The 107305-nt window shown below is 51.9% G+C and overlaps 3 protein-coding genes across 6 annotated transcripts; 1 reads left to right on the forward strand and 2 right to left on the reverse strand.

The window, feature by feature from the left end:
- Positions 25050-26789, reverse strand: ISCA2 (iron-sulfur cluster assembly 2). The gene is made up of 4 exons (XM_021402109.1): positions 26679-26789; positions 26342-26513; positions 26094-26209; positions 25050-25932 (listed from the first exon to the last, which is right to left on the reverse strand). Exons 1-4 carry the CDS (start codon positions 26726-26728, stop codon positions 25758-25760), a joined length of 513 nt encoding a protein of 170 aa, XP_021257784.1. The 5' UTR covers positions 26729-26789; the 3' UTR covers positions 25050-25757.
- NPC2 (NPC intracellular cholesterol transporter 2) lies at positions 30093-32318 on the forward strand. Its single transcript, XM_021402110.1, has 4 exons — positions 30093-30255; positions 30354-30461; positions 30751-30923; positions 31507-32318. Exons 1-4 carry the CDS (start codon positions 30177-30179, stop codon positions 31591-31593), a joined length of 447 nt encoding a protein of 148 aa, XP_021257785.1. The 5' UTR covers positions 30093-30176; the 3' UTR covers positions 31594-32318.
- On the reverse strand, positions 32855-93715 carry LTBP2 (latent transforming growth factor beta binding protein 2). Of its 4 annotated transcripts, XM_021402105.1 has the most exons (36): positions 92938-93715; positions 86549-86619; positions 83086-83323; positions 66103-66284; positions 64619-64789; positions 62947-63147; positions 62280-62545; positions 60602-60704; positions 53134-53208; positions 52484-52627; positions 49033-49155; positions 48511-48675; positions 47373-47603; positions 46791-46813; positions 46459-46498; positions 46111-46206; positions 45270-45395; positions 44885-45013; positions 44476-44595; positions 43473-43592; positions 43181-43303; positions 42927-43052; positions 41325-41447; positions 40910-41035; positions 40694-40816; positions 40386-40517; positions 39505-39630; positions 38769-38912; positions 38336-38527; positions 38144-38224; positions 37838-37966; positions 37496-37636; positions 37169-37336; positions 36381-36656; positions 36014-36163; positions 32855-33740 (listed from the first exon to the last, which is right to left on the reverse strand). In XM_021402105.1, exons 1-36 carry the CDS (start codon positions 93684-93686, stop codon positions 33574-33576), a joined length of 5700 nt encoding a protein of 1899 aa, XP_021257780.1. In that variant the 5' UTR covers positions 93687-93715; the 3' UTR covers positions 32855-33573. The 4 variants fall into 4 exon arrangements, with proteins under 4 accessions (XP_021257780.1, XP_021257781.1, XP_021257782.1 ...); XM_021402106.1 differs by lacking the exon at positions 46111-46206; XM_021402107.1 differs by lacking the exon at positions 41325-41447.

Raw genomic sequence — 107305 nt, forward strand, 5'->3', positions numbered from 1 at the left:
GGCAGCGGAGCCCCCGGCTGCGGCGGCACCGCGCTCCGCCGCTCTCGGCCGCGCAGCTCCCCGGCTCCCGTCGGCCGCTATCGGGAGCTGCGCGTCGCCAGCGCTCCTCTTCTGAGCGCCTCTCCTCGGCGCGGCTTCTCCTCCCGCTGGGTTACAGAGAGAGAAGGAAACTCGCTGCCTTCTCTGCTCCCTGCCTTTGGCACCCACACAGCCCCTGCCGCTCCCCTGATCGTTCGGAGAGAGCCCCTTGCAAGAGCTTAAAGGGAAGGGGATTTGTCTCTCTGCCTCAGCCAAGTACTGTCCTGCCTTCCTCCGCAGGGACCCCGGGCAGCGGCAGGATTGGCCTCACGCTCGTTGGTAGCGCTCTGGTGAGTGGAGTGAATCCAGATTCGCACCAGTACGACACGAGATGGCACCGACCCTTGCAGTATTCCTCTCCCCCCACTCTGTCCAGGCGATGCTCCAGCAGCTCCCCAAGCTCTGCGCTCCCCACCTGCTCCTAAACTCCCCGGGGCTCAGCTCCTCCCCCGTCTCAGCAGAAACGCAGGAGGCTGAAGAGTGGCTCATCCAGGGCTAGGGACTAGGGGCACCCCATGGACTCAGGCTCCCAGTGGAGCGCACATCTGTCTAGGAGCCACAGGGACATGCTGTATCATGCAGGTTGAGAGAAGGACCAGGCTCTGGGCTTTGTGTCCTCACATCGAGGACAAGTGACAAGTGTTGCAGCTGGCTAGCAGCTTCCCGGGGGCAGAACGCGTGTCCCAGGTAGCGTTGAGGAAGATCTGAGCCCAGAGTACCAGCCACGGGCAGGTGGCCCCAGCCAGGGGACCAGAATGGCAGCTGGAGCACAGGGTGCCTGCTGTTAATTTAGCAGTCTCAGAGAAAAGTGTCCCTGTTGGCCAGACCCAGCTGGCGTAGCTTGGGGAGTGGGGGGGGGGGGGGGGGGGGGGGGGGGGGGGTCGCACACAGTCTGCAGGCTCTGAGAAGGAAAGAGTGTTCATGTCCCTAGGGAGTGGGACAAATGAGAAGGGGCTAGAAATGCCACAAAGGAGGTTGAGGGGAAAGCAGTCCTACAGCGTCTCTGTTGGCAAAGGTCTGCCAGTTCAGGTGGTAGAGTGGGACTCGGTGCTTGTGGGCAAGATTTGGTGGCAGTGGCCTTCTCCAGGAGCTGCTGGTGCCAGTGGGCATGCACACAGATGCAGGCAGCCCCATGGTCTGCCTCTGCAGTCAGCTCCTGCACAGCCACATTCAGCCAGCCCCTGCTAATTAGAGAGGGCCAGGAAGGAAGAACCTCATCACACATGGCCAGCCCTTCAGCAACGCCTGAGGGGCTCTGGTGGTGCTGGGAAAAGAGTCTGCATGCTGCAGGGTAGATAGAATTATAAACTTGGAGTGGATGAACCACCTTGATCCATGGCTTACCAAGGCCCAGGGAACTGCCGAGGAGCCTAGATGCCCAGCATGAGGGCAGAGACTTGGCTGATGGATGCCAGTGCTGCCTCTGCTGGCGTGTGACATCTCTGCCCCCACGAGCAGCTTCGGCAGCGCCATCCTTCACACAGGCCGTGTGCAATCACTGGATTAAAATGCAGCGCTGCAGTTCCTCGGCCGGGCGGGGGATTAGCCCTCGCCAACTTTGCGGGCGGTACTTAGCAGCAGAGCTGCTTCTCCTGGCTGTGTGGCGATAAGGCGACATTAGCATCGCAAATCTAAGCCTCGCTGACCTCGGGCGGCTCCGAGGGAAACGTAGGCATACACAGATATGGGATGTACATGCTTGTGCTTAGGGAGGTGCGGTGTAAAACAGCTTGGGTGTCAGCCCCCCAGCCTGTGTCACAGCGGGGCAGTGTTCCTGGCAGGTGACAGGAGTGCCACCCTGCCTGTAAAGGCTGCATGACCTACAGTCAGCAATGAGCCACCCCGGGGCAGTGAGGGCAAGCCACCTGCCAGCCACCTTCCTACCCAGAGAGCCAACAGGGACAGGGTTCAGGATGCAGCAACAGCACCCAGAGCCCTTGCCCTGCTGAGCATTGCCTTATATATATCCTTCCACTGGAGAGAAGGAAAGAAAAACGGACGTACGAGTGGCTCCGTGCGCTCAGCTGCAGGTGGCAAGGGAGACCTCTGGTGAGAACCAATCCAGGAGAAGGAAATGAGACGTCATTACATTAAATATTAGCTGATGTGCTCTCACAATGGGCTTGTTATAACAACAAAGTGATACTTCTCTTCAAAAAATAGTTAGTAAAACAATGTTGCCATAGACATAGAATACATGAGTAAAAGGCTGTACTAGCATTTACGAGATGCCGTGTGCAGGAACGTGGGCTTTTGTTTTTGATTATGTTCCATCAAACATTAAAAACTCACTGCCAATGTGTCCTGAGCTTCATAGGCTTCATCCAGCTACAGACATAGCAACAGATAAATACGCCACGACAAATTTGGTAACAGTACTTTATTGACAGCCAAAAACCAGATCACTGCATGCTGCAAGCCTGAACTCCTGCCAGCAGCCAGAAGAGGAGTGCCGAGATGAAAGATTTACCGCCAGGAATGGACCGAAACTACTAAAACCTGAAATAATTGGAAGGTCTCCATGAAGGTGAGGGCTCAGCTGCGGCACGTCCTCAGAAAGCAGTGCAAGCAAGCAAGAGGAGATGAAAGGCAAACACAGTGCTCAAGAGGGGCAGCGGGGCCGCAGTGGGGATGGGAGGTGTCCGTAAGAGTCGAGCGCTGTGATCTTACGGTTGCACTGCAGAGATGGGGGGAACGCGGTAGAGATTAGCTGATATTTGTGGCTGTTAAAAATGATCGGCTTAGTGAAAGCTAGAATCGAGAGAGGAGCTTTGGAGGGATCAGCCAAACCTAATTAATTGGGCAGCGTGGTGGGAGAGGAAATTAAGTGTGGACAAGTAGAAGGAGAAGCATATTGGAAGGAACGACTTCGGCTCTCCATAATTGCTCGTGGTTTCTAAATTAACTGGAAGCATTAAGGGAAGAAAGATGTGGGTGGATCTGCGGACAATAGAGTGAAAACCATCTGGTTGATGTACAGTGGTGAGGGGAAAAAAACACATATGTTGTCAGTTTGCTTTCATAAAGGGATACAGAAAATAATAAAAATATTACTGTATGTGTTGGTAGTGACTCAGCTGTTATGGACGAGTCCAGGTTTTCAATTAGAAGGCAAATTCTGATTGTTTATGAGGAAAAATACAGAAAAACGTTTTTAAAAAGTCTTCTGTAGTAGTGAAGCGCTGGGCCCTGGGGTGCAGAATGAAGTCTGTGGTGTTCCCAAGCACCTCAGAGGACTCAGGAAGGCAGATGTAAGCTACAGGTCCCCCCAGAAACATAACAGCCAGCACGAAGGTGTGTCATGCCTCTAATGCTATTAACACCTGATCACTCGGATACCTCAGTTAAAGCCCAGGAAAAGCTTGTGTCTGCAATCTGTTTGAACACCTTCCTTCTGGGATTAGTGTCATTCTCCTCCTTCTTGCTAAGCAGAAATGTCGGCTGCTGCCAAAAGCGCTTGAATGCATCAGAGCCTGTGGGGACATCCTTTTGTCCTCAGCCCCTGCGGGGTCTCTGGGACAGGCCTCAGCTACAGTGCTGCTGCAGGGCCTGTGGTGGGAGATGGATGGAGCAGGGCGGCTGCCTTCAGAAAGCCATTCAGAGCACCTGAATCCTGCGGTAATTATGCTCTTGATTTGCATATCATGAATAGCCATTCAGCGGTACCTTCCTTTCCCTCAGCTCAGCTAGGAAGCCTTGCTAGATGCCTGAAGCACGTGGCAGTGATGGCAATTCCCATCCTCAAGGATGGTTGCTTGGATTCCTTCCCATCTGGGACATGGAGGTCCTGGAGGGAAAGGATATGTCCCTATTGAGGAGCTGGTCCTTTGAAGAGTTGGATGATCCTTATGGGTCCCTTCCAGCTTGGGGTATTCGATGATTCTTATGAGGGCAAGAGACTTCTGTGAATTCCAAACATCCTCTTCAGAGCTGTCCTGAACTGGAGCCAGGCAGGGGGAGGCTGAAGAGTGGGGAACAGCACCCTCAATGCAGGGACATGGTTTGGGGCAAGGAAGAGGAGGCAGGGGGCTGTGGGTATGGGTGTGTGCATTCCGGGCAGGGAATGGGTGCAGGAGTACATCTGGAGGAGAAGAGCATAGGGAGGGGAGCCCTGCATGCAGGCCTGCTGCTCTGCATTGCTTTGGCAAAGCAAAGCAGCTCTAAACCCAGAATAACGAACGGGCCATATGCTCCAGTGCTTTCACTGGCAGACAGAGCCTTATGGTAAATCAGGCCATAAAAGGTAACATCCTCTTGAAAAAAGGAAGCCGGGAGTGCCTGTCTGCTTGTTGACCATGCAGGGAGGTTGCCTGGGAAGGGACTTACTTGGGGCTCTTACTAGGTGAATGCTCACCCAGCACTCATGACCATGCTGGTTTTAGCCAGGTTGAGTTGGCCCATAAAGAGGCCGTGCCAGGCGTGGATGTGTCCCAGCCACAGGACATGGGAAGGAGCCACAGTAGACAGGGGCTCCTCCATCTGCAGCAGCCCCCATGCCACAACATGAGCACAGAGGGCTGCATCCAGCCAGAGCCAAGTCTGAGACCACCTGTGGTTGCGGTCACCTGCTGGAAAGCAGCTCCCCTGCCGACTAATTGCTGAACAAAGCGTCTTTGCACTCTGACAGACGGAGCCCCGGGGAGCTCCTAGCTCAGATATTGGCAGGAGGCAGAGTCTCTGGAAATGAGGCTTTACAGCGCTGCCGAAGTCCGAGATGAAAGGGAAGCAGCGGGGTTGGAAATAAGACATCTAGTGGCAGCGGTGTGAGCTCCACAGGGACCGCCCCATTTATGCTGGCACAGAGGAGTGGTGGTGGGGCCTCATCCCCACCCATGTGGTCCAGGGGCCTCGTGCAGACCCCCAGCATCCTGGTGCCCTGTCCCAGTGCTCACACTTCAGGGTGGGGATCGACCTTTTTGCAGGGCGAGATCCCCACCGCACACGCCTGTGCACACTGACCTGCAGCTCTGGGGCTTTTCTCTTTGTTTCCTTCCCAGTGTCAAGCCCCCAGGCAAACCAGCTGTGGAAATTTTAAGAAAATTCAGCTCAGCAAGCAGCAACAGAAGGGTCTTGTCCCTCAGACACTTTAAAAATATTGAAATTCACTTGAATAAGCAAAAAAATGGCTGAACTGTCACGCATGAGGCACATGAATCATCTTCAGGGAAGAAAGCAATCCTGGCAATGTCTGGGCTTGAAGTAACAGTAGTTAACATTATAATGACTCATAGCACATATGCGTCACATCGTTTTTCATTAGGAGCAGGATCCTGGTGTCCTGTGACTAACTCGGAGCTGGAACTGTGGTCCTAAAGCCTGGGGCTGGGAGCTGGCTCTCCCATATGTTCTGGTTCGGTGCCAAAAGCATTATCGGCTGTCAGATATTAAATAATAACAGTTCTTAGATCAAACACTTCATTCGAATGACAAAATGAGATGGGCTTTGGAGCTGCCTTCCCCTGGGAGTGCCATGATTTTAATAGGGAGAAAATGGATAAATTGAGGGCAGGCACCTACAGAGAGGCCCTTCTTCTGCTCTCAGCTCATTAAAGTCAACTGCTGGCTCTGCAGCCCATCTCTGATCTTCAGACAAGGTCAACATTTCCATTTTTGTCTCTTCACAGAAGGACCTTCCATTTCTTTGCAGTAACCTCATGGACCCCTCAGCATCCTCCCAGCAAATCTCCTGACTGGTGTAAACCCTCTCTAAAATGCTGCAGCTCCTGCAGCCTCACCCTGAGCAGCCCATGTCCCACCAAACCTCTTCATTCACTGGCACGTGCCCATCTAGGCCATTTAGGGCAATCAGAGGGGATGGAGCCTCTCCTGGGGAGGGCAGTGAACACTCCATAATGTAGGTGGCTCTGGTACATGCTAAAGCTCATACTATTAGCTTAAATCTGCTCTTCATAACCAAATCAATCTCCAGCATAATGGCAACGTTGGACCTATGCAAGAGCAGAGTAGCCAAAGAGATGTACTGAAGTTAATGCATCAGTCTGGAGGAAGAGAAAATGCAACATCTGGAAGATACCCATGGTGCTTTAGTACCCTCTTAGTCGAATAGAACAAACCAGCCAAAGAGACTTTTGTCAGGCTTTTCAAAATATGCCACCTGTGGGCTAAAGGAAGCAAGAGAAAATGCATCTCAAAGGGTAGTATTTGTACTGAGTGATGAACTACCAAAAATAAGTGCTTATAATTGAAGCTCTCTCTCCAGTCCTTGCAGCAGGACCAGCACGGTGCTTTTCCAGCTGAAGACCAAGTGACAATGGAGGGCACTTATGCACCATCAGAAAATGGCCAACAGTCAACAGATGCTCACATCAGATGCTGAAATACCTTACAGAGGAAAGGATAATGGGAGGAAGAGGCTTTCAGACCTTGGGAGGCAAGACCGCCTGGAGCTAGAAATGAAAATGCAGTAGCAGTGGGGTTCAGAGGGATGCAGTGGTCATGCTAATTGCCGTCCTCTCCTCAAACTTCCTCAGAGCTTGACCTGTGACAAGTTCAGCATCTGCAGCCATTCTGGGGCCACACTGGCTCAGATGGGCTCTGTGAGCTCTCACAAGTAGGCAGACAGGGGCAGGGAGGCTTAACCAAAGAAGATGTAGCCTGTGTGTTTGTTTTCTTGTGGATACTCAGCTACAGCAGCCAACTGTGCATGAAGTCTGCGCAGCCACTTGTTTTTCATTTAGATCTTTTCTCGGGGTTATAGATTTAGCTGTAGCAATAATGGGCTCAACCTCCGACTAGGTATCGTTTATAAATGGGAAAATATTTCAAGTTTTCATAAAGCAGTGTTGTGATATAAATGGAAACAGTTTGCAGGAGTCCAGCTGTAATCCACTGACCATTATCTGTGAGGCGCGCCGCCTGGGCAACCCTCTACTTTCTCCTCTTTCTGGAACGGTGCCAGGTTGGTGGTGGTCAGGTGGTTGATGTGTTTTACTTACAGCAAGACGGGGATGGTCCAGCTTGACCTCCCTTCCCACCCACAGCTCTCTCAGCACCTCAGAGCTCGTGTAATTTTAAGAACAATCTTCTGCTCCACGCACAACAACTTTGCCAAGTTGCCTTGACCGGGCTTGTTACAGCCAAGAATCGCCACCGGCCCTGCACACACCAAGCATGAGGGGTCCTGCAGCAGTCCTGCCAGCCCTGCAGGTCATGCGAGTGTGCTACCAGTGTATATCCCGACTCTGTCCCCAATTGGGCAATTTGTACAGGCTTTACACTCTTATTGACTGCATCCCGCAATGACCTTGCAAGAGCAGCAAACACCCACACGGCCATTAGGTTCAATTATTGTAATTCCCTCTCCACATGGCTCCTCCACCATGCCTTACAGGTTATTCTGAAGGCAGCAGCAGGTTACTTGCTGGCTTGAGCTGTATTGATCATATTATCTTCACTTCTGCTGCCACGAAAGCGGTGCATTGACTAATTTGGCCTCACCAGTCCTTAAAGTTATTGCCAGTATATTCCTGGATGCCTTGAAGTCCCTTTCTCTATTCTTCATATACACTGGAAGTGCCTGCCAGGCCAGCACCTGGGTTAGAGCAAGGGGTCTTCATCCAGGGGGGAAGCCTGGCCCTGTGAGAGGCAAGCACAAGAGATGGAGCCTGGATGAAGGTGCCCTCACTGCCATCAGGCTTGATTCACAGGGAGAAGGGCTCCACAAAAATACTGCTACCCCATCAGTACAGCAGATTTTTAGTATTCTGCTCACCATCCCATTTTTCCCTCCTGCTCCGCACCAACTTCCTTTAATTTGCTCATTAAAAGGAGCTGGGTTATTAAAACAAATTGTGGCATTTTCTGTTGAAACCTGTGAAAAAGCTGAAAGGGCTGAAATTGCCCTGACACTAATGGGTACAACCCTGGCTCAAGTGAGTTATCGGCAAGCTGCCCGCTGACTCCTGCAGAGCCAAGATTTTACTTCTGATGGAGCCTATCTTTCAATTAAAGGTATTACTCCTAATATTCATTAAAATTCTGTTTAATCCAGGCTCTGCAAGGGGCAAACCCTGAAATTCATTAAGAGTTTTGTAGAAAGCCACTGCAAAAGACCACAGTTGGAAAAAGTGGCTCCCGGGGGGAGAGGAGTAGGGCAAGAGTGTGCCTTCACCTGGGGAACAACCAGCACCTGCATCTCGTTGATGGAGCGTGGGATGGTTTTTAGCACCTCTCTATTTAGCCTATTGAAAAGCGTGGGTAGGCTCTGGGAGAGGTGGGGTGGTTCGGTTCGTTCTTTCTTTTTTTTGTGGTGCTCTGGTTTCTGATCATGCTGTGGCAGGGCACCTGGGTGTGGTATCTTGTCCCAAGCTACTCAGATACCCACAAAACCCAGATGAGAACTGACCAATGGAGTGTTTGTGCTCCATCCACACCAGATCCTCCATCCCCACCACGGTTTGCATTCATTGCATGCTTCTGCAAAGCCCTGTTGGCCACTGTTGACTTACCACTGATGGTACATATGACAGAGGTCTTGTGGGCTTCAAAATCAATCCGGAGTCCGTGCTCTGTGAGCTGTTGAGTGAGCACCCTGCAAAGTTGCCTAGAGGTCTGCAGCTACCTGCCCTGAGATGCTGCTATCAGCAAGCAGCCAGCTGCCTTGCGGCTCTGACGTTGGCGCTAGGGATAAAAGCGCTGCAGATCACTGAAAACAGAAAATGGCTCAGAGGCTGGAAGAGAAAGGAAATGACAGGATCTCCAGGTGGAGGCTGCAAAAGAGCACTCAGGAGAGCTGGGTACCTCTGGAGGGGCTGGAGCTGAGAGGGGTTTGCAGACATATGGACAAAAAGCCAGCAGCTTGTTTCAAGTAGGAAGCAGTGCCCTGGGTTCTGCGTTGCTTTGTGATCCACAAATGTGAGCTGAGGTAGCTTGGGTCTGTGTTTTACTTTGCTCTAGTTTCAGTACAGCCATCTTTTCTCTGTCTGTATTTGCAAATGCTGTGATTTTGTACCAAAATACTTCTTCATCAAGTAAGCGTTAGTGCGTTTTTCCCAGTCTGCTGCCTTAGGTGGTGCCTTCACCTCTTCGAGAAGACACATCCACTAGGCAAATGACTTCTTCCTGTCCCTGTGTTCCTCTGCATCTGCTAATTTCTTTATTTTTAATTTTATTTCCAAACACCATCCCACAGGGCCGAATGACTCCTAAATCCCTGTCCCCGTTCTGTGCATTTGGCATTCTGCAGCCCATGTTTAAGGCTGCGAGGGCTGATGCTGCCCGCAGTCAGAAGGCAGCCTGCCAGCAGCCCCGTCCCCTGTCCTCTCAAACATCAGCTGCCTTTCCCAGCCATAAAATACTGCTGTATGAAATACATCGGGTTCCTGAGATCGATAATCTATCAGTACTCTGAACTCAGGGGAAGCAGCCAGCTCCTGCCTCTGCCAGCTAATTCCCTGAGAACCTTTCTCCTTTCTCCCCCATTGCCCTCTCAGACCTTTTTGTTCTCTCTCCCTCCATTTTCGCTCTGTTGCTTCCAAAGTCTGTCACTGTTCCTTCTTTTGTCTGTGTTTGTTGTTTCATTTTCCTAAACTGTGCACGTATTTATCTTCTTTCTCTCCACCTCTCCCCTCTTTCTTCTTCCAGCCTCTCCCCTCTGCTTCCTCATTACTTCTATCTCCTGGCAAATGGTATGCTGTCATTTGCAACTGTAATGATGATGAAATACCTGAGATGTGGAAATAGCAGGCATCATTTCCCTCTCTGCCCTTTCCCTCCTCCCCTCACTCACGAGGCGTATTTCATTTCTCCTATTCTGCATCCGCAGCAGTGGAGCTCTGGTGTGCCCGGGGAGCATCAGCGTGGTGCCAGCAGATGTGGAAGTGATGAAGGATGGCAGGAAGGGCCGGCTCCCCTGGCTGATCTCCTTCGGGGACCCATCGTGTTGCAGACGGAGCAAGGTGAGGGCTGGCTTTCAGAGTGCTTCCCACCCAGCCATCTCCAAGTGCTGTACTGTGATAGGCAAATCGCTTTATCTCTGTGGCACAGATGGAGGAGCTGAAACAAATCACTGTGCTCCACGATGAGTGAGAGGGATACAAGTAGAGTGTTCCTACTCTTTGTGCTTTGAAGGGAAATATCTCTGAAGGGGACTAGCCTCAGGGACAAGCCATACTTGTGCTTGAATCTCCTGATGGGAACAAAGGTAACGCAGCTTTTTGCTGCAAATCTGTAGTCTGCCATGTAAAATTTGGACAGAAGTTTGATGTTCCTCTGCTTCCAATTTGTTCTTCATGTGGCAGGGGACAGACTAGCAGTAACTGTACGCAGGGAGCAGGACCTCTGCCACAGCACACCAGGGGAGGACAAGGGGAGCAGTCCCATAACGGGGAAGGTGACGGAGCATAGCTGCACACAGCCACAGAACAGTGGTGGCGGGTACAAACATGGCATGGCAAAGTCTGTGGGAGATTGGCACAGCCCACAGGCCCCCAGATGGAAACTCTCCCACATGCACTTTATCTTGTTGCTGGGAGCAGTCCTTCTACTGAAAGTTGATCCCTACAGCCCCTGGACAGGCCCAGCACAGCATCACACCTTGGCCTGAGCTACAGCATACTCAGAGCCACCAGCTCTGCTTCGGCTTGTTGTTTGCCCTTGCTTTAAGTAAGTGGCTTTTACTTGTCTCTCCTGTTGAAATGCCTGCGCTGTTCCTACATCGTCTGTGTTGTTCTTGGTAAACTCAGTAAAACAAGACAGGTAGCCAACTGTTGACTGCACATTAGCTGTGCTGGGGATGCTTTTCCATGGGTGGAAGCTGTTTCTGTAAGATTATGAGAAATTAGTCAAGCGTTCATGAACAGATGCTCTTCCTACTGAGGAATGCAGGGCTTGCTTCATTGTTGGAACAAACCTTTCTGGTAAGCTGCTGCTAGCTGCTAAGGTGCTGATGTGATGTGACATGTGCCATTTGTCTTCAGACAAGTTTCCACGCTGGACAAGATGAGGTGAGGTTGGCTGTGCTGACGGGCTGCTTTGGCAGAAGGGGTGGCTGAGCTGGAAAGTGCATTCTGGGAAGAGAAGGAAACCTGTGTCCCTGGCCCGTGAGGCCACTGCACGCTCCTCGTTTCAATGCCTTTCAAAACAAATTCAGATGTGAACTTAGTGATGGACTTCATGGGGCACAGAAGACAATTACATGGAACAGAAATAGCCCGCATACACAGCAGGAAAAGCTCTTGGATTCAGAGCCCTTATTATAGATCAGAGTTCATAAGATTCAAAGTCTGTACAGAACATCAGAGGCTGTGTTGCCTCTGGATTTCCTCTGAATCATGCCTTGGTAAGTAGAAAAAGACCTGTCTGCCATAGAAACAGATTTATTTAACCCTTGACAGTCCAGGGGGAGCAGTGTAGTAGAAAGAGGGATGCCTAAAGCTGGGGCCAGGTTAGAGCGGTCAGACTGGTTCCGAGGTTTTTTACGTCCAGATTCTGCAGCAGCAGCAGATGACTTGATGGGGATCAGTGGAAAAGCTTCAGGGCAGGCTGCACTAATTGTTTCTTGGCCCTGAAAACACATCCTCAGTCATCTTCAGAAAATGAAGTCGTTATTTCTGTCCACAGGCATCATCTCTCACTGGTTTCCCTCGTATGCTGGTGAGACAGCCTTCATAAGCAAAGGACTTCATCCATGAGGACACAACCTGAAAGCCATTTCTGATCAAAGCCATTGCATTTCCAACAGCAGGATTCCTCCGAGTTACTGGGAGGCTCCTCATGCTGTGAAAATGTACGTGACTAAGTTGCTCTTTCCTGCGCCGCTTTCTGCCTGGCAGGAGGCAGGGGGTACTTACTTCATCTGCTTTCCTGATTCTGCCTCTGTCCCCTGAGCAGGAGCCACACTTTCCTGAGATCATCTCCCCAGGGCCTTCAGAAGCATGTCCTGGACCTGTTTTCCATGTCTATTTTGCAACCGAGACCATTGCACCAACACGATACCTCGTAACCAGCCATCCTGGCAGCCAAAGAAATAGTCCCTCTTCTGTTCTCCCATTAGAGGACATTTACGTTTGTTGTTTCCTCTTTGCTCTATTTCCTTGGAGGCTTTTGCACACTTTGCTGCCCAGGCCCAGCAGCCCGTCGGTGCTGCAATACATGTCTGAGGCCCCTCAAGGCAGTGGGATTAGAGGCTTCGCAAGCCACCAGTTTTCTGCTGAACGAGTCCCCAGCTTTGCCAACAAATCTGCAATCGCCATGACTCAGTTTCATCTCTCTCTGCCACTCAACCTTAGACAACAGTGTGGGATTTGTTATGCTGGGACTTGTGTTTCTGAGTGTGAGGATGTGCCTGTTATCAGTGGTTGACAGGCCATCACGTAAACGTTGCTGTCAAAGCAACAAGCTGGCAGCGAGCATTTCCCTGAACCCCTGCCTGTCTGCAAACACCAGCAAAAGTGCAGCTCTCGCTCATTAAAGAGAATCTCCAGGCACTGTGGGGTACTGTGGTCCCCCGACCCAGGACAGGATGCAGGGCCCAGCCGTGCAGCATCACTTGGAGGATGAGCAGCTCCTGAGGTGGGGTCTGTGCACTGGCATGTGCAGGGGGAGGTCCTGGCTATCTATTACATTACTTTTTTGATTGCTGAGGTTAATTGTAAAGATGGTCAGTGTGCTGTGGCCGTCAGTGAAAATATTTAGCTTTATTCCATAGAACCATAACACAGCTTCCCTCATGCCTCCTCTGTAAAAGATGCAACCCAGGCCCTTGGCTCAGTGCTGAGGGAATGAGAAACCCTATGCAACATCCAGAGACCTTAATGTTCGCATTGGCATCTCACTGCTTTCCTCTTCATCCTTTTGAAGGCTCCTTTTTAAAATTTAGCACCACCATTCTCGGCATGCTGTTTTTCTCAGTGATGCGGAGACTATTGAATTGTGGCCACAACCACTCCAGATGAGGATGTGACTGCTAGCAGCGGCTGACAGGCCATCAAAACTCAGTGCTGCCAGGCTGACGTGTGGGGGGGCACAAGCTGTAATTCTGAGGAGCAGCCCATGTGCATTATTTAGAGCAAAGTCAGGGTAAACACCTCCCTTGTGTGCCCTAAAGACTGCTGGTCTAACGTGCAATTGTTCAAAATGTCATGTCAGGAGTACTTCTGCAAGGAAGTGCTGAGCATAAGAGCACACATTTGGGGAATGTGTGTTTTATCTCTTTTTAGGGGCTGGTTTGATGGATGATGGGCAGTCTGCATCACTTGGTGTCTGTTTTCTGCAGGCTGAGCCAGTTCACAGCTGTTTGATCACTTCTGATAACATCTGTGGGGTTTCCATCTGACACACAGCCCATGCCCAGAGTCCCTTAGAATTAGCCCTTCCCTTGGCATTTCAAGTCCCTTCTCACCAGAGGAGCTGGCCTAAATTTCCAGGGGACTTAAATGCTCCATTTCCTCCACATGCATTCTTACTTTAATAATGTGTCACAAAAAGTAATGAAGAGAGTGGAAAAAAAAAATGGCTAAGTCTTTCTTGTGACACAAATAGTCACAGCCAGGCATTAAAGATGGGTTTTAGGATTTTAATACCTTGCTCTCTCCCCCCAGAAGATACTTCATCCCTTAGAGGAGATTTGGTGAAATGCCCACAGGTACTAAAGGACCAGAGACGATGCAAATCCCCTGTTTTGAACAAGTCCCCTGGCTGGAATTTTAGCACTGAAATCAGGAGCCTTCTAATCTGAAACTTAGATTGTCATCAGCCTGTGGTTTCCGTTCAGGTGGTGCTGTGCTGTGGAGGGGCTGGGGTCTGCCTCTCTAGTGGGGAAGGAAACCCCATTAATCCCGTTCAGACTCAAAGACCACCATCAGAGGAAGGCTGAGAGGTCACTAGAGAATTGCTCTGCATAGCTGCATTTTTATTGTATTAATTTCTGTGCTGCTCAGCCAGAGGATGCTAAAGCAAATCTGCTTTGCACCTAACGTTTGCACAGAGAAAACAATTTAGAAAATGGTGGGAACCAACAACACCTCAGAAAAAGTCTGTATTTGCCCAGCTTCGCTTTTTCCCAGAACAATGCTACCTTTCCAAGTCAGGCAGGTGTTAAACTGGGGTCTCTATGGTGACTGTTGGGGTCAGTGCTGGGGTCTTGCTGAAGCCACAGCTAGCACTGGAGCTTGCAAATTGCTCCCTGAAATTCCTCCCTCTGGGAGCTGGGTGGGTCTCACAGTGGTGGGGCTGTGCCCCCCACCCCAAATTGAGGATGGGGACAGCTGTGGCTAGGTGGGGGCACTACTTAATCTTGTGCACACAAGCTGCAAAGGCCCCATCAGCTCCCACCCAAACCTTTTCCCACCAACAGACTCTAGGTGGCTTTGCCAGTAGAATGAGTGCTTAAGCATGTTTTCATAGCCAAGGCTGTGTCCCTGCATGCTACTGAGTTGGTGACGTCCCCATGATCAGCCCCTCAGCCCTCTCATCTACAATCACTGGAAAAAATAATTGGATGGATTGAAGCGCAGCACCCTTTTACTTCACAGATAGGAAATTTCATATCTGCCCTGATTAGTGGCCTAGAGATACAAGCTCTCGCTGCAGCTGACCATGACGGCAATTTCATTTTGTTATATCTTCTGATATAAGATGGAGTTTGAGGGGCTGAATACTGCCGCTGTTCGCTATGTTAACAAACTGTATCTGGCCGCCTCCTGCCCCAGGGTCCTGCCTGCACCCCTCCATCTCTGCTCCTCCCTCCTGAGTACAAAACACCCAGATGGGTAAAGAAGTTTTGATGGCACATGGATGTGTTTGAGCCAACAGCAAGCTAGCTGTCAATGAGATACCTCCACATCTGATGCAGCAATGCTGTGAGGTCTTTGGTGTCTCATCTCAGTGCAACATAACATCTTTATTAGAGGCATTGCCTAAATTCCTTGGGACTGGCCTTCTCCTGGTTTCTGACTGTCTCAGAACCCTAACAGCAGGTGAACCCCAGAGATGGGGCATGAACACACATGGCAATGAGGCCATGTGCTCTGGAGCTTCTCTGTCTTCAATGGTGGTTAGAGGCACCAGCAAGTCCACGTCCCCACCACGGGAGATTTGGGGGGAGGCTGTGTGCTCCTCATCTCCCAGAACGCATGTACGAGACACAGATGGTGGAGAGCACCAGGTTGCCTGGTGGCTCAAACACTCAGCACAAGTCAGGGCCCTCAGACCTTGCAGCTTCGTCCCTAAGCTGGTGATGCTCAGCAGCCCCCTGGGGCCCTGCATCCCCAGACAGGTCTCCATGAGCAGAGGGAGGTGTGGTGACCAGTGTCCTCTATGTGAAGCTAGACAGATTTCCCCCCGCTACTAAACTGGTGTTTTTAGATCGATAGCTTCACCTTCTAAAATGTTCCAGAAGAGCCTGTAACGATTTTTAATCTATTCTAAATGTCAGAACAAACAGCATTTCCTTCTGAAAGGCTTTGCAGGGAGCCACGCTGACACTGCTTGGCCTCTGCCCAGGGTCAGGCATCTCCATGGCACCGGCACTGTGCCCAGCCCTGGCCCCACTGCCACCAGCCTGCCAGTCCCTGCAAGGATCTGCAGACCACTCGACTCACATCTGCCAGCTGCTTTTGCATCACTTACCTTTGCAGATGCAGTTTTCTCCTGTTCCCTCTGCCAGGCCCCTCCTCCAGGCTGTGGGAGCAAATGTGGTGGAGATGTGAAAATGCTGAATTCATGCAAATAGGTCAGCACTGAGAAACTCTGGCTGGCACGGGGAGTAGGGAGGGGGGTCCTGAGGTGTCCAGATGTGCCAGAGCAGGTCACTGAGCTGCTTAAGCAAGCAAATGACAAAGAGGCTCCTGGTTGGCACAGGCTTTGGTGACCCTCCTGCCTCAAGGGCATATTTTGTAAAGGTCTGTGTTACCAAACTCGAAATAATCCCAAATATCCCAGCCCTGCCTGGCATGGGCAGTAATGAGAACTGCACAAACCCTTCTCACATCCCTGGAGGACCAGGGTGAGAATTTGGGAGAGGGTTGGGATGGCCATGCTATACCACAGCACTCGCCCAGAGCAGAGCTGCTGCGGGAGAGCAGAGGTCTCCAAGGAGCGGCGGAGCACTGCCCTCATAAACGGCAATTTCCTCACAACATCTAATCTTGCTGCTGAGAAGCACATTCACTTGCCAGTAAGGGAGGGATGCAGCATTCTGTTCCTGTGCTTGTCCGTTTCTCTTCTGTCAGGAAATAAAGCACTTAGTCTCTCCAAGAGTCTCTTTTGGAGACTTGATCGTGCCAGATCGTGTTTCTCTTCCATGCACTCCACAAAATATTTAAGGGCTGTTCTGTCATATTTCTAGTTCCTTTCCTCATCATCATAAGCTGAAAATGATCAGGGCCTCTGCTCTCCCCTGCAGCTGAGCTATGGCTGAGCCCACCCTGTGCTGAGCATCTCCGGGTACCACTATGGGCTCTGCCCGGCAGCTCCATGCTCCGGGCACAAGGCTGGGAAACACCTGGTGCATGGCAAGCTGGCCTCAGAGTGTAGATTTTCAGGTTCCCAAAGTCTGCAGTTAACATATTTTGACTGAAAATGTACTGGATAATTTTTTCCTGAAAAACTTTGTGACATTTTGTTTAGATATTTTCTAATAAGGCATTCTGGCTTTGTTTCAAGGTGACAGCTACGTATCAAAGCTGACCTGTTTCTTAGTTTCTTTTTTTTTTTTTTAACTGCAAAATAATATGAAACATTTGGGTTTTGAATTGAGTTTTTAATTATTTATTTTGTGAAAATCTTCCCTCAGTTTTCCATTTGTTTGAACGGGAAGGTCTGCCCCCTTCTCCTGTGCATGGGGAAGGGTAGGGATGGTGAGCACATGATGGAGCCCACTCTCTCCACAGCGCTGAGCACCTCCAGGACTCCCCCTCACTTCTTGCTTGGATGCTCGCACTCCCTCAGCCGCCTGAGCCCTCTCCCTCCCTGAGATTTGTCTCCAGTGTCCCATTCCCCTATTACAAATGCTGTCATCAAGGCCGCATGTAATTCTCCTGCCCCCACACCTTGCTTTCCATTAAACGCGAAGATTAATTTCTGACTTCATTGGCTGGAAAAGCACCGAGAAGGGAAAAATAGAGCAGGCTGCAGGGAAAGAGAAGCAGGAGAGGGCAACCAGGGCTGGCATCTGCTCAGCATCAGCTCTGCCACCCCAGAGGGTGCCTTCCCAGCAGGGCAGGACTTGCACGGGGCTGGCTGGGAGGTACCCAAAAATCTGCCACGTGAAGTACAGCCCCCCACCTTGTGCTCTGGCCTGGGTGAGGCTGAGCTGGAGCATCTTCCCTCCCCTTCTCCTCCCAGCCCACACCATCCCAGAATGCGGAGAAACCTTCGTTTCCCTCCATCAGCTTCCCCGCTTGGCTGCCACAACCAATTGCTATGGAAACCTGGGGGATGTGGAGAAGGGGTGCCTGCCACTCTCCTGTAGCAGAAAGGGGCCATGCAGAATGGAGGTGATGTGGTGAGAGTGGGTGCTCACGCTGGGGTGACCCGGAGCCAAGCAACATTGCAGGGGCAGAGGATGAGCACTGGCTCTTTCTCCCTATCTCATCGTTTTGAAAGTGCTGGTTATTGCCTCCCAGTGCTCCCGCACTGTTCCTCTCTCTCTGCATCAGAGGGGACAAGAGCTCCAGGCAGAAAAGCAACTCCCTCATCAGCTGGGGACTGTTGCCAGATTTTGGCTTTGACAGCCGTTCTTACCTCAGCAGTGCACAGAGGCTTTTCTTCAATGTGCAGCTCAAAGACTCTTCTGTTTCACTTTCTTGTGAGGACTATCAAAGCTCTCACTATATATATATAATGTTCATCCGCTTTTGAGGGGGGTGCCAGCACAGGAGACCTGCTCTCACCAGGCATGGGCTCTGCCTCCCCTGACTCCAAGCAATACAGATTGAAAGGCAACAGAGGGAGTAAGTCCCCTAATTAGAGACCTGGTGTGCCCTCCCCATTGAGCCTCAGCAGAAGGCCAGGAGCATCCCTCTGGGGCACCAAAATCAGCCGCTGTCACTCACACCTTCCTGGGCCAGGCTCACACACCTCCTGGCAGCTCCACAGACATTTGGGGAAAACACGTGCAACTTTCTACTGCAGAGCCCAAACCAGTGTCTCTACCCAAGCTATGTTCTTAGTGCACTTTCCTCGGTATCTCTTGACTGTGAATGCAGGCAGGCTCCTGCGGCAGGATGTGCTCTTATCTCTCTATTACAGGTCATGAAGTGACATGAGCAAAGGTTGAGAGCAAACCAGAAATATTAAGACAAGGTTATCTGTGTAGGCAGTCTCTGAAACAGGGCAGCAGCAATCCCAGGCATACGCTGGGATTGTCAGCCAGAAACGTACCAGAGAGGCACGTGTCCAAATGTTGTTTCCTCCCACTTTTCCCTCACTCTCTTTCCTCTGGGGTGAATTCATAAAGACTGAATCCTTTCCAGTGCTGCCAGCTCTGTCCGGGATGCACGTGATGCTGCTTGCAGTCAAAATACCTGGCTCTGAGCTGACTCTATTAATGGAGGGAGACCTAGAAATGCTTCTTGCCTGAGCTGGGACTTAGTTAGGCTGCTATAATTAACGACTGTGGCTTTCCTAAGAAAGATTCCAGCTGCTTTGCTCAGCAGCCTGCTCCATCAATTTTGCTCTCACGCACCTGACACGCACCAAAACCCATTCCAGTGAGGAAAAGAATAAAGATGCATAAATCAAATGCATACGGGAAACAGGAGCCGGAAGGGAGGGGGCAGAGGGAGTGAAGACTCCAAAGAAAGCGATACGGATCAGCAGACTGGGACTGATTCTCAGGTTCCCCTGTGTCAGAGAAGCTTACAGGGTCACGTGCAGCAAACCTGGCACACCTCAGCACGAGGCAAGTAGCATAAGCCATACCCTCATCTTGTCTTATGGTGAACAGTCCCCTTTGCTAAACTACTTTATTTGGAGTACTTCATTTCCTTCCTCAGGGGAGGCTCAGCGAAGATCTGCCCCTGGGCTGTCTGCTTTGGGCAGGAGGGTCGGTTGGAACATCATGCTCCATGTGTCAGCGGTACTGAGTTCTTTCCCTCCCCAGACCATTCTCCCATTGAGCTGATTCAGAAAGCCTATGGTTTCACACAGCTCTCATCTGCTTGTCCTTGTGCCCCTGTTGCTCCTGTGGCTGCTGTCTCAGGGGTTATTCACCCTTCTCCCTCATCAGGTCTGTTTTCTCTTCCCTCTCCCATCATGTTAGAGTTCTCTTTGATTTGCAGACACGATTTTCTCCCCTGTAATTCAGCTCTGCCCTGTGAATTGGCTTTTCACTGATACATTTTTCTTTGCTCAAAGAGGATTAAGTAACTTCTTTCACCACAGCAGTCCTATTTCTGTCCTGTACCTGTTATCTGGGAACCTAGGGCAGCGGCAGCAGGAGCAGCGTTTTATTAGTGAGCTGAGGAAACTGCCACACAGCCCCACCGCTCCCCATACAGCTTATGCAGGTGTTTGCAGATAAAGTTCTGCTAACAATAGCATCTTCCCATTATTTCTACCAAAGCCAGCTACTGTGTTCTCTTTTCCAAATGCTATCAGCTCTTCCCTGCCCCTCAGTGAAAAGTTTCTATATTTAACACGAATCTACCAAGTCTGTAGTTTCTACAGGTGTGCATAGGCCTGCAGAGAGCAGTGGAAGCCTGCAGCGAGGGCTGCTGAGACGCACTGGCCACAGCATGAACACCCTCACCTGGATACAGCTGGCAAGGAGAACCGAGCCCGTGTGCCAAGGCTGCATGGCCCCCTGTCACAGCCTGCTCAGGTTTGTCACATGCAATCAGTGCTGTGGCAGACTACAGCAAGGGGAACAGTTGTGCTGGAGGAGCTCTGCCTTGCCTGCTCTGAGGACCACCTCTGCCTACGTGCTAACTCCCGAATGAACAGAGCTTTATCATCCTCTGCTTTAGCATCTGTGGAAGACCAGTGGGGCAGATACAGAAGGAGAGCTCCACTACATCCTGCCCATGGATGACTCAATCACACCAGGCTAGAACAGGGCAAGACACTAGCTTTTTCCCTCAGTAACCAAGATTAGACCGTGAATAAGAGGAATTAGCTGAAGGTCAAGCCAGCTAGAACAAGAATAATGAACACAGGCTTAAGGAACAGCTGTGTGCAATTTCTCAAAGTACAGCAAATTCTCTTTCTTTGACTCAGTAGCAGGGGGAGGCAAAGCAGTTCTGTCCAAGGGGCTGCAAGCCCGATCATCCAGCAAGAGCCTGCTCTCTCTGCAGTCTGAGTCCCACACAAAGCGCACACAAAGCTGTAAGCATTGCCTTTGATCCCAGCTGACTGTCACAAGCTCCCAGAGAAGTCTGTGCTGATACTGCAAGAAGGTCCCTTGCTCCTCAGGTCAAGGTGATGTGCCCTGGGCCTCTGGGCCCAGCAGGCAAAGGCTTCTCCTCAGAGTCTTTGACCTTGTAATTAACACCTGGCCCTTCCGACTGAGAGAAGCTGGAACACACCGACCTTTGGAACCTCTGGAAAGTTCAATTAACTTCAAGGACCTTTTCTGGGAGCGTTGGTTGAGGAAACAAAGAGCTCTGAGAAGTGCTGGAGCATTGTCATCAAATCGTTCTGAACATCACTATTTTTAGCAGGGTGAAGGAGTTGAAGAGGGTAGGCTGGAGCCCCAGCGCATGGGATGGCGGCAGCAGTAGGGCCTCTTTTGGCAGACGCATGCCTCAGCCCCAGGCCTGACCAGCGGAGGAAAGGGGCTGTGGCGGTGATGGTAACACACTTTTAGATTTTTTTCTTTTTTTAAAGAGATGAAGCTCCATTTTCACCACCCCACCCCCATGGTCAGAAAATGAGACCCACAGATAGAGCTGGAGATAATGGCAGGTTGCCATGGAAATGTGCATTTAGTCTCACTGTTTCCATGGCAACTGAAAGACATACCATTCTGTTCCTCTGAAGGATGCCAAAGGTAAATGAGCACTGATTAAAACAGGGGCACAAACTTGGGCTCTAATCAACCACAAAGACTAGGGCCATAAACTCTTATTGCTCAAGCAGGAAATATTAAGAGCCTCAGCAGTGATGGGAAGGCCAGAGGCAGGGAGCCCCACGCACAAACTGCTCCCTGCAGAGCCAGGAATCACAGCCCTGCTGCAATGGCCCAGCTCAATACCATGCACAGCTTCGGCTGCCTCACTATGGTCTTTCTACCCGTAGAGGGATGCTAAAAGCGCCCCAAAACCATGGTCTGCCAGGCTGGTTCCGGGGTGTATATCTGCACAGATCAAAGCCAGTAACAGTCTAATCCTGGAAGCCAAGCAGAGCAAGCATACTTCTCGGAATCCAGCAAGAGCCAAACCACACCATTAATCCTATGTGCCTAGCCCCTAATGCTGCTTGATTCAAGGATTCATCCTCTTCCAAAAATAATAAAAAAATAAAAAAATAAAAACATTACCCAAATGGAAACTGTGTCTCCTTGAATCATGGTTCTTTTTCCACGCTGACTGACATTTGTATCAAACAAGCCATTATGCAAAGTTATCCTTTTCTCTACTGCCAATCCATTAAGCAGCTCTGGCCTGTTCCAGAGGACAGAGAACGTCCCGTGAGAGCCTCTGCTGGTGTGCATGGAAGAACAGGCAGAGAATGAGGCATCAGAATGCTGCATGTCCTATCAGACACTGCTAATGAACCCAACTGCTGCGTTTGCGAATGGAAGCAGCGTGTGGTTCAGTCCTCAAGCATGTGATGTAGCAACACATCCTGGGAATACAGAGAGCTTGCCCTGAATTTAGTGAACTGCTCTGGCCAGTCCCAACTAAGGGCGTGAATACAGGCTTTATACCACTCCGGTTTCTACTCCCTGCTGCCAGTGGATGTTCAGAATGCTTGAAAGACTGAGGGCAGTTGTGACACACAAGTAGTTGCATTCATAGTGTGGGACGCAGACAAGAGAAGACTTCTGCTTTCTTGTCACTGCCTCCTCCACCACTGAGTGAATCCTCCCCCAAGCACTGGATTCAGGCAAGCCCTAAAAAAGGAGGAAATCATACTACTGTGTGGGGGAAGCAGAAGCCCAGCAGGGTGCCACTGGGAGGGCCCTGGCTCTTCAGCTCTAGCCGTCTCACCCAACAGGTCAGTACAGATGTAGAATATTACAAGGAAGACTTGAGTTTAGCTACACTTTGTAGATGAATATTTTGAGATGTAACAATCACTTGTTCTCTTCTCAGCCCTTGGTTGTTTGTCTATGAGCCACCCAGCCCAAATGCTCTGTTTAGCAAGCAATACCACAGCAGCCCATCCAAAGCAAGCATCATATCATCACATGTATCCCTAAACCACTATTTCTCTACCACTTTCTGGAAGAGGGGCAAGTTATCCCCAGTTAGGAAGTGGCAGTAGCTACCAAGTTTTAAAAACAGAGTTGGAATGCTGTTCTTAGAACTTGCTGGTTATCTACCAAGTCCCTGCAGAGCCAACAAGCCCTGACCAAAGCGAGGATTTCTATGACATCTTTCTCTACCCACCTGTCACTGATACGGATGATTGTGCCCTTTGCCTTGAAGTTTTATCTTAACGTAGGTTTCCATAAATATCCTTCTTGATCATTCTTTGTCAGGTGGGTGAATCGAGAGAATCCTTCATGTGGGAGCAGAGAAAAGATTTTCCACTGCAGCTTCCCATTTGCGACGAAGCAAAGCCAGCAACTCCAGCTCCACACTCCTGTCCTAATCTCAGGGTTTCAGTACAAGGCCTGCCATGCATCCCCACATTACAGACACCACACAGATGTGCTACAGCAGTCCCTCACTGTCCAGGCAGAACCAAATCCCCTTTCTAATCCTCTTCATCCTTCACTTTGTATCAGTGGTGACATCTTTTCCCCCTAAGACTAGCCCACGTACAAACCTTAACATTTTTTCTTCTTCTGCAAGAGTCAGAATCCAGCCTTATTTGCCTACACAGGTAAAATTCACCAAGGTCACCTTAATTCCATTCTGCTAATATGATCCCCTTGCCAGCTTCCTAGACACAGAAGTTTCCAATTTATGATGCACTGACATGGGTTTTTTTCAGATTTTTTTTTTTGTGTGTGTGTCTTATCTAGAGATAAGACAGCCTTTAGCATCCATTCCATCCTGGGAACAGGAAGACTAGTAGTTTTGGCCAGTAGATTTTAGCTGCTGACAGGAAGCAGGACTAGGAGGTCAAGAGCAATGCACTGTACAGATGAAACCTCTCCAGTGCCGAGCAGTTTCTCTAACATAGACTACAAGTCTGGAGTATCAGACGAAATCAGCTCCAGCCTGCCCCTAAGGAAACTTTTGTTCTTGCATAGGTCCTGCAAGGAGCACATCCAACCTTACTCAAGTTGCAAGGCTTGTACATGTCCTGAACAGCCAATCCCAAGGAGTAAGGGGTCCACCTAGTGCAGTTTGAGCAGTACTGCCAAAAGTGCAAACAGACCAAGGCAAGCATGCAAGCTTCCCATGGCAACAGGCTGCTGGTGGCACTGGTACGAACACAAAATTTCATTTACGGTTGGACTAGATGGTCTTGGAGGACTTTTCCAACCTTGGTGATTTTATGATTCATCCTTTGTATAGTCCCTGCAAAGGAGGCAAGTTATCTGAAAATGGCTGCACTCCATGCGGACAGCACTTGCTTGATTTAACAGTGAAGAGTGAGTAAAGGCAAGCAGCACCTGGTTAGGTTCTGTAGACAGAGCCTGTACATATTTACTAAGTACAGTAACCCAGGTGGCATACTTACAGAGGCTAAAGACAGGTTTTCATTTACAAAAAAAAAAAAAACAAAAAAAACCACTTGCTAGTTGCTGGTTTCCTCTTTTCCCTTCACTACTCTTGCACTTACATTTCCCATTAAAAATTGCCAAAACAGACTTGACCAAGGTCAAATCATATGAAACAGATCAAGAGCTAGATTACATACTTTCTACTTCAGTAAGCAATTTTTCATTGCTCTGTTATCCCATCTGAAAAAAAATTATCTAATGTCTTCTACCTACACAAGCTTTTAGGTCTTATACATTTTGAAGGCATTTCTGGCAGACATTCAATGTAAGACCTAGAAAACTGAGGGTAGGACCAAGATATCCTGCAGGGGTTTAGACAAGTCTTTTCATCACATCCTTTGAATTGCTTTTAGAAGATGGGACAGTGCTACATCCAGCCCTGTATGATAGGGACATAAGCTTGTTGACTGCAAGGAATAAACCAAAAGCACCAGACCAAAGGAACTGCTGATCCAAATCCCACCCATATTCCTCAAGTGACAAAATTGCATCACCTGCGGATGAAGCTAACATTGTCTGGCTATAAACTAAGCACCAGAAATCACTAGGCCAATATGTAGTATATGTATGCACTGCTGACTAGCTTAGAAAGGAATTTTGTAAGCTTAACAAGAATGCCAATGGCACTGAGTCCTCAAAACCTCACGGTCTGCCTTAAGCAGTTTCCCTGAAATCAAAGTCATGCAGTCCTCCCAGACTCACGTGAATGATTCAAGACTTAGACAATTTGGTTGTGATCAGATAAAACACAAGAGAGGGAACAAAAATAGTTTCTCTATCTCTCCTTTCACCCAGAAGCAGATGAATCACTGTGATTTAAAAGACATCTAGCGGCAGATAAAAAGATACAGAAAACGAATCAAAATGATGTTATTCTGGAAACCTCTGTTTTTCCTATTTTTTTGGAAGTTTCAGAAAGGAAAGGAGTTATTTAATTCTTTCATAACACCAGGCAGACAAAGTAGACAGGATAAATGGTGAAGCAAATTATTCTCTGTTAAGTCAAAATGATTTAAGGACACTCATGCAGTACTCCAGAACTTGTCTGTCTGTGTCACCTAAACTTCCTTTCCTGGTGGGAAGAGAAGGCAGGGGATTCACTATGAAACCTTAGAGATTGTATGACATAAAAAACCAAGTCAGGTTTAGGAACAACCTAAAACAGCACTTGGGATGGAAGGCTGTGTATTTTATTTACATACATACACACACACACTTTTTTTTTTTCTAAAATAAAACAAGCTATTAATTCTTGCTACCTCAGTCTTTGAGCTTCACTTACTTTGAACAAGTCAAATCTTTAATCCCAGGGACTGAGAGTAAAACTACTATGGGCTCCTGGGACTGAGACGAGCCCGAACAAGCAAAGTGTCTAGAAAAGCCCATCGAATGCTGGACAGCCAGCAACACTGGTAGGTATAAAACCAATTCAACTGAAAAAAAATGGGTAAACAGCATAAGCTGGAATGAACCCAGATTCAACCCACCAGAAATGCATGAGTAATGCCAAACAACCTCAAATACATATATTTTTAGTAAGAACTCTCAATAAACACACATATATACAACCATTCCCTGCAGAGACAAGTGGTTCCATATTTTGGAGAAGAGAGGTGAGTCTGCGCCACTGAGCAGGTGCTTCACAAAGCGCTGAAGATGCTCCTGTTTGCGTAATTATAGCTACTTCATATTTCTGAAGGGGAGGCCAAGAAGTCTTGGAAAGAGGCTCAGTTCAGACATACAGCTGGAGTCATCTGTAACTGCTGTATTACAGGGTTAGAAAGATGAGAAGGAACAGCTAGGAAAAGATCAAACAAAACCTTCTGGAGACTGCCAGGAAACGTCTGCAGACAGTGTTCATCCACAAGATGTCCAGTCAGAATTTGACAGAGAAGGAAGTCCCACAGGAGCATCCCTTCTCTGCCTGGGGATTGCTCACCACCTGGAATGAGCTGCGAATCAGCTCCTGGCTGAAGTCCACCATGGAACCTTTCACAAAGGCCAGGCTGTCCACATCCACAACTACACGGGCACCACCTTGTTCAAACACCCTGCAGAAAAGCAGCATATTTAAGCATTAGTTGTGCTGCAGACATGACAAAGCAGCACAGCCTGAGCACCTTCCTCATCTCGCAGTCTTTGTTCTTACAAGATATTGTACTGCACACACCCGTCTCGTCCCTTTTGCAAAGAACAGCCCCTTTGTCCTTGCCTGTCATCAGGATTGATAACTGTGTCCAAGGAAAACTTGTACTGGAACCCAGAGCAACCACCTCCTTCCACCTGCAGCCTGAGAAATTCTGAGCCTTCTGCAATCTCCAGCAGCCTCTGCGAAATGAAAGAGATTTAAAAAACAAAGAAAGGCTCAAACCGCGTTGACCAAGCAGGCAAACGCTCTAACACCTCCGCTGTGTACTCGGGGCAGGCCGGACACTTCGGGAAGCCCTCTCGGGGCCCTACCTTCACGCAGCTCTCGCTGAGGTAGACCTGTCCCTCGCTGGAGTCACTCTCCGTCGGGCCCAGCTGGGAGGAGGTCGATGCCCACCGCAGCGAGCGACCCAGCGCGCAGGCCGAGGCCGCCGGGGGGGCAAGGAGCGCTCGTCCTCTGCACGACGAAGCAGAACACCAGCTACTTCAGGGAGGGAGAGGAGAGGAAAGGGCGAGCCTCAGTGGGGCCATGCCGAGCCCCGACCCCCCAGCCTCGCATCGCACCCGCACCCGCACCCGCACCCGCACCCGCACCCGCACCCGCACCCGCCACCCCCTGTCACAGAGCGAGGCACTGCCGAGTCGGTACCTGGCCCGACTGCCCCACGCCAACCACCAACAGCGCCTCAATGCCGCCATCTTGCCTCTCGCACCCTCCTCAGCGCCCCGCCCCGCCCAGCCCCGCCCCGCCCGCCCGTTGGCTGTCCGGCGCCGCCATTTCCGGCGCGAGCCGCCATGGCACCTACCGAGGCGGAAGTGCTCGGTTGGGATTGTTGCTAGGTGACGTGCGGAGCGGTCAGGGTGAGTCCCGTCGTGGGCTGAGGGGCTGCCGTGCTCCCAGCTGCGGGGGGAGCAGTGGCTCACGCGTAGGGAAGATGTTGACACGGCTGTATCAGCCCGGTCCTAGGTTTAGGAACATGCTGTGGCTGAAGGCATGGAACTTGTATTTGTCCTTGAAAGTGTTTGCTTTTGAAAGCAGCAAAGCTCATGAAAGAAAAATAGCTTTGTAAATAATGCAGTGCTTTTCAACTGAGTGTGTTTGCAGTGGAATTAGCTGTGAGGGTCATTTGCACTAAGTAGTACCCTGAGACCCTGACAGGGATCAAGATGTCATTGTCAGGGGAATTGCGCAAACAGAAGAACAAACACAGGGCCTGGCCTGAAGGATTTCTTAGGATTTTTCCTGATACTGACTTTTCTGTTTTACTTTCTTTATCAGGTAAGAATATCTAAGTCTCTTGGCTCAGCACTCCCTGCAGAGGCCAGTTTTCCTTTGGATCAGGATTCATGACTCTGGTACTGCAAACACAGACGTACATGTGCTCAGCTTTCTGCATGTGCTGCAGTTCCACGCAGTCCCTTCCTCCTCGTGTCCCTGTGAGAACAGGATCCAGCAGGACCGGGCAGATGTGGAGCCTTCATCTCCACAGTGGGTGTCTAAGGCACAGTTCTCAGATGCAATCTCCATGGTTTCACCACAGAGCCTGCGTTAGCACCAGCGCTTCCCATGTCTCAGGCCCCCTCTGCTCATATCTACTGCCTCGTATTTCAGCGTGTGTAGGTGTTTAATGGCTCTTCAATTAACTCTTCACAGTCAAAGCAGGGAACTCATCCTTAATAAAAGGTTAAATGCATTTTGTTAAAGATGCTTTTCCTCTTGAAAAACTTGTATCAAGCTCTTTGCAGAGGATGAATCTTCACTCGCCTGAGTGAGTCCTGAACTTGGCTGACAGCCTTAAGCTGAGCAGCTCTGCTTCATTTCTCCCTTTTAAACCTGATCATTTGACATGTGACAGTGGTCTGGCCTGTTGCTCAAAGCTGTGCCTATGCTTAAAGGGTTGCTTATCACTTCCTCATGTGCTTTGGCTGGAGGAATTCCAGGCTGCAATCCTGTTCCCCCACCTCCAGTCAGCTTTGTGGAGAGTCATATAGTGGCATGACAGAGGAAAACCAGTCATCCCAGCAGGAGGGGATCATTTAAAGTCAGCACACCTCGGGACTCAGTGACTATTAGCTTTCTCACACGTCTCACTTGGAACAAGGCAGTGCCTGGAACAGCCTGACCTCCTTGCAGTGCAGCGGAGGCAAAGGAAGTGCTTAAATCCAAGATGAGATCTGCTTGACAAAGTTATTGTCCACTAAGCATGGAGTAGGCAGCTCCATGCAGAGATTTAACAACTGCAGGAAGCAAAAGTATTTTCTTTGGCATAGGCATAGAAATCAAGCACACGGTGGAGTGCCTGCAGTAGTAAACATGTAGTTAAGTATTATGTATATAAATCCTAAAAGGCTTACTCCCATGGTGAATGTGGCTGCCAGGCTGAGGGGGCAGTGCTATAAAGAAATGCAACCACATGCTTTTGCATATGTATACCACCTTGCACATGTAAATAAAGACTGGTTTGAGCTGTTTAGTTTTTCTCACTCATGGATTAACTCTAATGATGTTCAGATAAAACCAGGAAAGCATCACAGGCGGGGTCCCAGAGGAGCTGGTGTTCATCCAGTTATCTGCAAACAGCTGGATCCTCAGATCAGGCATATTAGAACACTTGATGCTTTTAAACACATATAGGGGCTGTTTTCTGAGTTGTTATCAGTGCACCTCTATGTCTGGAGGAGTGAATCAAGAGCTCCTGGGAGAAAAAGGGGGAAGGATGGTTCTGCTTTTCACATTGCATTGGCTTTTCTCTCTCTTGCAGGATTTATTGCGCTGAATGCTGGCATTTCATGGCCCCATGTTGCATCTGTATTCACTGCAAACACCTTTTGGGTATCTGATGTAGCCTACTCCCATAAAAAAAAAAAACACTTGTACTTTCTACATGCCTTCAGTTTTACCAGTGTTAGATGTCTGAAATGGAACAAGTGTCTTCAAGGCATTTCTGGATGTTGCTCCATTACTGCAGATTGAGAAAATGAGAGAGAGTTGGCCTCAATCAGAGTTAATTTAGTCTAATTAATAATCCATTGCTCTGATGAGTGATTCATGTGCTGGGGGCAAATGTTCGGAGTAGCCGAGCCATGTAACGAAGGAGAACAGCTGTTTCTTTGCACCTCTCTATTATCAGTGATCGCTTTTTCTTTCTGCCAGCTATGTAGCCAGGGGGTGTTTTTGTCTCATCCAGAATTACAGTCTGTGTTTTCTCCCTTCCTAGGCTGTGGTTTTGTTGGTCTTGTGGCTCTTGATAACTTGATATAATCTGATTGTGCTTTGTTTCCCCCTCCTCATTCTGGTCTGCACCCTCTAGGTTTGGGGAGCTCCTTAAGCTCTCAAAAGCCTGCTGAACTGATGAGGTCTGCCTGTAAGCTGGGTTCTCTGGGTATTCTGCTCTCCTCTACAATGTGTGTGTTTAAGGCATTTTATCTCTGTCTCAGCAGAAAACAGCTTGTTTCAGTGGTTCAAAAACTGATGACATGAAACCCCTACCATGGCTGTTGAATGTGTGTCCCGTGGTGTGTTCATTGTGAATGCCGATTATCTGTAGCTAAAGGAGCACGTTCTGGCTGAGGGAGCAGGAGAAATTGATTAGTCTCTGCATGTGGATTTTCTCTATAATACCATTTCTGTACTCATTGCCGCTACAGCGCCTGAAGGTCTAAGTGTTTACTGAGCTGCAAGCGCAGTGCTGTTACAGGGATCTACATTCATTGGGTGTAGCCGCTCATCAAGCGGAACCTCACATTTTCTCCTCGAGTAACTGAGTTGGTGGGATACGTTAGTGCAGAACGCAAGCACCAGTCTTGCTGGGATGAACGCATCTGTTCATTTTCTTAGTGAAATGGCTGCTCCAGGGTGACCCGAGGCCCACGGATTGTACCAGCTGTCAGAAGGGGCACGTGCCTGAGGGCAAGGTCTGCTAGCGGTGGTCTGCTTCTGGCGAACGCTGCCGCGGGGAATCTCACCTTCGACGCCGATACCGCCAACCCGGCTGCCGCCACACCTCCAGCCCGCGGCCCGGCCCCGCGGGCGGAGCAGCACTCAGCTGACCGCCGCGACGGGGCGGGATGGGGCGGCCCCGCCGCTCTCATGTGACACCGCCGCCGCCACCGCCGCCTCCGCAGCGCCGCGCAGCGCAGTGCCGCCATGGTGCCGCCGACTCCCGTGCTGCTGCTGGCACTCGCTGCCGCCGCCCTGGCCGAGCCGCTCCGCTTCGTGGACTGCGGTGAGTGTCCCACGAGGTGCGGGGGGCCCGGTCCCTTGGCCGAGCAGGAGCTGCCCTCCGGGGTCCTGGCGCCGCTAACCCCTCGCTCGTCCTTCTAGGTTCCAAAGACGGAAGCATTCAGGAGGTGAACGTGAGCCCCTGTCCCACGCAGCCCTGCCAGCTCGTCAAAGGGACCTCGTACAGCATCAACGTCACTTTCTCCAGCAGTAAGCATCAGCTCTGTGGGGCCTGGGGCACCGGTGGGGTCCTGCGAGGAGGAACGAGGTGGGCAGAGGGGGTGACAGCGTCACGTCTGCATCTTCGTGTTTGGAAACAGCCGGGGTGGGTGGCTGGAGAGGGCCTCGGAGTGGGAAGAAGTAGCCGAGGAGGAGAACTGCTTAGTATGCTCTCGGCAGCCTTTGGGCAGGCTGCCCTCCGGGTATGTCCAGGGAAGGCCACAAAGTGGAAGCATTTCCCTGTTCTGGTGCTGCACTCACACTTCCCCATGTTCCACAGAGATCGAGAGCCAGGGCAGTAAGGCAAGGGTGTATGGCGAGATGCTGCACGTGGACATACCCTTCCCCATCCCCGAGCCTGATGGATGCAAGTCTGGGATCCAGTGCCCCATCCAGAAGGGCCACTCATACAGCTACCTGAACAAGCTCCCTGTGAAGAGCGAGTACCCCAGTGTAAGTAAGCAGGAACCCCCACCTGCGCCTCACAGCTGCCCTCCTTCCTTGGCCAAGCCCACAGCCCATCTGTAAAGAAGAATGTTCCATCTCACGGTATGGGGACGAGGTTAGAAGGATCTTCAGCTGCTTCTCACTTCTGTTGTGAGCGGGATTCTGTCCCCAGTTTCTGTTTTGGGACAAACCCAACAGAGGAAGCAGCCTGACTCCAGCTGCTGAGGAACAGCTTCAGCTGTCCCTTGTGTGTCCCTTGTGTGCTGTGCCTGCATGCAGCACCCCTGCCAAGGCTCTGCTCCCGACCAAGCACTCAAATTTGGGGGGTTGGCTCCAGATGCCATTCAGCTGGGAAGTGCAGGTTGTTTCCACTCCACTTGCTCAGATGGGGGTTCTTAGTGCAGCATGTGGAGGTCTCCATGTTGCACAGCAGTGCCCTCCAACCGCATAATAGCGCAGGAGTCACCGCACGTGGCCCAACTTGCTCTTCCCACAGGGCCACCAGGACCTCCCTGCTCCAAAAACAACTGAAGCTGCTGTCTTTGCTTTGCTCTCTCCTAGCCATTCTTACTTCACTGTTCTCTTTCAGATTAAGCTGATAGTGAAGTGGGAGCTGGTGGACGACCAGGATCAGATGTTGTTTTGCTGGAAGATACCAGTGCAGATAACCAGCTGAGGAGCCCTGCCGTGAGATGGGCTTGGGGAGGAGAGAAACAGAGAAGATAACACAAGCCAAAATCTTTTATATAAGTATTTCTTACCACTTCCTTCAGAACTCTGCAGCCTCTGGGCAGCCAGTACTTTGTTCCTGCAAGGCCAGCTGTGGGCAGAGGGCTCTTGCCTCTCTCTACGGTCCCTCTGACATGTTCCCACAGCAGCTCATGGGGGAGCAGTGTCTGCTGCTGTCAGCAAGAGAGACTGAGTGTTAGGACATTGTCTTCCAGGTGCTCTGTGGAGGCACTTTAGTTGTTTGAAACAGAGCTGTCTGTCCTCACAAAGAAATTTCTCTGCAGTGAACCTGGCTAGTGTCTGAGCTGCTACTTGATAACCCTTCAGTGCCTCTTGTAGAATGCTGGCTCCATCCACCCTCCTGCGCTTTTCTTTCTCTGCTGTGACTGGGATGCTCCTAGGAATTGCATTTTCCATCTTTACATCTGAAGAAGAGGGGAGGAAGCTTTCCTGAGCTGGCAGTGGAGTCTGTCCTGGGCCCCTGCTGGAGCCTGCAGGACTGCGGCTGAGAAAACTCCTTTTTGTGGATGCAACGCCAAACAGCATTCAGTGTTTCTGCAGGGATGATTCTTTCTCTAACCAATGGTTTGCACTATCAACTAACTTGGAGCTGCTGGGAGCTCCTGAACCTCTTTTTATAACTTTCCTTTTAATAAAGGCTAGACAAAACCAGCTTGCGTTGTCTTCTGGGAGTAGATGGCTGGAGGACAAGCGGAGTGTCTGGGCATCTTCTGGCTGGTTCTGGTCCAGTTGTATTTTTTGGCTGAAGCTGCAGGTGGTGGCTTGCTGGCCTCAGTGCGGGTGACTTGTGAGCAGCCATGCATCCCTGTTGCTGAGTGCTGGGGTGTCTAGCTGGCAGCATCAGGCTGTGCAGGAGGTGGCTGTGCAGAACACATCTTTGCTTGGTGCAGTGTGGGGCAAAAGCATTCCTAGCAGGGGCTCTGGGGTAGGAAAAGCAGCTCCTGGACCTGCTCAAGGGCTCCTGCCAGCCACAAGGATTCGAGTGCTTGAACTGCAAGCAAAGGGCATGTGAAGGATGCAGGATATTAGCCGCCACGTGTGCTGTGCAACCCCAGGGGCTGGAGTTGGCTCCAGTTGGGGCAGATAAGTGGGTGTTTAGCCTGGCACAGCTCTCCTCTGTCCCAGGAGCGGGGAGGCTGGTGGTATCCCTTGGCAAAGGGAAGACAAGCACAATTCTGACCCAGCCCCAGTGTCATGAGCCACAGGGCCCAAAATAAATGTTTTATTTAACAACATGAGAGAAGTTTCCAGCAGACTCGGTTAAAAAAAGTCACCAACTTTACAGAAACAAAGCTGGAACTGCCCCCCCCCTCCCCAAACACTCCCCCCAGCCAGTGCAGGGCACGAAGGCGCAGCGCAGGCGTAGAGATGCGCCTGGGACGGCTGCAGGGTGAGCCAGCTGTGGGACCCCCATCCTCTCCACCACACCTTGAGGTTGGGCAGCAGCTTTAGGGAGCCGGGGTTGTTCCCCAAGGGCTATGTCCTGGGGCAGGCTGCGTGGTGCGGTGAGGCTTGCCGCTAGGTCACTGCAGCAAGGATGCTCTCCAGGGGGAGATGAACCCAGTCTCTCTGCAGGGTGTGGGGAGGAGCTGGGGCTGCACGGCAGGAGAAGATGTCCTGCGAGCCCCCGTGGTATGTGGCACTGAGGCAGGTGCTGGGGGCTGGGCTGGGGAGGGCTCTGCTGTGGCAGAAGCAGGGGCTGGAGGTGAGGATGGGGGTACAGAGGCTGGGAGCTCAGCCCTGGCAGTCACAGCCAGGAAAAGGTGGCAGGGGAGTTGTGCGCTTTGGAGGTGAAGGGACAAAGGACTTAGAAGCAGCCACAGCCCCGGGGACCCTTTTCCACACCACCAGGTCCCGGAGAAGCATGCCACCAGAGGGGAGCACCCCCACTGCCACTCCCCTAGAGCTATGCTGCCGCCGGGCTCTGGGCTGTCTGGGGCACACAGTGGTGGGGCTGGGCCAGTGCCACATAGCCTGGCAAGCAGCGGCAGCGGTAGGAGCCCTCTGTGTTCTCACAGGTGCCGCCCTGGCACAGGGGCACCGGTACATCCACATCCTCACACTCGTTGATGTCTGCAAGGAGGAGAAGAGGAGGTGAGATGGTGGCACAGTGAGCAGTCCCAACATGTCCCTGTGCCCCAGACAAGCCCTCCCTTGTCTAGGCTCCTCAAGCTCCCTCATGTCCACCAGCACATCCAGGCTGCCCACTGTGACCCCCCAGCCTCTGTCACACTGGGTTGCATCTGACCCCTTTGCCTTGCTGCTGTGTTCAGCACATCTGCAGAGCCCCCAAGTATGGCATCCCCAATGCCTGGCACCCCGGCCACAGGCTGGAGCCCCAGTACAGGCCCTCCCCATGCTCTGCAGCTGGTGACACCCCGGAGGAGCACAGCAGCTTCCTACTGACAAGTTGTGATAGCCTAAGATCTGGGAGAAAGGCCATATCCAGCCTTAGAAAATGTCCTTTCCCAGTCTGACAAGGCCGGGAGGCAGATGATGGTGGCCCTGAGAGGCTGATTATCACCTCCAAGACCAGAACACAAAGGAACCTCATTCTGTGCAAACAAGGGCTTGTTTTATTAACCTGCAAACTGTGCCAAAGTGCTCATGTGGGAGCCCTGCAGGCAGCCCTGTTCTGCTGCTCTGCTAAATGCAGCAGTCCCAAACCACTCCAACCTGTGGGGAGGCAGCACCGGACCTCATCCCTCTGAGCACAGGGCTGAGCCTGAGCCCTTCAATCACAGACTCCAGCCTCGTCAAGGGCACCCTAGGGCCAGCAGCAACAGAGTGGTGTCAGCAGTGGACACCAAGCCCTGGGGCTCCCTGGGCAGTGTGAAACAAGCACTGGCTGGATGAGGACAGAAAGAGCAACAAGAAAAGGCTCCATAAATACACTAACAGGAAACAATGGGGAATGTAGGTCTGGGCCTTATCAGCAGAGGAAACAAAAGCCAGACAATGCCGAGCTGGCTGGCGCAGCCAATGCAGGCCTTGTTCCAGCCATCATAAAAATGTTCCTTCTGATCAGATCCAGTACAGATGTTTCAAGTGTTCAAAGGAGAGGCAGGAGCTCTGGGAGCTCCACATCTCAGTGGAGAGACTTGACAGCTAGGTAAAGCTGCTGCAGCTCATCTGCAAATACTTGGTGCTCCAGCACTGAGGACTCAGAGTTCCCTCTGAGGTGGAGGATCAAGGAGGTCCCTGAGGAATGTGGTAAGCGTCTCCACAAATGGAGAAGGGGGATCTGGAATTAGACTGCTCACTCCCATCCACTTAAGCAAAGCAGGTTTCTGGATGATTAGGTCTCTGCCCTCCTCCCCCAGAAGGATATAGGGGCTGTTAAATAGCCGGAGCAGATCTGTTCAGGCCTGATTATGTCAAGCAATCTGGTTCCCCTTACTGACCCGATAAGCAATCTGTGTGATAAGAGGGGAACAGTGGGTATAACTCTTGGCCAGGATAAGGATTTCAACACACTCTCACATGACACACTCAAGTGGACTGAGGAAATATGGGCTAGATGAAACTGCAGCAATTGCACAATGGGTCACTAAGCTGCACCCAAGAGATAATTAGCAATACTTGGCTGTTAAAATAAAAAACATTTAAATGTAGCCTGTGGGGTCAATCCTGACCCCTGCTCCAGTCAGTGCTGTCATCAGTGTGAACAAAGGAAGACTCTTCATGCTCATAAGACCCATGTGATGCCAAGATGTGAGCACTCTGATCCCCCGGAGAAGTCAAATTCACTGAAGATAAGTGCAAAGCACTGTGGCTGAGGAGAAGCAAACTCTGCACAAATGCAGAAGGGGGAGCAAGAGGCTAGGCAGCCATTCTGCCCAGCAGCTGTGGGGAAGGAGAGGCCACAGGCTTTGTGTGAAGCAGTTACATGACTGTGTCATGCAGAAAGGATGCTGGGGGCTGGAGTAAGTGCCCTGCCTAACAAAAGAGCATCTTCACCTGTTCTGTTGGGTGCCTGGGGCTGGCCTGGGGAGCTGCACTCTTGAAAGACTGCACACATAGAGTGAGGATGTAGAGCAGATGACGAGAGAAGCTTTGAGACCTTGGCTTACAGGACAGGGTGGAAAGTCACGATGAGTTTAAAGGAAAGAAAACAGAAGCACAAAACCATCTATGCACAGGAGTGCTACACAAAGAAGGCAGTGACCAGCTGTTCCCTGATGCCCCCCGGTTCCCTGACACAACATTCCCAGCTCCAAGGCCACAAAGCACCCAGGAGAGCAGGGAAGCCTCTGACAATCGTCCCTGGCAGCACCACCAGAGAGCGGCAGCAGATAAGGGAAGCCTGGGCCACCACGGCTGTAGCAGAACCAAGAGCCACTTACCAGTGCAGGCCATGAGGGTCATGTCCAGCTGGAAGCCATCGAAGCAGTCACAGGTGTAGCCCTCTGGGACTCGCACGCAACGTCCATTCTCACAGCCATTGAGGATGCCACACTCCTCAGCCTGCAGCCCCTCAAAGCCCTCGTACAGACCTGGAGGGTAGCAAGGGTGTGTCAGAGTGGGAAGACTGCTTGTCCAACCACAGAGGGGACATCTGGCATGTGGTGAGATGGTTCTGGAGCGACTGGGAAAACTGAGAGCATCCAGGAGCATAGCCAGGAGGAGAGCTTGCTGCAAGCCTGGAGCATCCCAGCTGGGGTGGACACAGGCTGGGTGAGAAAGCACATTTTCGTGTCTCCCAGAACTCACCAGGTTGGCTGGGCAGGTAGCGGGGTGGGGGCTGTCCTGGACTGTGGTGGAAAGGGCCGCCACGAAACTCACTGCTCAGTTCTCTCCGAGGGAAAGCCACGTCAGGATTTCCATACTCTGACTCCAGGTAGTTGTAGTAGGGACCCATGTCTGGGCTGGGAAGGCCATAGTGAGGATCTTCCAAGCCTGGTCCATACTCATACCTAGGTCTTTCTTGGACCTCAGCCCCTCTGTCACTGTCTTCACTGGCTCCGTTACAGAGGAAAGCAAAATCAGCTGTGGTGAGAGAAAAGTAGTGTCAAAGCTCAGAAGGACTGCTACAGCGGGTAGCAGCCGTAGAGGGTGCACCCGCACTGGGCCAGCAAAGCCTCAGCAGGCTCAAGATGCAGCTCCATATTTTGCTGGTGGAACCCCATCTTGGAGGAGATAACTCCTTTCTGGAGATAGCAAGTCCTTGAGCAGTGAGAACCCAAATCCCCAGCATGCTCCCATCTCAGGCTGGGTGCCTCTCCTCTCCTAGACTGAGCAGGCCTGGTGCTTGCGAGACCTGTGGGGAGCAGTATGACACATGGAGCAAGCCTTCCCTCCACCACCTCAGAACACTTCAAACCAGCTGGAAGGTACATCCTGCCCCATGGTGCTGCCCAGCCCTGGAGAGGCAGGGTAGCTCATTTGGGCTGGCTTCAGCAACAAGAATAGCAAGTGGAGGCCTGGCTGCAGCCACAGCATAGCATGGCATGGCACAGCACAGATCCACCGAGAGGCGCTTTCCTCACCACCCTGCTCACCAGAGGACCTGTGTGGACAGAGGGCACAGTTCTGGCCCCAGGCTTCACCAAGGCGGCAGCAACACTCGGTATAGGTGGTCTGCTCGCCGTGCAGCAGGTCTTGGCAGATGTAGTCAGAGACAGTCTGCCAGCAGACATCCAGATGGATCTCATACTCCTCCAGGGCATCTGCAGGTGACATGAGCAAATAATGCTGCAGAAATCGTTCAGAAGAGAGCCACCCGTTGTCCTGGCAGGAATGACCACGCACTCCAGCCCCGGCCCCTCCTGTACCCTCTGGGGTGGCCCTGCTGCAGGTGGGATGGCTCAAGGCATGCTGGGGCTCACCTGCCCTGCCGGAGAGGTTCACACAGCGGTTGCCGGTTGCATCCAACACAAGCGGGAGGCTGCAGAAGCAGTGGTAGGAGCCAACCGTGTTCAGGCACTCGCCATTGATGCAGTACACCTCGTTCTGGCACTCATCCTGATCTGTCCATGTGCAGAATGGAGCAGCATCTCAGGCTGGCAGGCAGGGGCAGCAGGGCCCATTCCCTGCCCAAACACTGCCTGCTGCCTCTCCCAACCCCAGGAGGATCATAGGGAGCCTGTTGGCCAGATCTGGCCCTGTGAGGACAGCTCTGCTGTCCCTCCACTCAGTGGTGGCCCTGCTGCTCTTTGAGGCCATCTTACCAATGCACTCAAGCCTGCCGGTGTCGTAGAAGTAGCCTGTACGGCAGAAGCACTTGTAGCCTGGCACTGTGTTCAAACACTGTCCATTGCGGCAGAACTCAGAGCCAAAGGTCTCACACTCATCCATGTCTGAGAGGAGCAGAGAGAGGAGAGAGCATGACTCAGAGGTTTCTCTGACAGGATGTCAGCATGCCCCACCACAGTCCCGGGGAGATTTTTCTGGGGTTCAGTCTCCATGCAGGGCTTCGTACAGTGCCTTCCCTCTCCGCGCTGGGAGAAATGGGAGAAAACGGTGCCTGCTAGTACCTGTGAAGGAGATTTTTCCTGAGAGTGGATCTTCTTGAGGAACATAGCCCTTCCCAAGAGGGCAGATCTCTTGATATTCCACTGGCCAGGAGGCAGATGATGAGATAGGAAGAAAGCAAACAGCTCTTTAGTGCAACCAACCCGGTGGGCAGAGCATGAGCCCTGTGGGGAGTGCTGGGGTCACCATCCTACCTGTGCCCAAGATGGGGCAGGGGTAGGTCTCACAGTTGTCACCCCAGGCTGCCCCCACGGTGCAACAGCACTCCTGCTTCGTGATGTTCTTGGCCAGGACACTGTCACACAGGCGAACATCACTGATGTGGTAGTAGCACTGCTTGCGCTCCATGCTGTCAGAAGTTTGGGCTGTGTGTCTCTCAGGCCCCTCTAGAAGACAGCAGAGCAGGAACAGGATGGGGCCCTTGACACTCCCGCACAGTACCCCACACCCACAAGGTCACAGAGCAGGCCCGTCAGTGGCCTTCTCACTTTCAGGGTCCTCGGCTCTCCCCAGAAGAAGGCTATCCCATACTTGCATGGGCTCTTACAGCCCAGCCACCTCCTGCAACCCCTCAGCTCCCCCCACCTCAGCCAGCACCACCACACTCCTGCCCTAGTTGCTTCTCACCCACGGCTGCCCGTGGCCGGCACTGCCCTGCATCCGTGTCATACTCCTCATGGTCGCTGGGGCACAGGCACAGGAACGATCCCTCCACGTTCTCGCAGAGTGCAGTCCCACACACGGCCACCATCAGCTCACACTCATTCACATCTGCAGAGCAAGGGCAGCAATGGGTAGCAGCCCCCAGGTGAGAGGGCAGAGTATGCTACAGAACCCTGCCTCAGCATGGGCAGGCTGTGCAGGGTCTGCAGCAGCAGAGCACTCTTTGGTGGGGGCTGGAAGCTGCTGGGGGAGAGATGAGAGCTCTGTTGTCACCGTGGCTCAAAGCAAAGCTGGGAAGAACTTCCTGCCCTGCTCTCAGGGGATCCAAGCAGCTTGAGCTCCAGCTGCTGTGAGCCACAGCACCACAGGATCAGCTTAGTTTGAAGGAGGTCAAATCTCTGTCAGATTAAGGTCTCTATCTAGGCCAACTCCCTGCTCAAAACAAGGTCACTTATGGATCTAACCATGCGCCAAGGGTCTGCTGTGCTAAGGGAACAGCACGGGAGGGTGTTTTTTTTTCCCAGAAGGACTCTCCTATCTGTGTCTGAGGTTCCCCATGCATGGATGCAGACCCCATTCATGCTCTGGGAGTCATCACATAGCAGGGTCACTGCCGCACTAGTCATGCGTTGTCTGATGGATATCCCTCACTACATAATAGAGTGATAACAGGGGACAGGGACCCCAGAAAATAACTCACCAACACAGTAGTGCCCAGACGGCGAGCTCTCATAGCCACGGTCGCAGAGACAGCGGAAGGAGCCATCTGAGTTCTCACAGAAGCCATGGCTCCCGCACAGCGTCTCATTGGCGCACTCATCTATGTCTGCAGTGGCAGGAATTGCAGCAATTGCCCTGGAGCCCAGTGGGCACCCTCAGCCCAGCCCCTTCTGCTCTGACCCCAAAGCCTGGGGATCAGGGCAAGCATCACTTTGATGTGAGGAACTGGATCTGGCTCATCCCCTGACTATGAGTCTGCAGGTTAGAGGGATAGGAGCAAAGGCACAAGCAGAGAGGGCTGAGCATGAGCATCCCACACCCCTCCTGCTGCTGAACCAGGCAGATTTCGCTGCAGTGAGCAGTGCCCACAGCCTGCTGCTCCCAGTGCTGTCTCCACAGAGTCCTGAGCAGAGCCCTGAGCCCAGCAGCAGCCTTCCCTGAGCTGGGGGTGACAGGAAAACTGCAGAACTCCCCTTGCACTTTTACTTTTGCCTGGTACTGGAGCTTGAATGCCAAACCCAGCCACGCCTAGTACAGCGTAGCAGCAGCTTTCCCTTCACCCAGTGCTGCCAGGCACTGGGAGCTGCAGTCCAACCCCAAGCCTGGGATGGCTGTAACCTGCTCAGGACTCTCCCCAAGTGGAACGCAGCACAATGCACTGTCTGTTCCAGATGTCAGGAAGAGATGTCTAGACACAAGCAGGCAGCTCGGCCAAGAAAACAAACTCCCGGCATTATCTGCCTTCCCACTGGTCACACGCTTCCTCCTCCTCCTCCTTCTCCTCTACACCCCTGGCAAAGATGTCCCACAGCCATGCTGTCCCTGCCAGGAAGGGGACAGGGACACTGAGGCTGTACTCACCAATGCAGTCACCGAGGGGTGTCCAGTGGAAGCCAGGCTGGCAGCCCATGATACAGCGGTAGGAGCCCAGGCTGTTCTGGCACCGCCACGTGCCACAGATGGCATCCCCATATTCCTTACATTCATCCACATCTGCAGGGAGAGGGGCAAAGGGACAGGGATGGTCAACTGGGGTCCTGCTTGCTCAGGGCTCAACCTGGGTCAGGCTCCATTTGCCAGACCCTCAGCCCTGCAGGTCCTGCTTGCAAGTCACCAGCAAGTTTGAGTGCTGGGAAGCAGCACTGATCTCCCCAGTGACAAGCTCTCACCTATGCAGTCATCAGTCTCCTGGGAGTGTTTGAACCCATTTTCACACAGGCATCTGAAGGAGCCTTCTGTGTTCAGGCACTGGCCTTGTGAGCACCGGGATTTGTCTGTGCATTCATCCACATCTGCAAAACCAGGCCCAAATGATCAAGCTGAATCTTGCAGCGAGGGAGGAAGAGGCAGGACCCAAGCTATGTCCCTACCACCCACCAGCTCACCTTGGCAGTTGACTCCTCCAGCCGAGTTGGAGAAGCCAGGTGCACAGATGCAGAAGTAGGATCCATGGCTGTTGAGGCACTCGCCATTGGGGCTGCAGATCTCACTGTTCAGGCACTCATTCACATCTGCAGAGGGAGCAGTGTCAGAGAGACTCACCCAGCCCTTTTCCTGAGCCACATGGATCCCCTCTCCATGGTCTCTTGCAAGCCCTCACAGGGCTCCCGGCCCCTCGACATGGAGAGAGAGATCTTCCCTATCCACAGTGATCCTGCATTTTGCTACCATCTTATGGGTGTACCATGAGTGGTGGCAACACCTGTTTTGGCACTGGCATCCTCCCTGTCAATAAAGAAGTGGATCCATAGGGAGGATACATGCCCTAGACCCCGAGGGCTGCAAGGATAGAATTTGTACCTTGGCACATGGTGCCGTTGATGAGCTCAAAGCCAACCTGGCAGAGGCACTCGTAGGAGCCCAGCGTGTTCTGGCACTCTCCCCCCAGGCACTGAATAGCAAGGTCTGCACACTCATCCACGTCTGCCAAGTAGAAGGGTACAGCACAGAGTGAGGTCCCAAGCATTGCCACCACTGGAGAAGATCGCCACCCAGGGCAGCTGTCAAACAGCTGTCAGCCTTCAAAGTGGGCCTAGGCTGCCATCTTGGAGCAACCAAGCACAGTGAAAAGTCAGCCCACATCCTTCACCCTCCTTCATTATAGACATAGGGCTATGGTCCCAGTGTCCACCTCGAACTGAGCACCGATACCACCACCAAGAGGGCAGCACAGAGCTTCTCTTCAGCCAGCTGCACCTGAGCAGACTTCAGGAAAGTACCCCAGCATCAGCCATGCATCCTGTGGCTCTGCTTTCCTACTTGGCAGCCTTGCCTCGACATTCTTCTTCTGGCAAAGCTGGCCCAGACTCATGTGGCCCCATCATTCAGGACTGCTCCACTCACCTGTCCCCACATTACAGGCTCTGCAGGTGATGGGCAGGAGGCAAGTCCCTACATTGAGCCCCAGTGCAGCGATGGTCCTCACTGTCATTTTCCTGGGCTGTTACCTAAGGGGACTTTGCTCTCCTTCCAAGAAGCCATGTACAAGGCAGAAGGAAGGTGGTACTTCCCTTTATAGGCCACTGTACAGGCACTGGGAGGCATGCTACTGGAGGAGGTCCCGCTCTGTTCTTCTCCCCTACCAGGAGCTAAAGCACTGAGGCTGGTGCTTCTAAAGGCAAGGAAGTGACCTTCTCTTCCTCTTTGCAGAGTGATGAGTGTGCCACAAGCAAAAATGAGCATCTCTCCCTAGCATCTTAGAGTAGGGGTACCCAGTTGTCCAGTTTCAAAGGGTTGCAAGTAGCATCTCCTTTAGGAGATGAACCATAACCTAATTTATTTATCACAAAACTATCATGAAACCCTTATCATTTTTCAAATATGAAACCCATATGCACAGACAAGGCCACCAGCCAAGGCAGGGAAGAACATGCCATGCTGCCATTGGGTCAGTGTGACCCAAACAGTATTGAACCCTGATAAGATGCCCTTGTGACGTGACTGGGGCAAGGTGGCTGAGAAGGGGGCACGTGAAGTCTTGGGAAAGGGGACCAGCATGCAAAAATCAGATGGAACATGACCTCATTTCACACTGGGTTCCTCAGACACCTATACAGAGGAGAAGCAGGGGAAAACTTCCCTCTTCTCTCCCACTTCTGAGTTGAACCACATGCAGCTCCTCTCTGCCCATGTTTTCAGGCTTCCTTGTATTCCTCCAGCCTTAGTCAACATTCCCCAGGTCACCATGAGTCCTTCCTCCCATCTCTTTCCTGCTGCCCTAGGTGGCATCTTCTTGCAGCCCTCATGCTACCTGCTGACTGGAAAGCTGAACAGCTGCGGAAGGATCTTGAGGTTAAAGAAGTCCCCATGCCCTACCAACAGCCTAGGTATGGCTATGCCTCTCCCCATCCTGGGTACTTCTTCCATCTGACACCTACTCCTCTGTCCCTGGGAGAGGCATACCTTCACACGTGCTACGATCTCTAGAAACGGTGTAGCCAGCATCACAAGCCATGCAGGAGTAGGAGCCCTCGGTGTTGAGGCAGAGTCTGGAGGGACAGGCAGCCTGGGCTGTGCACTCATCAATGTCTGTGAAAGCACAAGAGTTAGAGTGAGGACGTGAAGAAACCATGACTAAGGGCAGCTGAGCTGAGGGAATTGGCCATCATGGGGTCCAGAGAGTCAGCACTTAGGCAGAGCCAAGAGCTCCCCTGTACCTTCACAACTCTTCCCATCAGGTGCCACCTCATAGCCCTGGTAGCAGGAACATCGGAAAGAGCCATCCAGGTTGACACATTGTCCATGAACACAAGTTCCCTCCATCAGGCACTCGTCCACATCTGTGTTACACAGCAAAGGGCAACATGGCACAGAAGGATACTCTGTCTTTCCTGGATCTGTCCCCACCACCCAAGTGTGGAGGGCACTGTGCCAGACAAGCATGTTGCATGTGCTCCTGGCTCTTTGTGAGGGTGATGGTGCCTCCCAGGGGCAGCCTGAAATCCTTACCAATGCATCTTCCATTCCTGGGCTGGTACCCATCCGCACAGCTGACACACCTGTAGGAGCCCAGGGTATTGACACACTTCCCATGGGGACAAGGGCTGGGATCCATGCACTCATTGATATCTGCCAAGAAACACATTCCTTGTGGGCACCTCCAGGATGTCCCCTGCAGCTGGGTCCTCAGAATGCCCCTCCAAGACAGGGATGCCCAAGGGGAGGTGAGACGGATTTGCTGGGGCTCGGGCAATACTTTTCATAATCCCTCAGGATCCTACACCCACACCTGAGGGCTGACATAATCCAGCAGCAAAACTTGCTGCCAGAGGATGTTGCCAGAGCCAGGAACATGCATGGGCATGGAAAGGGTTCAGCCAACATCTGCACGGGGCTGCTCTGCCAGCAGACTTTCATAACTATGATTAAGAGGCAGCCTCCAGTTCAGGAAGTCCTTAAGGCGTGTGCTTTCTGGAGGCCATGCGGGGGTAGTGCATTCTGTGCATACCTTGTTTCCCCAGTATTCCTAAAATATACTCCCAACAACTCTGTTGAAGACAAGCTACTGAGGAAAGGAGATCTTCGATGAGGCACAATGTGTATTCATGAGGTCAAATGCTCTGATGGGCCCGGGTCATGCCAAGTGAGAGGGATGCTGTGGGGACAGGTGGCCTGAGCCTCTGCAGCCTGCTCTCCCTGCAGACCACTGGCCAGCTGAGGTGTATGGTCACAGAGTTAAGCTGGCATTAAAATGCATAGGCATCTCCTTCCAGAATGGGAAGTGGGCACTGGACTGGTCCCAGTGTGCCAAGGGGGCTGTCCCTGGGAAAGTGGAAGAGGACATCAGGAGAAGTCCCTTTTGGCTGCCCAGGAAGGCTTGTCCCTCTTGCGGATAGAGGATAGGACAGACAGCCATCAGGGGAAGTACAGGACTGGCAAACATGGATTGATCCATCCTCTACTCCAGAAAGAGCAACCCTGCAGCAAGGGAGACAGGCAGCAGAAGCTTCACCTTCACATTGTCCTCGGAGGCCCATGGCAAAGCCCTCCTTGCACTCGCAGTGGTAGGAGCCAGGGGTGTTGACACATCGCTGTCCTGGGCAGGCAGAGGGCTGCTCACACTCGTCTCGATCTGGCAACACAGAAGGAGACAAGTCCTACCCCTACAATTCTGTGATTCTGTGAAGTCCTGAAGCCTTCCCCCTCCAGAGCTGGATGCAACAGAAGAGCTGCTCCGTCTGCTTAAGTCTGCCCAGGGAACACATGCTAGGGCTCTGCTCCGGATCCCATTCATCTCTGACCACCCCCTCTCTGCCATGAAGCAGTGAGCAGTGTGTGCATGCACACAGGAGAGCACAAGGAATGAAGAATGGGGAGGCCTTGGAGAGGTGGCAGTGCACTGCCAGGTAGGCACCACTTACCCTGACAGCTCTGCTTGGTCTCCAAGAAAACCAGGGAGTAACCAGAGTAGCAGAGGCATGAATAGGAGCCCACGCTGTTGACACAGTGACCTTTTCCAGCGCAAGGATCTTGCAGACACTCATCTTCATCTGTGCTCAGGCAAGGAAGGAAGACAGATTGTTACCATGAGCAGCTCCTGCTGTTCCCAACCAGTCCCATTGTGCAATGGATGGGCAGGAGCTCAGCAGAAATGCCAGATAACTTTCCGCCAGGAGGACCACAGAGTGTCCTAACAACTTGCAGGGGTCCCTGAGCATAAGGAATAGGGAAACTGGTCCCAGCCTCGAGCTGCTCTGGCCCCACTTGCCCTCTTCACCCCTGCGAGCAGAGGAGGTGCCAACATACCGATGCAGTGCAGACGGCTGGGGTGCAATGTATAGCCCAGGTGGCACGAGCAGCTGTATCCATCCGGGGTGAGCACACACACGCCAGCTCCACAGGCAAGGGACGAAGAGGCACAGCCATTGGCCCCTGGGTAGAGAGAGCATGGGGCTGGGGGCTGCAGTCCCCTGCAGTGTTCACCACAGCCCCAGCCACACAGAGGGGTAGAGATGAAGAGGGTGGGAGGCCTTGGAAGATGGGGGGTGAGAGCAGGCCCCCTCCCCTGCTAAGGAAGGTGCAGATGGTGGTGGGTGGCAGTGGGGTGCAGAAGAGGGCAGCAGCATTGCCTCCCAGCTCCAAACAAAAGGCTACTGAGGGAGCCACATTCCTTAGCAAGGTGCCTCCGCCAGTCCTGCTCCCAAAGGTGCTCCAGCCCCAGGCGGAGGGCCGGGGCCACACTCCCAGACACTTAGGCAACCCTGGAACAACAGCCTTCTTGTTTTCCATGCAGTAAACAAGCCGCCCAGGCAGCCATGTGCTGCCCCTTCCACCCAGCTTCCCGGTGACTCAGCTCACGCTGCAGCCACTGGAGCAGGCGTGTGACCCCTGGCCGGGTGCTCACTGCCCAGCGGATGAGCTGCAGGAGGGAAGGGCCCAGTAAGCCGAGCGATGTGCTCCCATACAGGGTTGTCCTTAGGCCTCCCTGCTCCTGGCTTGCTTCCTCTGGCTGGGACACAACAGCGGGGCTGGGATGACACTCGCAGGTGTTAGGTGGGAAAAGGGCTGAGGAAGGGAAAGAGCTCCAAAATAGAGCTTACTTCATTACATCCCCATAGGGGCAGGCAATAATGTGAGAGACACACACCTGAGCCCTGCGCAGGTATCTGCGTTGGAGCAGCATCAGCCCAGGTAGTGGTAGGGCCAGGCTGGGGAGGAGCACGCCGGGACTCTTCTTCCTCCACTGAGGGGAGCGAGCAGGAAGAAGAGTGGCTGCAGCAACCTCTGTATTATGTTGTTCAACCTCATCTCAACTCAACGCTCCCTGCAGAACCAGCGTGGCCTGCTGGAGAGGTACCATCCCCGCATCCCTGCAGCTCTCTATCAGCCACCCCTGCCCACATCATGCAGAGGAGGTATCCCAAAGCTTTTGTGCTCTCCTTGCTGCCCCTTCTTCACCACTCCCACCCTACCTTCCCACCAGCCAGGTGTTTACCTCTGTGCGTCTCAGGCTCTGGGGTGGTATCAGCAGCATCCTGAGATAGAAACACAAGACTGCCTCTAAGCACCTGTGTGTAGGTGAGATGCGGTGTCCCATGCCCAGCAAGGTCTGGCAGTGGGGAACGAGGGCCTCTGCCTCACTCCTCAGCCTGAGCTGCAACCCCAGCCCCAGTGAACTGGAGGTAATACTGGTCAGAGTTCCAAGCTCCTGCTGCTGCGAGCTAACAGCCTCTGAGCAGGTAACTGGCACAGTGCACTCGGTCACTGCAACTCAGCCAAGGCACTACCACGGATGCACCTCAATTTGGAAAGACAAAGGTTACTCACCTGCCCAGCAGGAAAAACTTCACCTGGGAAGCGAAACAGTGCATGGTGAGTACAGGCAAGGTGGGCAGGCACCTTCCTCATACCCTGGCCGCTCAAAGTTCATCCCACCGCTAAACCACTGCCTTGCAGAAGTCCCTTACTCTCCCCGCAGGAGCTTGTTACCACATCCAACACCCCTGGACTTCTCTACTGGCAATTCACAGACCCCAGGAGCTCCCACCCCAGCAGATTCTGGCACGAACAGTCGGTCATGCTTCTCCCCAGCTGCACTGGACAAACACCAAAGGACTGCAGTGCCAGGGCTCCCACGCACACCCACGGTCCCAGGGAAGGCAGCCTGGCCAGTCAGCACTAACTGCAAGGCTGCAGTCACAGGAACCTGAAGCACTCAACCTCCCCTGCAAGTCTTGAAGAAGTTGTGTCTCATGCCCCATTAATACTGCAGGGCTGAAGAACAACACCTTGCATATTTACACAGGAGTAGAAAGCCCGTATCAGCTATAAGTCCACCCAAGAGGACATAGCAGGACCTGGGAGTTTGCCCTCCCTTGCTAGAGACCCAGGTGGAGCAGTTTTAACTACCCTCTCCTGCCGAGGTGTCAGGGCGGGGCAGTGCCTCCAGGACACTCCCTCGCAAACTGTCCTGCAGTCGCTGTCTCCTTGCTGCCCAGTCTAATGTCCAGTTGCTGCTCTCGCTGTGCTCTTCCAGGCTGAGGGGCAGCTCTTCTGCCTCTGCCTTCCTCATGGAAAGGCGGATGTCAGAGCTGGAGTAGGTATAGCCGTGTCCTGCTGGGCAGATCTCCTTGAACGCTCCTGTAGGGGAAAATCAGATCAAAGTTTTGGAGGTGGGAAGAGAGAGGCATGCAGGGATCACAAACACACATGCTCATGGCACCCAGACATGATGGTGGGGCATGTGGAGGAAAGGAGTGAAAACAGAGAGGTATCCATGTGAACGCAGGTACCAGTTTCTCCCATCCTAACATTTTATGGAGATTTGTAAGGGCTACGCAATACTAGAAACACATCTAGGCTACAGTGGATGGATGTGTCAAGCAAAAGGTATCTCTTCACAGGGTAGGGTGAGTTTTCAACAGGTGCTGGCTGGTGCTCCTTGACACCAATACCTACATCTCTCCCCAGGTCAGTACTGCTAGGGAGGGATCATGCCATGAGGCCTGAGCTGAGCAAGGGAGCAGATAAAAGAGACCCTGAACTGATCACATTACTGAGCGCATTACTCAGGATGCTCTACACAAAGCATCCGAAGATTTTAAAATCACTGAATCATAGACTCATTAAAGTTGGAAAACCCCATGAAGACTATCTAGTCCAGTCACCATCCCATCCCCACCATGCCCACTAAACACATCCCTAAGTACCACATTTACACGTTTCTTTAACACCTTCAGGGCTGGTGACTTCACCACCTCCCTGGGCAGCCTGTTCCAATGCACTACCACTCCTTCTGAGAAATTATTCCTAACACCCAACCTGAGCCTTCCCTGGTGCAACTTGAGGCCATTCCCCCTCAATCTATTTTTCCCCAGCCCTGAGGATTTCTGCACTTTTCCTCTATCCTACCCCATGTGAGACATGAAGAACTCATCCCCATTCCATATGTGAGGGAAGCCAAGTAAGAGGGAAGGGCTGCCAAGCAAAGCCAGGTACAGACATGGCTGTGCTCTCCCTCTGGAGCAGAGCGCTTTCTTGGTCTCACCTGAGCCAGGCACGGGGCATTCCTCACAGTTCTTGCCCCAGCCCTTGCCGACGCGGCTGCAGCAGCAGATCTGCTGAGTGATTCGGTGAGAGAGGGGGAAGGAGCACACACCTCCAGCTGCTGAGCGGTAACATAGCCCCTGCTCCATCGACACTGCTTTGTCCGCTGAAACACAATGGTAGGTCAGTGCCTGAGGTCTGGCTCTAAGTCCAACAAAAACCTCCCCCTGGGGAATCTATCTGCCCATGCCTCCCAACCTGTCCCAAGGAACCCCCACCCTCTGCAGAGCACCTTTGCAGGCATGTTTCCTCCAGGCTGCACCATGAACAAGAGCAGGAGGCAATGAAACTTGGGGTTTCATGGGGTAACATGAACAAACACCGCATGGGAGGGCTCCCCAGACACCCATCCTGCACACAACTGTGGGCAGTGTGCACCCTCCCACATATGCAAAAGGCAATAAGCATGCTGCAGCCCCACTGGGCTGGGGTCCCATGCTGCGACTGCCCCTGGAGCACTTACAGATACAGTGGCTGCGGGAGGGGTCCATCATGGTGCCAGGTCTGCAAGTACAGCGGAAGCTGCCACGGGTATTCAAACACTTTGCATCTTTGCACAAGCCCTGCATCAAGCATTCATTGATATCTGTGGGGAAGAGGGAGCACCAGCTCAGCTGGCAGCCCCAGGCTGTGTAACAAGGGCTTTGAGGTGGAGCTGCCTCTCCCCTCTTGCTGCTCAGCCAAGCCAGCATCCACAGCCATGTTGGTGCCTCAAGGTCAGAGGAACAACAGAAGGGTGCAGAAACCAGTGTCCCATCCCGGTGCTGGCAGTGGCTCCAGCTTAGGTGGGGAAAGTGAGGGTGGAGGTGATACTTGTCCTCCAAACCTCTGCGAGAAGCAGCATGATGGTGTCATCGGAAAATCTGGGAAGAAATCTCCTTAACTGAAAATGAGGTGTTAGAAGCGGGAACATCCATGGTGACAGCAGTCCCGCATCTGCAGCACGAGCTCACTGGCTGCAAGCTGCAGATGGATCTGGAAAAACTGCTCTGCTCTGCGGTCCTCATGAAAAACAGACATGGCCCCAACGGAGAGCTGCCCCATCAGAATCACTCTTACGGCCACCCAGGTCGTGACTGCAAGCCTTGGCTAGGAGATCCTGTCCTCTCATCCCATCCCAGGTCATCAGGAGACATCATCTGCAGAAGATCCTTGCTGAGAAACTCAGTGTGGGCACACAGGAAGGTCTGGTCCCCACACGGAGCCCAGTGCCGTGCAGCGGGGCGATGGGCTAGACTCCAGCTCACCGCTGTCCTGTCTTCTGGCCTACAGGTCATGCACGTGGGAGGCCACCACGTTCAAGTACTGCCTCGAGTGCTGCCTTTGACTCAGCAAACAACGTCAGGCACAGTCTTTGGAATGGAGCTGGGCTTCTCCCAGGGAAACACTGTCAGTCTCATCCATTTGGCTGGCAGCAAAGCCTTTCCTACAGCACCACACAGGAATGTATGAGGTAAGCTGGAGAAGATGAGGATTGGCAAAAGATGTGTAAGGGGAAAGCTGAGGGCAGATCTCAGGGTGGGGATTGAGAAGGAAGCACTCCTCATGTATTGATCCAGCTTTATATCTTCACTAAAGACCTTGGCCCAGAGAAGTAAGCATGCTGAAGAGATGTGCTGTCTCAGGAGGCACAGGCAGTGCCGGAAGAGCTGGACAGGAACTGTGGCAGCAGGAACTGTGTGAACTTCAGCAGTACTCCAGTACAAATCTCAAGAACATATGCTACAAGCTAAGAGGAGGGAAGAGTCAGTAAGAGCTCACAGACCGTGCTGCTGTAAGAAACACCAATGTGATGTTAGGCAGCTTCATGCCAACAACTTTTCAATGACCCAGTCCTACTACCAGTATGCAAGGCCCTGGTGAAACTCTAGATGCCTTCAAGAGTCTGTCTCAAGGTGGAGGGCAGCAGAGGAGGGCTGCTGGGACACTTAGAAGAATGGAGATATGGAAGAGCCTGCCTGAATGCAGCTAGGCTCAGGAACAGCTTTTACAGTACTAGCTTATTCCTCAGAGCTGAAGCATCACTGCTTGGCAGGATTGACAAGGTCTTCCTACGAGGGGGGTATTCCTTGATAATCCCAGGTCCTGAGGAAGGACATCTCTTGTGCTCTCTCTAGACAGTGAAGCACCAAAGAGTCCCAAGAACATCTCTTCCTGCACTGAGCAGAAATGGTGGCCTCAGGGCAGAAACTTCAACTGAGAGATAAAAAAGACTAGCACAGGGAAAATCAACAGAGCACCCTACATGGTATCCTCTGACAGAATCCGCAGAGACCTTGTGTCCCAGGAGATGCAGACACCCTGTGTACAGCAGTGGCACTTGCCTACCTGTCCCTCGCTGCTCTTGGAGGAAGAGGAGGTTGTGACAGTGATGTGACAGGCAGCATTTTCCTGTTCTGTGCCAAGTACAAGACAGAGTTCATGAAAAAAAAAATAGTGGCCAGACCCCAAATGTGCCAGCACTCCACTCACATAAAGGAATTGGTCTTTCCATAAAGCTGCCAGCTGATCTCTGTCCCTCCCCACCACCCCTTGAGAGCCATATCACTCTGACACACCAAACTGATGAGGTGTTTGGCCTCTGAATAAGCAAAGGGATTGAAGGGATTAGAGTAATGAGAGCACAAAACAAACAAGCACTAAGGACTAGGCTTTGTGAGCTTAATTTAAACCAGGGCCACATGCTGGCCTCAGCCCAAACCCCTTTTCCACTGGCAGCAGAAGACCCACCCATAGTGGAAATCCCAAGAGGAGCAGAAGCAGGCAGGCGCTCCATGCCTACACTCCTAGCCCTGCAGCATGCCAGAGCCACAGCGAGTGCCATGAACCAAGGTCCATAAACGAGGTCTCACGGCTTCCTCCCATCCCACACAAGTCTGCTGGTGCCCCTCAGAAACGGCCAAGCTGGGTCAGGCTGTTTTGGAGAGAATCTGGAGAACATCTCGAGTGTGTAGAGACTGTGGGGCCAATGCCAGCCAAGGCTGGATCTTCTAGTCACTCTCTCATTACAATCCTGTTCCTGCTCAATGGGAAGCAGTAAGAGATGGAAAGGAGTTCTCACAGAGATTAGCTCTCCTTGTTCTTCTGCTAGAAGGCATCAGACAATCCTCACTGTCCATGCAGACCAGCACAAAGTGAGCCCTTGCCAGGACCCTCTGCCAGTCGCTCAGCCTGCAAAGCCAGAGCTCAGCAGAGCAGCTGGTAGCTCCTCACCTAAGGCACCGTAAACCAGTAGCTCTCATCTGGCCCCTAGGCTCCCCTCCTACCTGGGCTGGCAAGAGCAGGTCCCACATAGCCTCTCCCACAGACTATCAGCCAAATTGCTTGCTCTGGACCTTGAACAGACGTTCTGGGCTTCCAGATACATGTTCCACAGCAACAGCAGTGATCAGAAAAGCACATCGAGGCAGCAGACTGCAGAGCAATGCTTCTCCAGCCCGACTTCCAAAGCAATACATGGAGGCTCAAGTCTTTGCTTCATGTTTCTTCCTGTGTTCAAACGTCTTCCTAGCCAACACCACACTGCCATCACCCTCTGCTCCTCAGCATGTTGAGCCTCACCCTGCTCCAGAGGGTGAGCAAAGCTGGACTGCAGGCCTCCGCTCACTGACATCAGTGCTTTCAGCTGCTCTGCTCCTCAGGCTCAGACTGCATGTCCTTGGGTGGCTCCTCATACCCATTGCACTGCCCATGGCCACACAGTGCGTGAGAGCTGAGCACCACAGAGAATAGAAGCCGTTGTGTTGTTGAAAGTTCTCCCCTAGGATGATGGGGGGAGGTTGAATCATTAATTAAGTACGCATGGTGGAAAGTCCCAGCTACAAGAGATGAGTCATTAGGTTGCCAGCCCTGGGTTTGTGTGGCCAGGGCCCAGGCTCCCTGCTGCATCTTCTAGATGTCACCTCGCAGCTTACCGTGAATCATGGGAAGGGAACCGAAAAATTCCACTTCAGTCAGAGCATGGAAAATGCAAACACTGCAGGCCGAAGAATGCCAAATAAACACGAACAACAGAGGAACGCAGAGGGATGGTGCCATCGTCATGTAGAGCTGAGGGACTGTGGGAGTGAGCAACAGATAGACCCCAGCAACACAGGACAGGCAAGGCAACCTGACAGCAACACACTCAAAACACAGGGATTTGCCTTTATGAACTCTCCCTCTTAATAAATAAGCAAAAGAACAAGTAAACAGCCTTCCAAAATAGTTTTCAGGCAGCAAAATTGCTATTGCTTTAGATTACAGGAGAAGAGCTATGCACTCACTCTTGGCAGAGCAGAAGCACAGACCTTCACTGTGAGCACAGTGGGGTCAGCATCCTGTCAGCAGGACCAAACAGGTAAGTGTTCTCATGCCTGCCCAGCTCTGAGCTGACTGCAAGTATAGGCTGAGTCATGGAGGTCAGCATTAGCTGTTTTTTTCCCCATGTTTGATGGAAACACAAAGCCTTTTGGTACGTCTGTATCAGGAAAGTTAGATAACTTTATTTTACTTGTGTAAATAATTACATCTCTGTCTGACAGTGGATGTGGGAAAGAGAGAGAGATGAAAGCAGCATCCTCACCTTGGCAGTGACTCCTATTCAGCCTCTTGTATCCCTGGGGACACTCCACCTGTCCATTCTCAATGATGGGGTGCGCTGGGAAGAAAGCAAACAGTGAGAGATATAGGCAGTAGAGGCCCACCAGGGTCCTACCTTTTCTTCTGCCCTCCTTGCAGAATGGGAGGAAGGTCCCTGGGTATGCCTTGGGCAAACCAGTGATAATGCCCAGGGCAGAGGGAGAGGTGGAAGCAGCTATATTTCACAAATGGTAACTTCTACTGCTTGGCAGGAGCCAGCCTGGTGGCCCAGAGGTGCCACATGTGCTTCTTTATCCATCCCTGTGCCACCTCAGCTCCATCCTGGCCAGACTGGAGAGCCAGATGACAAGGAGGATCAGAGTGGAGAAAATGACAGAGGTCCATGATAAGATGCTGAAATAACAGCCCAGGGCCTGTTTATGACATTTTCCTTCTTTTTTATCCTACCCCAATCACTCTCACCAAAGTTTTCAAATAGTTGCTTAAAATAGCTTTGTGAGTTTCAAAATGGCCTATAACCTGCACAATTCGATCTCTTCCAAATTTTTAAAACCTAGTAAAATAAATTCATAAATTCAAAGGAAGTTGAAGTTAGGCATTGTATTTTGGAGCAAGTGAAAGGGAATCTGGGAGGTGAGGGACTAGGGAGTGAGTAAGCCTGGGGTGGGGTAGAAAGAAGGGTACTTTTCCTAGGGATTGGATTTTCCCAGGGTGGGGTTTCTTTTTAATGTTTTGGACTAGATGAGCGGAAATGAGGACAGCATGTAACAGCTCAGTGACAGTGTGCTGGGGGCAGAACAGGGATGTCCATAACTCTTTGTCCTGGATCCTTTGACCCTATGATGCAGCTTAAAGCAATTCAAGAACACTTGGGCTTGGCAAAGAGCAGATACGAGGAAAACAAGCTGTTCCCCAGCCTGCAGCAAGGAAGAGAGGAGAAACCCTTGCTTCCTCAGGTGCATTTAATGAAGCTGCAAGGCTCTCCAAGTGCAGAAAGAGCTTTTCAGTTGTTGGATAAATGACTGAGAAGAAAAGTCTGCTCAACTCCTTCAACAGTTCATCCATGGATTGTAGGCAGCAGGGGCATATAAATATCTGGATGTCAAGGGAGAGGGGTGATACTAAGAATCAGTGGGTATATTTCCAACCTTCCGGGAAGGGAAAAACAACCTCTGGCACCCCAGCGGGATTCCAGGTCCTCCCACACTGTAGCCTGCAGGCTCGTGGCTGCCGGCAGGCATTAACTGTGCTTGGAAGCATCTGTCAGCCTCAGCACTATGTGATAACAGACACTCAAATGAAGCAGCATTGTTATGTGCGAGCCCTCCAACAGGGAGCCAAGCATGCCGGAGATCAAACAGCGATGACATGTGTCAGAGCTCCACTCCCACTCCAAAAGCCCCTGTAGAGAAACTAAGCCTGTGCAGCATCCCGCAGCCAGATGCTGCTGGGGGAAGGCAAGGCAGAGAGCAGTGGTGATGGGGGTGAGCAGGCAGGTCTGGAGCCACCTCAGCACTACAAGGCAAGTCTGAAGAAACTTGCAGCTCACTAGTGCAGCAAATCACTCTCACAAGGCTGTGCATAGATATCTTAGTATTGCAAAGAAACACATATTGCCTGGAAAGAACCTGCAAAGGGGGTCAGTGTCCATCTCTCTCCCACGCCACTGGTAGGAATGGGAGAGTGTCTTTGGAGGCTGCTCTACTGGAAGCTGGCAAAGGGCAAAGCCTAGGAAAGAGCAGATCTGTTGATTGGAGAGGGAAGAGGTCCCGGCCTCCTGTGTCTGTCTGTTTGTCTACGCTCTCTCTGGGAAGAGATTCTCCTGGTGATAGAGCCCACTGATAGAGCAGCTGAGTTTCATCTGTTGGACAGAGGGATTTCAGGCATCTTGTGGGCAGGGTGCCCTGGCTCCTGATTCAAGGGTGTGATTTCAGAGCCTCATCTCCTGGGCACTTCTGCCCTGTGGCTTTGGCACTGAAGTGATGGGCTCTGCACAGACCTGACACCCCTCTGCCCTTCCTCACCTCCAACTCTTCTGTCTTCAGCTAGGACAGTATTTGAGCACAGAATGAGAAAGAAAACAAATGCATGGAAATAGGGATTTTGCAGTCTAGTAGGATGATTCTTAAGCAGCCAGGCATACTTTGGAGACAGCCATCCCAGGAGAAGAGGCTTTGCTTGGGAACCCTGGCTCCCCCTGGCCCCTTGGGTCAGGGGGTAGATGTGGTGCTGACACAGTCAGGTGAATAGGGTCAAGGAAAAGAGGACAAAGAAGCTCAGTCTGATGGTGAAATGGAAAGAAACTGCTGCTAGTGGTGGTAGCTACAAGGCTCTGAGTGAGGCAAGGCTTGTAGGGTGAGACAATATGTTGCATTAAGCCAGCCAATATCACCGTTAAAAGGGGAAGAGGAAGGCCTGTGGTTAGATGAGCAGTGAGGAAATGCTTGCATGCTGAAAGCTAGCTCATTTCATTCAACTCTTTCCATTTAAAAACCAAAAGCATTCTCTCTCTGCAAAACCTTGTCTCGCTGACCTCCTTTGCCACTTTAAGAACCAGCAACCATTTCTGGAGACCTTGGCCTGGCTCCACAGAACAGCCTTAGCTTTGCTGGACCCCAGCATCTCCCTGCGCAGGCACTGGTCATGAGTTTCTCAGTCCATGGGTGTTGAAAGGAGCCAACATGGTGCCATGGCTGCTAAACCCACTGGCAGGAGAGCAGAGCAGCTCTGACCCCCCAGCAGTCTCCGGAGAAAAGCACTTTGAATATGTCAGGCCATGAGGCCTGTGGCCAAAGGCTGTGGCTGTGGAGATAAACTGAGTTCCTGGGTGAAATGGACAAGGAGACTATGTGAATCCTTGAGCTCTGTCACAACCTCTCTCCTCTCCTCTGGATGCTCTTTTGTAGACAGGCTCCCTTACAGCTTTCTCCAGTGCCCTAGCAAAGGGAATGATGGCTGGGAAGGGGAGGGAGTGCACCGGTGCTGTTGTAAAACGCAAAACCAAGCCCTCTGGTCCATGCACTGTCAACAAAGATCTTCAAGGTGAAAAGATATTTGAAGGAAAAGAAAAGTAATTGCTGTTGGCCTTTGGTGTCATTTCAGCAGAGAGAACATCATTCTGCTTCCAGAGTGGCATAAGTTACTTTCATACTTAAAAATAAAACACTTCTGCAATGCTGTGCTGCCATGTACCGAGACACAATACAGTACACGAGTGATGGGAAAAGCAGGAACTCTGCAGAATGGGGCAGTCCTAAAAATGCTGCACTTGCCCAGGCTAAGTATTGCTCTCTGCAGTACTGCTGTAATCTTGCAGAGATTTCAGCTTCTTCTCTCGCCTCCAGCCCTTCCTCACCGTCCCAGGCAGCGATGGCAGAAACAGCCCCCTCACAGCCTCCTTCCCATATTCCCTTTTTTCCCCCCTCTCTCTATCCTCCCTAACGTGACTGCAACAAGAGCAGACCAGGGGATGATTTTCAAGGGGATTCTGGTTGCTGTTTCAACGCCTGCAGACACGGCACAGAGGAGCGTGTGGCTGGCGGATCCCCTCTGCGTTCCCAATGATGACGGCTCCATGGGTGAGCTGCCACCCCTCTCACAGTGGGAGGTCTGTTTGGGGAGTGCTGCGGGTGCCAAGCCAGACATTACAAGATCCAACTTTCCAGTGAAATTCAGACTTTTCTCTAGGACAAAAAACTTGAAAAAACATGGGGAATGAGAATGAAAACAAAACAATAGCCTTCAAAGACTTGTTTCTTAATGCAGCTAAAACCTTTGGGCAGGAGGATGGAAAGCAGCACAGGAAGATCAGCAACGAGCGCAGCCAGCCAGTGCATGGCCAAGGCCATGCTCAGCCTGGTGCAAGCCTGTGCTGCAGCATGGGCAGTTAAAAAACAGAACCTGGAAGGTGCTGGTTTACTGCTGTGGCCAGAAAATCCCCCAGGCCCACACAGAAAGGTTAGACTGGTTGCAGAACCAGGGAGGAGTTGGAACAGAGGAGGGGCTGAGACACAGAAGCAGCCACCACGAAGGGCTTCATCTCAGCAAGAACAGCATCCTCCTCACCTGGCCAGCTGCTCTCCCACTGTGTTCTCTACCACTGAAACCCTGCAGATTGCCAGAGCCTTCTCTGGCTGCACACCTCAGCAACCAGCCTCTCTTCTGAATCTTGGAGATAAAAAGGGAAAGAGAACGAACATGAGACGGAAGAAATGTGACCTTACGCCAGAGTAAGCACCTTGTCTACAAAAAAAAACTCCATGATACCAGTTTCCTTCATTCTCTTGTGCCTGAGGAGGGCCAAGGCAACCTAATGCTCAAGGAAAAGCAGCGTCCACGTTCACACCCCCTCTGAAGCCTGTGTTGACCTGTAGCTTCCAGAGAAGGACAACGTGCTCTCTTGGGCCTTGTTGGTTTTACTTGGCATGACCCATCTCTTGCCTTTGCACCAGCATGTTCTTCTCTACAGGCAACTACCTACCCCAAAACTGTATGTGGTCTAGGAGAGAAGCAGGAGCAGCTCTGCCCAGCAGTGTGCCTTAGCACTGCCCAAATGCCCTGCCTGTGTTTGGTCTCCTGCAGCTTCCTCAGACTGATTCCCTTTTCACACCACCATCCTTCTTCAAGCTTTATCTTCCATCTGCTGCAATGGAAAACCTGCTACGGAAAGTTCTGGCCAGGTCACACCACGTCTCTACCTCTGTTCTGAATTCAGCCGAATGTAGTCAAAGCACTGGAGTATCTTTGCTTTTGTGACACAGGGCAAAACACAAAAAATACTAAGGACTGATCATGGCAGATTCACTCGGACAGATGCCTGCCTTGGTTTCCTCCTCTTCCCTGATGTCTTTCTGTGCACAAATATGTACCAAACATGAAAGTTGCACTCGACAGAGACATCCGGACGTATCCAGACTCTACTAACAATCAGTGTCTCGGGCAGACAGTCAATCCAAACAAGTTCTCCATTTGTCTAGCTCTTGCCTGGCTGCACTTCTGTACATTTGTAAGTGTTTACACTGAGCTTGCTTCTGCCATTTCTGTCTCTGGTTGCTGGAATGAAATTCCCAGAGCTGTCAAGTCTGCTCTGGTGCATGCTTCTCTGGGATGCACGAGCACAACGCAGAGCTCTCATCAAAGACCACTGTGCCAAGAAGCAAGCTGGAAGCATCCACTGGACATGTTATCTCCGCGCACATGACCGCAGGTCACCGAACTACAGCCCAGCAACTTTGAGTGAGCAAAATGCAAGCCAGCTAGAGCAGAAGACAGACTAGACATGAGCATAGGACATGGTCTGCAGTGGGAATGATGCAATGATGCCTTCATGCTGGACCCAGGAGCCCCAGCAGAAGGTCCTTGAGAGGTTACAGTGCTCAGTGGCTCTTTTAAAGCAGAAAGATCATGGAGAAAGGAGTGTTTCCCTGGCTCTGACTCGGTGTGACATTTCTTGTGTGTGAAGACACCACTCCAGAGAAAAGCATGCTTACATCAAGCATCTGCCCTACATCACCCGTCGCTTGCATTGTGTGGTCTGTTGCATGCGGGGATGGTTACAGGGCAGTCAATCAGAGGTAGCCAACAGAGGAAGATATTTGCACACAATTAAAAAGGATGAAAACATCCCCTTCAGCTAGCCTGAATTCCTGCCAAAATCAACAAGAGCCATTTGGTTTGCAAGGGAGAACTGTATCCCCCAGAGCCAGAGGGACTGACGATGGGATTTTCTTGTGGCACAGGAAGACAGAAAACCCAGGGGATACATTTTTCTTATTACCATGAAATTCACCTGAAAAAAAGGCAGACAAACATCTGCCCACTCAGTGAGGACCAGCAGTGACAACCTCCTGGAGATGCAGCTGGAACTTGGGCACGTGCTGAGCTGTGGGATTGGGACCTGCTGGCATTTCTTAAACACATTTGCTCTGCTGGATGACTGCAAGGAGCATATGCAGGTATTTCATGACCATTTTCATGGTAGCCTGTGATTAAGGATGCATTCTGGAATCCTGAAGGTCTAAGTCCAGCAGAGCCAACCCTACTGCAGCTCTGGGCATAACTCCCAAGAGAAACCTAACATCCTGGCACGGTGAAAGAGAAAAGAGGTGCAGAGATTTTATAGCCATCTGCAGCCTAACAGAAGTGTTGAGCAGCTGTCCTGCTTCCTAATGGGGGGGATCACAGGAAACAGTGAGCAGGAGACTGCTGTGAGACGGGCAGGAAAAGGCTGAGACGAGGGAGGGACGTGCAAGTCAGGTACACTAGAGGAAAGACTAGAATGCCATGGGAAGAAGAGGAGGAGGCTGAGGCATCTGGGGGCATTTCCTTGCTTGCCTTGACTCTAGCAGCTGCATGGTCACCTGCACCCTTGGGGCTGGCACATAGAGAAGCATAGATGGGCAGGCCCATAGAAGAACGGGAAGATGACAGCAATCAGAGCTCATTGAAGCTGTGCTGTGTTCCAGGATGCTGACAATCCAGTCTGTGTTTGCAAAGAAATTGGCTCCAGCTTAGCTGAGGAGGAGCTGAATGAAGGGAGCACAGGGAGGAGAAAGAGATGCAAGCAGCTCTGGGAAGTGTACATGTGAATGAGGGGCAGAGCTAGGAGGAGCCAATATTGCACTGACAAAAAACCTCCTGTCTTGGACACTTCTGTTCTCCTGGTCAAAGAACCACTGAGTCTACTCCAGTGCTGATGAGCAGTGAAAGCACATGAACAAGCAACCAGAGTGATGAAGCTGGGCAGGAAAGAAGAAAGCAGCTTCCTGTCTGCACAAGCTGAGCTGCAGCCTCTGTACCACACTGTGTCACATCTGGCACAGGCCAGCACCTTGCCCTGCACCAGACTTAGTCAGAGCTGGTTGCTCTCAAACCATCCCATCCCATCCCATCCCATCTGGGCAGCCAGACCATATGCAAGGCAGATATCTCCCATGTGGGGGCTGCCCCCAGAGAAGAGACCCTCAGCACAGGCCCTCCACATTCTCCTGTGAGGTATGAGGGGGTAACATGCAATGGGCCGAGCTCCCCATCCAATTCCATCCCACTCCAGCCTACGCAGTATGGCCCTCCCACCCCTGTATGCTGCGGCAGTGAGGAATCCTTGCTGGGGCCAGGTGGGCCCGTCCAGTTCCCCAGCACGGAGCAGCAGCGCTGGATGCCTGTGCCCCTGGAACGGACAGCGGGTGCGCTCCTGCCAATTGTTTGATGTAGTGTTATTTCCAGAGCCCCTGCCAAGCCTGTGTCAGGCTGAGAGCAAGCCCGTAACTCTATAGGGCCGAGTCTGCAGCCTCCTCTGCTAATCTAGGACTGCACCTCTTAAAACCATGGCTGTTGTTTTCCTGTTTCTCCTTCCTAATGAGTCTGGCATGGAGAGAACCATAGGCTGCACAGGCAGTGAGAAGCAAGTGCCCAGCAGTGCGGTGGGCATCGGCCCTGACAGCAGCACATACCTGGCCGAGGGGGGCAGGTCAGGCACCTGTCCACCCCCCAGAAGAGCCCCACGCTGCCACAGCAGTCCTCCAGCAGGGTCAGCCCTGGCAGCGGGTTGGCACACTGTGGAGAGAGAGAGGAGGGGGGTCAGGCATCACCAGGCTGGAGTCAGGACTGAGCATCTGTCCCACTTGGCTCACAAGGGCGATGAGGGCTCGGGGTAGATGGCAGCACCGTGTTCACAGCACAGCTTCCCACAGGGCTGGGGATGCAGTTTAAGACAGTAAACAGTTCTGCAGACAGAAAAACACACGGCTCCCTCAGCTGCACCCCTTGGAGGGGAAGGGGACATTCAGCGGAGCAGAACGTGCACCAGAGATGGTATCACCCAGCCAAGCTCTCTGCTCAGCCCCGTGCCTGGACGATTAGCTCGCAAAATGGGTGCACCACTCCAGCCTAGTGGGGAGCTGGCAGTGAGGCACTTTCCTTTGCTTAATGAGTCTCTCTTTCCCCCCTGCCAAGGCTCTCTGGATTACAGGCTTCCCCATCAGAGTTGAGCCGCCATGGCCTGCAGGCCAGGTCTGGCCCCCGTCCACGTGCGGATGGCGGTGTGCCCAGCGCTTGCATTCCCATCAGCTAGGCTGCAGGTTGAGCAGGGAGAGGCGAGCATGTCCTGCTGGGCTCCACAGACTGTCCCCACCTAGTGGGGTGCAAGTATGACTGGGGTACGACTGCCTCCTCCCCCAACCCCTCTGAGCGCTTCTCCCACTTCTCAGCTGCTGGAGTAAGTCACAGTGCTCCCAAGAGCATCTCCGAGCTGGTCACAGAGAGGACAAACTTGCCTCAGTGGTTAGAGATCCGTGCCCTCAGAGGAACAGGGCTTTTCCAGCTCTCTTGTGAGGTGCTCAGGGTCTGATCTCATTTATTTTTGTGCTAGGGAATCTGGTTAAAAGTGTCTTGGATGGGATGGACTAAAAGATGGGATGGGAACCAGCAGCAGCCCTGGGAACAGGCTGAGTGGGAGAGGAGGAGAGTCCTGGACTGCCCCACCAGGGTCTCGCTAAGAGCGAGCTGCTCCAGGGAACTCACAGGTGTTCCTATGGGTGCCAAAAACCTCCAATACTTTTCCAGTGACGCAAAAGAAACATATGGGGAGAGACAAAATAAGAAATTACGATGACTGCAGGCTAGGGGTGAGAAAGCCCCTCATGCACGTTTGCTTCCCAAGCCCTGACCGAGCTGCCCAGGAAGGCAACGTTCCATGGAAATCAGACTTTCATTTATCGTCTGAGAGGGAAAGGAATTTTCCTATGTTTTATACATTTCCTACAATAATCACAGAGCGTGGCTGTAAATGTTGCTATAAATAGGGCACCCTATTTTAAACAAGACTGTGTGTGAAAGCTATCAAGTCTGGGCTATGCTGCCCTGGGGCACAGCCTGCTTGGGGCAAGATAGCACGGCCTCCTTCTTGGGACAAAACAAGCGATTTTCTTCCCAAGTAACACATACAATACATTCTTCCCACATAACACATTGCTGCCCATGTCTGTAGTATTTGGATGTTGTCCACACATCATGCTGAACAGATTCATGCAATGGAAGCCTACCATTCCTGCCCCATATGCAAACACACCCGTTCACCAGAAACAGAAACGTGTCCATGCACAGTTCCAAAGTCAATGAGTGACCTCTTACCTGCCCATGGAGAGCCTCCCGAAAGCACCTCCCCAGCAACCCTGGGGATCTCTGCTGCTGGCCTCCCTCAGTGGCGATGCTATTGCCATTTCCATTGGTGTAGGTGTACCAGGGCACCGCGGCCATCTGAGGCACCAGCACTGCCTCCACGCTGTTCTCCTCTGACACCTCTGAGTCACCCCGCACCCTGGCCACCTGATGAATCTGCACGGTGGCTTCTGGAGGGTGGTTGATGTGGACATTCACCAGGGAAGGGTTCAGGGAAGCTGGAAGATGAGTTCATACCATACTTGTGATGATCTGGCAACAATTTGGCACCTGAAGTGTATTCTGTCCATCAACAAAGGCACAAGGGAGGAGAGGTAGACTGACCCTACCAGAGTTTTCTGGTTCTCTGTTCTCACTTTGTCTTGAAAACAAGACAAACCTACCAAGACCTTAACCCTAATCCTAATCCTCACCTGTGCCAGAGCTAGTGCCATTCACCTCTTCCTCTTCTTTCCTCCTCACAGCACTTCCCTTAAGCTTCCTGATTCCCACACCCACTGTTTTGGTCACCCTTTGGTCCCCTGGCCACAGCTAGATCCCCAGAGCAAGGCTTCGTGAGCACAAGACATCGGCCCTTCTCCAAGCCAGGTGCCTCAGTGGTCAGAGGAAGTGCACTCACCCAGCTGGTTGGACAAGGGCAGAGTGTACGTGGAGTGCTTCATAGAACCACTGGCTACGGAGTTTGGTGCCTTCCCTCCTTGCTTCTTTTCTGGAGAGGGGGCCGGCAAGTGGCAAAACTTCCCCGTGGAGTTGGAAGGGCACCAGCACTCATCACGGCCAACACAGCGTCCTCCATTCAGGCAGGGGATCTGGCAGAAGTCTGCAAGGCAAAGGGAGGCCTGCTCAGTGGAGACACTAAACCCCTGCCTCTAGCTGAGGGACTGGAGCGTGGCTGGCATGAACCCTGGGAGCCCCACTGTGCAAGCATAGAAACCACAGTCCTCCCTGAACTCTGCACAGAGCTGGAGCCACGGGCTGATGATGAGCCCTCTCTTGGGGCCACAGCCAGCATGGGGCATCTGTGCTGTGGAGCAGTGTTACTGGCCCAGCTGCACCCCTTGGCACAGGGCAGGAGCTGTGGCAGCCACAGGCAGCCGAGTCAGCACAGTTCCTGCTTTCCTGCATTGAGGGATTTTGAGCCCCCTCCCAACTTGGCAAGGATTTTCCTCCCAACCAGGAGGGAGGTGAGTGGGGACGGGAGAGGCAGAGGAGAGAACGGGCAGGGAGCCACATGTGCAGAGCCTCTCTCTCGGCCAGCTCCAGCCCTGCCAGCAGCTGGAGTGGGGGAAGCATGGAGCGGGACAGAAGAACTGGGAGCAATTCATCTGCACAGGCTTGGAAAAAGCATCTGCTGCTGATGAAACTGAAGTCACGTCTTTTCTGGTCTCATCAGATGGCTGGAGCAATTCAGAGTGCACCTCTGTGTATGCAGCACTCAGGCAAGGCACGGAATTTCCTAACAGATCATCCTGACTCATTTCAGCATGAGATGAGACACTGCTTCTGCACATTCCAGGATGGCTTGTTGGGTTCACCCCAGGGGATGGGCTCCTACCCTGCTCAGAGATCCATTTGCTCAAGTCAAGCACATAGTTCTGGGGGGAGCTGACACATCTTTGGACTGGGATCTAGGCAGAAATTCCCATTAACCCATATCACTCAGTATCCACAATGTATTCAGTGTTGGAAGAGCTCGCATCACAGAGGCTCATATAACAGGGCCAGTGGGCTGCTCCCACCAGCTGGCTCCAAGAGGATGTGCCCAACCCACACCTGGGTATCCCAGTGACCAGATGAGCAATCCCAGCAGCTCTCAAAGGCAAGCAGAGATTTCTGCAGCCCTGTCTATAGGAATGGCTTGCAACCTGCAGCCAGCTCTCCTGGCTGCCACGTGAGTGAAAGGAGAGAACAGGAGGAAATTAGGTGATGAAAGTCAGCCCCAGGACTGGATGCCAATGAAAGCAGTGAGCTGGCTTGGAGAAGGAAGGGGCGGCGAGGCTTGGCTGCGGGCCTAGCTCAAATACACACGTCCCCCCAACCTAGGGCGGGATGGAAATAGAAGTTGCTTGTCCAAGAAAGAGAGCAATGAGGCAAGGTCTGTCTTTCTACCCCAGAGACAAAGATGAAGTAAGCCCCAAGGACTCCAGGAGACATCTTTCTAGGCACCGGGAGAGGCCATCTCCTCCCATGCCCAACAAGCCCAAGTCCTCAGTCCACAGAGACAGGAAAAGCAGAAGGAGGAGAGAGGGGTAGCAGGCAAGAAGGTGGGCTGGGAGCCCTTGGCCACTCACAGATGCGGAAGCCAGACTTGGGGTCGTGGTCATGTCCCCCTTGGCTGTAGAGAGTGGTGGTGTCTCCCTTCTCACAGCTGTTGTAGCAGCGCCCATTCCGGCATGTCTGTTTGCAGATGGTGGGTGTGAAGACGATTTTTATTTTCCTAATCTTCTCTGTCAGGTTAGCCCCTATGGAAGAGAAGGACAGTGCTAAGTGGAAGCAGGATCTCCAGACCAAGGGGCAGGTAATCTCATCTCGAGCTGCAACCCGTTCCCAGAGCAACGACTTACTCCCTGCTCACTCCAGCCTGTCCTCTGCTCCAGCATCATTAAGGCTTTGTCAACACAGGAAAAATCTCCAGCAGCGTGCCCTGCCATAACTCCAGTTTCAGTGACATAACTATCTGTGAAGGGCTACACACCCACTAGCTCCAGTATAAGAGTCTGTTTTTCTCAAATCAATTAATTAGCCTGAATGCTGGTTGCCCTTAAGCCACAGAAAGTCTTCCCACACAACTACACTGGTCCAGCATGGAGAGCATCAAGTTTTGAGAACATCCACGTCTCCCTGCAATTGTCCACTGATTTCCTGCACCCTGCACTCCTCTGCAGTCCCTCACCATCCTCCCATTAGGTAGAGGGGTGAACTGTACTCAGAGCTATTGGAGGTTTGTGGAAAAGGAAGAAGAGGCAGAACTGCTCTGTAACTGTGAGCTAGCTGGCTCAACACCAGAGCTCTCCATCCCTGCCCAGCAAGACAGCCGTTTTTTGGGTTCCCCCACTTGCTTTACTCCCCCCTCATTCTTCCCACTTCAATCCCGCTTTCAGATTACAACTTTAATCAGGCTCACAGCCCTACTCATAAGGGCCAAGATGCCTTGGAGCCTCCCCGGGGAAACATGGCTTCAGAGGAAGCCAAGCTGCAGAAGACAACTTGCATCTGTCCTAGCTGGGGAGCAGCTGACACTGCCTTGGAAATGGCAGGCAGCCTGGCCTGATCCCTGCTTGTATCAGAAGGCGCAAAGGGGGTAGCTAAAGGGAAGAACTAGGTGCTGGTTACACAATCTGACCCCCAGGGCTGCTCTAACAGAGGAAGAAGCTGGGAGGCATCATTCCTACAGGCTGAGGCAACCCCCCTTCAGGGCAATGTGCTGGAGTAATATGTTCAAAAGCTCTGGGAGACATCTGTCACATCTCCCCTGACACCACTCTTTTGCTTTCCTTCAGTGGGGTCTCTCATTGCCAAGGCCTGTAGAGTCCCAATTCTTACTCCTCTTTTCCAGTTCTCAGTTTTTCTTCATTCTGCTCCCTTCTCCTCCTTGGAGCTGGGCTCTCTTATCCTCCACTCCCCCCTTCCAAAATGCTACAGGGATGGCTGGCACCTCCTGTGACTTTGCTTGCCATCCCCTTGCTATGGTATTCCCACCCACACCACGGCCTTTCCCAGTGACACCTCAGGACCCAACAAGGAACCCCAACAGTGACATCCTTGGATGCCTTACCCTTTGCAGCCAATGTGTGCTCCTGGAAAGCCGCAGGTGGGCCAGAGCTGCCCTGCTCGTGCCCATGCCCATTAGGTAGCGTGTTAGACGTGAGCTGGCCATTGCTGGCAGGGTAGCGCCGGACAGTCCGTGATGGCCCTGTGTGCTGGGGGGAGACAGGAGAGCCAATTCTGCTCTGAGTCCTGTGGAAGAGAAGAGAAGAACTGATACTCCTCATGAGTAACTCTGATGACCCCAGTGCCCATCTGCCAGCATGTTCTGTGGGCATCTCAGCACCAAGCTGAGCCATCAGCTTCACACAGAGCTCTGCTGGGTTCCCTCCTCGCTTGTTTTTAGCCATCATTTCACCTAAGGGATGATGACCCACGTCCTTGACATCTATGTCCCCAGAAGACGTGCCCATGCCTGACCCTTTGCCCTCTCCAATACAGCATCAGCTTATCCACCTCGGCTCTCTGCAGGGAACCCATCCCTGACAACTGACTTCAGCACTGCATCCAAGGCTGTCATCAGTTCTGTACCTGCTGGGGTACATTGCTCATCCCAACCCTCATGTCCATAGGGTGTCATCAGGCTCCCGCTGCACTGGAACACCCCAGCTGCCTTTCAGAACCTCTGCATGCTTGTTGGCTGTCCCACCACAGTGTCTCCAGCAAACACTAGCAGCTTCAAATCTGCTCGTTCTTATGGCGGGGAGCTCCCTCTGGCCCTGTATTCCCAGCCCCAGCCAAGCACTGAAAAAACAGAAAGGCAGTCAGAAGTGAAAGCAGGCCAAGCAAATAAACAAAACTTACCCCATGAGGGTCACAAACAAGAGAAAATGACCAAGAACTCATCCCTACAAATGTAGTTACAACTCTCTGCAGTAATTGCATCTATGATTTTTGGTGTTTTCTGAGCACTAAGCATGACAAAGTCATTTGACTGACAAGGTAATGCTTCTTACACCTTGTGATTAGGAGATGTAGACTGCTAGGCAGAGTTTATTGCATGAAGTGAGCACAGCAGCACATCTCTGTTGCACTCACTCCCATTCCTTTGTACTGACTGGCAGCACTAAGCTCCCAGGAGGGTGCTCTGTGCTTATCATCAAGTGTATGCCTCATTCTTGCTTGCACCACCTGCAAGGAAAAAGACTTCAGAATACCAGGGCCCAAAATGGGATGGCTACCTATATGTCCCAAGTTTCTTTGAACGTCCCAGCCTCAGATTCCACTGAAATCAAACTTAAGCACCAACAGGTCTTCTGCTTGTTCACACCAACACCTCCATCTCTCACCAAATGTCTTGGGAAAGAGGCTAGCTTTTCCCACTGAAGAGCATTCCACAGAAGAGCATCTCATTCTATGGGTTTTGCCATTTTCCCTGTCAAACTCAGCAAAAGGAGGTGTTACAGCATCTGCTGGAAGCAGTTTTCTAAAATCACTAGGATTGGCTAATCCAACTACGGTTGGCTGACAGTAGCTCTGGCTCACAGGCATTCCTGGCTTGGATGTCTTGGCATAATGATAAGACCTGGGGAGATGGAAAGGCAAGTAATGCAGTGCTGGTATTCAAACAGGTCAAGCACAATACACACGGCAACTGCTGGCCAACAAACCAGAAATCAGCCCTGAGCAACAAAATGGAAAAGATGACGCATGGGTCAATTAATTGTGAACTAAAGGAAAGGAATACATAAAAGATGTTAAGTCAACAAGATCTATGGAGAACTGTTTTTCTCAAATGAGTCTGTTTTCATCATTTGATAGAATTACATGCACTCACACGACAGGCTTAGAGCTCATGCTATTCCGATAAAAAAATAAACACAGCAGTACAGTGTCAATCAGGCACATGTGAAATGAATAACAAACTGGCGATGTGACAGCACACAAGAAGTAATCGTCACTGGGGAGCGAATTAGATGGGTTCCAAAGTGATCAGTAAGAGGCCTGGCATGACTTCACAATTTCATCTGGAAATAAATATTTTTATTTCAAAATAAACATGTGATCGACATTGATAATGTGTGCTGCTGACACAAAAATTTGCAGTGTGGTGTATCGTGATGAGAACGGAGCAATCATACAGAGCAGTTTGGATCACTCTGTAGGGCAAATCCATTCAAGCAATATGGGATTTTAACACAGCCAAATGCAGAATTACTCTTCTAGGAAGGAGGAATGCAGGCAGCAGCTGCAGATAGAAGGAGACAATCCTGGAAACCAGCAATTCTGAAAAGATTTCAGGGGTAATGACAAGCAATTAAATACGAGCTGTCATCTCAATACTCTGACATCAGGGTACTGAAACACTGCAGGAACAGAGAGGTATTTTTACCTCTTTGCACAGTCTCATCACGGGAGGGACAGTATATGCTAAAATATCACATCTAATTCTAATGTGAAATGTGACATATTTGCTAGAGGATGTTGAAAAAACTGAGAGGATACAGGAAAAAACATGACAAAAAAAATTTGAGGGCTGGTGAAGATGCCTTTCTGTAGGAAACCTGAAGTAGTCAATCTCTTGAATTCAGCAAAAAGAAGATGAAGAGGTGCTCTGATTACAGGACACAGGTTTCTCCACAGGAACAAAATGCCAGGCGTAAAGACCCTTGTAATCTAACTACCAAAAAAAAAAAAGGCAAAATATGAAACAACAGCTGCAAACAGAAGCCAAATGATTCCCTGCTAGAAATCACGCCCACACACATCAGCATAGCTGCTTGCTTTCGGCAAAAAAACACCAAAGCTGTGAAATCCCCAAGTCCTGATACCATTGCTTCAGGAGAGGAAACCATGCTTCTGGGAGAGATCACTGAAACACTGCAGAGGTAGCTGTATGAGGATCAGTAATCTGTGCTATTAGAGAAGCTCTTTCTGATCATCTTTTGATCTGCTGATCATTTCTGACCTTGAGCTGTAGGAATCTAGGAACAGTTTTATTCCAGTGACAGAAGTCTCTGGATTTCTTGTAATCTAATTGTCTCTAATGTAGGAAAGCCTTGAGAGTGAAGTGGCTGAGCTTCTGTAAGGAGGTATGAGTGAGTCCTGAGAAGGGAGCAGCACAGGTGGCCTCATTAGAATAGAGATCTAAACTGAGATGAGACTAGAAAGCAGTTCCTATTTCTCAGTGGCTGGTAAGAACAACCAGAATAATTGCAGAGAAGTGAACATTATTTCAATACCACATCAGTCCCCAGCAGCCTCTTCCAGAAGCTGCCCTGAGATTCTGCAGAGTACCAGCTACCCCTACTTCCACAAGTGCCATCACTTGCCCATACATTTCTAAGCTGCTCATCCAGCTCTGCTGCCACCAAGGAAACTTCTGGTCCCTATTACCTTCTTCTTTGCTATCTAGTGTGCTACAGCTGCCTTTGTTGGTGAAAAAGGAAAGGACATACAGAGCTCTAGGGAGGCCACAAGAGCTACCAAGCCCTAAAAGCTGAGGCAACCTTGTTCTCCAGTCTCTGGTTAGAGATCCCAAGCATAGCGCTGTGGGTAAACATGGCTGGGACCATGCATTGTATAGGCGGAAGCACCCAAAGCGGGGGGGAGGCGAGAGTTCCCCAGCCCAGCAACCCTCACTGTCCTAGTGCTGATCACCCTAGGGCAACTTCAACTCTGAGTTTTGAAGATCCCTGGGTAAGAGTGGCCAGTGGAATGAGACAGGGAGATACAAGCTCTGGTGCTTGAAAATATACACACCATGTCTATCGTATGCTACGTGCAAGCAGCAAGGCTTGGCTGGGTGCAGCCCATTGCCTGCATAAAGGAATTCCAGCCCTTGGCTCTGGGGACAACTCCTTTGATTCTCAGGATCATCAGATTTGGTAGGGAGAAAAAAAAAAAAAAAAACATTAAGAGCTTTAGAAAAAATAATAATTAGCATCTTGGTTATGAAGAAAATTGGATTACATGGGCTCACTGCAGAGAGGCAGTGCCAACCTTATTAAGGAAAAATGGGGGAGGAACATTACTCCATGCCTCACCATACTAAAGGAAAAGCCATCCTACTGGGATCTTCTTGGCAAAGCATTCCTGTGTGTGTTGCAGTAGAGAGAGGCAGATTTGCTTTGCATTAATATGTTTGTTTGGTTCTATTCTAGGCAGATGAGCTCGGGGATTTGTACACTGCATTGAGTAACACCCTCCTATCCCAGGCCATAGAAATCAATGGCAGAGGGAGACTTTCTATCCCTGTTTGTCAGATACAGTCTCTACCCAAGTCACAGCAAGTGGCTGACTCAGGGTCAGGGAATACAAAACAGAGTTTTTCCCTCAAAGCATCAAAATTAGGCCATGCTGGGTAGAGGAGGACTGGCTCACTTGCAGGGTGTCAGGATATGGGCCTAAGCTCACCTGGTCAGGTATTAGCAACCCCTAACCATCTGGTGGGCCTTAACATATTGCCAGAGCTTGAAATCTCTGCCCAGTTCCCAGGGATCTTCTTAGGAATCGTAGAATCATAGAATGGCCTGGGTTGAAAAGGACCTGAAGTAAAAGCAAGGACAGAAGACAGGCACAGTGGCTCCAGATCATTGTAGGGATTCCCAGCAGAGGGGGGATCTTGTACTATCATTTTCTATGCCTGCACCTGCTCCAGGAAGGGGCACTGAAGAGGAAGAGGAGGTTGAGACCTTAAAGACTGTGTTCTGGGACACTTAAAAGTCCTAGGGCTTCACATTCATTCAGTCGTACAGCCTCCCCCAGAGCAGTATTACTCACTTCCACACTTCCAGCCAGGCACAAGGCCAGCACGGATCTCTGCAGCATGGAGCCTCTGCAGAGAGGCAGAGGTCTCTTCCTTTATAGGCAACCGCCTGCCAAGCAGCTGGTTTCCCTGCTCTTCATCTGTCAGAGCTGCTGACAGCTAGCTCCGTGTCAGGCACAGCCCGTGGGGCAGAGACAGCGTGCAGGCTCCTGGGACACCTCTCCTTCTGTTCTGCCCTGAGGCATCCACCGCTGCGGTGCCCAGCTAACATCAGCAGCGCTCTGAGGGGAAATGTGGCTCCAGGAGGGAAGGTGGAGGGAGCACTATTATCCCTCAAGGAGCGAAGATGTCTGTCCTCCTGCTGATCTCCACCTGGATGACACTAAGAGATCACTAGCCAAGAAACCTTGGTCACTGGCACTTGGGATAATAATGCCCGTGTAAAAATGCACTATTTAATAAAATTTCTGCTGCTTGTGACACTCTGCTCGGCATGTGTTTTCAGAGAGAGCAAGTCAGAGTAGGAGAAAAAATGCATTCCCTGGTACAACAGTTACCCTGTCCAGTCCCAAACAAAACTGCAAGGTGCCTGCTTCCTGGTACCTCTCACCCCACTGAGAGCAGCGAGCAGAAGATGAAGATGGCAGGCTCCTGGCAACCATGTTGACGAACATGAAGACTGCTGTTTTCTGAATAACCACATTTTCCCTTAAAAGCCTGTAATTTCAAGTCTAATAAGCAGAATCACAATGAACAAGACTAAATGACCAAGGTCAAAAAAAAAAATACAGTTTTCCTAACCCACTGCACATAGAAAGTGATTTGAGAAATGTGCTGGTTACTCTGAATGACCTTGGTCCATGTGGGTAAGCAAAAGCCATGAGGTAACCAAGTAGATGCACAGCTGTGGCTTCTCTCAGTGACCTAAGGGCAGCTATCCTCCTTGGGGCTGGAGGCAAGGGTGGCAAACTCTTCAAAGCACTCCCCTCTCCCCACCAGCAACACCTCAGTCTTTCCTGGATTTTGTTTCGATCGGCTGCTCTTTGTTCAAATGTTGATTTTGGCTAGTTTGCTAGCAAGCTGGGAAAGGGTGTATTTTGCATCTTGCACAAAAGGAAATGCAGAGCCAAGTGCCACAGGACTATTACTGTTGTTTCATCCTGGTTGTCTCACCCCTTCCCCAGCCAAAGCCTGGCTGACCACAACAGGGTAGACAGCCTCAGGCACTGCAGAGAGTGAAACCTGGACAGTGTGGGCAGTGGGCAGTGGTGCCAACCCCAGATGTCACTGGGCAATGGTAGGAAAGTCACTCCCTCAGCTGGATTTGTTTCTTTTTACTAAGGAGCAACGGGTGTGTGCCAGGAGGAAAACGGTGGGGAACAGGGAAGGTGCTGGCCAAACCAAAAGTGAAGATTGGAGACCCTCAGGGAAGTAACTGTCTCCCAAGAGTCCCATTTCCAGACCCATGCTCCACAGGCTGCTCGCCACCAGCTGGCTGCCTGTCCCCTGGGAAGCAGCTGCAGCCACCTGCTTCCTGCTGGCCAGCCCTTCCCAGGGCGGCTGCTGCTCCTTGCCCAGGGAGCAGGGAGGGGAGCAGTGCCTTTCTGGCAGGAACCAAGTGATAAGGACCGCCACCTTCAGGGCACCCCACAGTAGGCCACAGGGCTGTGGAGAAAGGCTCCCTACAGCGGGGATCCACTCCAGCTCCTCCAGCCTGGGCCTGCACAGGCTGCTCCAAAAGGAGGGCTCCCAGCCAGGACGGGGGCTGAGTCATGCTCAGCCCCTGATAACCTGCCAGGACAACAAGAGGGTTCTCCGCTGCTTTTGAAACACCAAACAACATGCTCACTATCTGTCTTGTATGTTTGCCTGTCCCCTTGGCTCACCGCCCTCACCGCTTGGGGCCGCAGGGACCAAACTCAGTGATTCACTTCCCCCTTTGTAATGCTCTGCGGTTACTGATTTTCCACTAAAGCATCACAGAAGAATGGGCAGCCTCCACACCAGTGTCTGTGTCTACAGGGGAAGAGGGAAGCAGCCAGCCTTGGAAAGCAGCAAATTGACCGCAGACCAGAAACTTCCCCTTTCTTGGACTCTGAGCAGGTTCCTCAGCAGGCAGACAGGATTCATGGCTCAGGCTGCGGGACCTGGAGCACAGAGGGGGAGCACTGCTTAGAGAGCACTGAAGTCTATTCTCAATTAGCTCACAAACATGCTGACAAGGAAGACAGCTCTGTTAGGACTCAGGGAGGAGGCGGGAAACCACACCATACAAGGCACCTGACTCCAAGCCCACCCACACAATGCCTATAAATCTTGGCTCAGTTTATTAACCCCACGAGCAACAGAGAAAGCTCAGAAGCCAAGGAGCAATCCAGCACCCAGTCTCCTCAGATGTCCCTCGCCACAGCTAGCAACAGGCCATCAGTGACCCAGCATGGCCCCACTTCAGGCTGCCTCCCCTGTCACCTTGCAGTACCTCCATCTCCCTGTTCCCCTTGACATATGACTGTGGCTGGCCTAGATTTCTCTGGATCTCCAAGAGCAAACCACAGCAAGAGATGTGCAAGCCTACAGTACAGCAAACATCACCTCAGTCCCTCCACCACCAATCTGCCATCTTCTTTGCTGTGGCCTCAGTGCTTTAGGAGCACCCAAAACCTGTCCTGTGGTGCAGCAACACCTTTTTAGTGATGCTGCCCTCCTTCATTACTGAGCCCAGACACCAACAAAACGCACAGCTCTGGACCACCACCCCTGTGCTTCCCATGCTGCCCTCTGCAGCCACCCAGCCTGCAGCACTCAATACAGCTTGCCTGGTGCTCCTGCTTCTACAGCTGGAATTCACTGTCCTGCTCTATTTACGCCTGCCCCAGCATGGAATAAACACTTTACAAGTGTGCACAGAGGCAGAGGGTAGATCTGATTAAAGCGCGGGAGTCCTTGCACTGTCAGCCAATACACTGGGGCAGCAGGCTGGCACCTCACTGAGATATTCACCAGAAGTATCTCCACAAGCAATACCCTTCTTCGCATGCATTTACATAAAGCAACTAAAAAAAACCCTTCAGCATCTAATCCAACTGCTGCTGCACTAAGAAAGAAGAGTGAGGAGATGGGTTGTGAATGCTATTTTTATCTGCTCAGAAGCTGCCAGACACCACATAAACGAACCTCTGTGAGCACACAAACAGCTAACAGGTTTTTCCTAAGCAGGCCCTGCAGGTCTGATTTGTTCTCTGGCCAAAGCGGCTGCTCACACATCTCTGCTCTGTTCTCTACTGACATGCACTATCCCTCCCTTGCCACACGTGCCACACATGCCACCTGCCACTCTGTCACTGCTAATCTCTGTGTTCTTGCATTAGGGAGCAAGCAACTGCTCCCCTGGAAGCAGTCCAGACCCAAAGTGGCTGCAGGCGAGCACCCTGCACAAGGGCATGGCATTGAGTTGGCACAGCAGCACCTGTCACTGGTGAGGTCTATCAGATGTTGGTGCTGACCCATCAAATGGTTCTGACTCCATCTCCGTCTGACGAAACCTCTGGCAGAGGCACTGGGCAAAATGAAGCTGGCGTGACTTCTCCCCCTTTACAGCAGGGAGAAAATGAGTGCTGAGTCTCGTGTTCATCCTGTTGATGAGAAACACCAACTCCCTCCACTGGGCTGCCAGCTTCAAAGCCTTGAGGAAACACATCACCCTATTCATCCTTACACCCACACTTGCCCTGGAGAGCAGAGGCAGACAGCAGCCTTCCCCTTTTCTACACAGGATTTAAAGAGGACAGGCAAAGCCTCTCCCACTGCAAGCATGCCAGTGGGGATAAAGTATACCCAGAGGGCACAAGGTGGAGAGGAGATGTGTTTAATCCTAAGATGCTTTTTATCTGCGGTGATGAAAGACACCCACTCACCGTGGGAACGCTTCAGGACTAAGACGTATTTCAATGTAAAGTAGTGGCTTTTATGTGGATTGATCACTCTGGCCTTTGGACCTATTAGCTCCACGTAGTTAGGTCTCCTCATGCCTTTCCATCCCCTGCCACACACAGCATTCCCTCACTTACAGCACTGAGCCACGAGAGCCATGTAAGAACATCACATTTTCCTGCCACTCACATCTGGATAATATCCTTAATAACATGCTTTAACTTTTGGTCAGCCCTGAATTGATCAGGCAGTGGGACGTGATGATCTCTGAAGGTCCCTTCCAACTATCCTATCCTATCCTATCCTATCCTATCCTATCCTATCCTATCCTATCCTATCCTATGTTTCAATATCACCAGGAATTGGGGAATGAGCATCCCAAAGATTAGTTCTTTAACAGAACAAGCATCATGCCTCCAGCTGCTCAATAGTCAGAAGACTACAGCCTGGCTGGTGGCCAGGACGACTTCTGGTCACATAGATGTGGTGACTGGTGACAAGGTCCATGTTACAAAGGGTATGGACCTGCTCTCACACCTCTCGCACACGACCTTCAGCACGCACACTGAGGATCAGCAGGGAGGAGCAGACTTTGGCACAGTGGGAAGTGACCAGGAGCAGGCATTACCTGGGTTTCAGCCCTCAGCGGAGCAGCCCCTCAGTGACAAGAAAGGCAGAGGTCCAGGGTCATTATCAGCCTGTCATTACATCGCTGGAAGAGTTTAGTGCTGTAGAAAGCCTCGAAGCTGAAAAATTATCAAGGCCACCCTGCCAAGGTACAGGCAATTGTAATACATGCTATTTGCTCCCTCCAGATAGCCGCAGCCTCTGAGCATGCTCCCCATGCTCTCAGGCCAGCTTTTGGCTCAGCTTTGCAGATGTGGGTCTGTTAACCATTCCCCTCAGCTCCCTCCCCAGCATCGTGCAGATCTCAGAATTCCTTCCAATTTGTCAAGATATTTTCTGGCAATGAAAACAACACTGACCCAGTGTAGGACCCAGGGAGCACAGAAAAAGAGCCCATGCAATCAAGTCTTCTGCCTTCAATGTCCTAAGCATGGTTGGTCTCTTAAATGAAGCTACACCGCATTACTCTCTGCTGCCTAATTTGCTGTTCACTTCTGCTCTGAAAAACTTCAGCCTCTCCTTCTTTCATATTTCTTCCTCCCATGGAGGATTTTTTCCTTCAGCTGTAACAGATAATATTTTTCCAGTCTGAACCTCTTCTTAGTTCCTGCCTATACACTTAGTTTCTGCATGTCCCTGAAGGGTGTTTCCACACAAGTGCTTGTACCTCAAGCCAAAAATGGAGTGGTGCAGTGAGCTGGGTACCAGTCCCACCCACACCAATCACATGGGGCATTACATCTCAGAGCACTGCTGGAGCACATGTTTTATATGAGGACTTCTACATCTCCATTTGAGCTACTCCTTGTGCCAAATCAGTGTCAGTCCATCTCTTGCATCTTGCCTGCACTGGGTGATTTACAGAAATACTCAAAACCAAAGAGAACCACTTTGATTTTGCATAAGTACCAGCTTAAACAAAAAAAAAGGCAGCATGTGATCAGGTATGAGAAATTGCAGCACAATCCATATGCACAGGGGAACTGAATGAATGCTGGGTGACAAACCAAATGCAGGCAGTAGGGAAAAATTCTCCACTGTTTGATTGTGTGGCCTTACTGCTTTTAACATCTTTCTTTTTAAACAATTGCTACATAAATTGTATTGTCCCAAATGTCCCAAATGATAGATGTACAGTATATAAAATAGGCTATAATCTGAATTTTCTGTACTACTTCCATCACAGGCACATCACATTTGCCATGCACCCCGCTCTTGACAGCAGCAGCATTTTTCCTTTGGGTAGAAAGAAAAGTGCATTTGAACATTTTCTCCCAAGGCCAAGAGGCTGAATTAAGCTATAGAAATTACTCCCAAGGAGATGCAGAAGAACCAGGCCTAAAATAAAGACCATATTTGGAGTTTAAAAGGAGCCTGAAAAGCTAGCTATCCTCCTGCTGCTCTGAAGCGTATGCAACCCCCTAGGAAGTAAATACATAAAACACATAAAACAGAATGGTGCTGACAGCTTTAAAGCACTAGAAAGTAGAGCAAGTGTATCTAGTGCCAGGCTAGAGAAGGTGTATCATATAATTTAAAAATAGAAGTATTTTTATGTAAGAAAAATGACATTTACACTCCTCTTGGGTAGCTTGAGTTTTTCCTTTAGGTTTCCCAGACAGCCTGCCAAGAGCTTTCAGCTGTGTCAAAACAGGAGAGGGGCTGAGCCCTGGAACTTATGGAGATCTCATTGCCCTGAGTGGAATCTCTTTTTCACATATTCTCACATGGACTGGCACTGGCTTTTCAGTTTCAATTTTTTAACAAGGTCTCAGATATCTACTCAAAGTTGGCTTTGGATCAAGGAACATAAATGCTTGGCCACCTTGTGAAAACTATATTGCCAAAGGGAAGCACCTTAGAAAGCTGCAATTAGGACTTATCTACATTAGGAAAATATGCCATTCAAGTAACGAACATAAACACGCTGCAGTGGGGAAGGCAAGGCTGGCACCAGCATTTCGTCAGGAATTCAAAGTCACGCGCTATGGGCCTCCTGAGCTGGTACCAACCCAAGCCAAGGAGGAAGCCTCTCACGGCCCCTGCAGTGGGACTGCATTTCCACAGAGGGGCTTATCAGCCAGGGCTGGCTTTTACTTTCTGAAGCTATTTGGGTATTAATACATTGTAACTCTCATGAATGTAAAGTGGATGTAAGTAAACAGAAGGGCAGGAGCGTGCACAGTAGGTGCGTGGATGGTACTGACCTCCTCCTGGAACTATACACAGTGGACAGACTGTCCTGGGCACTCAGCAGCAGCCCCAGTAAGGCAGTAAGAAAGCTCCTCTCTTTCCCATAAGCTTGGAAAGTTCAAAGCTGGCAAGACAGAAGGCTCCAGATGCTGATTTAACAACGGAGACAAATCTGTCTCTGCTTGGAGCAGCGCATTCAAATAACAGATATTGCTCCGATTTTCATTCTACCTGCTAGTCCTCAATGACAACAAGCTAATTAAGCTGGTTTTGCCGAGCCGCAACTCTCAATGTCACGTTTTGAGAGGGCAGAGAGCTTTACGACCATCCATGGCCACTAAAGTGACTATCATTGGCTCGTTCTCCTCTGCAAATGAGCACACGGGGCACTTGCCACCACAACAGGAGCTGATTTCTAACCAGGATGAGTTATTTCAGCTATTTTTCAAAAGGGGGGAAATATACTTTCTCTATCGAGCAACCTCTGCCACACACCCAAGATTCTGCCTCCTGCTTGCTCCCTGCTGTTCTCATCAGTAGCTTCCCAGAGAGAGAAGAGCGGCTTTGGCAGAGCCTCCCTGCTGGCGCAAGGCTCCCAGCATCTCCAGGCCAGCAGCGCTTGCCACAGCTCCTCCAGGGCTGCATACAGCCTGTCCTCTAGTCAGGAAGGGAGGAGATGGCTCCTCCTGGGTGCTGGAGAGAGGCTCTGAGATCAGGAGGCAGGGCGGTGGGCATGTTGCAACTCAGCTTTCTTCCTTTTCCATCCCAAAAACAGCAGGCACCTCCTAGCAACTGCCTTGCCCAAACAGAGCCCTCTCGGAGGAAGCTCCCCACTCTCCAGGGCTTAGCTGTACTGAGCTGTCTCCGCCGTGTCTCAGCACCTTGTACCACAGCTATTTCCTCTTCTCTTGCCCGGGTTGCTGGGAAAACGCTTTGCAGGTCCCAGTCACCTCTTCTTTTCTCTGAAGAGAAAGGGTGTCTTGCTTGCCTAGCTCAGTGCATGCATCCTTCCTGGGCAAGAGGGTCTGATGGGCACAGACCTGGCACACGGCACCCTGGCACACAGGTGCCCTACCACTCTGCTTCCATAGGAGCAACCTTCTCAGGTGGCAGTGGCAGGTCCCTCCCCAGGTTCTTCCTCCATGCCTGAGGCAGGTGGCCACAGTGCAGCCAAGAGTCCAGCCAGAGGGTCAGGGGCACGAGCCCTCTCCATCTCCTGCTATACAAACATGAATTCTTCTGATACTCCAGCCTTAGGAAAACAAAGCTGTTTTCATTTAGCTCAGCTTCTGGGCTGAGGTGCAGCTCCACCCGCACAATCGTCCAGCGGGACTTTGCTTCCCTGGGCAGAGATTCAGGTTGAGATCAAGATGAGAGAGGATTTGCTGCTGGCCTGTGCTGAGAGGGCCTCCAGCACTCCTGGGATTTTGGTCTCCAGAGTACTCTCTGCTCCAAACAGCTCAGCACCAGGTTCTCCCAGCTTCTGTGTCAGCTAGCAGGTCCCCACGTGTTCTCTCAGCCATCTAGCTCTGAACGGTCACCGAGCCACAGCCTGCTGAAGGGACCTGGGGAATGGTACTCATTTCCCAGCCTGTATTGTAAGGAATGAAAGTATGAGCATCACCAGCTCCAGAGTCAGCAAAGTGATCCCAGAGCTGCCCATCACCTAGCCACATCTTCCTCTCTGCAAGCACTGAACCTGGAGAAGGCTGGGTGTTTTCTTCTTTAGTCCCAGGAGGATTAAAGTCCCAGGTGGTAAGCCATATGGTGCCTCTTCCTGTCACTCCTGTGCCTCTCCGGAGCAGTGGCACCAGCAGAAGCTCTTATTTCTGAAGAAAACTCCAGTAAGAGTCTCCTCCATCAGAATGGCTGGACGCCAGGCTCTGCAGCTGTGGCCTAGCACAGCCACTGGCACACCACAGTAACTAGAACAAGACTGCTGGTTTCCTTTACACTGGGAAAATTTCATCAATTTCTCTAAGTATCTCAGTAGCAATTTTAAATATAAATCACTGGCAAGCTTGACTAGCTGAGGATAAGAAACCATGTTAAGACAGCCGCACCTCTCAGGGAAGCGGGGAATATTTTGGTCCAAAAATGTTCAGAATAACTCGTGATGCAGCTCTCCTACCTCTGCCTGAAGAGTCCCTTCAGAACACAGTGAAAGCACCATCTCTGTTTAGAGAGCTGGTCTCTGGAAAGGATTCCTGTGTTTTGCTGAGTGTTTTTGCAACATCTAATACAGCATTGTTCTAGTGCCTGACTTCAGAGCTTCTGATTGCTACCTCTGTGCAAACAAACACAAATAAAGCCAATATATACACAAATAAACAAAAACAGAAAGCAAATTCACTCATGTGAGGATTGATTTCCTGTCTTGGCACAGCAAGAAGTGGCTTGGAGGTCTATAAGGTCCTACTCTTGTGCAATTCCTCCTTGTTAGCAATGAGAACGTGCAGGGAGGTTGAGGACTGGTTGTTTGTCCTGGATCTCAAAGCCACCTCACCACAGCTGGGACCTGTAACCACCAGTGTCCTCAGTCCTCTGAGACACCCAAAAGCTTCTTCTATACTTCCTTATTGACAAACCAGACAAGCAAGCCAGCTGCAGTGGGATTACAGTGGGCTCACTAGAAGAGTTCGGTGTGCCCATAGCACGACTCATCCTTACCCAGGAGGAGACCAAGGTCTGGAAAATCTGCTTAAGCTGTTGCTCTCAGACTTGGCCCCAATGAAAGTGAACCGCTGTTGGCAGCACCTAAGAACCTATCCTTATACCTGCAAATCTGAGCAAGATCTACCCAGTTCTGGAAAGCCAATACACCTCTCATATTTGCTTCTACAGAGCACTTGTATGGTGGAAAGCTGATGCAGAAGCACAGAAAGTACTTCAGCAGTAGCACAGAGACAGATGATGTTGCAAATGCAAGAAGCAGGCTCCAAGTTCAGGCTGCTCTGAGAGCACAGTTTCACGAGACAAATGGTAAGTGGCTTCCTCCAGAAGGGGAGTCCATCTCTTTCCTTCCCCACACTGCTAGCTTTGCAATTCTGTTCACTCTTTCTGGTCCTTGTGCTTTCTCAATAATGCAGTTTAGCCCACTGAAGAGGCAGAAAATTATCCTTAATTTTGCTGTGTTAGTGTTTTGCTGGTTTATCGAACTGAGCCAGCTCATGCAGGGGCCAGATTACAACAGTGGCAGTGCAAAGTAAGCAGTGGGAGGGCACGACTGTGTGCAACAGCAGCAGGAGTGCCCTCGGCTGCAGGCATTTAGGCAGCATAGCATTCCCTAGGACATCCCTCTTGCAGTGCTCCACGGCTAGCCCAGAAGTTGGCTGAAGGGAACACTCAAAAATAGCTGGGTACAATCCGTCAAACAGCAGCAAGACTTTTCATTGTGACAGTTGTATACCATATGTTACATTGTCCATGGACAAAACCCAAGCAACCGAATAGTACAGGAAAATGCCCATGGGCTGAAGCAGGGCACACAGATGTGAAGCAGCGGCAGGGTGCAGGCAGCCCTGCACTAGTCTGCACAGTGCTGCAAAGGACAAACATCCGAAGCTCTCACTGAAGAGAGGAATGGGGTGACGTCCTATGGCCTCCATGGGGAACGAGGGAGAAAGGCATGGCAAGATCCTTAACGGCGTCCTATTTCTTTGGGATGGCGCCAAGGGATTTAAGGTACAGCAGGCAGCTGGGCATTCAGCACTCCCAGCCCAGCGATCACTAGGCACTGAGTCTGTCTGGCCAGTAATACTCTGCCGATGCCTGCAGAGTCTCGTGCCTCTGCACAGAGTCTGAGGTCATGTTCTTTACTGGGAAAGCCCCAAACAGGTGGTGTATCTGCAAGGGCACCACTTTCCCTCCTCTCCAGCCCTTGCACACAGAGGGGTGGGAAGAGGTCACTGCCATGGGGACATTCATGAGCCACGAGCAGGATCACAGGCATGTGCTAAGGCTGCCTGCTCGCTTGTGCACCAGCCTCTCCCATGCAGCGACAGCACAGGCTTGGCCACCTCTCCATGCCAGAATCACCTTGGTCTTGCTTAATTTGGTTCCCATCAGATGGTCTTTCATTTGGGCATGAAGATTTCTAGCTTTGGTTAACTACCTCATCAGTCATCCTTTTTCAGACATCTAAGGCCCTCCAAAATTGTAGATGTTGAAGAGTAAGTGTCCAGAAATGTCTCCAGCCTATACATTGCCTCTGCCTCAGAAGAGAAAGAAACACACAGCTACTTGAAGTGCAACAAACACTAAACAAACAACCTGCAGAAATGCAGAAAAACAAAGGCTGAATTGCCCATCTCCCAGGTAGTTCCAAGTAGCACCAATGAGGTCATGGAGGAAAAGCAGAAACTGAAGTTACCTACTGGCTTGGCAACTCCAGAGTACATAATCTGCTGCAACATCTTCTTCACTGTTGCTGAGAGACTTCTAGAAGCCACAAGCAAATTTTGTGCTGCGGTGGCTACCAGCAAGGTGAATCCTCCTGGCCCAGCAGTTGGATGAACAGCAGTAACAAAGACACAGGCCTCTAGGAGTGGTCAGTCTAACACCGTGCTCCCATGCCCCATGTTCCAGGGAAGCTGAGATAGGGTTTTTTTTGAAAAAACGTCTGGGTTGTTCCATACCAGCAGGCACCATTGCCACTTCTCCATCCCCACCAAGCTGCTGAAGAGCAGAGGTACTTGTCAGGAAAAGGCACCTTTCATAGTTTTACTCCTTCCTTAGTGTCTTTTCCAGAGAGGCTGTGGAGTCTCCTTCTTGGAAAGCTTCAAAGGCCGCCTGTACATGGGTCTGGGCAAGCAGCTCTGCATGGCCCTGCAGGAGCTGGGGCAAATGGACTCAGAGGTCCCTGCCAACTTCAGTCACTCCCTGATTCTGTGCTTCTGATTCTGCCTTTCCTGCCATTATTACTTTCTAAACAAAAAAAAACCCAGAGTTTCAGAGGGACTCATGAAACACAAAATGTAGAACAGTATGAGAGCATCTCAGAACCAGCTTGAGGCAGCTGGGCTGAAGCCATAGGCTCTTCTTTACACAAAAGAACAGATGATGCCACAGTTATCACCCTGAGCTCAACATGCTGCTTGCAATACATCTCCTGTACAAACCTCTCCTAACACCAGTAGCTGTGACTTTGCTTCCACACCTGCTTGGGTACAAAAATGACCAATGCAACAGCAGGGTGACACAAAAGTAGGGAACATCTGACCCAATAATATCTGGAGCCTGAGAGAATATACCTTGGAGGTGCTACACGTATCTTCATTTTGCCTATACTGGACAGCACACCTTGGATCTGCATAACTTCCCACGGGTGCTAAATAGACACTACCACTTTGGGAAGAAATTTAAGCCCACTCCTCAGCACACCTCGCTGCCCCCACTCAGGCTGCTCAAAGGACAGAGGCAAGTTGTCAAGCTTCCCAGTGCTCCTGCCCTGTAGGATTGCATCTCTGTTTGCACCTGAGGACTGTGACACCACCCTGGGGACAAGTGGAGTGCCCCCGGGAGGACAGCACTTACCTGGTGGGTGCATGCCGTGGGACAGGTGCCTGAGCCTCTCTTGGGGAGGCATCTCGCTCGGCTGTGCCGGTCCTCCTCTGCAGGGAGCCCGCAGGGGGCTGCAGGGCGATGCTGGGTGGGTGGTACTCTTGCTCAGGGACAACTTCTTCGCACCTGGGGCCCTGGAAGCCCGAGCGACAGGTACAGACGTGGGGCCGGCTGCAGGAGCCCTTGTTCTGGCATGGTGGGTCACAAACAGCTGGGGGGACACAGAAGGGAAGTTAGCTGGATGTGGGACTCCCAGCAGCACGTTTGATGCTGGGACCTGGCTGGGTCAGCACAAGTGACATGACTCTATCTCTGCTCTGTGGGCAAGTGGTCTTCTGCTCAATAGAAGGATTCAGCCATACATTCCTTCTGTTCCCACTTATCCCCCCTGGTCTCAGCAGAGCTCTTTTCAAGAAAAATTCACTTAATAAAGACAAAAAAGTGGGCACTGTAGTCTGCAGAGATCATACAGCCTCCAGCATTGCTCATGGCTCTGGGCAGGAACAGGACCTCAATCCCAAAACAAGGGGAGGCAACAACCACAAGGGAAGAAGCCAGCAGATACAGAGGAGGAAGATAACAATGCACTAATGCAGCCTCCTGGGAGTGGTTTGTATGCTACTTTTTTGTTTGATTTCATTTTGGGGTCTGGTTTGAATGGTCTCCCTTCCTGCCCCCTCCAGAGCTTGCCAGCTCTCCCTCCGCAGCTGATTTTGGAGTCACCATCCTCAAATTCCTTCACAGCTATGGGGACTTACAGTTCATTAACTTCATGCCCAAATCATTCTCCAAGCCTGCGTGTGTTCCTAATTACAGCACATCAGCTTCAGTTTGCACCCTGGGAGGAAAGTGCTATTAATTATAAGCTGGACCCTAACACTTCCCAAGTTAACAGGTGCCAAATTGGGTTTATAACCCAGTTAGCAAGAGCCAAGGAATGACAGGTCATTCAGGTAGGACCAGGTTGGACGTTACAAATGGAGTTACAAATACTTTCTGGTAAGATGAAAGCCACTCCTTTCTTCTCGCTATAATCTAATGTAATCATCTGCTTCTGGGGCAGGTGCCGTAAGGAAAGCAAAAGCAAGTATCTCAAAAACTCTTAAAAAAAGATGAGATTTGGAACACTTCTGAAGTATTTTCAGTAACAACCTTCGCTTGTCCAAAAGCGTGTAGCAGCTTCTTAGCACATCAAGCCTGGGCACAAGGTCCTTGCAGCAAGGTAAGGCTGCAGAGGACAAGTGTGGTGTGGGTTTGCCAGCCAGGCAAGGCAGGCAGGACTGCACAAAGGGACAGCCACAGAGCTCAACCTCCCATCACCTTGCAGACAAGCCAGGCCAGGGACTGAGCAAAGATATTGCAAGATGGTGTCCAAATACTGGGTCCCTGCCGCTCCGCACAGGCTCTAGGTCTAGGACAGAGGTGAAGATCTTCACTGTAAGCTCTCTGAGTTGTTCTCCTGCTCAGTCCCATTAAGTATGAATCAGTCTGTCTATCCAGTGAGGCATCCACAGAAACACTGGGAAGGTGCTGAAGGGCTTGTACCACTGGGGTGATTTAGTCCACTTGCTCGTGGAAAAGTTTGCTTATTGATGAAAAATAATGTGTAACCTCAGTTCTAACCTAAAGTTCTGACTGCCTTAGAAAACCCAGAAGGAAAGGACAATTTAATACAAGTGAGAGATTTGTGCAAGCCAACAGCCAGTTAGATCAGTGGCAACGTACGAATCACTGAGACAGAAAACATAACTGCAATGAAAACCAGCCTGTACTCAACAAAATTTACTGTCACCGCACAGAAGACAAAAGGAGTGAGCACATGAATACCATCTCCATTTTGCAGATGCAGAAAAGCACCAGGTGCTAATGCAACCATCTGAGACCACAGCAGAGCCACCAAAAAACTGTGTATTCATCAGGTATTTTAACCATGAGCTCATCTGTAAAAGATTAGAAGATGGATGGGTTTATGAAGTCCTTCCCAGCATGCCAATTAAAAATGTTTCATTTAAACTTTAAAATATCCATGGCAAAAAAAAAGTTCATTCTGCATCACCAGCCCAGCCAGGACTGCTACCTGGAGAAGCAGAAAATAACGATGGCACGCACTGCTGATGAAAGTGGAGATGGATGAATTAATGTTGTGAGTCTGAGCAAGAGCACTCCCCTGCTCTCCAGCACAGGGGAAGGAATCAGTCTGAGTGGGGAATGATGAGCTGATAAGCCCTAGCTAAGCTATGTGTGAAATCATCCTCTTTAACTTCATTAGCTCGCTTTCATTTCACTTGCAAATGCCAACATCCCCAGGTGAGACATTTCTCTTTTTTATCCTCCCAGTCACTGTCTCTCTGAAAACTCTCTGTTCCTTACTGCACTTTAGTCCTAGAAGCTGGAGCAAACCAAAGGCTGGAGAATTCTGCCTAAGGTTTGAGTTCAGCCCTGTACAGAGGTGCTGCAAAAGGAAAGTCCCCAGAAAAGCATTGGTGGAGAAGAAAGAACTCACTGTGCTCTGTAGGGGTCAGCAAATGGATTAAAGTAAGCATTTGGCCCATCCTGCTCCTGCACCCAGGCTCAGACTCACCAGTGCTGAGGTCCTTCCCACAACCCGAATGCCAATTTCTTCCCTGCTTCACCATGCTCAGAGCTTCCCCCTGCTGCGCTTCCACCCCGCTAACTTCCCTGATAAGCCCCATATCGAACCCCTGCTAACTTCCCTGATATGTCCCATACCAGAGGGCATGGAATCAGAAATTGCACAGCATTACAGTGCAGGAATTAACCAGAATGGGCTTTTCAGCTTGCACTGGCAGCTTTAAACACAGCCAAGCATCCCCAGCAGAAAAGCCCATGGAGGGAGGCAGCCGGGATCTCAGCAATGTTTACACACCACCGGTCTCCATCCAAGTTCTGACTGAGATTTCACATCCCCTGTTGGGGTGACACTGTCAGGCCTGATCATGTCGATGGTGTCCTTTTAATTAATCCTCAGGAACAGCAGCACCTGAGCAGGAGCTCAGAAGCCTGCATGGCCGTGAGCCCAGATCCACGGCTCCTACAAAAACCCCTAATGAGAGAAAGATGCTGCCATTGCTGGCCTCCCACTCTGTTTACAGACACTGTCTGGCAGCACAGCATGCTCTCTACCGTTTGGCTTCTGTGGACGAGGGGGAGAGGGAGAAAGGAGGTGAGTCAGCCCTTGGCCCCTTGCTCCCAAACGGCAATTGCTAATGCAATTATCCCAGCGCAGCCGAAGCGCTGTGAGACCCTGCAGCAAACAACACTGAGCTCCATCCCACCAAACATCTGGGCAGCTGCTGCCACTTGAGCGAGGCCAGATGCTCAGGGCTGTGCTGGGGATGGAGGCTGTTTCCCCTGCCCCGCATGGGGCCACAGCACTTTTGGGGACGCTTTTGGGGGCTGCGATGCTCATACTCACGTTTGATGCAGTGGTTTGTGCCAGGAGCCACAGCCCAGCCTGAGCAGCACTGTCTCCCACAGACGTTCGGCCTAAGCACAGAGACAAAAGAGAGTGATGAGAAGGGGGAGCTGAGGTCTCCGCAGCCAGCACCTCTGAGTCACCCGTCAAATTATTTCCTGCAGCATCTGATATTTCCTTCCAGATGGACCAGCAGCTGAGATCAAAACCCATTGGACAAGGGCTGAGTTGTCTGAGTGCCTGGAAGAGACCCCCCTCAGGGCTGCGCGAATGCAGCAGTGTGTACAGAGCCTTCTGAGCTGGGACAGCGCTCAGCTCCTCGCACTGAGAGAAAACATCCTCCTCCTGAGGCCAGCAGCTGCCATCTTTAACAACCTCGTGGCACTATATTCTTTGCTCTGGCACTGGGGAGTGAATCAGGCCTCGTTTCAGTCTGGCCGTTGCACCGCATACAAGTCCTAGGCTGCCGCAGTTGAAGACAACACGTCCTTTCCCATCAGAGTGCTGCAGGCCCACCATGCCAGCAGCCATGTCCCTGTGATCATTCACTTCCACCAACCCTCCAGTGCAAAGCAATTTCTGCCTAATTCCAGCAGACTCAGATCACTTCCATGGTTGTTAATTCCAGCACTTTGACACAAGTATGTTTTGACTGCCCTTATACAGACAGCATCCTTCCCACCAGCCCTCATTGTCTGCTTTCAGGTGCTAGTCACAGGCCAAGTACAACTGCTAGAGACACCACTGTGCCGTGCAAAGCTGAAGCAGGCTGCTAACTCTGCTTTCTCGTCACTCCACGTATTGACATGTCTATAAAGAGACAGGATAACAAGCTGCAGGTTGCTCTTCAAAAGTATTTACTCACCATGGAGAGAAAGTATAGGGAATTTATAACTTCTGCATGTCCTGGTAGATGGGAAAGTATGATTGTCAAAAGATACAAAGTTAGAAACAGTCAGCCTGAGGGCTCTGGAAAGCCTCTGGAACCAAGACGGGAGTGTGGTTTATTTCTAACGCCGGACAAGGCAGTTAGGGCTTCTGACAGAATTTACAGGAACCATGGAAACATGTACATTTGTCTTCTAGACTGACTTTCCTAGGAACAGAGCAGGGTCAGAAGATGATCCTGCTGTGAACTAGCACTCCTGAATACCCACAACATAAGAAGGGAGCCCCAGAAGTGCCAGAGCTCCAGGTGTGGGGCTCACACTTTAAAAGAGCCAAATGGAGTGGGCAGCAGGTGTGCAAGGATGGCCCTGGTGCTGGCAAAGGAGGTCATCTGTAGGGATATGGTCACCTCACACGGGAAGTGGAAGGGGTCTGAGATGCCACATCATTTGTAAAGTGCTATCTGGTCTTTCAGGATAAATATTTTCTAACCAGGTAGATTTTACCTGGGGAAAGTACTTAAATGCCCTTTGTGTGTCTTCCTGCAAATAGAATGGCCTGAATTAGTTCCTACATTCACTCGCACCTGTTCTGGTGGGGCTACAGCACTGACTTCCAGCTTTTTGTCTGTGAACCCAGAGATCTATGGATTTCTTCTTTAAGACTTCCCCAGAAAGTGTCCAAGGAAAACAAACTCTCACTTACAAACCATGTAAGAGTCCACAAAAGGCCTTACACATAGTAAAGATGTGTGAATCCATAGAGAAAAGCATTCTAAAGCTGTTGCAGGTACCTAGGTCTGCTGAGAGACTTCAAGCATCAGTATCTTTGCTTTGACTCTCATATCCCCCATTCTTCCCTCAGCATGGCACACGCAGGTTTGTCAGTTCAAGGTTTGTCTAAATGTCTCACACACACACTCCTGATTGTTCCCAAGCCAAGCCTCCCCTGCCTTCATCACTCTCCTATAGGCTACAGACAACCACTGCCAACCCCAGAGGAAGGGAAACGCAAGCACTGGGGGATGCTCCTCAAGAGAGGACGGTCCTGCACATGCAGAGGGGAGAAATTCTGCAGGGGGCAAATAGAGCACACGAAGGGGAGCATCTCCTTTTTCCACAGCCTCCTTGATGAGGGGACAGGCAGAGATGGAGGAAGGGAGGACTTCTTGGGCTGGGAGTATAGCACTGAGAGAAGTGGCATGTAGGGCAAAGAAGGAACAAATCTATTTCCTACTAAGGAACCCCAGAGCTGGTAGTCGGGTGAGCCGGGGCACGTGCAGCAGGAGAACAGCTCTGGGGGCTTTGCCTCATGGGACCCAGTGCCAGGCACATCTGGCTCTAGTTACAGCATTCAGCTGACATCTGTGTTGGTTGGATGCCGTGTGGTTTCCGTGCCTCGCAAAGAATGCAGCACAAGCCCCTGGAGGTCTCAGGAGCACGGCATGTTTACTGTGGTGCTTGGCCAGCTGCACGTGCTGTCACCAGCACCAGGGTAAACACACGGCTCAGGCACAAGCCACCCCCAGGCACACAGGGCTGCTCCCAGACTGCAGAACCGGCGGCAGGGTCTCTCCAGCCTGGTGTCACCATCCCTGGGGGACTGCTGGGCATTGCCCATGGGACAGCAACTCACCCTCATTCTGGGCAGCCCATGGGGAGTGGCTCAGGTGCTGAGACTTGGCGATCTGTAGCACTGGACTGCTACAAGATTCACAGATCAACCTCCAGAACTGTTCCTAGCCCAGCTCAGTGACACAAAGCCTCCTCCACATTAAGAAGTACCACGCATGGTGCTGGCTGCACCAGCATAACCTGCAACTTGAGCAAAGGAGCCGCAGTAAGCCAGTCCTTCGCAACTCACCTTGCTGCCTCGGCCAGAGGCCACTGCCAGGATCAGGTCGCCAGCATGCAAGGTGGTAAGCAAGCAACCAGCACAAGAGAAGCCAGCGAGATTTCACAGTGTTATTTGAAACCTGAGCCATGCAACTGCAGTGAGCACTGGGGGAAGGAAAACTAGAAAACAGTAGTAAGATCGTGGCTTCACATAGTTTAAGCATAGCAGTGCGCAGCCTTAGTGGTGATCACACAATGTTTCTGAAGCACTCGGCAGAACCATTTTTTTTCAGCACTTGCTTTAACAGCGATCCATGCATCATCTTTCAACTCTGCGCAGTGCTCTGCTGCCAGAGCCGCTGGCTCCGTGCGGGTCATTCACAGCATCCTCACCGAAGGCCAGGGGACTATTAGATCACCAGGTCTGCCTTTACGCTGCATGACAGTGAACTCCATCCAGCTGCGTATGAAATATTTGCAGTCGGACCCAATGAAGAACATTAGCAAAAGGCTGCTGGCATCGATGAGCCACTGAAAATGCTCTGCCAAGTCCACAAGAGCATTAACTGCCTCCACGCCTGAGCAGTCCTATACACACACTGCAGAGCAAGCCGATATACCACAAAGCCAGGGTGAAGGACTACACAACCACAGGCAGCATCCACAACCCAACAACTGGGGCGCGCTAGGCACAAAAAGAAAGCGGGAGGGAGAAGTGGTGAAGATGGAATTCCCAGCCTGTCACCCTGGGATTACTTGTCAAAAAAGTCTCACGCGTCCCCAGGTATGTCCAGGTAGGCAACAAAAGTGGACGCTTCTCCAGAGTATTCTCCAGTTACCCATCCCCCTCTAATTTTGTATACATCATTAAGAACTTGTTTTCAAAGAACAGGAGGCACGGGGCAGGGGAATAAAGAGGGCCTCATCATGGGGGACACAATGGTGTGCAACAGGACCACCAGCTTGAGTGAGGGACACATCCAGAACACTAGCTGGCAGGTGCCAGGACCATTCTGAGGGCCTGGAAGCTGCCTACCCCAACACCCAGGAGGAAAGTCATCCCGTGGATCAGAAGCTGCACTGATGAACCTACAAACACTTCAAGCATGGGGCTGAACACATCGGACTGGGCAGCCACCTTCTCCATGGCACTGGGCAGAAACAGCTCATCTACAGCAGCAAAGGGTCTGGTACATGTCTGCAAGCCAGTATGGAGGGACTGGGAAACAGGTGGGGAAGTAGGGCACAGCAAAGCAGGCAGAGATGCATTGTATCTTTTCCCTTGCTCAGTGATAAAGGACAGCAGTTTTCAGTGATACTTGCAGTGGTGCCAGAAGTCAGCTCACAATGAATGGGAGAAAGCACGCAAAAGGCAGCTCTGGCAAGGTGTGCTTGAAGGAGGGTGTGAGCAGCTCCTACCTGCAGCAGCGTCAGCCATGAGCAGGGCACCAGATGCATCCAAAAAGTCCCTGAGCAAGAAACTCAATTCTGGGTATGCTACTGTCAAACAAAGTGGGAGGACAGCTGTGCAGAGGAGGGCATCATGCAGTCAGGTTTTGCAGCCCCAGGACACAGGCTCACAGTGAGTGCGATGACTTGAGTGAGGCCCCCAGAGGTACCAGCAGAAAAAGCTGTGATTTGGGAATCAGGAAAGGCAACCCACGCACAGCTGGGATATTAAGCCAAAGAAACTATATAAATAAACAGCACCAGGGTGTAGTATAGCCTGCAATGCTACCTGAGGAAGGGAAAATGAAGGTCACCATACCAGAGAGTAGCGAGAGTGCAGCGTGAATAGCAGAACAGAAAATATCCCACCTGGCAAAAAAATGAAACATCGTGAAATGAAGTTCTTCAGGGGCCCTTAGTTTCCTGGATGGAAATGTGTCCAGTGCAGCAAGGGATGTAGGAAGATGGATGAGGTGGAAGAAGGGAGTCTCACGGAGCGGCTGGAGGCGGCAGCTAGCTCTCAGCGAGCAGTAACGCCATGTGGTTACTCACCGGCAGTGACTTCAGCACAGCTTTCATGTGAGAAAGCTCCAAAAGCAGCAGGTCACAGAGAAGTTTAAAAAGTGCTGATTTGGACTCCAGAAGAGATGGAAAGCCATTGACAACAAGCCATTAGATGCATGTTCCAGAGTTCACATTCATGGGGATTGCAGTTCTCCTCTCAGCTCTCACTTTTGAGAGCAGAGTGCACACAGACAGGGAGCGCAGCAGTGGGGCACGGCTCCTCATCCCTCTGGGCTTGCAGGTGGTGGCAGCCCTGGATACACAAGGCAGCTGAATCCCACTGACAACAGGTCAATGGCAACACTCTCTACTATGGGATGGACGTTATTTTCAAGGAGGCTCAGCACCCTTCTGCACAGTGTGATGCTTGGGGCAGCCCCAGGTGCCACTGTGGGCCAGCTGCTGGCAATGAGGGCAGCATGGGGACTTGGAGAATGCTGCCCAGGGAGGTTGCTGCCCTGTCACCCTACAGGAAGGCTGACAACAGTCAGCCTGCAGGAAGGATAACATCCTCCTGAGCCCAGGACTGGGTCTCCCAAGGAATCCTTCCGATAAGCTCTCCCTCCAAGAGGCTGGCAAAACAAGGCATAGGTGTGTCAGAAACTGCCACTTACCTGCCACTAGTGATAAGGACTTTGTGTATCAAACATAACAGGGAAGAAAAGCAAGGCTGTGTAGCTGTAGGAGACTACATGAGCACAGGAACGTGCAGAAAGTAAGTGGAGACATCCCTGTCTTAAAGGTTTGCAGGGAGGCAAGTAAGGGAGAGAGAACCTTGGGGATGAAGCTGCCTTTTGCACTCTAGTGAAGATACCTGCCCATATCAGAGAAGACATTTCTGCCCATGTCAGAGAGAGTAAGCCCAGAGCCTGTGCATGGCTCGTGCACAGAGCCAACGCGCACCGCCACGTGGGTCAGTCAGGCTGCCCATGCCAGGGCTCCAGTGGCCCGTCCTGGCTAGGAGAGACACTCATCATGAGGAGCATCAGCCACCAGGGATCAGAGGGGGAACTGCAGAGCAGGGAGCCTGGGGGTACGCCAGTACCACACCATGTGTCCGGCTGCAGGCTCCCCTGCGCAGCAGAGCAGCTGTGGCTCTGCCATATGATCTCCTCTCCACCTCCTCGGGTCTGTAGCCAGAGCCTGGAGCTGGAAGCGGCCCTGCCAGGCAACTCATAGAAGCCTCCCCCGGCTAAGCCAGCTGAAGCCATGGGAAGCTGCTGCATGGAGTGCTTACAAGGGGCCCATTATGGGAGGACAAAGCCAAGAGGCCAGGTACCTGCAGCAAGAGCTGCGGCAGCCAGGCTCCATCCCGCCGAACCAAACGAACCCCCAGCCAAGCATGGGGCACGGCAGCAGGGCAGCATCCACTGCCTACAGCGGCACACAGCTGCCCAAGCCACCGGAGTCAGCGGAACGCCAGACCCAGCACGCTTACCCGCGGCACACCTCGGTGTGCCAGGCAGCGGACACCATCCCACTCCCGCACGCCGAGGCACACAAATGGATCATCGCACGCGTGGGACAGCCCCAAAGGACCGGCAGCTGCTGGTAGAGGGCTCCGATGGGATCGCGGCTGCACGCCCCTCTCGGAGGGCCGTCCCGCCGCGCCCGAGGAGGGCAGCGCCGAGGCACCGCGCAGCGCGCACTTACCCCGAGATCCTCCCTCTGCCGTTCGGCTCCTTCGCCCGCGGCACGACCCGCGCCTTGAGCGCGCTCCTGGGCCGCTGCCGGGAGGGCTCCAGTCCCTGCGCGGTGCCGAGTCCGGGCTCGGGGCGCTGCCTGCGGCCGTCGCTGGGGCTCTCCGCGGGGCCGCGCTCGGGGCGGAGGGCGGCGGGTAGGGCGGCCGGCTCCGGGGGCGCTCTGTGCGGCCGGGGCAGGCCGGGAGCGGTGCCCGCCGCCCCCAGGGGCGCAGCCTGACCCCGCAGCCGGCGGGGCTCGGCGCGGCGGGAGGCGCCGGGCTCCAGCCTCGCCGCCAGGTCCCGCTGGCAGTCTCCGAGTCCCAGCAGGATTGCGAAGGTGAGGGGCAAGACGCTGGCCGCTGCTCCCCGCATGCTATCAGCCCGCGGGGCGGGCGAGGGCCGGCGGCGCGGGGCGGGCATCCCCCCGGGGGCTGCGCTCCGGTCCGCCCGACGGAGCCGCGCCTCACTGTCCCATCTCCCCGCGGGGCTCCGCCAGCACCTGCTGCCCGCCGGGGCCGGGGACTGGGCCGGGGGATGCCGAGCGGCCCCGCAGAAGGAGGAAGAGCAGGAGGAGTGCGGCCGTCCCGCCGGCGAGCTCTGGCGTTCCGCAGGCGGCTCCGAGCACCTTTGCGCCCGCCTCGGGCACTGCCAGAGCCTGGAGGGGATGGAGGGTTTTATTTTTGGAAACCTCCCCCTTTTGCGTCTTTTTGATGCTGACATCCCCCCTCTCCAGAGGACACGGCTCAGCCCCCCTCCTTAGCAGAGGAGACATTCCAGCAACACCCACTTTGGCAAAGGGAAACAAACTACAACAGAGAAGCCTTAACCCCTGCCTGGCCGGGGAGGCCCGTGCTCCGCCGGTTCGGGAGCCGCCCTCACTCCGGCCGCCCCCACTGCCCGGCCCGCAGCGAGCCGCCGGCCCTCGGCGCTGCCGGCAGTGCTCGGGGAGCGGCAGCGGCCGCGGCCACGGCCGTGGGGGCGCGGAGCGGGGATGCGGACGACAGAGGTACGCGCCGCCGCCCCCCGGCGTCTGGGGCCCTCGGGAGCTGCAGCGGCTCCTCCGCCTGCCTGCTACCTCGGTGGCATCTCTCGGTTTGACGGGCTTTATTGCCACCGCAATCTGGCTTCAGTGCTCTCACACAGCCCCAAACCCAGCTCAGGGCTTTACAAATTTACTTGTAGAAAAAGACTCACCTGAAAGCTCCAGGTCCTTTGACTAAGAGATGCCTTCCAGGAGTCATGTCCATCAGTAGATGTCCAACCCTCCCATCTTCCTCTGTGTGGGTGCCTGGAGGTGGAAGGATGGCTCCAAATGGCTGCCTTAAATGCATTGAGAAGGACTGGGTGAAGAGTGGGAGCAGGGAGAAGGTTGCCAGTGGTCTCTTTTCAGCCACATGCCCACTTGACCTCATTCTCTGCCACATCTCTGCTGTTCTCCACTGCCCTTGGCCATCTTGGGCAGGAGCAGGTCCTCCCCGAGGAGCACAGGCTCAGCCTCAGCTAAACACCATGAGGTATTCAGGGTGGGCTCCCCAGACTGCTCACTGCAGCCCTTGCATGCAAGGAGGGCAGAGAAGCACACTGAGTGCACTCAAGGGGCCACTAACCCAGACTCATTACACCAAGCTCAGGTGGGTGGAAGGTGTGTCTCACGCAGCACCCTGATGCAGAGAGCAGCCACTGGTTGCCTGCAAGAGGACACAAGGGTCAGAGTGCACTTGGAGCAGTCCTTTTCACTGTACCCTCATGTCTGCCTTCTGGTAGGGCCAGATGTTGCAGCTCAACCACTGGGTTTAGCGGACAAGTTATCATGTCAGCCCATGAGTTTATCTATTCCCCCTTACCCATCTGATGCGTGTGGGAGCTGCAGTAGAACTCAGACTCACCTCCCATGCCCACCACTCCTCCAAGCCCTCACAGGGCCTGCTGAGTGCCCTCTGCTTCCCTCCAGCCTTTCCCGCTGCAGGTACCCACAGCATGGCTGAGCAGGTTCAGACTTTGACCTCAGCGCTGGCAGCTGGATGCAGGGGGCAGTGGCAACAGAGCAAGGGGCAGTAGCTGCCTTGGCACTTCCTGAATGCCATCATCTCTCCATCTGCTTGGGGAGAATCTTGCGTAGCCACTGAACACTGCAAGCAGTGCCAGATAAGAGCCGAGGCTCAGTTCTTTGTTCTGAGGAAGAGGAATGTCCTTTCCATCCTCACCTAATTACTTTCTTATGCAGCAGTGGAAAGAATGCTTGTGCCTAAACCTGACACAAGAAAATTATCAACACCATAAACAAAGCCATAAACAAAGCTTCTTAAAGCACCCTGGCAGTGCTGGAAGCCCTGTGTGCAGCCCTGCAGAGGGCTTGGAGCACCAGTGGGTTCCCCCCCGAAGGTACTGGGTCACCCCAGGAAGATGCAGTCTTGGGGTCCAGCGGAGCTGAGGAACGAGGTTTACAAACCAAGCACAGCCTCGTCTGGCCATCCAGTACCCCCACATGGAGCCAGCACAGGGTGTTGGCATCCTATCTCAAATCAGCCTCGTGTTACGCTCACAGCCACCCCAGGAGCTGGATGCTGAGTCCCACTCAGCCTCCCCATGCAAGCAGGCACTCCTGCAGGGATGCGCCAGAGCTGTTTGTTTCCAACAGCACGAGTGCCCATCAGACAGGGAGCAAGGGCAACCCCGATACAGGTGAGCCAGGGGCAATGCACAGGCACAGGGTCGCCTTGTATTTAGCCCTCCCTGAAAATGAGTCGGAAGTTGGGAAGCGCAGGGTGCGCGGAGAGCTGCAAGTTGGGCTGCAGCACGCTGCTCAGCGGGGGCTCAGCAGACAAACATGAAATACCTCATTTCTCAGGAACTCATGCAGACAGAGAGCGGCCAGTCGGGCAGCTCGCCGCCGAGATCAAACCCACGCCTGGGAAGAGAGATTAGCAGCAGGGGAGGGTGGTGAGCGGAGTTCAACAGCAGAGAGCGTGGTCCGGGAGGGCGAACTGCAGGTGGGCAAATAGAGGCACCACATCCGCCTCCTTGTATTTCCTTGCACCAGCTCTGGGGTGGCTGAGACAGCACCAAAGGAGCGGCCAAGGTCAGATGGAGACGTGGCACCTCCCCAAGTTCACACTTTCCATGGCCAGCTGCATACCAAGGGGAACAAGGCAGCCCTTGGGACCGGAGTGGAGAGGAAGAGGCTCATTTGGACCTGAAGAGGAGAGGAGCGAGTGTGCACCATGCTGCCAGCATGGCCCGTCCTTCCCACCACCATTATGGTGGAGAAAAAGGAGTGCTTGGGCAGCTGAGGATCAAAGTCACAGTGCCTGGTGAAAGAGGCTGAGTGGGAAAAGGTGGTCTGTGCCCTGGAGGGATAGCTGACAGTCAATTCTCCTTTAGCCCTCTCAAAGAATAGGGACCAGGGGCTCTTTGGGATGGAGGTCCCTCTGTGCCTGGACCCCTTGCACCCTCCTTCCCCCACCCTTCATGTCCCCATCACCTCTGCAACACCCCCTTGGATGGGTAGCACCTGGGAACCACACTTCCAGGACCAGTTGGCCCACAGATGTAGCTCTGGCACCACATCCCTTAGATTAATTAGCTTGTTTTCTTCCTCTTCTGAAGGGTTCACAACCCACATGTGCTTCTTCCTCCGCTGCCAGTGGACCCCTAACACACTACAGATGGGACACATTCCATGGATTCAGGAGCTGCCTGAAGCTCTTGGGTTAAGAAGGAGCATTCCCCTAGCTGAAGGCTGAGGTGCAGAAGAAGGCCAGCCTGCCCCCCAAGTTCACAAATCAGGATGCAGAGCAAGACTTTCAGAGGCGCAAGTCACAGCCTTTGAAAAGAGCCACCTCAAGGAGCAAGGGCACAGTAGCCCTGGGGAGCTGGATGGAGAAACACCTTCTAGGCAGCAATTCAGGCATCTCCGGAGAGCACCTCAGAAACCAAGGACATTGGGGAAGCAAGAAAAGCAGTTTCTGGACTTGAGAGCATGGCCAGCAAAGCTTCCACAGACACCACTCCAAACCTTAGCTTTGCCATGAGAGACACAGAGTTCAGCACTCTCACTGAGAGGATGCCCAGGGAAGGAGATGTTCCCAAAGGACTGACAAGCTGCAAGGCAGTTTTTGGGAACAGCCCCATCCAGATACTCATGCTTGCCCTCCAGCCACCTCCATCCACTCTTGATATGTCCATCCCTCAGAGCCTCCAGGCACACCCCAGCCTTCCCCCATGAGGAGAAGGCCAGCCCATATCCGAGGACCACATAAGCATCAGATTGTTGTCAGAAGTCAGAACAAAAATTGTCTGGCAGCTCCTAGCAGAAAGCCAGGCTTTGCTGGGTTTATTGCCCTTTCTCCTTTTTTTTAACCAGGACCATCTCCAAGATGGAGGAGGGAGGCACAGCTGAACCAAGTGGGCGTCTCACAACTGGGCCCTTTGGTCATGCTGTTGTATGTACATACATGCATTACTGAGGGCTGAGACCACATGCTGGAAAGGAGCTTACAATATGAGAGCAAAACATGCCACTGAGAGGGAGAAGAAAACTGGAGAGCAGGAACAGATGGCAGAACCCGAGGGATGGGAGTGAAGAGTGAGGCAGAGAGGAGATTGCCGTGGGCTACTGCTGCAGAAAGGCTCTGGTGCGGCTGGCTACAGAGCACAGCTGGCTCCTTATTTATCCATCACAGTATTTCAAACCCTTCAACAACTCTTCAAGAGAAAGAAGAAAAAAATAGAGAAAACTCAGCTAGAATGTGACTCATGCAGAGATACAGCAGCTCAGGGGAACCTGTCCATTTATAATTAATGAACTCCTGTTTGCAATGATATGACTGTGGCCTCCCCTCTCCCCAGGAGGCTGGGGCTGGCCTTTTTGTCTCCTCCATACCTGTGGCTGGAGCTGCATGTGACAGGGAGAGGGGGTCTACAGACTTGGGAGCCTCGGCCAGAAGCCCATTCCATCATACCTTCCTCATAGGAGCAAGGCTGCTCAGGGCATCCACCCCATGGGGCTTCAAGCAGAGCACACAGTTGGTGCCTTTCAGGAAGATAGGAATGGAAGAGGAAGCTTTTCCAGAGGCAGGTTGTCACACACTGGACAGCCTGAGGAAATCAGGATCACGGGCTGCTATCCTCAGCAGAAAGCCTCCCTTCCTGGTGGCTGGGACTACCCCAGGGGCAGTGCTTCCAAGGAGCCTACAACCTGAAAAAAGGAAAAGACAGATCCAAGCAAGGTAACACAGCACCATCGTTGGACAGGAGAAACAAAACAATGCCTGATAGTGCTGAAGGAGCTCATTCTAAGAACATCCTGCCACACTGAACTTTTCTCAGCAGCGCTGCATTTTCTCAGCACATCAGAAAGGCCAGATACAAACAAGCAAACAAGCCTGTAATCAAGCTTTGAATTCTACAGAGTGTTTGGGATTAAAGTCATTTAATTCCTGTGCCTGATTTCAAAGCAGTCTTCCTAAAAAGCTATGACTTTCATTTCCTGCTAGGTTTTGGTCCTTCTTTACAGCACTCCACTGATAAAGGCATAGGGAACTCAGACTAGAAGTCCTTCAGCTCAGCATCTTTGTGTTTCAGAGGAAAACTGGTGGCAGCCCTGCAGATCCCTAAATGGAAGGGACCGGTGTGGCTGATGTTCCATTTGTATTTTTGCTTGGTTACTCTGTCATCCCAAAATGGCACCAAATTTTAGGTGCTTTCCTTCCAGTTTGGGAGCTGGAAGAGCTATGATCTCAGTTTGTTACAATGCGGTGATTTCAAGTGAATGTTAAATGTCTTAGTAATTAAGTGAATCTTAGAGAGCTGCGGAAAGTGACAATTATAAGGTGTTGTGTGCTGGAGCTCAAGTAGTCAGTCACCAGGCAATAGACTAGTTCATTTACACTTTACAGTCCCACTGGGTAATTATTGGGATTAGGCTGAGTACCCAGTTTCCCAGCTATGACTTCACAGGCTGGGAATCCAGCTCTCTGCTGACATCACAGCTGCTAGAGCCGCCCTCGCCAGCTGCCCGCTGTCACCCACCCGCACAGAGGTGTGGCACACGCTCATGGAGCCGCAGCCGGGTGCGGGCTCTCACCAGAAATAAACTCTCATTCCTCACTGTTTTAACAAGGAAATAAATAGGGCTGGTGCATCTCGCAGATGCTTGCCCATTCAGCCCAAGCTGGCGCCAGTGCTGCCGCGTAGCAGCTGGGGGCTGAGGGATGTTGTGGCACAGCCCCCTCTTCCCTCAGTCTGACTCCAGTTGTTCTGAACTGCGGTTGACCTACAGCTCTCTGCCTCACCTGTCCCTGCCCCGGCGTCCATATCCTATATGGCACCAGCCCCTTGGCCCCTGCTCAGCTCGAGCCTCCAGCTGGCTTTGGGGCCACTGCTAGAAACATTATAGCACACCTGTTCTTCAGATGAGGGTTTACAGCCAAGGCGAGCACATCTGGATTGTGAAATAGACGCTTGGAAGTTTATCAACGTGTTTCCAAACAGTCTGGGTATGGCAGCAGCTCTGTCTCAGTGGTCTGCTGGAGGAAGCAGCTGGCCTGGGCGGATGGTTCAGCACCCTTCTCACGCTCTGCACAGGCCAGGCCGAGCCACACAAATGCACGTGTCCCCAAAAACCCAAAATGCCTCTTCCTGACAGCACTGCTCCAGGAAGTCATGTCAGTGAGGCTCTCAGAGGGGAGCAGGGAAGGGAAATCCAGTGCCCTTCCCACCCCTGAGCCCGCTGACACAGCACACCCATCCCAACCTCAGGCCAGCAGCTCCCCCAAAGCGCTGCGCTCGCATTGTGGCTCACGGAGATGCTCTGCATCGTGTGCAAGGATGGGCTGCGGAAGCTCTGTCCCGTACCAGACATGGCCATCAGCAACCTCCAGGACTCCTAGCAGCGTCGCACTGCCACTAATGGGTTTGTCAGCACCGCGCAGAAGTGAGCAGGGATCATGGCCCGCTGCCCTCAGCCACTTCACGTGCACAGCCCTGCTGTTGTATGAGTTTCTCAGATGTGTAGCTCTCATACCCACACTCACAACAGACCTCCCACACAAATGCATAGTAAAACACTGATTTGGGTCTCTTCCCAGCCATCCGTTGCCAACAGAAGCACAACTAATACTTTGGGGCACGAGGGACATGGGGGCAGGAGGGGCAGAAGCCAGAGCAGGAGGTCTGCTTGGGTTGCACAGTAGCTGTTACTTCCCACAGACCGCTGGATGTCACAGGTCTGAGCTCACAGCAGCTGATGAGCAAGCCTTCTCCCAATGGTAAAGCAAAATTACACTAGATACAGATGTACTCCTGAAAACCACTCTTTTTCCTGACTCATAGCCAGCAGCAGCTTGGCTGGCAGCTGGCAGAGTCTGCACTCACCTCCTTTCGTCTGCTGGTCCACCTGCAGGTAAGGCAATGCTCTCATCCTGCAGTGCTTGCTGCTCTGCTCCCTTCCCCTGGACTGCCCCTCCCTGAAGGGGAAACCACTTCACTACCCCCATGGCTGAGCTCTGCACAGACATCTACAGGAACCAGCACAAATGGCACAAAAGGAGACATTAATTTCAAGCTGGACCAGCACCTTCATTTCTCTTGCTGTTGACTATGAGCAAATCTGTAATTATTCTTTAGGGGCACTGATTCAAAGCAATTCCAAGTTCAGAACACTTCGATGAAGGAGGATGGGGAGGAACATAAGTGGGAAGGCCGAGGTAACACCATTCCTTCAGGCGCTGTACCTGCCATGATAGAGGTGTAAATGCGTTTCTACCACAAGTTGCATTCAACCATATTCTTCATCCTTATATATCCATTTTAAGAGCCTGGAGCTGGGGCTGCAGAGCTCCCGAAAAAGCCTGGAAATAAGTGCATCCTGACTCAGGGGAACTAATGTAACAGCATCAGCACGGAGAGAGCTGACAGCTTCTAAACAGAGCCCATGATAATGGGGCTGGGGACTGTGCCCCAGAGTGCTGACACTGGGACCAGAATTCAGTCTGGCTCTGATAGAAGTTTCTTCTACGACCTCAAATAGAGCACCTAGCTTCAGGCCCTCAGTGACAAAATGGACAAGAGACCAGCCCATATACCCATCTTGCTTGCCCATGTATTTGCTGGGCCCTCTGGCACTGGAGTGAGCCAGGTTGCATCAAAACAAAGGGCATAGTGCCGGAGAAGAACTCTGAATTAAGGTGAGAGCGGTATGCACACCAGTGCTTAGGCAGAACAGATGTGTTTAGTTGCACCTACCACTGAGCATACATAGCATTGTCTTAAGCCTATGCTAGGGCACAGTTCACTACCAGTGATGTTTTCCATGGGACTTGGAGAACCTGCAAAGATGCAACAGCAGTTCAGGGCAAGAAGCACTACAAGACACAACAGAGGAGGATGGGTTGGAAAATAGGAAAGAAAATTCATTTGGATCTTGCCAAGAAAATTCACATCTAGATGTGCCAGTGGGACCATCTGCCCAGACAGTGCATTTCTATGGATGGAGTGACTCATGCAGCTTCACATTTCTCAGTAAGTTGAGCTGGTTACCTCTGAGCTTCCAGGTCACTGGGTCTTCGCTCTCTCTTCCTTCTCACTGCAGCACAGATCTGACCCCTGGCCCAGCCCCGCACTGTCAAGGCAGGAAAGTCTCACTCACGACAGCCAGTGCTTTGTTCAGGGCTGAGCCGGCACTTCCTCCCCAGGGAGAGTGCAACTCTGAGGAGGCAGAAGACAAGTGTGCTCTTCCCATAAATCGAGGATTCACCTTTTGCCACTTAATCCAGACAGAGATTACACAGCCAACAAGGAGCTCCTTTGGAGATGGGAACAGCATCGTCAAGCACTTGAGGCACAGGCAGGTGCAACGAGAGAAGTGAACATGTGTCCTTCACCACAAACCTTCAGGGCAGCAGCAAGAAGGCAGTTAGAAAAACAAAACATCACCAGACTCTTTGTTGCTATTTCGCAAAATAACCCTACCATTACTACCAGCTGGTCAGGCTTGACACCTGATGCTCATGTGGCTTTTGATGCTTAACTTCCACAGGTTGCTTCACAGCCTTACCTCCTCCAGGGAGGCTAGGACACAGAACAGCCTCACCACCACAGTGCCTGGAGGTGGACATGTTGCAGCAGCTCAGCTCTGAGCCTGACTGCACAGCACAGGAGCCTTCCAGCAGCACCACAGCGTGCCTGAGAGTGCTCCTGCTGCCTTAGCCAGCCTCAGCCGTGGTCCTGCACAGGCCAGTGCTCTATCCCACATTCACAGATGTGCTGAAGGTGGGACAGGGTCTTGGGCAATAGTCCAGTCACACCTGTCCTCAGAGTGGGGTCTGCCAGAGCAGGGTGCTCAGGGCTGTCTCTGGTTGAGTTTTGAACGTTCCATAGATGGGGCAACCTTCTGCTGCATGGTTCACTCTCATCTAACCTCTAGGCCAGGAGGCTGTTGGCTTTCTGGATACTGTGGGTTTGGTCACAGCTGGAGGAGATACTGGTACCTCATTTGGGGACACTGTACCTGCACCATGACTCTGTTCAACCTAAAGGCCCACAAAACTCCTGGCTCCAGTCCCAGCGAGGCTGCACCAGGAAGATACTGACTCCCAAGTTACATGGCTGTGGTTTATCAGTTCACAGAGGCCCAGAATGAAAAGATGGGTCCTCCTCCTTGCACTGACTGAGCAAACAAGGTAATAGTGAATATGGCCCATGCCATTTTCCTCCATTTCTTGCTTTCTGATCAATGTATCTGAATGAGCAGGGAATCCCTTTTGGCAGGAAAACTTTCCTCTATCAGAGCTGATTGCCTCCAAGACTGAGGAGTACTAACCCCTATTACTCCTCCATAAACACTACGACTCTCCCATGGCCATCCCCTCCTCCCTCCTGCTCAACCTACAGTCAGTGTGAATCCACAAGGATCCCGGTCCCACAAGCCTGTTTTCACTGATCTGTGCCATTTTAACTCCTGGTGTTTTTCTGGTTCTAATTATCTCTCTCCAGAGCTGATGACACTTAGACATTTCATTTCCCTGGAGACTTTTTCTGGCACTCAAAGCCTGATTTATGCAACGCAGCCATGGACATCCTAATCGCCCAGGCTCACCTCTTGCTTGTTAACACCCTGGCTGGCTGAAGACCTGGACGCGTCTTTCCCTTCCATCAGCAGATCCAAAGCAGACTGAACCTTTGCCCTCAGTGAAGTTAAAGCTTTGGCAGATCTCTCCTCCTACCCCTTTCCCTCTCATTCATCACTGGTCATTAATCACAGCAGCCTCTTCCCTCAGGGGAACTGCCTCAACAGACCCAAACCTGCCCCTGCAGCTGACAGACAAAATCCCAGGAGCAGGCCCTGAACAAGGGCAAGCCCAGTTAACTGCTGTCAGAAAATGCTACCAACAGCCTCAGCCTGGCCATTAACCCAGCTGCTGAGAAGGCATGGTGAGCTTGGAGCTCCTCCCAGACCCCTCAGGATGCTTCCAGCAGGGGAAGCAGCTGCTTCCCCACACTCCCGTCTCCTGCTCTTGCTGGAAACCAGTTCAGAAACAACAGTTAGGGATCTAAACAGCTCTTAACACTTATCACTGTCTGTCCCCAGAGGTAGATCCAAATCCAAAGTACAGCTACAATGCATGCATATCTGCTTGCAACACCTCATAGGAGAAATTAAAAAGTGACACAATACAGTACTTAGGACACAACGACAACTACTTCCATCCAGCCAAACAAGCAAGAGTCCAGTGCTGGTCCAGTCTGTGAAATGGTGCAAGAGGTTCAGGCTGGGCATGGTACCAAACATTACAGTAGAGCCCCTCTTCATGGCCCCCAGACATCTTTGCATTTGCAAGGGCCTGACAACCTTTCCAAGCTTCTCTCCACCATCCTGTTATTCTTCTTCAGGCTGTTTCTAGCTCCTTGTCCACACTGCCTGACAAGCTGTTTTGCAGGAGGCGAGGTCATCTCTCACAAGCAGTCAGCATTGCACATAACACAGGGAGGGTGAGCTGTCTCTGCAAAGCAAACCTTGCACCTCTGTGTTGTGCTGGGACACATCTGTCTGAGTTGTGTTTTGGGAAGGACTATTCTCTGTCCAACGCAGCCACTGCTGCCACCTGGAGAGACGGCATGACAGCACTAAGGGCTTTGAACTGGATAATCCTTAAATTCCCTCCTAGCCCTTTGCAGTGTTCGCATCCAGACAGGCCTGCCGGGAGGAGGATTGGAGGGGGGCAGCTGGACAAGCGCCCTGCACCCTAGCTGGGCCTTTGTGTACTGGCCGCAGGATTTGCATCTGAAGCCACTAACAAATGAGGTGAAGGAAAAGTCTGGAACCAGGACCAAGTCTGGTGCTGGTTTGAGTTCTGACTGCAGAGCAGCTGGTGCAGACTTGTGGGTGATACACAGCTCAGCTGTCCTGAACACACTTGCTGAACTGAAGCCTCTCCCACAGTCGGCAATGTGCCTTAGTTCACCTCCTTGAGCTCCTGTCCTGTAGTTATAGGTGAGGAAATGACTACCTGCACCCCTCCCAAAACAGACTCTTCACAGGGGGGAGTCAAGACATCAGCTGCCCAAAGCAAACTCACAGGCTCCAAGACTGCACCAACACATCATCCAGAACATTAGCATTCCTCAGCTCTTGCCAAGCTGAGCTCCCCATCCTGCTTTGGCTGTGGAGATGGGTTCTGCTCAGAGGGGTAGAAGAAAGAACATGGAGGCCATAGCTCCGGGGTTAGATGAAATTGGGTGGTTGAAAACAAATACATGTCAGTATTAGGGCAAGAGGTACCATTGGGCCAGGCCCTCCTACCACTGCAGCTTCTACTACTCCTCCTTTCGTCTGCTTTCCCACCATCTGCTGAGACAACCACAGGGAGAGAAGGTTTGTGAGGGTCACCCTTAGGCCAAGGCAGATGGAAAGGCCCTGCTGTGAGCACTTTCCTAGAGCGGGGCCAGACAGCTGCAGCATGCCCCAGCCCAGCACATGAAAAGTACCCAGGCTGTGGGAGCTGGCTCACAGCCGCACACACGGCCCCGAGGCTCTCCTGCAGGGCCTGAGCCTGCAGCTGGACACGGAGTGAATTAACAAGCTGCTTATGTCCTTCAGACGAGGCTCGAACAAGCAGATGATGCCAGGAAGCGATCTCTCTCCCTCCTTCAGGCTGTCCTTTTGGTCAGAGGCACTTTTCACAGTGCTCTCCAGGGGCAGAGCCAGCAGCACCTTTGTTTGCTACACAGAGCTCCGGGCCATTGGCTCCCCTGTGCCTTTGAACCAGCTCCAGCCTTCTCAGCACTGCAGGCATCCAACCTGGCCTGCTGCAGCCTAATTAATTCCCTTGCTCATTTATGGTCTTCTGTCAATAAAGCAAGTAATTGGTGCACAGAGGCAGCACCTCCTTGTTCCATGCATGTGCTTACAAGACCCCACGCACTGCCCTCATCCTGCTGGGAAGTTTGTCCTTCACCAAGGCTGCCTGCAGCCATCTCCAAACAGGCTATTGGCATGCATACACCCATGCAGGGACATCAGGGCTGGTGTGATGCTGCCACACAAATTTCTCCCCCCTAATACCCACTTAATTCTGCATGCAGCCTGATGGATCAACTGGAACACAGCCCCACTGCTCTGTTACCCACCATTGTCCCCCTCAGCACTGGCACCACAGGGATGGGGCTGAGCGAAGGGTGGCAGGGCACTTCCACAAGGGATACCTGGGCAAGATTACCTCAGGGGTCCTGAAGCAGAGGCAGCTCCTCAGCCTTCAGAAACCTCCCTCACCCTCATTCCTTGGCCTTCTAGGGTAGGGGGAAGGGATCCCAAAGAACATGTTTGTGCTGTTCGCCTTAATAGGGTGTTGTATAACGTAGGGGGAAGTGACTGTGCTGGGAACCCCAGCTGAGAACAGAGACTTTAATCCTGCTGCCCAGAGAAAACTTGGAAAAAATATTTCCATCTGTTCCGTTGCATTAGGCTCATGGATCAGAGGGTGACAGCTGACCCTGGTTGCTCACTATGCCAGGGTGCAGACCCTGCCAAACATTGCCAGGGCAAGTGACCATGACTGATGAGAAAGGCAAAAGACAGGCAGAAAAGCTGGGGAGGGAGCTCTGCTATTACAAGTGTCTGGACAAGAGAGGGGGCCAAGCTAGATGAGATTGGGGCACTTGGTTCTTCCCCAGGGCCACACCAGCACACAGGGCAGAGAAGAAGCAACAGAGGAAGAAAACAGGACAGGGGATGAGATGCAAGGGGAGAGATAAAGGTGAGGAGGATGCTGCAGGTGGCCCTTCCCCAGGGGAAGTGGGGTTCTGGAAAGCTGTTAATACCCAGTTCTGTGAAGAAGCTGCCTATTTGTTCCCTATTCAAGTATTAAATTAGCTCAGTCCTAATTAGCTTGAAAACAATGACAGAGTTAAAGCGGATTTTGCCTTTCTCTTCCGGCCTGGAGGCACCAGCTGCCAAACGCTCCTCCAGGTTCGCATCATGCACCAGGCTGTGAGGGAGGTGAGAGGAAACAGGGAGAAAGCTGCTTTAACCCCTGCCCATCAGAGGAAGGGCCTGGGCTATAACAGGAATGTTTGCTTTAAATCTCATTTAGCCATGGCTAGTTTTGTTACCCATATCCCTGTTGCACACTAATCCTCCCCTAGGAAGACAAGGAGAAACATTTTCCCTTTCCTTGGTCCATCTGTGGAGCAGACAGCTCTGCCTGCCCACGTGCTCACTGCTTTGCAGTCCCCGCTGGCTGTTGCTTTGCCCCTGTTTGACAAGGGAGCTGCACGTTTCTTCCACACCTCTCCTCTTTTATAAACTTCTCCTTCAGCACCTCAGTCTGTAGCAGAACACAGACTTCTTTCCAATCCCTCTCACACTCCCAAGGCTCCAGAGCTGAATACAGCACCTGAAGAGCAGAGATGGGTATGCAGTTGAGAAATGCAGACTGACTCTCTAGAGAGGCTGGCGACACCCGCAGTTGATAGAAAAGACCATTTAATTATAGCAAGCCCTAAAAAGAGAACATCAGCTCTCTGTGAATAAACTCAATTACACTTCACTAGTCCACATGTAAAAATTCCCTCTCCGCTCTCAAAGTGATGACTAATCTGCATCTCACATCCCAAGGGAACACATCTGATCTGGTTAGCGTTACTGCTGTTGTTTGTTCCTATCAAGCACATTATTCTTACTGAGCTATTTGTCCTGAGCCTCCTGAGAGCGTGCTGCAGGTTAATGTACACATGTAAGTCCAACTTCCTCTCATGCATTTTTAATGCATTGCCTATTGGAAAAAAACAAGGCAAGGGGGAGAGTGCAACAGGGACTTGTGCTGAGCAAAAGGGTGCTTCCT

The sequence above is a fragment of the Numida meleagris genome, chromosome 6 (assembly GCF_002078875.1).
Source record: "Numida meleagris isolate 19003 breed g44 Domestic line chromosome 6, NumMel1.0, whole genome shotgun sequence".
NCBI classification, from domain to species: domain Eukaryota; kingdom Metazoa; phylum Chordata; class Aves; order Galliformes; family Numididae; genus Numida; species Numida meleagris.

Excerpts from the sequence above, each read along its gene's own strand:
- ISCA2 (XM_021402109.1), bottom strand. The coding sequence starts at position 26,728 with ATGGCGGCATTGAGGCGCTGTTGGTGGTTGGCGTGGGGCAGTCGGGCC. Across the intron at positions 26,514-26,678 it reads GCGTGGGGCAGTCGGGCCAG|TAGCTGGTGTTCTGCTTCGT; the intron begins GTACCGACTCGG and ends CCCTCCCTGAAG. Across the intron at positions 26,210-26,341 it reads TCAGCGAGAGCTGCGTGAAG|AGGCTGCTGGAGATTGCAGA; the intron begins GTAGGGCCCCGA and ends TTCATTTCGCAG.
- NPC2 (XM_021402110.1), top strand. The coding sequence starts at position 30,177 with ATGGTGCCGCCGACTCCCGTGCTGCTGCTGGCACTCGCTGCCGCCGCC. Across the intron at positions 30,256-30,353 it reads GCTCCGCTTCGTGGACTGCG|GTTCCAAAGACGGAAGCATT; the intron begins GTGAGTGTCCCA and ends TCGTCCTTCTAG. Across the intron at positions 30,924-31,506 it reads TGAAGAGCGAGTACCCCAGT|ATTAAGCTGATAGTGAAGTG; the intron begins GTAAGTAAGCAG and ends GTTCTCTTTCAG.
- LTBP2 (XM_021402105.1), bottom strand. The coding sequence starts at position 93,686 with ATGTCAGCATCAAAAAGACGCAAAAGGGGGAGGTTTCCAAAAATAAAA. Across the intron at positions 62,546-62,946 it reads GCCCTTGTCCAACCAGCTGG|CTTCCCTGAACCCTTCCCTG; the intron begins GTGAGTGCACTT and ends CTCATCTTCCAG. Across the intron at positions 60,705-62,279 it reads GGGAGGCTCTCCATGGGCAG|TGTGCCAACCCGCTGCCAGG; the intron begins GTAAGAGGTCAC and ends CTCTCTCCACAG.